The following is a 122,617-nucleotide window of genomic DNA, read 5'->3' as shown; positions in this document are numbered from 1 at the left end:
AATGTCCACTTTATTCCATCCCTGCCAGCGGCTAATAGATGAGGTGTGATTACAAGGCTCCTCGGCCTCGCTCACTAGCATACACACACAGACACATGCAGGCTGTGATCTCACACTCCCGGCGGGTGCTGCTGGATAAAGGAGCTGTTGTAATCCCCTTGGCCGCTGCCGTGTCCCACACCCTGGGCAGATAGAGCAAAGCAGCGGGGAGAGACTGAAGCAGAAAGCCTTTACACCAAACAAGCTTTGTGGTGCGTATACGTGGAGCAAGGAACATGCAGCGATGCACATTTAAGGTCGGCCTATGTTGGTTTACAGGGGCGTTCCTCGAAACCTGATCCTTTACAACCGTCCGCAAATGAGATTATCGTTGATTGAGATGCAGTCTCTGATTTTCATCACGTTCCGTTTGCATTATTGACTACAGGCAACGTGCTGACTGGATTCCTGCAGTTTGATGTTAACTGTTTAATCTGAGAAAAGAGGGCTTTGGGTGAAGTGATGCTGGAATATTATCCTTGTGTCTTTAGTTTTGCATACAATGCTACTGAACAAACAGGCAAAAATCACATTACCACACACTAATTGCCCAACAATTGGCTGGGTATTCATAAATTCACTAGTGGTGGATTAAAGCTTAAGAAATACCTGAGCAGGGATAGTTAAGCTGGTAAAGACTTTTGTTGTGTGTAAATAGTTGGTGACGAGGAAAAGCCTGGAGGGCCGTTCAAGAAAAACCCAGTAATATATTAAAGTTAACTGCCAAAGGTTTTTGTTTTTTGACATTTAGGCGTTACTTAATTATGCATTCGTGGAAAACTTTAATCAGACTTATTGTAGGCCTACTCATTCAGTTCATTCTTTGAATTGGAAGCATATTGTTATATTGATAAAGGTATATTGTGCTGTTTTTGTGAAATGTGATGTTGTGAAGTGTCAGGTCAGATATGTTGAGCATTTTTCATTATCTCTTTCCCTCTTCACACTAAGCTGGTCATATGTTTGAAAGTCAACCTTAGCTTTGTTGTTTTTGTTGTTGTGTTATTACCTATGCAGCTGCGATACCCGGCATTAGCCATCGCCCTGTCAGAGTTAGTTTGTGAGGTGAAACCAAAATCCATTTTAATGTAGGGATCAAGTGGCCAGCTGATCCAGGGATCGTTGTCGTAGTCCTTTTGAAACCTCGAGTTCAGCACTTTGGCCAGCACCATCTTGTTTGTTTGTTTTTTAAAACCAGAAGTAACCGTATTTGCAGGAGCTGGGGGTTGGGCCTGACTGAGATCTCATCCACTGCACGTCCACCAACACCTGCAACATGTTGATTACAAAATGACCATCATGCTGTATTGAAGAAGACTTGAAACTAGCAATTTAGTTTGGAATTTTTTTACTTACGTTATAAATCAAGGGAGAAGTACAGTCATTTTCTCAAACACTTCTACAGGGACAGATTTATTTTTGCAACCCATGGAGTCGCCCCTCTAGTGGGTATTCGAGAGAATGCAGGCTTCAGGCACATCCGTATTGGCTTAATTTTCCGCACCTGGTGACTACATCCATTTGTATATACAATCTTTGGTAGGGATGGATATATCGGCCCATTTTACTAAGTATAGATTTATAATGCACTGAAGTGAAAAATACTCCCGGACAAGTGGCCCTGTTTATTCATTGTGAAATATCGCATGGCTCGAAAAAAAGACTCTAGCGTCAGACTAAATTATCAAGCATTGCAAAACATGTATTCCAGATCAGGGACAATCAACCACTACAACAGAAAGACTAACATACTACTGTGCCAGTTGTGGCTCGAATGTTTCCCATGGTACAGTGCTGTGGAGAATTAGGCTGCAGTGGGAGATACGGCTCCTGTCATCACTTGAGAGAACAAGTTGGGGAGGAGAAATTCTTCCCAGCACCACCAAGGATACAAGATGATCATTAACACACACACACACACTCACGCATGCACACACACACACACACAGCTTTTCCTCTGTGGCAGAAAGCTGCAACAGTGGAGAAAACAGCTGTTTTGACTGTAAGCATTAGTGTGTGATGTTAAGCCTGCAGAGAAAGCAGGACAACACGAAGAGCTTGTATGATGTTGTGGTTGTGAGCCTTTTCCCTTTTCTCATGCTACACAAAATGTCATGCAAGACTGGCGCTGAATAAAAAGCTCCTTGATAATCCAAGTGTTTAGGCTAAAATGTCAGAATAGGGAGCGAGGCACAGACAGATAAAATCGGTGGGAGCCACGGAGGCTGTGTGCAAACGTTGTCCTGTGTGTAAAAGAGGGAATATTTCAACTTTGTTGCCTAAGGAGGGATCCACAAATGAAAACTTACTTTTGCCACACCACTTTTGTGATCAAAGCAATATATATTTGCACGCACACACACACACACACACACACACTCACTCTCTCTCTCTCTCTCTCTCTCTCTCTCTCTCTCTCTCTCTCTCTCTCTCTCTCTCTCTCTCCATCCCTTGGGCCCTTTGGGAGTAGAGCCTTGGCAGGATCTGATGAACTGCAGCATTGTCAGGGGTGATTGCAGGTGTCCAGCTCCGTCTCCCTGAATGTTGTGACAAATCCCTCTAAAAGGTAAGCGAGGTCATAAAATCTTCTTACAAACACTTCAAAAAACTGCAACTTAAGACACACTCTGTGCACATCCAGCACGTGTGCAAGCGCAAAGACACACTAATAGTTTACTGTGTGTGTGTGTGTGTGTGTGTGTGTGTGTGTGTGTGTGTGTGTGTGTGTGTGTGTGTGTGTGTGTGTGTGTGTGTGTGTGTGTGTGTGTGTGTGTGTGTGTGTGTGTGTGTGTGTGTGTGTGTGTGTGTGTGTGTGTGTGTGTGTGTGTGTGTGTGTGTGTGTGTGTGTGTGTCGAAGCAACGCAGGTGCAGTCAGGGACACCGAGGAAGAAACAGGCCTCCTGCCCTTTGAACTTGATCTTGAAAAGAAAGCTGTCTTCCCATCCTGTCAAATAAGCTTAACTGCTATGCCCTGGAGCATAGTCAGCACACACTGGTCTGGCGATAAAACCTCGAGCCATTCATTTGTTCACTGAAAGCATTCATACAAATTTAAAACGTTTTCATTACACACTTTTCTGAAACGACTTCAGTGGCAGGTATTGTCAGCAGTGATTTATACCGTCAGTCGTTTTCCTTTTAAACTTTATTTCCGAAAAATCTGTTATATTTTAATCTTTTTTTGTCTTTGTTCCACAAAGTTACGTGACAGTCCAGGTAAAAGGTTTAACTTTATTATCGACAAGTGTGTTCCTGCGGCAGACGGCTTCAATTTACATGGTGGCGGATTTGAGGCTTGTGTGAATGTGTTGGTGTGTGTGTCTCCAGAGCTCCAGATATACAACTTTGGTTCAAGGCCTTTGTTTTTTCTGCTGTGACTCTCCGTCCTAACACCGTGGCCCTGTGAAATACTTTTCTCTCTCTTCTGCTGTTGAATGATGGGGCTTAAAAAATTTTGGAAAAAAAAACAGTGGAAAGGGAAAAGTACAGCTTTAGTTGCGGTGGTGATGATAACTGAAAGATGGATTGGCCTCACAAAACCTGCAGATACTTTGGTTACTTTCTGTCTGTTTCATGTGGCAGTGATGAGCGTCTCTTTCACTGGAGGTGTAGACCAGGAAGAAGAAGGAGGAGAGGAGGAGGAGGAGGAGGCGAGGTTGAGAGGCCGTAAGTGGGGCCTGAGTAGTTTCTTTATCAGCTCACTGATATGAGACTGCTCAATGCACTCCTTGTCTCTGCTTATCACCACTAATTAAAACATTGGGATTCCTCCGGCTGGCTCTGGAGGAGTGTGTGTCTGTGTGTCTGTGTGTGCGCATGTGTGTGTGTCTGTGTGTCTGTCTGTCTGTCTGTCTGAGCGTATGTGTGGGAGACATGAGAGCGGAGAGGAGTCAGAGGAAGGAAACGTAGCAGCTTGGAAGACTTCCTGTCCATCTAAGGAGAGAGGGCCTAAACCACCGACAGACATGCTGTTTCGACAGATGCATAGAGACGACACACTTCATGCAACCTTTTGAAACAGGTAGAATAAATTTAGTATCAGTCCTATATCTTATTGATTTTCAAAACAGTGCAAAGTATTAACCATTAACTATTTCTTACTGACCTTTATTATGAACTAAGGGGACGTGTGTTGGTACGGTGACTTTCTTTTGTCTTACTTTCCAGTCTCTTGTGAGCTTTACCTTTTGCCTCAATCTCTCTCCAAATTGACTCCAACTCTCAGCCCTGAACATCCTGTATCTGCCCCTTAATGGACACACACAACACATACTGTAAACACACACGCACACGCACACACACACACACACACACACACACACACACATGCACCATGAGGACTAGACCTGTGTTACTTCCCTCCTAACTGGGCCTGTTCTTTTTAGGTTCTGGGTGGGCTCATCCCTCTGTCCGTTCTAATCCTCGTCATGACTCCTGCTCCTGCAGACACGGACCTGGAATCACTGGGTCTCTCTGCAGGATTCGATGCTGTGACCATTGGGCCACAGTAGCTGCCGGGTGCTGTCCACTCTGCTCGGCCTAAAACTAGTGAACAGTGAACGCCAATTTCGGCTGATTAAATGGAGCCGCTCTAATCCGTCTCAAAGGTGTGATATCTAATTCCTCTTGAAACCGCGGGTGGTGGGATCGGGGAGGTGGGGCTTCTGAGTGCTGATGAGGTTGCCATGTGATGGATGTGCCGTCCCCACGGGGAGTTGAAGTCTTATAGCTTTACTGTAAATGTTTACATTCCTACATGCACTGATGCTATCTGCTAATAGTTTCTGGAACAAGCCTGAAGAGTCCCCTGGGTGGGATTATTTGCAAATGTGTGTGTTTGAGAGAGAGAGAGGAGAGAGAGGAGAGAGAGGAGAGAGAGGAGAGAGAGAGAGAGGAGAGAGAGAGAGAGAGAGAGAGAGAGGAGAGAGAGAGAGAGAGGAGAGAGGAGAGAGAGATAGAGAGAGAGAGAGAGAGAGAGAGAGAGAGAGAGAGAGAGAGAGAGAGAGAGAGAGAGAGAGAGAGAGAGAGAGAGAGAGAGAGAGAGAGAGAGAGAGAGAGAGAGAGAGAGAGAGCGCAGGTCAAAGGTGATCAGATCTGTCTTTAAACAGAGGTATTAACCATGACCTCTCTCCTTCCTGAGTCGTGCCCTGTGTCTGCTGAGTGCCAACACATTAATGGCAGCAAAGCACCCACACACACACGCCACTTCCCCTTTTCCCCAAAGAAAAACATTTAGCGGTTGTCACATTTGTTTCTTAAGGAACAATCGACGAGTGGCAGGGTCTGCCTCGTTTTGAGACGGTAAGCCTCTCCCAATCTCTCCTTACGCAGAGGTCTCGATGCCGGCAGCCAGCTAAGTGAATACGATATTGTTTAAATCAACAAGGCCCTTGAGAAAATGATTCCTGTTACAATAGGCCCATCGGAAATGCATTGTGTAATTGCTGCCCAGGAGCCCTGTGAGAATGCTCTGTCAATAGATCTGTATCTGAAAAGTGCAGCCAAGCGTGGATTACATAGGTGAGGACTGTCATTCCTGTGCTCCTCAAAGTAGACCGGCCCCACCCTCGACACATTCCTCCCAACTGAGACCAACAGAGGATACAAAAGAAAACTATCTGTTTCCACTGGCGTTAATAAGTCCCATTTAAATCTGCCATTTCGTGCTTTGTTGAGTCTTGGAGGCTGTTGATGATGATTATTCAAAGAGGCAGACAAACATGTTCTTCCGCACCGCTCTCCTTTTGTGCTCGCTTACTCTCTGTGTTATGAGCTCATTCACGGTGAGGCGCATAAATAAAGCGCAACTCAAAATGTTTACGTACTTGAGCATTACTATTAATACATACAGTAATGCTTGATGGCCCCGTCGCCTATACAGGCTGGAGCACATTCCCCGCCACATAGGCAGTTAAATAACTGTCATGGATGTAACCCCGAGAGTGATTTTGTGATAATTGAGCAATGGAAAGAGGATACAGACAATGTGTTTATGGTGCCGATATTGTTTTAATTGATAACTGGAGCAAGGCAACTGACCTAGTTCCACAGATGCTGAACTGCAAGGAACAAGACTGAGGATGGGGTCTGGGATCTCTCCCTGATCCATTCACTCGCCACGTACTTGAAGAACTGACACTGCACAGTTGAAATTGAAGTTTTGCTTTCAGACACAGACCAAGAGTCTGGTACTTCAGCTGAAGTACAACTCAGGCTGTTGGGAGTTTACTGTTGTTTTGCAAACACTTGGACATGAACCAAAGAACTGGACAAAATACAATTTTGACATGATGAAGCTAAGAGCAGGTTATTTAAATTCATTCGCTGGGGGGGCGTGAATGTCTGTTCCAGATTATATTAGTATTTAATAGCTCAACATCTCACTTGAAACTAAAAAAGGCAAACTCATGGAGGAACTAGAGAAAATAGAATGGATCACCTCAGTTATCTCCATCAAATAGTTGTTGAGATATTTCTGTCTGGACCAAAGTGATGGACTGAACAACTGACACAAGAAAGGGTCTGCTTCATTTCAACTTGGGTCTTATTTTCACAGTTTGCGGTCATAATTCCTGCCTGTATTAATAAAACTCTTGTCGCAGTTGCTTAAATCTGGGACTATGGTGAACTAAACATACTTTGAGGAAAACAACTAAATCAAATGTTTTATTCATTACAGAACCGGTCCATTGTGAACATTCTGGTTCAACTTTGACCTCACATTTCACTTACTGTACAATGTTTACATGCTTACTCTAGTGCATTGACAGCCCATCTAGTGAAGTGAGTGTGTTTTGTAACTTCTGTGATTGTGTGGCTGCTTGTGTTTCTTCCTCATTAGACTTTCCTGTCGCGGTGTTGCCGTGTTCCCAGATTTCAGCAACATGGTGAGTACAATTACATCAAAAAATTATTCAAAACATGGAGGCAAAACACACAAAAACATGACCATTTTTTTTTAATAAACCAGAATGTAGATGAAGGGCCAGTGTCATTTTCTGAAAAAAAACATTCTCCTGAACCTCCTTATGGATGAGGTCAATAGCCATCAATGTCATCTTGGGTTATGTTACAGTCTACGTTTGTTTTCAGTGTCTTTCTCTGTGCTCTGTGGAAATTTACATCAGTGTGACACCACTGACCGGTGCAGGAGAAGAAAAACTTCTTATCGAGTCACAGTGAACAACGATGACATTAGCGACCATTCACCAGCACAATGCGAAATAATCAGCGGCCATAGAAAGCGGCATACCTCTGAGCCACAGTCCCGACCTTTGTGCTGCAGAATCGTAGTCGTCTGGGGTTTTGAATAGCGAGTACACCCTGTGTGTATGAAAAATAATAGGTTACCTTAATTGTGCCCTGCTGACTTACCGTACAGACAGTTAGCCGGGAAGAGATGTGTTATTTCTTGTACCCAGAAACCTGCCGTGCACCATGCCAACCACTTAGGAGAGCTTGAAGTGGTGTTTTGATACAAGCGTCAGATTAGGTTGTGGTCGGTGCCACGGTTTGGCACAGGGCGATCGCCAAAGTAGCTTGTTGTGGGAAATGTGAAGTTCAAGTGCCACATTTCTTGGATGTCTGGGCCTCTTCAGTTTTGTTATGTTGTACTAATAGACTTGAACAGGCATACAGCACCGTGCTGGAGACAAATAGTGTCAAAGTGATATCATTTAACTTGTTGCACAAGTATACACGAGGTATTTTATTTTCTGATTCCAAACCACATACAACACTTCTCTCCTCTGTTTGTCTGTACTGCATCAGTCAGGGCACACTCCAGTTCTCTGGCAGTTAAAACCAACTGGCTGCTAAGTGCAATCAGTGGAGAACTCTTCCAAAGCACTGGAGTCACCTCGTTTAACAATTATGTTTTTATATTCCCATGAAGTGTGGCTATTACTTTGGGGGTGAGGGTGCAGTCTTTTCAGGAGGGCATGATTAATGTGTGCTGTCTTGCGCAGCCTGGCTTTATGGTGCAACATCTCCACGGTCCATTGGCCCTCTATGACTCATGCAGCACACAGGCCTATGCAGGACTCTTAACAAACACGCACAAAACACACCTTTTAAAAAAAACATTAAATATTCAAGTTCTAAATATCGTTTGGCTGAGTCTGTGAAACATTTGAGTACCTCTGTGTAATACTAAAATGAGTAAACTTCAAATCAATCTGTTGTGGACACTCACAGATGTACTCTCCAAAAGGAGAGGGAAGGTCCATAAACCTCCTGCGGAGAGTCTGATCTTGCAGGTGTTATGTTGAGTTTCATGATCCATAAGGATGTCCCATGAATAAAATGAATACCTACTAAAAATGTCGGCGCCTCGGGCATGCTTCATGCACGTCGAGAAAAGCGATGGTCTGTATAAATTCAGGATTCCTCTCCGCTCTGCCTGGTCGCTTAAAATGGACTGTCACTGGCAGTGATGGAGGAGAGGGGAGAAGCAACTTATTATACGTAGATGTGGGGTCTTGAGGCAGCCAGCAAGGAACTCTCTGAGAATTAAGAGTGACAGGATTCAGTATTTACTGATGTATTTCGTAAATTATTAATATATTGTTTCCAATGCATTGTATGTATACATTGAACTATTTAGTATAACGGAAATGAAAGCAAATCACACCTTTTGTGAAAATGCATTTAACAGTTTGATATCATTTAGATTCCCACTGAATTCCACTTTAAAAACTCGTCCCCCTTTTCTCCTCAGTTTATTTTAGGACTGTACAAAAACGACTGCGGGAGGCGAGTTCAATCTTATACTTTAGCTTTTAAAATCAAAAAGCATGTATTATGTGTCTTAATTCCACAAGGGATTGTACAAACATAATTCTGAGGTAATAAAAAGAATGTTACCCTTCCCCCTTTCTGAGCCCAACCAGGTCAGAGAGAGAGAGAGAAACGTTTGAACCAATAACAACACTCAAATCTAGCTCTTAAATGTGAGAGATTTCATCACACAGACATTTCCTTAAATGGACTACACTCTCAAAAACACTATTGTTCACAGCAAGAAAATGTGAAATCATATACAAGTTTGTTTTTTTAATGTTGTCGATTTTAAAAACAATATGGTCTCTCTTTGAATCTGTGAATTTCATGGTGAGAAATATTTTACGAACCCTGACTAGAAGACCAAGTTCTGACACTGCTTTGCCTAAAAATGGAACAAAAATGCCAACGTGATATCAACACAAACAATTCAATTGAACCATAATGAATCCAAAAAAAAGAAAAGAAGAAGAAGATGATTGGTGCTGCACCATGCACGGCCTGAGCAGGAGGCTGCCAACAGCCACACGGACAGACAGGGCACCTCGTATTGGAAGTCCCCGCAGCTTCACGGCATCCAGTTGTTCGTGTTCCAGGGCTGGCAGTAGTAGTGCAGGTAGGGGTAGTGCTGGTGGGCCCGGTACAGTGGCACAGTCATCGGGATGTGCACTCCACTGGCGTGGAGGCACTGCTTCTGGCTGTCCCTCACCAGCACCTTGACTGCCACTTTCTTAGGCGAGCCGCACGCCGCCAGCTCGGCGGCCACCTGGCGCCGCTTGGTTTTGTACCTCCGGTTCTGGAACCAGATTTTGACCTGCGTCTCGCTGAGTTTCAGAGCCGCGGCCAGGTCGGCGCGCTCGGGCCCCGAGAGGTACCGCTGCGCGTCGAAGCGGCGCTCCAGCTCGTAGACCTGTGCGTGAGAGAAGGCCGCTCTGGAGCGCTTCTTCGTGCCGGGCCTGGACTGTCGCTCGTCGGCTGAGCGGCCCACCGTCTCCCCGCCGTGGCGACATCCAACCTCTGCCGCCCCCGCCTCCCTTCTCCGTGGGTTGTCCAGGTCCATGCAGCGCGACTGCTGGTCTGCAGCAACGCCTTGAAAATATGGTAAAAAAAAAATATAAATATATATATATTGTGAACTTTTACGCATCGTCACATATATATATATATATGTATATATGTGACGGCAATATGAGGATTACATGAAAGAAATCTTATATGTTTTTACAATCAAATCCCTCAGGTTCTGCAGCACAGCCTTTTGCTTCTAGTTTTGTTTTCTACCCTGACCTTTTTCAAACACCAACAACCCAACGGTGCAAAGAAAGAAAAAGAACTCTTACATTACATCAGATAACTGACCCTCATTCTTCTCCTTCTGATCACCATTACCAATGCCCCTAAAGATTTTTGGAGTCATACTAAGATGCAAAAAAAAAAAAATGCATTTAGTCCCTGTAAAAACTGCTCTCCTGCTCAAAATGTGTCATCACATAACTTTTCTGCTGTGAATTAAAACCAGCTTTTATACATGTAATTCAATTCTGCCAAATGGAATAAAACTCCTCACCTTGTGTGAGCTCCCTCTGCTCTCCTGTGTCCTCAGATCGGAGCTCTCCAAAACACAGCCTGAGACCAGGATGAAGTCTCTCCGGCTGGACGCGGCTCTCCTCCGCGCCTTGGTGACACGGACCAGGTAATCTGGTGCCATTTTGCGCTGAACAGATGTTGCGCTTTGTGGCGCAGAAGTCCTCTGTGCTCTTGGCTCTCGGCTTTCCCCGGGAATCACGTCCGGTGAGGATGGCTTTGATGGAGAAGGGCGAAAAACTCAATGTCATGATTGTAATAAGAGCACGGATAGTCCCAGGGGCTCGCGTGCGATTTATTCGGAAGCATCAAGAGAACAGCCCCTGGAAAGCCGGCGGTCCTCACTGGTTCGATCTTTTCGCCACTTTTCTCTAATTGTTCTAATTTAATTGTGGTGAACAAAGTTCGCTCTGCTAATGAACAGCCCACATCAGGAGCTGTCAAGTCTATTACAATATTCTGAGCAGGAGCAGCTCCAGTTAACACTTGATAGGCTGTTTTCTCTCCCGCATGGTCCCTCCTTCGCACCGCCCAGCTTCATAGTGTAAGTGCTCTAACTGAGGACGACGCACTGAGAGTTTGCATAAGCTCGCTTTTTTTAACTTACTGGTAAAGTGATTTTATCAGCATACGTTGTGAACATTATGTTATTTTTTTAAACAATTAATCTATGTAGCTTCATCTGTCATAGACAGTTTGCGAATGTCGACATGAAGAGAGTTTAGCCAATATTGTTCAGTATTACCGTGAATATAAGACATGAATTAGAGACCCGGAGAAGATGCCGTTAAGTTCTCTTGCAAAATTGAACTGTTTCTAACTCTGTGTGTTTATCAGGTATTTTGTTCCAAGTAAATTGTGGTGAGAAAGTCTGATGCGTAAAAGTTCACAAACCGTGCCTAAAACGCATGGTTTTTAAATCCTTCTGCAATGTGGCAGCTATTGTGAGAGACTGTAATTTTATTTGTGTTTTCTTCTTAACTATACAACTCTCTGACAGAAAATCATCCGGATTCAAAATTTGCTTGAATCCGTTAATTGGTCCCAAATTAACATGCGATTTATGTGAGTTTTTTTTTAGAAATCTTCTATTTTATACATACGAATATGGAAGTTGTTAGCCTAACACTAAGTTTTTAACAAATGTTATTACATAAATGTCCCTGAATGACCAAGGTTAACTATGGATGGAGCATTTTATTGTGAGAAAGGACGACTTCTCAGCCATGGTGCCCATGACAGGTGCGTAGCGCCGCCGTGTGGTGCCTGGATTCCGAAGTTAAGAGGTGCGTAAAAAGAAAAAAAGGAAACTATGCATTTAACCCCCCCCCCCACCCCCACCCCCACCCACACACACACACACACAACCACCACCACACGCACACACACACCACCACCACCACACCAAATCCTCCCTCTCTCTCTCTCTCTCTCTCTCACACACACACACACACACACACACACCAGCCCGCACATTACGCAATCAGCAGCCCTCTCCCCCTGTGAGGAGACGTGATGACAGATATTGAGATCTGCCTCCTACGTGTTGTTGTTTTTTCTTCCTCTGACTAAACAGAGAAATCTCTCGTTTCGCCACAGTGTGCAACGCAGCTCCAGAGTATCAATACAAAACAATATCTGGCGCAGGAGCAAGGACGTTGATGGAGAATTACACAATGCAAACAATTAGGTTCATTTCTAAATGTTACAATTGTGACGTTGATTTTTGAATGAAACAACCGTTCCCCCACCTTCTAATTCATAGTCACATACAACATGCCTGCATTATTACCGGAGTCCAAAAATATTTCCAACCTCCCTCTCTCTCTTTTCGCCTGTACGCGCACACGTGGCCTCTGGATCATTATTCATTTGAACTCTGCACGTGCCTCCACTAAATCTGTACAGTCAGCATTTAGTGAAAATGTATTCTACGACTTTATGGGTCGTGTGAAGAAATTAATATCTCTGTTACGCAGAATAGAAAAATCATGTTTAAATGTTGGTCTTGTGATGGATCAGCTGCATGGCAAAAGTCTCTGTCAGAGGTTCTCACATCCTAAAACGCTCCATTTTCACTGAACATAACAGCATAACCTTTTATCATTTTACATTTACATTGAATTATGGTATAGTATTCATTCAGATTAACGCATTATGGCTGCACGACATTTCCAAAGCCCTTCGGTGCCATGTTGGTGGCCGGGACGTTGGAGGGTCACCATAGAGCCTCTACCCCGGCGTCTCCACGCACTTTTACCTCTCTATATTTGGGCCCTGGTACTTTATTGTGAGCTCCTCGCCTTTGGAGACTTTGTTTTGGGCGAATCCACGCCTCGCGCAGCGATGAGCCGGAGCCGAGCCGAGCGAGCTGCTATCTTTAGAAGTATACGAGATAGCGATCGCAGCGCCTGTCACAGCAGCCGTGGCCAGGCCGCGTCCTCAGGCATCGCCGTCCTGTCGCCAGCTCTATTTACACTTGTGACTCCGCAGCACTTAACGCTGACACCAGGTATGTGTCCCACCGGCAGCGCGGTAGCCAGGGGAAGTGGCCAGCGAGGCTATCGGAGGAGACAAACCCTCGGTTTACTTTGCCATTCATCTCCATTAACAGTGTCTGGCGTTTTCGACCACGTCTGTGGCGGCGGTGTTTGTTTAAGTCCATCTCACGTATTTTTTTTTAATATAATTATGATATCATTGAAGTTAGTTGTATTATGAGGTTGTCTGATTAGGTTCATATTAGTATTGTTATTATTATCATCATCGTTCAGAGTAGGACGCTGTCATATTTCATTTAAAAAGATAATATTTCAGCGTAGTGCATCAACTAATGGGACCTATTCCAGCAATATTTATCACCCAAAGCCCTGTGAGTTTATTCGCTCTGTGGGTCCCGAGGATGTTCGCTGTCTGGTTAATGTCCTCCTGTGAATCCCGACCGGACATTAGGTCGCCTCTGAATTTCTCTCTGGGTTCTGCTTCTCGTCTCAGACCAAAGTCTACTTCTATTACAAGCTTTCTCACCAGCAGAAGGGAGAGGGGAAAATAACCTCTCTTGGCTTGAGAAACGATTTGCGACGATGAGAAACTATGTAGGAATAAAACCAACTCAGCATTCATTTATTTGAGTTTTCCCTATGAAGATTGAAATGTACTATGACGTATATCCAACAAAGGCAGAGACGTCTCACTGGGCATTAAAGTGTTTACGTTTTCACAGGCCAACACACACACACACACACACACACACACACGCACACACACACAAAGCCCAGGGTCACTTGTATCATTTAATTTCATCATTATAATGATTTAAAAAAACAGCATAACATATCACACTGTCTCAAAGAAAAAAAACAAACATAATACTTTAAAAGACTGCGTGTTGTGGTCCATGTTGATTTTTTTTTTTTTTTGGGGGGGGGGGGGTTAATTGAAATGGTGAGGCCAATAATTGATTCATCATGGGCTGCAATTTGAGCATGAAACATGTGTGTTTGTATGAACGTCCAAACAAATTTCTTTTTATTTTTTGGTTGCACATTACATCCGTTTTGAACCACATTGTGCCACATTACGCACAGTCTTTGTTCATCGAATATTCAATTCTACAATCGAATATTCAATAGGATAGTTATTTTATACATATACTGTATGCTTTGTATCTCAGTTAGTCTGTACTTTCCCAAACGTGTTACAGCTTTGAGATTTGTGCTCTCCTTGCAACAGTTCACGTGCGTTCAGTCTGTTCAGCCGTGCCACTGAAGTCTCTCCCGGCTTTGATTGTGCAGAGAGAGACCGCGCTACCAGGCCCGTATGCCCTGCAGAGTTCCTTGGCAGGGTGTGACCACCGGTCCCTGGGGCGCCTGGCTTTGCGTCTGTGCACCGAGGTTTCCCAAATTCATGTTCATAAAAGCGTTAGCGGCCGTGTTGCTGGGCGGCAGGGCAGGTAAACTAGAATACGTACACGAGTAGGTGTTGGTATACACCGAGCTGTTGTAGGCTGGGTAACTGTAGCTGTAGGGGCTTGGAGCTGCGACCGTGTAGGAGGCGTTATAGTTCTGGGATCCAGCGAGACAAGGCCTCCCGTCCCGGACCAGCACCGGCACAGCCACCCTCCTGGGCGGCGGCGGGTGGTGGTGGTGGTGGTGATGGTGGTGACCCGCCATCTCCAGGGTCTTGTCCTGCCGCTGCCTCTTACATTTGTACCTCCGGTTCTGGAACCAGATCTTGACCTGGGTGGAGGTGAGCTTCAGGGAGCTCGCCAGGTGCTCCCTCTCCGGCGCGGACAGGTACCGCTGCTGCTTGAAGCGCCGCTCCAGCTCGAACACCTGCGCCTGGGAGAAGAGGACGCGGGGTTTCCTCCGGGTCCTCTGCTGCTTGGTGGCGGGCTTCTCCGACTCTGGATCCTCACACTCGCCCCGCGACACGCCGCAGCTGTCTGCGTGGGGAGGGGGAGAAAAATGAACTGTACATCAGAGCTCCAAACGACGACATGGTAATTATTCTGTGTTTTCAAATATTTATCCAACACACGATTTCCGAATTACACTGATGAACAGATTCACTTTTTTCAAAAATCTCCTTTCCCTTTAAATGTTGAGACTGAACAGTTCATCTATAATTTTACTGTAGACTTTTAATATATATTATATTCCCTATCATTTGCAGGATAATTTGAAATATATTTCCCCATGTTGTTGACCATTATTAACGCACACATATATATGTATTTCTGTAGCCTGCATCATTTATAATATATAAAGTGAACGTGTAGCCCAGTGGATTGGAATTTTTTGCAAGTATTACTAATACATTAACCTTTAACTGAAAAAGTTACTACTCTCTCTCTTAATTACTACTTCATGAAGTGTTTCATCTTCCACGTGAACTCAAACCAGTCATTAATGTTCACATTGGAAATTAATGACGACGGTAAACATATTTCATGGGGAGATTTATTTTGATATCAGGGGCGGTTAAATGCCCAAATCTATACGAAATTGTGAATCTATTATTACATTGGTCGCTGTAGCACATTCCCTTTTTTAATTTGATTATTAAAAGTAGACTGTATACATTTAATTATTATGAATGTAAACACTTAAACCAACAAGCTTAATGTGCAGCGATTATATTTCTGGCAGCTAATGAAAAGCAAAGAACAATTTGTATGGACGTCCATTCTGCGAGCTGTGGCAATTGCTTATAAAGTATTTTTGTTGGAAATTATCATTATGGACAGAAGCAATTAAATCCATGGCTAATTGGTTTTTACATTTATTTTTATTTGATATATTTCATGTGTATAACAATCAGCACTGAGAACCTGTTCCTTCTCTTTCAATTCACTTCAACAAACAGCTGTGTTGCCATTTTATACAAACAATCAACACACGGTTTTATGTCTTAATTCCCCCAATATTGTCTATTAAAATCAATTTAGTAAATGATCGGTAATTGTTTTTGCAGGATAGGTGGTTATCTCTGCTGATTTACTACTTATATTATCGTCCGTGCTATTTCTTATTTCTTTTATTTATGCAATTAGCAACAAAGACAGCAGCCTCACATCGGTTAGAACAAGCCTCTGTACTCACTGCTGTCGTGCTCCTCCTGCTCGGTCTCCAGCCTCAGGTCCGCAGAGAGGTTCTGCTGCGGCATGCCGAACATCTCGACCTGCAGACCGGACCCCACCAGCCGGTCCGGTGCCGGCATGGAGTTGAGGTACGATATCCTCTCCTCGCTCTCCGAGAGGCCGGAGCTGATGGGACTTGGACTGTCCCTGCCGGCCAACATGCAGGAGGGCGGCGAGTGGGAGCGCGGGGGTTTGTTGTGCGGCTGTGACAGCGCGCCGGAGAGACCGAAGCACGAGACGAACTGGAGCTGGTGCTGCTGAGATTGCTGCTGCAGCTCTAACTTCAGAATGTCCTTCACAGAAAAAGGCGTGGTGGAAGAAGCTGTGACCGGACTGGGAAGCATTATCACCACCGGCAGAGAGGAGACGGATAAATAGTCGGCGGGTCCAAAATTGGACCGATTCGTCTCCGGAGAGCGCGCAGAAGGAGTAAATACCCCGTGCGTAAAGCGTGAAGGATGGCCGCGCAGTGCTCGTTTATCATGCGGACCGACGAGGACTGGCTTTCCTTCAGCTGTGACATCCCTCTCTGCTCTCTCTCTTGGCTCTGCTTCTATGGCTGGAGGGCTGAGAGGGGAGAGAGAGAGAGAGAGAGAGAGATAGAGAGAGAGCGATAGAGAGAGATAGAGAGATAGAGAGAGGTCGATCCTGTTTGGTTGGCTGTATTCAGAAAGAGCAGGATCAGCCAAGACACTGTCCTCTCCCTTTCAGTTACGTCCTGAAGCGGGGGAGGGAGTCTCTCTCTCCCCCCCCCCCCCGCCCCCCCCTCTCTCTCTCTCTATGTGTGTGTGTGTGTGTGTGTGTGTGTGTGTGTGTGTGTGTGTGTGTGTGTGTGTGTGTGTGTGTGTGTGTGTGTGTGTCTACAGTATAGGCCTATAATTTATGAAATAATATTAGCGTCACCGACTCCCCTCTGGCTCTTAAAGGTAAGGAAGTTAAGCTTTTTGTTTTCCCATTCAGCAGAAAACAGCAACACAGAAGGAGCAGCACTAAAGCCGTTTACGTTTCTATAATAATAAAATAATATATATAGCCTTACAGCAAAATCAATGGTCATATATTCGTTGACCTGAACGGCGTCCATGCTCTCCTCGTCTCTGCTGAACGGTCCCAACACACCAAGGCTCTTCTTCCCATCATCGCTGCGGTGGTTTCAAGATTAGGCATATCTTCGCTTCCTGTCTCGGCAATCCACGGATAAGATAATATGCCGCGCGACTGTGGGAAATGAGATGAAATTGGCAACCATGAGGAGGCACGAGGAATATAAATTTAGCGCTTTGTCGTTTGTTTATGTGTCCCCATAATTTGAGAAAGTTTTGCAGAATTTTATTTTCCGCCCAGTTTTGGCCAGCAACACGCTTTCCCTTGACATTATAGGTCAGTATTTCCGAAGAGAGAAAAAAAAAACATCCCTGGTTAAAATGATTGGTTTGCTTGGATGGAATTATCCTCTTCATGTGAGGCATTTAATACAATTAAAGAACAGCTGGAAATCCGCAGTTTTCAATTCCATAAACGGTGACAATAATAATAATAATAATAAAGATAAAATAATAATGTAACCTGCATTGGTTTATATATATATATATACATAATATCAATCATTATTATTTCATATATCAATCATTATTATTTCATCAGAAAATGTTCTTTAAATCCAGTTTACAGATTAATTTCTGCAGGTTTCCAGTGTTCCCAATATGTCTTATTTGATAAATATTAAAGAAAAAAAACAACAACATGTCATATTTAATAAATAACAAAGGCATTATAAAGAAAGAAAATCATTATAACGTGTGAAACTTCCATTTTACCTCTGCGACACAGGGCGGGCCTGCTGAAACGGGACACCTCGGTGCTGGTCGCCTATCTGTGGCCAAGTGCAGGCGCCAGGCTCTGACGGCGCATTGCGCCTAAACCGTGTGGAAAGAAAAGGAAGAAGCCTGCACGACGATAATCTCATCCGCTCGCCATCAACATAGTGCTGTTTAGATTAGGGCAATGTACCCCCCCCGACCCCCGACCCACCACCACCACCACCACCCCCTCCTCTTTAAAACGGTCCATTTAAGTGGAGTGTGAAATGCCTGCAAGAGGAATCAGGTCTGTGGAGAAAATGGACATTTTTTTTCAACGCGAGATTCCACACAGCGCCTCCAAAAACAAAACCCACCCCAAAACAAAGAAAAATAAAAACAGGTGGATGGTTAGTTAGTTAGTTTTCTCTCTGTCGAGGGTGATGTCGAGTTAGGTGGAATTCATGCGGATGAAGTCGACGAATCTGATCAATTGTTTTTCTCAATGAATGAGTGCAACGATTCAAATCGACAACAGCACAATTAAGTGATGCAAGTGAGGAGAGGTGATGTGTTAAGGTCCAAATAGTTTCGTTTTGAAAGTTTAACTTGGTTTATAATGGGCTCTGTCTGCGTCTGAGTGAACACCCACCGCTCATACCCACGTCCGCGGTGCACAAATGGGCACGATTAGCTCTTCGACCCCAAGAACGCGCACTCGCACGCGTAAAAGCCTCGCGGGGTCCTCGACCGGCCGTCATCGGTGGTCTTCGCGTGCCACCGGCCGCCCGAAGGTGGCCCAGCAAGAGACGCGTGTTTACGGAGCGGAAGAGTCTGTTTCCTGCCTGTAACAAAACCCAGACTCCCAGCTAGTGTCAAGGAGCTGCCCGGTGCTGAACGCGGCCCTCCTCCAATACATCATCCGCGTTTCGGAATCATCGTGATAAGCATGCAGGCAGGGTGAGGTCAGGCAGGCCCGCCACTCGGGTCAGCGCGGGGAGGCTTGCTGAGCTGGAAGACACACATTCCTCTCACTTCACTTCCATGGTGCAGCTTCTTTAGAGCTGGTGACTTGCCAGGCAGCGCTGGACATGTTTCTTCTTGTTCGGCTTCCTTCTCTCTGCAGGTCTCTTGAAGCCTGTGTCTTCTCCAGCTGAGTGGCAGGTGTATAGTCATATCAGTGGCTGCAGGAGCAGGCCCGGAGAACCAGTGACTCCAGTGCATGCATGGGGTTGAATGTTCCCGTGAAGACAGCGGGTCCCTGAACACAGAGTGGAAGTTTAATGACTTGGTAATGACTGCAATTATCTTTCCCCCTTTCCCCTGTGGTCTCCTTGCCTCCTTAAAGCCGAGAGGCGACTGGTGTTTGAAGGTTTTACCGCACTGGTTAACTCTGCATCCGCGCCCATACCTCCTGCGTCTGTGGGTGCACTGTACAGGCCTTGTGTGTTTATATATATATATATATATATATATATATATATATATATATATATATATGTGTGTGTATGTGTGTTATTATGACATGACAGAGCTTTGTGAAGTAGCACTCGACATCTTTCCACAAAGCGGTTGGTTGTTTACAGGTGAGACGGCTTGGACGTGTGATGAGGAACTGAAGTATGACGCCCCGTTTGTCTCAAGCCGCTCATAGACCGATAACAATAATAGGTTGTAACATTAGGGAACAGATTAGCTCAAGTGTGCCGGCGCAATCTGTTTTCCTCGATGTGAGTCCGGGAGATTGTCTTCTAATGAGGTCGTGATAGCTTTTCCCCTGCCTCTTGCATTAAAAGTGATGCGATGTAGAAGTGATGAGGCCCTAAAGATTCGAGGACCTTCGGAACGTAGAATGAAGAGCATGGTCGCCTCATGTTGCCTCGTGAAACGCTTTCCTTTCTTCTTTTTATTTCACGGCCATCCGTTGGAAACGCAAAGGACCAAGCTGTTTGTGTGTCAGCAAGGGCTCAGTTCTTCTAGGTCCCGGAAGGGGAGTCTTATCAGTAACGCACGTGATGGTGTCAGTAGCCAGGACCCAGACTCTGCTATTGTGCCCCTGCCTGGGCCTAAGTGACGGATGACAGCGCCTTCTCACTGGAGGAAATGAGCAGGCCAGAGGCGAGCCTGGGGGCCAGATTTTTTACCAAAACCCCGTTCTCACCCACGCACGTTCGGCTCAGATTTTGAGTCAACTATTCCACGACGGTGGACCTAAAGGCGGCAGCTAACTTGCGTGTTTTCGGCGACAGCCCACCGGGGCTCCTTGTGTAGATTAGGTAAAAGATACCCACATTTTTTTTAGGTTGATTGAAAGATCGTGAAAGGGCGATGTGTTTGAAAATCAAAGCCCTGTTCTTAGTATCAAGGGTCTCACTTGGAGACCATGAGAGGAGGAAGTGAGGTCAGGCCAGTCTGGGTCTCCTGCCCTTTGGCCTCCCCTGGGTCTCATAAATTAGCCTGCTGTAATTCTCTCCCAGACGGCCTTGCCCCAGCAGGTGTGTGTTTGTATATATGAGCGCTAACAGGGGATGTAAGGGCTGCGATGTCCATGATCTACGGTGTTGGGAATGTCGTTTGGGAGGAAACACGCAACCTAAATATGCTTATCCTCTCTGCTGCCTCACAGGCCATTCAGATAACGAGTGAGCGGAGGCGGGCGCTCTCTGAATAAGGATGTGTGGGGCGTGGACATTCCCTCTCGCTGCTCGTGTGTTCTGTCCAACTCGGCCAGAGCTGGTGAAAAAATATTAAAAATATCAAAGGTTGAATCGAGTTCATCTTGCTTTCTGCGGGGACGTTCTCTCGGGGCAGTAATGACTCTCTTGGGGGAGACAATGTTGCTGTAAAGTAAAAGCATGCATGCATCCTGGCTTCAAGAGGTAAACATCCTAGAGGAAAAAATGCTACCGTCTCCGCAGCAACCGCGGTCGTATCTTTATCAATGTGACAGTTTGTTTTGGCAAAACGCTCCTCGTGACTTAAGTTCAATTTTTGTAAATAATTACTGTATAAAATACCAAGCCATGTTGTATCAGTGTCCTGCTGTTTGTTGACAGCAACAATGGGCTGTTGCTAAAGCTGCAGTTCAGATTGAATGTCACTGTAAACATGGAGACTGTCCTTCAACTGGACGACTTCGGCCCCCGAGCCCCAGCATTCGCAGGCATCCGCTCTCATATGGATATCGGGCCCACTATTCTGGAGCTGACCCTGACCTCTGACCTCTTTGTGATTGCGAGAATAACATCAGACGATCTCCCCCAGTGTGGATTAACAAAATATCACATTGTTTGAGCTCATGAAAGATGCGTTCAGGATTCTTGACACCTTCCATTTTTTTGTGTGTGGCAGTTTGCTTTATGCGGACAAAAAAAAAAAAGCAGTTAGGGTCAAAAAAAAAATCCAGACATGAGTCTTCCACTTCCTGTCTTTGTTTCTTAGAAGGCATATTAGTATAAAGCTGAGGTCTGGAGAGCTAGAGTTGGCCAAAAGACAGCATCAATCAATTAGAATAGCTCAATGTGGACCTTGTGTTCGAGGTTCCACCCAGCCGCATTGGGTAAAAGCCACGTCGGTGAGAGGACGTGACCCTCAAGCAGACCTTGGTGGATATTACCATCCTTGTCAGATATGATCAAATACATGAAAAGGACCAAAATGCATAAAGTATCAGTTTCTTAAAAGTTTGTCACAGGTGAGAAATAAAACATTTTTGTTTTAGTCTGTTTTTAATTTAAAATGCTTTGTGGCTTTGTTTTAGAACAATGTTATTTAAGTTTTTTTTTTATCATTATTATTATTGAGCAAATTGATAGGTTCATGTCTGTACAATAAGTATTAGGTTCCCTGTACAGCCTGTAGCCACTGAGCTTAGCTCAGAGACTGGAGACGGTGTGAAACAGATAGTCTGGCTCCGTGTGGAGGTAACCGGAGCCACTCGGCACCACCTCTAAAGCTCACTAATTAACACAGCAACTTGTTTTTAACACTTTGGTTTCTGTGTGGATTAAACAAATTAGCGAGCTTTAGGGTTGCTGGTGGGTGGATAGTGTTACTTTTGGACACAAAAATAACCAATCTTCCCTGGACACCGTTGCTGGCAGCTGCCGGCTGTATGGTTCCATATTTATCGTATGGATATGATAAGCGGTATCGATTGTCTCGGGACAAAGAAAACAAAGAAGCTAATTTTCACCACAATGTTGAGCTATGACATTCCAGTATCCTGGCACCTGGGGTGACATTGCCAGGATTCCTCTGAGCTCTGAGAACACCTTTAGAATGGCGTGTCGTCTAAATGTGAGTCTAAACAAATGTGTTGTTATGCTCTTCCGCTGCAGTGGAAAGTGTGTGGTTGCAACTTAAAAATTCATGTATTTGCACATCTAAAATATAAACAGCCATGGGTGTATTGCTGACAAATTTGCAAGACTAATTTAAGTAATTTCAAGACAAATTGAATTTGTACTTCATTTGAATACACTAATCCAAATAACTTTGTTCACTCGGTTGTTTGAATATTGTCTTTACTCATGCAGATAATGAGGCTTTCCCCTGAACTCTACAGACTAAAATTTAAAGAGCAAAGGTTACATGTTTGAATGCAAACGAAAATCATGTTTTAATATCAATTGGAGCACACACAGGTATGTACACACAACCAAACCTGCACAGGCGTACAAGTGTGAATACACTGGCCGGAATGTAGACAGACGCACCGAGCGCTGGTGTCTGTTATTGCATGCATGCTCCATCAGTCATTGGACTACACAGGGAGCAACAGGGAGGTCCTGTGCTAGTTGTTGCTGCTGTGTCTAGTCCCTTGTTAGAGAATTGATGACACTGTCTTTGGAAAACAAACAAGACGGGAAACTAAAAAGGTGGTCACTCACCACAACTCTCTGACCCAGAGACGCAGAGGCCATCGCAACATGTGAGCAACACTGCAACATCCCCCTTGGAATGTGCCGCAGTGTGTGTGTGTGTGTGTGTGTGTGTGTGTGTGTGTGTGTGTGTGTGTGTGTGTGTGTGTGTGTGTGTGTGTGTGTGTGTGTGTGTGTGTGTGTGTGTGTGTGTGTGTGTGTGTGTGTGTGTGTGTGTGTGTGTGTGTGTGTGTGTGTGTGTGTGTGTGTGTGTGTGTGTGTGTGTGTGTGTGTCTGCGCGCGCGCGCACATGCTCCTGTTTGTGTTTCTGTGATACCACAGCTGGAATGTGACTGTCTTGTGCCTGAATGTGTGCCTTTGTGTGTTTCAGTGTCCTGCAGCAGCAATGCTAACCATGCATGCAAAAATGAAAACACAGGTAAAAGAAACCTTGTTGGCACAACTACCCTTTTTTTTTTTCTTAACGTCATATTTGCATTGCACTGCTAGATGCCAAAATAAATGTTCCACATATCACTGTCAAGGAAATAAAGAGACGGTTCCTGTGAATGCTCTGTGAATGTTTGGCTGACTAATGCATTCATCCTGATGTGACACACTCTCCCTCTGGGCACTGTCTTGCTGGAGGCTACTCCTGTCACTCCCCGCTCTGACTCACACTTCACATCACAGTGCAGCCCGTGGCCCCCGGGGGCATCCCACTACGCACACACACACCAGACACTCCTCTGGGCCCCCAAGCCTTGTTCTGGGAGCTCAAATCCTATAATTGCAGAGCTGACAGTTATAGCTAACATACAAGAAACCCTCACCTGGTCGGAAAGAATGAAAACATCTACTGTCAGAGTGAAGCGAAGAGATGAGTAGGGGTGGCACCAGGTATGGGAAAAGTGAGTAACCTCTGGGATGAAACAGGAGGAGAAAATAGTAACTTAGTGTTCTATAATAACTGGTATCAGGATTAACTGTATCACTTTTTTTAAGTATCCTTTTTATGGGCTTACGAGGTGTAACTGATGCTTTAGTAGTGGCCGTTGATTCATGATTTGTATGTCAGACATAAGACAATATTCAATTAACAGCAGATTTATGATCTTTATGAATTTTTCACAGCCGTGAATTATTGACTATAGTGTGTTCCTGTGCAATAAATCATTAATCAACAATTTTAAGTTAAAAATACTTTTTTGGGGGGGCCATTTGGGTAAAAGGGAACAAGATACACAACACAACACTGGTGTATTATCACTTTATGACAGGATAAACTATTTCCTATTCACACACCAAGTAGACATGGAGCAATATTGGTGTTCATTTGTAAATCCAATAATTATTATGTTCTGCTGGTTTTCTACCAACTACTAACAGAAATACATCTTTAGCTACTATGTGTTAAACTGTGCTCACTGGCTAGTTGCTTTTAAACTTTGTGTGTCTGCTGTTTGGTTTTGAGCCGGTAATGTACAGTGGGTTTATCAAAACAATGACCTGAAAGACAGTAAAATTCTCCAAACAGATGAGAGGAATTGCAGAGTTTGATGAGTTGTCATTATGAGTGGCATGTTTCACCTTACTTTTCATCCCACTGTAAGTAACAAATATTAATTACTGCACATTTAACTAAATAAAATGTGACTTTCCATGGGATGTCTTAATATGACAGAAACAATTGGACCTATAACTGATCCATAAAGCACAGAAGATCCCCTCAAGACATGGTTTAAAACCCATAGAAATTTGTTGAGTGGAATAATAATTTCTCTCTGATATGGCTTCTCCACAAAAAGGTCAATAACCTAGTTACAGATTCTTTAAAATAATTTTTCTACAGCCTGTGAATATATACATTTTGTTCATTTCAACAAGCATGTGTACAGTGTCTTAGACTACCACTTTTATTTTAGAGGTGTTATGTTTTTTTAAGTAAGAATTTATTAACCAATTATAAAAACGTTAGTTAAAACTTACAAGCCCTTTATAAAATATGGTTAATTTTAAGGTGTAACACACCACCATCCCTATGTTTACACCACTACTCAACTCAACAATTGCAACAGCCTAATCCCTGACTATTTACAGCAAGTAGGAGTTTTAAGTATATAACTTCATTGTCTCATTAACCTATAATAAGTATCTTATTTTTTTAGCTAGATGCGTTGAACTAATTTTAACTCTGCTTATGCACCAATGCACATTATATAATCTGATCATATGTTTTGTGTGCAAAATCTTAATCTGCGAGTTTATTAATTGTAACTACGGCTGCCAGTTATGGTGGAGTACAAGGTACATTTTCTTCCAAAGTGTAGAAGACTCAAAGTAACTAGCAGCAGAAAGTGGAAATATCCATTGTACATACACTTCAAAAGTATTAGTAGATACCTAATGTACTGAGGACGTTATATTCAATCGCATTCCACCACTGAAAGCCAGTTGTTACCAGTTATAAGCCATATGTATAATATTCCTTATTAGAAGTCAAGACTGTTTTAACGCATCTGTGTTTTAACGCACTAACTAGGTTGAGCCATGCAACGGCCCTTCTCTACACGAAGGATAACATTCAGAGCCAGCGCTGAGGCCTCAGACGCCCTGAGCTAGGCCCCTAGTGCAGCTGAAAAAAGCTTTCCGACAAACTCATGTTCCTGGTAGATGGTAGAGCAGGTTGGAGTGGATTTCATTTATCAACCACTTCTTGCTCCCGCTGACAGCTGTGTGTGTGTATGTGTGTGTGTGGGGGGGGGGCAAAACACAGAGGAGCTGGTGGGTTTAAGATAAAGTTCAGCCAAAGTCCCCAAAAGAAAACAGATAAAGGCTCTCGCGTCTACAAAGCTTTACACACACAGTTAAATAGTGTGCAGGCCAAGCAAAGTATCTGTTCAGCTAGTGTTCAACATGAGATACATGGTTGGATGTGCAGCTTTGCCTTCTGAAACAGAGCTTCCCCCTATTTGAATATACATGGTATACAGAACCCTGCAGAAGACTCGCCAGGTCAGTGACTTGTGGGAGACCCTTGATTCAACCGTTTTGCAAGCTTGTGGCACCATCTTGTGGCGAAATCCTTTATTGCAAATAAATATCCCCCGGCCGCACCACTTTCAGTGCTTCCACATTCGTCGTGACATCTGCCAGTCATGCTTTACACGGTTGTTCATTGGTCAAACGCTCCTGGTGCGTCTGCTGTGCCGAGTGTTTTCTTGAACTTTGACCCGACGGGGAACAGTGCAGCGATTGGCTCCGCAGATGCCTCTGGATTTCTATTGGTCAATCTGCTCACGCCCACTGACATTTTTTTTCTTCTTTTCCTCTCCCTCAAATCCAACTTGAAGGTGACAGTCCTCCCTCCGTCCCGTCAGCTGCTGTCCCGGTGACCGGTCGTCGCTTGTCCGCAGCCTCCGGGAAAAGAAAGACAGACAAACAAAACGTCAGCCATGTCGGTGTTTGGCGAGGTCCCTCAAGCCGCGCCCGTGGCTGTCTTCAAGCTATCGCAGGACTTCAACAACGACCAGTGTCCCGACAAGGTGAACCTCGGAGTGGGAGGTAAGTTGGTCCCCGGCGCGACGGTCAACTCCGTCCGCCATGGTAACGGTCTCCCGGAGCAACCGGCTCCCAGTTCCCCCTGCCTCTTCATTGAGGCCACCATGCGGTGTCAGGGGTCAGGGCTCGTTGGGGTTGGGGTTCACAAATCACACGAAGTTCCATCCACAATCTTTTAAACGACTTCTGCTCGTCGTTATATGTGAAATACAATGGCAGGGGAAACACTGTTATTCAGATAGCAGGTCCTAAAACATGGCTTTTCCTCCTAGTAATAATGATATCAGTGATCATTTCATTTCACACGGTACACACAATTCCGTTGTCTGTCAACGCAGAACTGTGGTCCCATACGAATTTGGATAAAGGTTAAACATGTAGACATTTATTTTGAACAGTCTCAAAGGTCAACAACACTAATTTAAGGTCAGTCTGACGTTTTTTTGTTATGATCAATAGCGTTATTAAGGACAGTTTGTACATACATATAACACAAATACACCTACAAACAACAAAAACATAATCAATAAATAATGAACAATTCATATTCCAGGGAATCTACAAAGTCCAGCAAGGGTAATCAATAGGCAGTCCAAATTCATGTCATCAACTACAGTTAGAAGAGTTCCAATATCCGTCATGGGAGTGTTGAGTATAGCTGCACAGTCTTCATGGAGTCCCAATATTCATTGATTTCATACTCAAACATAGGAAAGAATGGTTCAGAGCCCCTGAACTTACATCTGTGGATGTGATATTTAGCAAGCAGAAATAAAAGATTTATTATAAAATATCAGTCTGACGATCTGTCAGTTCAGTATTTGGTCAAACGGCGTCACAGTATCTTGACGGGTCACAACCATTGAGTTGGAGTCACAACTCCACCTGTGACGTAGCCCACAGCTCGTCATTACGGAAACATTGTCTGTAAGATGGTTTTTGTTTGTTATGTAAGGTTTACAGGCGTACTCCATTTTATGACGGCATTATATAATATTTATCGATGTGAGATAGCCACCCTGAGAAAACTGCGAGCGATAATGAAACTGATTTTTTTTCCCGGTCGATCCACACCAACTACTGATTACCAGGAGATGTGTTGATATTGTTTGATTGTTGTGTAACAGTGCAGCACAGGGGAACTCTGCACACTGTGCTGCTCTGCTGTGGACTGATTGGATTACTGCTTTCTCATCGGTGCACGAACAAGCCACTGACAGGAGGAGTTTAAATGTGTATCGCATTGTCCCGCTTCTGCCCTAATGGAAAGCAAACGGCACCTTTTACACCTCAGTTCACCTGTTTCTGCGTAAGTCTCATTTGAAACAGTAATCCTCGCTGCTCACTCTTTGCAAAGGAACAGCTCGGCATGAACAAGGCTGCCCGAGTCCCATGATTAGTATGGTAGGGTTGAGGCCTCATAATCCCCTTCTTTCTGCAAGACGTGCAGCACTGCAGATGGTGGGGCAGCTGGGAAATGTAGGCCGCACAGTGCCTAGTGGTACATCTATTAAAAGTCGTATCTGCCTTCCTGGTAGCTTAGCTGGCAGTGTGTACCACGCGTGAAGGCCACAGTCCTGACCGCAGCAGCCTCTCCCCTGGCCTCCGCTACAATGTCTCTACATCTGACAAAAGTTGTCCCTTCCTTGATATAATTAGATCCATAGAGAATTTATCAGCAACTATTCGACCTCTTAGCCAATTTTTCAAGCATTGATCTCAACAAGTAACTACTTTATTTTTCAACTTATTTGATAATTTGGGTTATCCAAGAATTCATATGAGGCTTTACGACCTTGTGATGTGTATTTGTCACTATTCTTCATTTCATTCATTAGACCGAATTATTCATTTATTCACCTGTTGGTAGAATAACCTGTAGTTAGGGTAATAGTTAGTTGTGGCCCTTGTCCCTTTTTAGTTCCAGATTGATAATTCATTTTTTGCAGTTGAGGTAAAATAAAGTCACCGTGGATGATATTTTAGCCAGATACCCACGAGTGAGCTTGTGAAGCAATGTGATGGTCTTTGTTCTGAAGGTATAAAGGTTTTTTGTTGAATACTTTAGTCCTTATCTGGTGGTGATATGGAGTTCAGTTGGTTAAAATCTAAACAAACAGGTGAAGCCTGCTACAGTATCTATACCATAGATTTTCTTACATAAGATGCGTAAAGCCTCCTAAAATGAAAGAATGCATTGAAGAGTACTGTTACTGCACTGTGTAAAACGTACATTATATGCATCTTAATGTGCGTCCATAAGATAAGTGAGACTTCATGGTTGCTTGCATTTTCCCTTGCAGCCTACCGGACAGATGAAGGCCAACCATGGATTTTGCCGGTGGTGAAAAAAGTGGAAAAGATCATTGTGCAAGATGAAAAGCTGAACCACGAGTACCTTCCCATTCTGGGCCTACCTGAGTTCAGATCCGCAGCCTCTAAGATTGCACTGGGAGACGACAGTCCTGCCATCCAGGAGAACAGGGTTCGTCAGCTTAAAGACCGTACAATGTTTTGGTTTCCAGTCTCATTACATTCAACCTAACTGTCTGTGTGTTTCCATCCCTCCCAGGTGGGAGCTGTGCAGTGTCTGGGGGGCACGGGTGCCCTGAAGATGGGCGCTGAGTTTCTCAGGCGTTTCTACAATGGAAACAACAACACCAAAACCCCCGTCTATGTGTCGGCACCCACCTGGGGTACACCCATGCAAACACACGAACAAGCAGTGTCGTAGCACAGGAGTGAAAATGAACCTGTTTGCTAGAAAGACTTTGATCGTTGAATCAACTACAGAGTTTTATACACTCACTACAGACGTTAAATTCATTGTCTGTGTGTGTGTGTGTGTGTGTTTTATTAATAGATCTGGATTTGTTATCAGTTCTGATTTAGGAAGCATTAATAAAACAATATTCTGGCTTGTATCCAGAGGAAGAATATTGTGATCATTGTTTCAGAAAATCACAATGCTGTATTTGCCAACGCTGGCTTTGAGGACGTCCGTCCATACAAGTACTGGGACGCAGAGAAGAGGGGCCTTGATTTGGCCGGTTTCCTTGGTGACTTGGAGGTAAGAGGACTCGGGTAGTAAATCATTTTGGTCGTTAGGAGTTTACAGTACCTCTCCTTCTTGTCTGTTTTCTACAGAGTTGTCCTCAACACTCCATCTTTGTCCTGCATGCCTGTGCCCATAATCCAACTGGCACAGACCCCACACAAGAGCAATGGAAGCAGATCGCTGAAGTCATGATGGTATAATACACGTACACACACAAAAAATACAAACCAACACATTGTCACCACTAACGCAAGTGTCGGTTAAAGCAGAACATAGTTTTGCCTGCTCAATGTTCATCACAGCATGATAATAATTTGATGTTTTGTCCTTTTCTTTTGTCAGAGGAGGAAGCTGTTTGTGTTCTTTGACTCAGCTTATCAGGGTTTCGCCTCAGGCAGTCTGGAGAAGGACGCATGGGCGGTGCGCTACTTTGTCTCCATGGGCTTTGAAATGTTCTGCGCTCAGTCGTTCTCCAAGAACTTTGGCCTCTACAGTGAGTGACCCGTGGGTGCATTGGGTTGTGCATCTTCGAAAAGTTTAGTAAAGAGTGTCCTCAATCACAATGACTCTTAAAGTCTTAAAAGTGCTTTATATGGCCTCACTTTGACAGTATAATAAAGGATTTGCCCCTTAATTTTCATTCTTGTGTAGAGAAAAACAGAGAAAACCATTCTCTTTGCTTTTTGTGTGGTTGAATTTCACATAGACATAAACCTAATGATATGTTAGGCTACTTACAACAGACTCATTCACATCTACGTACTAAAGAGAGGGAATTAAGTGAAAAATAATAATTTGAATCCACATTAAAATCCACATTTCATTTTCAAATGTCGAATTACTGTAGATAATTAAAACAGCACACACCTAACATATATTCAGAGATTAAAATGTTCACATTTAGCAAGTTATAGATTGTCCAGAGAGGGAGCTGGTTTGTCCTTGTCAGCGGTTTTACACATGCTAACATCTGCAATCAATAGGAAAGTTTGCAGCAGCAAACATGACATGTAGATAAGTCAACGCTGTCACCTACAGGTAAAGTTGTAGCTACGCTGTAGTGTGTTGTGTTTGTCCCCTCAGACGAGCGTGTGGGCAACCTGACCATTGTGGCTCGTGATGTTGACAACCTGAAGCGAGTTCTGTCCCAGATGGAGAAGATTGTCAGGACCACCTGGTCCAACCCACCATCTCAGGGAGCTCGCATTGTTGCCGCCACTCTTAACTCACCGGAGCTCTTTGCAGAATGGTCCGCACAAATTATCCATGAAAAGCATGAAGTGTAGCAGTCATAAATGTAATGTGTTCTGATGTAGAGATACCATTTTCCTTTTCTTTGCCTCCAGGAAGGACAATGTGAAGACCATGGCTGACAGGGTCTTGTTGATGAGGGCTCAGCTGAAAGCTAAGCTCCAAGCCTTGGGGACACCAGGGACGTGGGACCACATCACAGAGCAGATTGGCATGTTCAGTTTCACAGGCCTCAACCGTGAGTACAAACACTATATACACACAAATACACATCTTTATAGAAAGCAGTATATTTGGCACTGCAAGTTTCTGGAGTTAACACAAAAAATGTTCAAGTCAGCTGTATCTCTTTAGGGGAAAAGGTTAGCACCTGAAATGTTGTTTCACACTCACACAGATCTATACAGCATCTTTAAAATAGCACATTAATTATCAATAAACTTATTAAATCTGTTTTTTCATGGTGTATTTCCTGCAGCCAAACAAGTGGAATATATGGTGAAGGAGAAACACATCTACTTAATGGCCAGCGGTCGCATCAACATGTGTGGTTTGACCAGCAAGAACATCAACTACGTGGCCGAGTCCATCCACGACACCGTCACCATGGTCCAGTAGACGACTACATTACCCACATTTCTCAGCACATATTCCTGCCAGGGACAGTGTTTGTATCCAGCACATTTCCTGGAGCAAACATCTTATTTGCACAGATCAGATCATTGGCCCTGTTTCCCCCCTCCTTTTCTGTGTTTGTGCTAAGATAGGCTAAACACACCCAGGACCTATTTCTCTATTTTAGATATTGATCTTCTCATTTAATAACCAGCAAGACTGTGTTTTTCAAAATATAGGAACTATTCCTTTCGGGTAATTGTATTCATAATTTGTCCCCCGGCTCGTTGTGTCTTGGTCACCCATTTGCCACCGATTCCCCCCCCACCCCACAACTTGTTGTGTTCTGTTAGTGTATGTGTCATTAGCAGGACCTTAGAGAGGAAGAGCACATCAGTGACTGTGTTACGATTACCTCAGCAGTGTCGACTCTACGGTCCTAAAATGTGTAATGTCATACTGTAATGATTCATCCATTCCAAGGGTTAATAACACATTTCCAATTTGATTTTATTTAGACCAAAATGACACGATGTATCTTAAACAAGGAAGCAATTCTGACAAATGTGTTTACCACCTCTATCATGAACAAAGTAGCGGTGCTACGCCTATTGCTGGATCAAACGTGAATTAGAGAGGAGGGATCTCAGGAAGATATTTTTAACTTGAACTATGTAATTTATTAATGATGCAGTCTTCGACTAATTACCTCACTTTGAATCAGTATTTAATGGTGTGTTTTTCCTCCAGTTTGTATTCGGTGGCACGAACTGTCCCGACAGCTGTTGCGTGACTCCTCAGTGATCTCAGTGTTTTCTGCTGCTGGTTGAATGTTGGGATGTCTCTGGTTCAGGCAGGCACCCGCCGGTGAACGCTGCATTTGCACAGTGACCGTCTGTGCTATTGTGTAAGGGCCCTAAAGGCAATTGCACAAACAGACTAATGATCAACCAGTTTGTTTTTGCACCACTGAGGCACAGTACTCAATAAAGTAGTCTCACTGTTTCGCAAATGATCCTAGGCTGAAAGTGTCCTCTTAGAAGTTAAAATGACATGATCTAACTACTCTAATAAATAACTATAAATAGTACGTTTGATTTATTCTCATCTATTTGGAAGTTTATATGGATTTAAAAGTAAGATTCGTATTTATGCAGCAGCTTTCGCAAGCCTCTGTAGAAATAATTAGTTGTGAGTGACCTGAGAGAAAAATGAATCCAGTGCACACACTCTGTAGTTTGAAATAGACAAATATAAGCAGCAGAAACAAAAAAGTAGACAAGAATAATAGTTGTCAATTTATTTTTTAATTAAAATGTCTCTTATGCTCTGTCTCTTTGTATCTTTGGGCAACTTATATAATCATCTGAATTTTACTTTACAAAATGTGACTCTGCCTGTTTATCCCAAACAAACATCATCCATCAGTCCTCACAGCTATAAATATAAATCAGTGTAAACCGACTACAGAAAAAAAAAAGTCTCGGAGAGCCTTCAGCTGTGAGAGTTTCTGATTCACACAAATCCTCTGGCTCTGAGTCAGTGGACAGATCAAAAGACGTCCGCTTGTGTGTTCTGTGTATACAGAGGGCTCATGTGAATAGCTTGGCAGTGCAGTATCCTTTGTACTTCTATGGCCTCACCAGGCAGAATGAATTACATCGCTGATTGTCCCCAAACACCACCTCTCTGAGTGTGTGTGTGTGTGTGTGTGTGTTTGAATGGAGGTGGTGGCCTGACGTCAGCGTGCGTCATATCGCTTTCCTCTTTCACGTGTGTGTCTCTCTGTCTCATGGCAAAATTTCACAATACAGATAAGCAAAGTCCGATCTGTGCTCGCAGACTCACAATTCACAAAGGATCATATTAATACTTTATTATTAAGGATCCATTGTATCAATTCATTATTGCAATATATTTAATGTCTATAAGAATGGCTTTAAAGTTTTCCTCAGTGAGCAGCGTTCATGGCCTCCTCCATGCTCCTCTGTATGTACACTTACCTTTGACCTCACTTCCCCCTAAAGCCCCCACCCCCCACCATGTGTTAATAGTAACAGTTTAAACATTATCATTTCAGAAAAAGACTTTCAATTGCACCCTTGCTATTTCTCAATTCTAGAAATTACGCCTCCCATCTTTGTGGAGTTCATTTAAGATCTACAGCAGTGAAGGATTTCCCACACTGCACCTCTGTGAGGTGAAGTTAATGCAGATGGGTATCATCCTATTCATGCATCTTCCCCTGAGCATGCATATGGAAAAAAAACAGGGATTTCTACTGGGGAAGATTCTAAGGTAAAAGCAGCTTAGACAAACATGCAAATAGCAACTACTCTTCCTCACGAATACTCATCGATTTGCACCCCAAGTCCAAGAGATCCCAAAAAAACAAAACCCCATAGCTTATTTTTAAATGCTGTACACAGTGTTAGTGTCGGAACCTGTGAGAGATGAACTGTACACGGAAACGTGGTTAATATGTTGGCTCATGGTAAGAAGACAATTCAAATTCAGTATCAGTGTAATGATGCCTTGCACGTTCTACCAAATGCAATCAAAAGAGAGGCTAATGAAACTGTGCTAACATAGAGAGGGAGGGGTCGAGTGAACACTGAAGCTACAAATGCAGAGAGAGAACGTGTGTTTTAATGGGTAGACAGAAAAACAGAATGTGTGGAGGAAACGTGCATTTAAGTTACGAAAGATCGGAGAAGATGTACCTCTAAGGTGTCCCTCTAAGGACCTCTTACGTAACTCTTTGGACTCTTAGACCTTTCAAAACTCATTATTCTCTGTTTTATTTCCACATCTCTCATCTTGTGTGTCTGTTTGATGTTTTACCTTCTGTCTGTTTCTATATTTTCTTGCTTTTGTGATTGTCTGCCCCGCCCAGGAGTGTTTCACCTGTGTCCAATTATCTCTGCCTCCCTCGGGTGTCCCGGTACCTCTCTGTCAGTCTGTCTGTTCTGTTTCCCCCCGGTGTTTCCCCCTGTGCTCCTGTTTTGTTCCTGACATTTTTCTTTTGACGCGTTGGGAGTTATTTTTGTCTGTTCCAGCCCTTGTTGTCTTCCTCGTCTCATCTGTGCGCAGACTTGTCTGCATTTAGGTCGCGAATGAGATGGAATTACAACAGTATGTGGTAGTGTGGTGATGAATTCAAGCCATTTACAGTAAATAAGATGACATATGTTGCTCTCCTCAAATTACTTTTAGTAATTCTGGCACTTTGTATAAAAAAATCTATTAAGAAATTGTATTTTTTGTCTATTTCAGGTTCTTTTTTTTAAGTTGTGCGTTCCTCTCAAAACTTGCTGAGAGGTCAGTGTACAGTTGACAACAATCAGTCTTTCAGGCTAAGAAGGATTTATGGCTTTTAAAGATTAATTGTGTTCTTTTAACCAGGCGTAAAAATTGTGCTCTTGTCGAGAGGCTGATGGCGAGTGTGTCGGGTTGTGTTGGCAGTCGGCGGCGCCCCCGTGGCAACGTGAGGACAGTTCCCTGTGCAATCAGCATTTTTCAGTATTTGGGAACTTCCCCATAATGACACATAATCAAAACTTCTGTAGTCAATGTTCAAGTAAAGCAACAAGAGCCGTCTCGTGTGTTACGTAAGGACCAGGTTGAGCTTGACATGTAGCTTAGATGAGATGATTAAATGTTAACATTACGGATTGAACAACCATGAAAAGGTTACGTGGACCCCATCAACTGCAAAAACATGTGATTAAAACCTGTGGGGATCCATACAAGTCCAGTGTAAGGCTGGATTAATCCAATACTTAGTTGTGCAGATTTGTCCAAGTAGTCGTTTGAGGGATGGGGAGTCAGGCGGCGGTGGGACAGAGCGGGCCAGTGGGGACCTGAGAATCATCGGTAGCTACAGCAGATGGGATGGGATGGCTCAGTCTCCTGAGGGACGTGCTGCAGCGTGGAGGGAGTCTATGAAGTAGAGGTTATTTAGAGAGGATACCTGGCGGATGACAGGGAGGAAGATGTGTGCTGCATCCCTCCTCCTCAGCACCGCTGTGCTAACTTGTCACTGGTGGTTTCTCTGATCCTTCCTCCAAACTCTTCTCTCCGTCCCGAGACTTTTTCCTCCTCTTGTTACCTATGGAAACAGAGGACATGCTTGAAATTCAGGTCGCAGCCTCGAGCTGTGGCTTAAGTGTGGTCTCTAAATATTTCCTAAACGGTGTGTGTGACTGCTTTTAAACTGTACCTCACATCTGCTATTAACCGAAACAAGCTCAGCTGCACTAAGCAGCACAGCTACCGCCTCAAACGAATGAACAAAAATGAATCAAGTCGTCTCGTCTCCGAGCCGACGAGGTCAGTTCTGCGAGGAAGGAGCACGGCATTATCACCTGTTGCTAGGATACACCCCGGCGCTGTTGCTGAGCCCCGACAGAAAAGTTTGGGCACATTTCTGACGGCGTGTGTGGGCGCGCCGCCGCCGTCAGTGCGGTGACACATGGCTGACTCACTCAATTTACGCAATAGCTTCTTCCCGATGTTCTCCTCGGAGCTGGACAGAGACAGAGAGCTGATGAAGGGCGAGGCGGACGGCCGAGACTCCGTGGGCACATCTGAAAGAGAGCAGGTGTCGTGAAATAACCGACAGACCTGTCGTGATGCGTGCTGTAGGTAAAGAGCCTGCAGGGATCCATGTCCTGCAGGTGACAGGTCAAAGTTATCCCTTTCACACTAAAGCTGGGCTCATGTGATTTTCTATTAATCCCTGGAGCCGCTAGTTAAGCATGTTCAGCTTCTTCTATGAGAAAACCCATTGAATTATTACATGCAAACATTCAGATAAGTGTCCACTATTGATCAGTTTGTTTTGATTGTTTGTGTTTTTTTTAAATTTTCCTGTCAGGGAGCCCGGAGCAGCACTCACCATTCTCTTCATAGCTTTCCGGCCTGTCCTCGTGGATGTAGGGAATTTCATCCATGCGGAGGAACACGGTATCATTTGGGCTCCTCTGCCCATCGGATTTACTGCCTGTGAAGAGAGAATAAGACCAATCAGCTGAAACCCAGCCGCATTAACCGCTTAGCAGCAGCTGGTGTGTAACTCTGCCTGTAGGGGGAGGTAGAGAACTTGATATTTGCCAGCCAGCAGTAAAAAGTCAATCATATCAGTGGTGACCAAAAGCACCAGGTTTGAAATTCAAATAGAGGCGAGCAACAACCCGTGAAGGGGTGCTTCATGAGAAAAGTGTAGCGTTGTGACTGAACATGAAAACCCGACACTGGACACTATGGGACTCGACGCTGTCCTCTTATAGACAATCAGCAGAACCATCTGTCCAGCGATTTTTAGAAAGAAAGAAAAATGTCACCAACTCAAATATTCACAATCTGGGCTGCGTGTTCCGCTCAGTGTGAGACAGATGGTATGTGGGAAATCCTTTAAGCCTTGAAACCAGTGGGGATTGGTTGATGGCACTTTCGCACCAGTTTTGAGTGTTACCCACTATCCGTAGGATTCATTCTTCACCGCTATTGTAAAAATACAGTGGGAGAAAAGCTGCTATTTGTCTTCTGTGGTATTTCAATTATTTTCTTATTGGACCATTTACACGTGAGCCAATCAGGCAGAATAAAACGACATCATCTTGTGTGAAGCTCGACCTCCTTTTCCTTTGTTTTCTCATATTTTATTTTAAACCTTATTTCTGTTATCAAAATGGCTGGTATGGGTGTCTTTAGGGCTTTTAGCTGAATTTGATTTTATTGAACTTGTCAGTCATAAAGAGAATCAGACAGTTAGATTAATCATGCATTAGTCCTGTCAGACAGGGTTTTTTCTGCCCTCAGCCCACAAAGCCAATTCAATCAGTGTGTTTGACCCTTCGAACGTCCTCTTTCTTCCTCTTCAAAAGAAATCCCTACCAGTCCTACGAATCATTGAAATTCATATTGAGCCTCATGGAGCTTGATTGTCATTTCAATTTCAGTGGACTTGGCGTTGCTCGTCTCCACAGACACCGGCAGAAGGTGCAAAAGCAGAGTCATCAGAGTTACATGAAACATGTCAAATTAAGCAGCGTAAGTGTTGTAGTGCTCTAAGCAAGTGTCATGCCCGAGCAAAGGGCTCATTGAGGAAATCAAGAGGTAAATAAACAGATGGAAATTCATTTTTGAAGGACAATACTAATAGAAGGTGTTCATTTTGGTGCCCTAGGACAAATTATGACTGGGTGCCCTTTCTGAGAATATTGTAATGTATAAGGTGATTTTCATTTAATTACCACTATCATACATAAGAAATTTAGATGATTTTACATATACATTTTATATATAAGGGCAGCAGAGAGGCTATGAATGTAATGTAAATGTACTGGAGACATTTTACTGATCTTGCAAGAAATCTGTCTGTCTGTCACACACATGGGCCAAAAATGTGCAGTGGACATAGTTATGACCGTGATACGTTTTTATTAAACAGCTGATCATCGCTCTGACGTTGTCAATCACGACAAAGGCGTGTTGTTCTCCGGTTCACGGTTCTATACATACAGTATGTGCATTGAGGCTGTCGCTAGGCAGTATTTTGTCAACCTTCAAGTCAGTTTTTGTCAGTAATTGACAAACCAATTACATTTTCCCCAATTTACTACAAGAAAATGGTTCAAATTGCCAGCTTCTAGTGTTTGTAGTCGCAATTTTGTTACAAAGCTTCTGTACTACTTACGAACAATACGGTTTCTCTCATTGAGCCGGGAGGTGTTGCGAAGGGCGCCGTGGGGATGGAGATGTGCAAGGCGCGCCAGCCCCAGCCGAGTGTGTGTGTTGGTGAGGGGCAGGGCAATGCTGTGTGAGCGAGCCTCTGGCGCCGGAGGCCTCCCTTTACCGTCGGGATCCAGTGGGTCTGGTGTCAGAGGGGAGCTGTCGATCCTGGTGGCCATCAGGGCGTTCTGATAATGGTTCCTGGTGATCTGCGGCGGACAAAGAAAAAAAACTATTTACTCTCAGCATTTGATCTGCGTTGTGCCTCTGCCATACCATGTGGACAGGAGACGAAACATGGACTGAGGAGGAGAGGTGAAGTGAGAGGGCACATCCATCGTTCCAGGCTAAAATATTCATGGTTCAAATGGAGCACAATTATCTCCAGTGATTAAAGGAAAGAGGGCGTTTGGAGGCGAGCGCGGGAGACAGGATGTCTGCGTTCGGTCAGAACCAGGGACTGAGTCATATCAAAGGCAAACGCTGCAGCAGAGGAAGGGTTCCCATCTAGGGAAATTTTGAAGATTAAATTGTGGGAGCCTAGAAGTGCAGCTGTTCGCTTGTGCTTTTTTGTACTTTCAATGTGCAGGAAATTATACATTTAATTGCACTGTAATTATTACAATACAATGATATTGTGTGTCTGTGTTGTGTGAGTAGACATTTATGTTTGTGACCTTGATGATCTGCAGGTCTGTGAGCTGTCGGACGGAGTAGTCGGGTAAGTAGATCCCTCCTCCTGCAGCGAGCTGACCCACGCTGCTCCCGCTCAGCAGTGAATCTGATTGGTTCAGGCCGCTGCTTCGGGAGCTATACCTGTGACCTGAAGAGAACAGAAGAAGAAAACATACTCTCAGTTGGGTCTTTCACACGTGCGTCATCAAATTGCCCTTTACTTCTATTTTTTTTTCCCCATTTTAAAGAGTTATATCTCAATAGGCAGTCCCTTTGTACTTCCTTGACTCGACGCACTGCAGCTCTCTCGCTATTTTTTTATTCTACATCCAACATCTGTCTGATTTTCCGTAATCAAGGACACAAAGATGCATTGCATTTCTAAATTCACTCCAATCCAAATTAAAATATAGACAGTATTTTTTTTATGCAAAAAATATAGCATGACCATGTAGAACCATTTACACCACTATCTACTTGTGTAACGGCTCGGCTCATCACCAACAGTTCTCCAGCACACCATCCGCTCAGCAGCAGATACCGCAGCGGTGCCTAAACTCTCGGCCACTCTGGTGACTATTCCGATCTTTCTAGTGTATTCTTTGTGTGATCTGTTACGCTCCCTGCTCACAGGACCTCCACCGCCGGCCACGGCTCACCTCTGCCTGCTCACCTGCCGTTTTACTCCTGCCACGGCACGTTCACCATGCAACCCTCCGCCTCTCCACACCTGCTCCACCTCTACTTCAGTGAGTCAATGCATCCACCATTCACTCTCATCGATGTGAAATCAAGCCGAAACAACTTGTCCCTTTTATTGAGACAAAAATGTGAACATACTTATACATACTAATACTAATGAGGTTTATCATATGAACATACTAATGATAAATCTGCACCTCACATTAACTTTAATGAGATATGATCTCATTCTGTATAGCGACATGCTTTTAAAAATATTCAAGTTTAAATGACTTTGCTTACAAAACAGTACGCCACAATAATTTGGGGTGTTAGACGTAGAAGGTCCTCTCTATTCATTTTTATTCTGCATGGTTTCGAGCTGAGCACTGCTTATTAGCTGGCAAGAGATGCTGTTCTTGTGGAGCAATGACTCACACTCAGAGATTCCTTTTCAAGCAGTAACAGAAAAAACGGGTCTTTTGAGACGTCTTACTTCTGCAGTTGCTAAGGAGTAAATTCTGTCTTCTGTAATGTCCTTTGAAGGGATTTTCAAATGTTTAATGGGGTCATCCAAATTGCTTTAAGCTCACCCTGAAGATCGCACATGAGAGGGGGGGAGAGAAAGACAGGCTCTCTGCTTGCGATGCAGTCTTTGCAGGATTTCTTCTAATCCTGTGCAGGTCATGTCCTTCCACTGGGAAATTCTCTGAAATCACTTCTTTTAATTACTTACTTCCCACGGCTGTTGCCGCTGCTGCTGCTCTTGCAGGCTGCTGCTGCACAAACAGCGGGTGAGGATTGGACTCTAAAAACACTTCCACCGCCTGCACTGCAGCAGGCTTTAATGAGTACTATTGCTGAACTCTCCCTGTCACTCTCACCGCCATGCTCATTGTGAGTCCCCTAGAATTATTGAACCATGTGGCTCCGTGTGCACACTGACTTACCAATAGGCAGCTGAGGGATGAGTGCTGGCATGCCGTAATAGGAAAATGCTCCGTTTTCAAAGCGGAGAGCGTCCTTTCCGATCTCTACCTCCACTCGCCCCTGCAACATTAACAGAGCCATTTACTGCACATGCACAGTGTCTGAGCTCTGTGCTCATGGTGTGAGCACTGAATTGACTACTCATCCAATGGAGCTTTTTCATTCGAGGAAATATGCAGCCACAACACAATAATTGACACAGCACCAAAGTAGATTCACATTAGGCGAATTAACACATTTCATCTTTCACAACCTTTCCGTCAGTTTTGGATTCACCTGCAGGACGAGGACAAAGTAGTCGACAGGTTTGCTTCTCTGGAAGAGGTAGTGTTGAGCGGCGTGTTTGTTCTTGGGGTTAAACTTGAGCTCCTGCAGAACGCTGGGGTGCTTGATGAGACGCAGCAAGATCTTCTCTGAAAGGTGACAAGGCCTGAAGGGCTCCACCTCTACAGGACAGATTCACATAGACACACAAGCGCAAACGCACACACACACACGCACACCAAAACAAGAGTCAGAGCGAGAACACAAAAGTCCCCGCCACGTGTCCATATCCTCGTTTTATCTTGTCATCCAATGTTCACGAATATTCTGCATACAATACACACACACACACACACACACATACACACACACATACACACACACTAACACACAGGCAATGCTACCTGTAGCCAGGAAGCGATGAGTTGCGAGCAACAGCTGCGGCGAGACCTTCACCTTCATCTCGTTTTCTGCCAGTTTGAAGATAGAAAAGTCCTGTAGTTTCCTCTCATGGTTGGATACTCGCCTTTTATTCCGATTGTCAGCTGTTGTGTGGTGCATGCACACAAAACACACGCAGATTGCAAGTCACATAAAGGGCCCAGTCTATACACTGCAGATATCACATATTACATATATGCTCCTGTTAATACCGTTTTCTCTTTTTTTGCTATACAACATAGCCCACATAAATACAGGATCCCTGTGCACTACAAGGAATTAGCAACTAATTAGAAGTGCCAGTGACCTTTACCTATGCTTCATGCTAACGAACAATGCAGATGAATGTCTAGACAGGATTTCTCCGAGTGAGTTTATTTACAGATGCAGGTAGCTCGAGATTATCCAGTGCTGTGCAAACAAACCTCTCATTGATAAACGGACTTATCCTCCACAGATGAGGGGAGTATTAATATGCTATATGCTGTTAAATGCATCATAGCCGCCGCAGGAACAGCTGGTGCAATAAATGCCTGAACGGCAAAGTCTGTACAGATTAGCTCCTCTGTGCCACGCACACGCACACGCACACGCACACATAATTATGCACATCCAGGCACACACAGAAACCACCCACACAAGTGCACCTATGACAGAGGCTGCTTCACACACTCTGCATGTGATAAAACTGTAGCACTATTCAAAATGTTATGTTCCCTTCTCCCGGCAGCAGGCTTTTTTTTCAGAAGCGTATAACAGTTTTTCTTTTGGCATGCAAATAGTAAAATTCAGTGTGAGGCAAGAAAGTACAGAGCAGATATGGAATGGAATGGAGGGGCTTTGGCATTTGAATTCCTCTCCGCCGAGAGTCGCTCCAGCCAATTAAAGATGAGAGGATTATGGTGATTATCTGTGAGACTGGTTTGTGGGACATTTATGCACATTATTTAATTATGCAACAGCAAGGAACAGCAGGGGTGAGATGGTGGGATCAATAGATTAATGAGACATCAGAGGAGTAGAGAGAAAGTAAATTCCTAAAGTACCTCACTGCAATTCTACTAGTCAAACCCCTAAAAATGACTGTATGAATATAAGCTATTGAATTGAATATTTTCCAGTGACGTTGTGGAGCTGAACAAACTCTGTCTGCTGCTGTGACAGACTGAGAGAAAATCTATTCAGTATGGGGGCTAGAAACAAAACAACATTGATTCGTAGCTAATGCATCAGCAGTGCTTCGTAACCGGGCATGTTGACACGTCATACGCACTGTACAGGTCTGTCTCGTCCACGATCTCAGACTTGATGATTTCTTCGATGACGTCCTCCAGGGTGACGATGCCCATCATTTCGTAGAAGGGGTCTCCCTCCCCCTCACTGTTCACCCTCTGCACCACGGCCAGGTGGGATTTGCCTGCATGTATCCGGGAAATAGACGGATGAAATCAAACGCGAGCTCGTGCTAGTAACGGCCCGTGAAGCAGGTTGAGACGCAACGTCACCGGATAAAAATAACATGAGTCAACAGCCTCCGACGGGACGTGTGCAGTCGAGGTGAAGATCAGCACTAATGTACACCAACTGGAGCTGACAAGCTATAAACACAGGACAGATCTGACTTAGGGCTTGAATATGAAATTGTCTCTATGTCGGGACTGCCCTTGCCTGTGTGCATCTGTGTGTGTGACTCAGACAAGAAGTGAGTGGACATTGGAGGATTAGTCTGGAGACACTGGAACAGTTTGGAAGTCTTGCCGTGCTTATGTAAACACTGCGATTACACAATCAGTCTGGGGGAAGCCTGCATCTGCCCGAATACACTGCCCATGCTGCTGCCAGCTCTGTAGACACACATACCGAACATGCACACAACACATACACACACACAGACACAACACAGACACACTTTACACATCCGTGAGCAGGCCCAGCGCTCCCACTCGGTCTTGCGTTTGGCTGAACACACCACGCCTGCCAGATACGCAAGGACACAACTCGCCAGCAGCGCCTCTGCCCGAGTCGATTAAGCGAATGTGACAAGGAATCAACGTCGCCACGGAATTCCAACCTCCCCGGAGAGCAGGACAAAAGGGCCTTGACCGTCGCACTTGTTGTGAACTAGTTTTTTTACATGTAGATTTCTTTTTATCTTCAATTTAAATTTAAATTCCTCATTTAAAACGAATCAACTATTGTGGATGAGTATGCATTTACTGTATACTTTTGCTTTGTCAAAATTGATTCTGTCGTCGGTTCTCCTGTGTCACTGCCTGAGTCAGCATGACGACAACGGCGGTTATCTAACCGAACTAGAACACAGATTTCAACAGTCTCCGTCCTCACTTTGAACAAAATCAGTGAGATGGGCCGATTTAGGGGGATCACTGCCAAGGGATCAAATGGATCAAATGCTTTAATCCACTGCGACAAGAAGAAAAAAACCAAAACCCCGATTGACTGACAGACACACAGACGGCCACCTCCCAACATGAAACACTGGCTGTGGGAGCGTGGCCGAGATGGAGAAGGTTTTCCTCAGCGCTCAGGTCAGCTTGTCTGAAGAGCTCAGGTGAGTCAGAGGTGGAATTTGCCCTCAGCTGCTGATGTGCCATGTGGGGCACCGCATTACATCATTCGTATGTTACATAATACTCTTCCACAAGGGCACACACACACACACACAAGCAGACGCAGACCCGCACGCACACACACAAACGCACACTCAAACATGCCCCGGGCGAATACACGGGGTCCGCCAAGGATGTTCCTATTTCAAATGTCTCCGCTCCGCCACTTTTCCCAGGCTCCTCCACTCTGTGTTTGAACCCCGTGTGTTGTTTCTAGAACAGGCATAATAATGACAATGCGTATTATGTCTGTATATTTTTGCCTGTGTTTCCTGCAAACATTGCAGCCATACAGTGCATAGAAAGAATTTCATGCATTGTTTATATCTCTGCAGCTGCTTTTGGTCTATAAAATGATAATGGCTGCCTTCTCTGATTTTGTTTTGTTTGAGCTCAAAGTTTAGATTTATCTTGTGTATTTGCTTAAAATCATGACCAGAGCTGCGTGCAATGGTAGAAAGAGACTCAAAACGTTTACTTAAAGCCTTATAGTCATATTTCCTTTACCCCTACAACTTTCATTGGCATGCGATCATTAATTAAAGAGATTGCCAGACATAATTTTGCACAGCATGATCACAGTCCTCAGCTTATGCTACTGACATTTCCATCCTTCCACCTAACACTGACCCCCCCCCCCCCCCAGTGAGACATCCCCGCCCTTCTCTCTGAGACATCCTCACAGCTTCCAGCCAGGCTTCCTGGGCAGCAGGAGTCTTTAATCCATGAGAGCGAAGTAGGGGGGGGGAAATGCAAGAGAGGAAGGGAAAAGGTTGGAGCTGAATATTTTATGGTTGCTCTGCAGGCTTGGATGGCGACGACCCACTGAGAGGAGGAATCTTCAAAGTCACTGCAGGCTGACAATTAGTGTGCACACAAACAAGCTCAAGGTGACGCCAGACCCGACCTTTCCACCTTATCAATAAATTATCATGAAACACTCAAATGGTCAGGCCTGAGGTCATGGAATCCCAAAGCTGTCACTCATAACGCTGAACAATTTGAAGACCTGCTGAGGTGTTAGCAGTCTGATTCATGATCCTGCCAAAGTCCCCACTGTGTCACCTTCCACACTCCGAATGGACGACTGCTGACTCCGACCGACTATCTATCCCGCTTCCTTTGTCAATGAAAAATAGTTAGCATCTTACTCCCCACAGCACAAACCAATGCCAATTAAATCCTTATGCAACATTTGATCCAGTATAGCCTCGCATACAGTAATGTCTTCATTTTTACCTTGTGAATGTCAGGGGAGAAGTCTGAGCTGTTTGCTTCAGAGCATCAATTCAGAATCATATAGTCGCTGTTATTGAATGGGCTCCCTGGAGAGAGGCGACACACTTTAGCTCAGTAGTGAACAGATGCCGCCACTGCATGTGTATGAGAGACAGAGTGCTGTAAATAATGAGTGAATGTGCTTATCAGATACAGATGTGTACGTCGGGGAGCGAGAAAGCAGTGATCTTCTTTGCCTGCGTGAAGGCAAACGCAAGCCGAATTGACTGTTGGAACAAGACAAGGGGAGATAAGCAGTGGTGGTGGTGGGGGCAGATTAACTTCACAGAGTTGTTGCCTTGGGAAAATTACTTTCACTACATAAACTCTTAAACTGGTTTAAGTTTAAGTGTTTAAACTTAAACTCTTAAACTCCAAAAACCCCACTTTGGTCCTTTGCAGCCTCTAACCTCTGGTTGAACCACACCCACTGTGTGACACCAGATCAGATTTCACATAAATGCTCTACTGTCAAGCCCACTGTGAGGCAACAGATGGACGACTTATGCACTGGGGTTTTTTAGTTGCACAACCACTTCAATGGAACTCCTGGGTATCAGAAGGTGTAGCCTCGAACCCGCTCCAAACCTCATTGACTCAAAGGTTAACATGCAACAACAACAACAACAACAACAACAACAAAGGACTCACCTCTCTTGAATTCCTCCAGCATCACATCCAGCTTGGTGTCGTTGAACACGCAATGCATGGGGTGCTTGTAAAACTGCGTGATCGTTTTCAGAGGAGTGCAGTCGTCGGGATCCACGAAGGCCAAGTCTTTCACGAACAGGATGTCCACGATGTTGGACCTCTCGTTCTCGTAGACCGGGATCCGGGTGAAGCCGCTCTGCATCACGTCGGACATGGTGCAGAAGTCCAGCGCGGCGTCTGACGACAGCATGTAGCAGTCGGACAGCGGGGTCAGCACGTCCTCCACGGTCTTGGTCCTCAGCTCCAGGGCCCCCTGGATGATGTTGAGCTCCTCCTTGACCAGGTCGTGGTACGGGTCCGTGACGCGCAGCATGGCCACCAACTTCTCTCGGGTGTAAAAGCTGCTGATCTCCTGGTGCAGCATGATGTCCAGAATCTTGGATACCGGGTAGGCGATGGGGAAGAAGACCAGCATCAGCAGGCGGGTCGCGCAGAGGGTCTTGGAGGCGATGGCGAGACTGTGCCTGGACGCTAGTGAGTGTGGTAAAATCTCGCCGATGAAGAATATCCCCAGAGTGCAGAAGGCAGTGGAGAGGGCGGTCATGCCTAAAATCTGGCACATCCACACCACAAAGCATGTGTTTGTCAGCACGTTGCCCAGCACCACAGTGCAAAGGATGTAGTTGCCGTGTTTACGCACTGACTCTATTTTCCGTGCGTATTTCTGCTCCTTCTCGGTGCCGCTGTTCTGCAACACCCGCAGCTCCACGGGGTCCAGAGCCAGCATGCTGATGTTCAGACCGCTGCAGAGCGCCGACAGCCCCAACAGGAGCACCGAGACACCCGCCTGGAGCCAAACATCCGCCCCCGGAGGTCTCTCTGCCACCGCCAACCAGAAGTCTTTGGTGCTGAAATGTTCCCATTTCACTCCATCGAACGCGCACATGGAGTAGTATTTGATCGCCTCGCCTCTGCGCAGGTCTTTGGCGAGCAGCTCCACCAGAACTGAGTTGTGACTCGAGGTGGATGTGAAGGAACCCAGCAGCTCAATATCAGAGCTCCGGGCATTTTCCTCTTCGCACGGGTTCCCCCCGGACCGGAGCTGCCCGTCCGGTTCCTCGCTGTCCCCACCTGGTTCCTCTATGAACGCAATCCACGGAGCTGCAGGTGCCGCGTCCGGTCTGCCGCTGATGTTCGGGCTGTTGGGACGCTCCGCAGCTGCGGATGCGGAGTAGTAAACCCTCAGCATGAAGCGCGTGCCCTCGGTCGCCCTCAGTACCCCATCCTGCACGGACAGCTCCCCGCTCTGGGTATCCTCCGGCCGGACGCCGAGCAGCGCCGCCGTCGGGGCCGGCAGGGAGGAGAGGGTGACGGTGAGGACGAGGAGGGAGAGCCGGCGCGGATGCAGGATGCAGCACAGGGCATCCGCAGCATCCGCAGCCATCATGCTGAATGAACTACTGAAGGACACGGGAGAAGTGGGTCACGTGGTTTGCGGATGGGATAGATGGAGCAGCTGGGTGGCCGTATCCATGATAGAAGTGCTGGGTATGATACGGAGAGAGAGAGAGAGAGAGAGAGAGAGAGAGAGGCACCAGAGCCGTTAAATATACATGACATCAGTGACGTAAGCCTGCCTTATTTGTTCTTTCTAAAAATAGAAAGCAGGAAATGCCCAATCATGAATTATTAATATGATTCACGCGTGACCAAACTACACTTACAAACGACAAGTATAGAAACCCCATTTGAATGTAACTTTCCACCAATATCAAACAACAAAGTAAAACAATAATGAAATTAAAACTAAATAAAAGCGAAAATACGTACAGTGAAAATCATTTACAGCCTCGCCACAATATAACGTAGTCCATATATAGATGCAGTAGCAAAGTTTTGTTTGTGAGTGATCCGTGTTAGTTTTGGAGACGAAAATAATACACATCTACTACACAAGGTGCATCACCCCGCCCTGTCTCGATGTCCCCACTAGATGGCGGCATTATCACCCGCTGCAGCCTGCTCTTAAAAAAGTATCCCGCTGGACTTCAAGACTCTAATAACACACGAGATAATGTGCGAAAGATTTATTTTTCTGTCGTAAAAAAAATACCCAGCTGTTTTTGGATCCGCGTCCCTTGACAAATAAAAAAACGATTATTCTAATCTCTAAAATATATTTCAAAAGAACTTGTTTTGATCTCGCAGCTTTGGGGCTGTCACATAAAAAAAAAAACTTTATATGCCATGAAATGTAGTGCACAAGACCGATCTATTAATAGGACCCACACAGATGATGCACAAATGTTAATCTCGCAGACGAAATGATAATGTAGTATCAAAAAGGTCAGAATAATTCACCTAATTCCATTTCGGAAAATAGGAACATTTTATTATTAGTAGTAGTAGTAGTAGCAGGATTAGTATTAGTATTATTATTGTGGTTATTATTAGTATTATCGTCATCATTATTTCCAGTTAGTCGTAGTCCTCGCACAGTTGAGCTCGAGCCTCAGGTTGTCGGTTTGTCACGAGGTGTGAAACTGAAGGCGAGTCGTGCCAAGTCTTAAACACTAACACACTAACACACCAACACCGCTCTCTGCTTCCCATCAGCCACACATCCGCAATAAAAGTTGGGATAAAAAAAAAGGAAAGAAGACACTGCACACCAACACAAACAATAGTTGCCTGGAATCACCAGTGAAATAAGAAGAATCCCTTCGTACCGCGCCACATCACATCGGGGGGACAGATGGACACCACGCAGGTGAGGATCTGATGTTTTACAATCAAAAAACTGGTTCCTTTCTCTCTTTTTTTAAATCGCAGAATATATGCTTTTAAACGGTGCCTGTCCTCGCGTTGGAACATTTCTGTCGTTACATAAACTAAGATATATTACATGTTAATTTGGCTGGTGTAATAACTGAAACACACAACTTAATAGAGAAGGTCAATGGTTATCCCCATCAAAACATTTCTGTGTGTTTAACTTAACTTGGCCTCCATAAGCCTCGTGCAGGATGTTCTGGTGGAATTTTAAAATAATTGCTGGTGTATTAAAAGCTCACCTGGTCCCACTGACACGTATTTGTGACTTGGTGGATTACAATGATAGCCTGTAATTAATTCAGTGTCCAAATCATATAATATGCCTGCGTGACTCTCATAACAAATCCGCAAAAATAAAACCCAGAATTAATTCTATAGGTTTAAATGAAAGCAACGAGCTCACGTACAGTATAGAAGCAGCCACGTAGAGTTCCCTCATTTTCTCGTGCTGGAAATCCACATTCACATCATAAACCTGGAAATGTCAGGGGGAAGAATTATGCTTGTTTGTAGAACGTATTTATTCATTCAAGACCAACCGTGTTTTCCCACCGATCATATTTCACGAGAAGATTTCCGTTCGAGCAAAGGACTATGAATTATGAATTGAAAGTTGGGGAACAACACTGCCAGAATCCACAAAGTTGAAGGTTTTAGGCTTTGGGCCTTATCTCGTATTTATCATACCTGTTTATCCCTGTTTGGAGTTCATTCGGGTCCTGCCGAGGAGCCAGGTGTGTCAAGAGAATTTGTCCAAGCAAAAATAAAAATAAAAATAACCCTTTCATTTAACGTCACGCTGGTGCAACAAACGATAAACTGTCTATATGGAATATTGTACAAGTCAAAAGCAAATGCTCACACACTAACCCGCCCTGAAGCTCACATAGGTAAACATTCCATTTCCTTCTTTAATTTCATATCATTATTGGTGTTCCGTTATAGGGTAACGTTTCTGTTTACTTTGCTTTTAGAAAAAAAATATCCAGCAAAAATCGTAACGATGACGTGCTAATGTCCCACAACGGCAGCTTAAACATTTTAGCGCTAATTCGACTCCAAGCCTTCGGATACTTAAACGCCTTATTCTACTGCAAACAAGAACTTTGGTTCATATTGAAACCACATGTTCAATGTGACGTCGAACTGAGCCAAAAAATAAAATTGGGGGGGGGGTTTCTGCTGATCTGGTGTATGGACCTCTGCTTACAACAGGATATGACATCTCGATAAAAAAAATACAAATAAAGCAAAGGTAATGCTCGCTTACATGAGTTGTTCAAGATTCTGTGCCACGTCGCTGTGTCCCAAGTGTCTCTGACTATAGTGACCCCGAGCTGCTCCACCGACCAGCCTCCCCATGTGCTGGAGGATTACAGAATGATCTTTACAGATGCTTTATTATAAAAACGCGCCCTGCTGGATTATTTTAAAGCGTTAAATGGAAAACCTCCCGTGCGTAAAACCTGTCCTGTTAAACACCTTGGAAGTGTTTGCGGTTTGACGCATTCCTGTGTTGTTGGGTTTTTGTTGTTGTTGTGGGCCGGAAAGGAAAGATTTAAACGGGGCTTTGCTCGCGATACGTTCTCTTCACGTGCACTTTTCTCATCTGTGAGACAGCGGTGACCTTAATCGACCACCTTCTCCCCGTATATATACGTCGTGCGCCCGAGGAAAAAAACTTTGGGAAAAGTGCACAGTGTTTTCGGTGTGTTTCTGAGCACGACGGTGCCCCGAGAGAACATCTGGAGAGCGACGTCATATAAAGAGTTTTTATAGGTGAGCTCCATGTGTGGGAACTTAAATCCCCAAATTGGTTTTGAGCATTTTTTGAAATAGGGCCAAATGTTGCCATCTCCAAATGCCATTGGTCTTAAGAAAATGAGAAGAAGAAGTTCCCATTGAACTGTAGCCTGGGGATTGTTGTGGGCCTATAACAACACACATTTTCTGCTGGAACACTTCACTTACAATGTGCAGTGTTCCGAAAAGTAAGTGCCACGGTGACCTTCACTCACTGATCCTAGAACGATGTGAAGCTGACTTTATGCCGTCAAAATTAAATCGGAGTGATAAATTTTAGGATTAGGTACATTGAACTTTAACTTTATCCCAGGCCTTTTTGCAATCTTTAAATGCGCCGCTAACACGCGAAGGAGTACATTCTTTTCATATGAAAGTATGTTTTAGTCTCAATTGTTTTTTTCTCTCCATCGAATGGATACCGATCTTTCCATTAATTATAGATTTCTGTCTTTTTCAAAATGAATAACTGGTGTGTCAGCCATATGGCGTTCTCGTTATTTTTTTTTGTTAAAGCCTATAAAACTTTTTATTCATCATCACAACGACCCTAATAACAAGAAGACCAAATATATGCACATTCACTTGTTGATATGTGTTTCACTTTCTTGTTGGATTCAAGTGAGCTTTTCTAAAAATCGTTTGTTTCTTTTGTTGTAATATCTCCCTTTCTCTCTCTCTCTCTCTCACACACACACACACACACACACTCACACACACACACTCACACACACACACACACACACACACACACACACACACACAGGGAGACATTTTTAGAAACATTGTGAATTGTTTAATCAGAAAAACGCTTCTATGTCTTAATTTTTTACTAGACCACACACCCTCACCTCCTAATGATTACATTGTTCGCCATATGAGCTGAGAAAACTACTTCGGGGATGTTTGCACTCATACCTCAGAGAACCTTGGAGGGGCGGTGCTGCCTCCTCTCCTCCTGCCAGCTTCTGGCTCTCACAACCGGGAAGGCTGGCTCGGGGCGTGCGCTCTTGTGAGCAGCTCCCCCCCAAAAAATACGTCGAGGGGCGGGGGGGAAGAGGGGGTGAGACAACTCGACAGCGAGACAGGAGCAGATCGATGTGACCAGGGGTAAAGAACCACAATCGAACTTTGAGGCGGCAAAGTTCCTTTAGTTGTATTTTTTTTAATTTAATTTTAAATATTAAATCTTCTTGTCACAATCAAACCTCATTACGCACAGTTGATCCTCCGGCTCTCCGGTCCGAGAAGATGCCCAAATCCCCACCGTGCGCGTTCCCGTGGTCCTCCATGTGGATGGCATCTTTGGCAACTTTGATGGTGCGGTCGGTTCTCTCTTCCTCCTCCTCCTCCTCCTCTGCATATCAGAGACCTGCGGCGGGCGGCAAGCGGCCGGGATTCATGGAGAGGACGCTGGTTCTCCTGGACGCCAACACCCGCAGTCCGATCAGAGTCCTCAACGACAACTTCCTCTCTCTACAGCTGGACCCATCGATCATCAAGGACGGTTGGCTGGACTTTTTGAGGTACCAAAGAGCGTTCCTATGTTACTGATGGCACCAAAAAAAAGCTTTTATACATTACGCACGCAGCCACGTTCTATAAATTGCCACGGAGTGAGCCTTACGTTTTGTCCCCACTCGGGGCACGCGGCGTTTCCAAAGATCCACCCTACTCTAATGATTTCTATCGAGACTGAACCAGTGCAGACCTTTCAGGTGGTTTTATTGGGTTGTATGAGAGGTCATCGGATTTGGGTTTGTCGCTGTAACTGTTCACAAAGTGCGCGCAGATCCAGTGCGAGTGGTAACACTGGACACAACTGTGGGCCCCACACCCGTTTAGTGTCTGTGTCACAAGTTATTAAATCTGGTTTTGAGGTTTCAATATTTTTTCTTAAAAACCTCAAAAATCCCTTGTGTCTAACGCCAGCCATATTGTTTCAATATATCTTTTTTAATAAAATGAATAGTGAATTATTGTCCCCCACTTTCATTCATTTTTGTGACTTTTCACTTCAGTGCATTTCTTAGAATAGTAAAACAAAAACGTTTCACTGTAGACAGTATGCAGACCATACAGCTCGCACACGTTTTGACCATATGAAACATGACATTTTGATATTCAAAACCTGGCAAAATAACCCTGCAGATTCCAAGTTTATTCTAAAGTCAACTGTAAATCACAACAGTGTCCAGAACCGATGGCTCGCAGGTGCTGGGGCGGATTGAGAACAGCGTCATGAACATTGTTTAGTTCAGCATCTAAATCACATTGAACCGTTTGTCAGATCATTGTCAGATAGGTTCTCCTGAAGATGATCTATGGAGCAAAAAATCACACCATTTTCCACAGTACATTTCATAAACCGGAAACTTGTGGACAAGAAGTGAGCATATTTCACTTTGCATGTGCCCTGTCCTTCCCCTGACAATGAAGATATCCTATCCACCAGTTATCTCTCTGACATAGCCTCCTTTACAACTTTGTTATGGGTCAGTTCAATCTTTGGATAATTAATATACAATATTATTTACATACACATGTGCCTTCGTCTGCTGATTTATGGATGATTGTGCTGAAATAACCTAAACATTAGGTGGTGCCTATACTGTCTATAGAATAATTACATGTTACTGCATGGTGCTTAAACTGACTGCTATATACACTAGTTTATAAAGAATAAAAATAGAGGTCTTAAAGTTACGTGTATTCGTTTTTCAAAATATTAGAAATTAAAATGAACTACGTATGAATTCTTTCCCCAATTTCGCCTAATAAATTGCTGATTTTTAATGTTGCAATGGTGTTTCAGTCGAAGTATAACATAGTAAAGTAGGTTTTAATATTATATTTGTTGTGTGACAATTCATTACAATACCAGTTGATAATTTAGAAAACTAAACGAATTTTCCACTGTAATAACTTAAGTGGTACAAAGGTTAAGTTAACAAAAAGAAGAAAAAAAAGGAAAAAAGTTGAGATACAAAAGAAGAAAAATCACGTACATTTCATATAAAACAGCACCTTTGTATGTTGTGATCATAATGGAAGGGGGAAAGGCAGGTAACAATGGAAGACTTGTTGGTCAGGGCTCCATGTGCAGCATCATAAAACATAAAACTGCTATGGGCTGAACTGGAAACTTCTGCATTAGTGTGCAGACGAAGTCTTCCTACAATTCCTTATTTCCGTTGTAGAAAAAAAACCCGTTGTCATTTATTTGTTGCAGGCTTCCATTTTGTCAATTTAATTGCCAACTGGAAAAACCCAGGTGTTCTAAATTATTTAATTGCAGGATTATATGTAGCACAAATAATAAAAAAAAAAAAATAGAAAACCGCACACAGAAGGCAAACAGACGTTTTTTCAGTATATATGCCATGACAGCTGAAATCAAAAGTAGACCTGGCATCAGAAGCATATTGGGAAAGGTCCTTCACTTCACCTCCGTATGAAACTATAAACTCATTCGACTTTAAAGTAGAAGCGTCGATCCTCGACGGAAACCAACATGATCCTCTGCTCCCCGAGGACCGGCCGAGTCTCTCTACCTGCTGCGGCCGCTTGCGAGCGCCGTTCTCCACCGGATGGCAGATGTTTCAGGATTAGGGCCCGTGGAGCTTTAAAGGCCACAGCGAGAGTTGCATTTTCTTTTGTGTGTGTGTGTGTCTGTGAAAAAAATAATATTAATTAAAAATGATTCGTCTTCACGATTTTGTCTCCCCATCCAAAGCTGAAATCACATGCGGCAGGTAACATTTTGATGACGCACAGTTGTGTGTGTGTGTGTGTGTGTGTGTTTTGTTTCTGTGTCTCCAGCTCCAAGCGGCTCGTGACCCTGGCGCGCGGCCTGTCTCCGGCCTTCCTGCGCTTTGGCGGAAAGCGCACCGACTTCCTGCAGTTCAACAACCAGAAGAACCTCGCGAAGTTCAGGGGCCCGGGGCCAGACTATTACCTGAAGAACTACGAGGACGGTGATTATTACGCGCGGCGTTTTCTTTTCTTTTCTTTTTTTTTACCTGCCCCAACATGCATTTTCTGACGGTCACGAATCCTTGTTTGTCCGTGACGCACCGAGCAAATTCTTAGTGCAGAGATAATCTTTCCTCTGCAGGTTACGCCGCGTACTTGTTTTACGCAGCGTCCATTTCTTTGTCAGGCACAGCAAGTTGCCAGTTTATTAGGGACACCGAGCTCAAACTAATGCTTGGATATCGACCCTGCAGTAAATCCCACTCATATGGCGATTATAATGTTTGGCTTTTGTTTTTTTAAAAAACCAACAGTTCTCTAGTGGCGCTCCTAACGTTAAGTTAACTCTCCGAAATGAGGTGGAAACAGTAAAAACCACGTCTCAGTGTAGAACATTTTAGCTGCAACCTCAAAGTCTCCAACAAAGGCCACGAGACCTAATCAGCTAAAACAGTTTCAGCCTTCATGAAGTTTGGACTCGCTGTGTTTTAGACTGCATGAGTTTAATGTAGGAGTGACACTCACCGTTTATAGGACACATGGATGTTGTTTTTCTAACATGGTGCATATTGCTTTACACCTTTTGTATTATTTTTCAACTGCATTTGCCTTAAAAAAAAATGTTATAATTACCACTCACAATTACCACTGTTTGAAAAGAAAGAAAATGTGTGCCCAAGAAAACTAAAATGTGTGTTAAAAATGACCGTATACTTTTCAACCGGTAGTCAAATTTAATACAAACGGAGCAAAATGACTTAAAATGTATTTATTTTCAAACTTGTGGTGCATATTGATTTTGGTAAAGGAAGCTATATGCTTCTGATATTGTTGAAACAAATGAAATATTAAAGTTGTTGTCCTGTCCTGCAGATATAGTGCGCAGTGACATTGCACTGGACCAACAGAAGGGCTGCAAACTGGCCAACCACCCGGACATAATGCTGGAGCTGCAGCGGGACAAGGCTGCCACCACACAGCTCGTCCTGCTCAAAGAGCAACTGTCCAACATCTACAGCAACATCACGATAACAGGTAGGAGATCACACACACACACACACACACACACACACACACACACACACACACACACACCCACACACACACACACAAAAGGGGATTTTTTTTTTTTGGACACATACTCCAGTCCAAAGAAACATATTTTCCATGTTCACCTATGGTTGGGACTTGGTGTGTCATGCACATGCGCGCACACCCACACAAGGTTCAAAGCATGCCAATGTAAACCATCAGCTTTCACAAGGACAAATGTAATTTGTAAAGGAGGAATGCGGGGATGGATAGAGGGGTGCAGCAGTGGAGGCTAGTAAACAGAGCACTGACATTTTCACTGGTAACAGTTAACTCGACCCGAGCGCAGGAGGAACTCTGCAGTCCTGCGTTTGGGTGGGCTGCATTTCTTATCTGTTTCTGTGATTGACCGGGATGGAAACGAGCGAACTGCGGGAGAAGAAAGTGGAGGAGAAATGTCTGTTGAAGTCACTACAGTTTTGGGATCGTGCACAAAAATTGGGACTTTGCATCGAGTTGCCTGAATAAGACCGTGGTTGTCAGAAATGACCAGTTAATGTTCTTTGTGGGTATTTTGTTTTACAGAGCTTGGAATTGAAAGTTAAAAAGTTAGTCGGCTGGATGAGGAAATCAAATTACAAATTAGGGCAACAGCAGTTGAACAATATACTATTGTAAGACTTCAGCACGCTGCTGCCGTCTCAGAAACTCCTTCTGTATATGGTGTCCTCGTTAGCTTCTTGAAAAGACAGCGGGTGGGCAGCGCTTTTGTTCCAAACTCCTGTGTGGAAAGTCAAAGAGCTTCTGGAAAAATAATTGTGAAACTGGCGGTTGACCACCAACCCTAACCAAAGAGAATATATGAATTTTCTTTTGCAATGTGCTACTACGGTTACTAAGTCTTTAAATGATTAAAAAGTGTGGAGATAGTTTTGTACACAACACATTGTGCTTTGAAGATTTATTGATGAACTAGATAAAACATATAATCCATGTCCCTCAAATGAACCCGGCTCACCGTGTCATTAGACCCTCGCACGAGCGGGTCTTCGGTGTGCTTTGCATGTTTTTCAGAGGTTTTCCCTTCTTTGGAACAGAGTGGCCCTCTGTGCGTTTTCATGCGAGTGATAGAGTCGGATACGAACAGCATGAATCGCTTGCGTGTATTTTTGATTGGTCTCAAGTGCAACAGTCAAAACACGGTCGTGTTGCATTTATCGAAGAAGGTAAACACACATTTTGACCTGCTTGTGTGAGGAGGTCAGGGGTCACATGGTAATGCACGCTCTCGTTCATTTTGCAGTGTTGTACGTGTGCGACTATCTGCAAAGCCAGTGTTCAAACTGGATGAGCAATATTACAGTGATAGAATCCCAGACAATATCTAGTTTGATAATCATGAAATTCTGTTGTCTTGATATATTTATCATCTCGACAGCATCATACTATTTTTTTTTTCTGAATTGGTGGTCGACCAATGTGGATTTTTTAAATAGCCGATGCTGATTTTTGTAGAGAGCAGCATGGCCGATGGGCGATGTACAATGCAGATTATATGTTTTGTTTTAAATTTTTTTGCATCTGATGACATACAAAAATAAAAAAATAGACACAAAAGTGCAGAACCTAAATGAACATTTAATTATTCACTTGAAGCTGAACGTATATGAAAACCCCAAAAATTGCATTGTCTCTAGAAAGTTTGCACACAAAAAAAAATATTTTAAAACTTTTACTGAAAGGTTCATCATCCTTGTGAGCGCACACGTCGGCCAATGCTAATTATCTCACAATCAATTGGCATATTACTAATCTGAAGAGTTGAATCTCGGTTAAAAAAAAAAGTAAACTAATAAAAACCATTGTTGTGAAAACGATCTGTCTCGCACATGTGCTGTGGTGCTAATGTCTCTCTGAAAAATGAAGACCACATTTCCCATGAACCCCACTGCTTCCTGTCACAAAGAGGATGTTGCCACTTGCCCACGCTGCTGTGCTGCAGCATGGAGGTGGGCAGAGTAACAATAAAAGTATTTATGATTTACTGATGTTAGAATATGTACCGTATATCTCATTTAAGTCTATTCTACTATTTGGGCAAAATGTAATTACTTTGGTTGGATGCCTGAGATCTCAATGTAAACATTAAAAGTCATTTCACAGGTGGGTGAATCATTTGAAAATATTGATTGATTAAAAAATATAGTGCCAGTGAATCACTGCTGAATGTTATTTTACCTGACATTACTGTACTTTTGCTGATTGATTAGGGCCCTATGGAGGAGTTTATCTTTTTTGAATGTGAACTCCGGGTGTAACGGTTCCTATTAAAGGCCAGTTTGTACCTGAATCAACGCTGTAGGTACGCCGTAGCCTGACAACAGCTGTTATTGGCCTGCTTGGTAGTATGCCTCATCATCCTTGTCTCTCAGTAGCAAGTGTGACAAGTTGCTCAACATTTATTAGCTCCAACCCCAGCACACCATTGCACGCACGCGCGCACACTGTGGCATAGAACCCCCCACCGCCACCCGGCGTTCTGGAGGTGTAACTGCAGAGCGACGCATACACACCAGTGCGCCAGTTTTTTGCTCACAACCGAGTAGATGACTTGCGCAGGCCACGGGGGAGGCCGTGTGTAAACCAGGCACAAGGGGTAGAACTGGAGTTGAGGGGGCAGAGTGGCACCGTGCTGCTTTTGAGCAGGTGCCAGAGTTGTCATCAGGCAGGTTGGCGGGGAGGGGGCGCCGAGCAGAAGGACTTTATTTACCCAGAGCGGATTTATTGTGAGGTTTTCTCCGAGAAACTCTCATTCCTCCGAGCGCAGACACAAGCTGCCGGTTTGCCCCCGGGGGGAATGTTGTTCTGAAGTCCGACGTGTAATTTCAAGAGATAGTGAAGTGTGGAGCTGCTGCTTTTCTTTTCACGGTTCAAAGAGTTGTCTGTAGTGCAATTCAACTGATGTAAAGTGTTTTAGAGGGGCAATAACTCACCAGAATAACCACTGGCACTGCTGAAAAAGTTCTCAGAGGGCAAACGTGTTCGCGTCATGGTCTCATTATCACACTCAGGCTCGTCCTGCAAACCTCCCATCTGTGGTGGGGAGGACGAACAGGGACGCAGAGGCAATAGGTATTTGTTTAAATATGGTCTGGTAACAATCAGCCAAGTGTGTGTGTGTGTGTGTGTGTGTGTGTGTGTGTGTGTGTGTGTGTGTGTGTGTGTGTGTGTGTGTGTGTGTGTGTGTGTGTGTGTGTGTGTGTGTGTGTGTGTGTGTGTGTGTGTGTGTGTGTGTGTGTGTGTGTGTGTGTGTGTGAAGGCAGGTGGTGGTTACAAGACCTATAACAGTCTTGCTCCATCCTTCTCCACTCACCACTGTCTGACCTTGGACCCACCCTTGTTAGAGCCATCAATAATGGGGCCAGTCCACACATAAACACTCACACACACACACACACACACACACACACACACACACACACACACACTGCAAAGGAATTGAGGTCATGTTCAGCATCATTTCTTGTCACTCTGCATCACCTCTTCCTCCACATCCATCAGTTCCTTCTTCTCCACAACGTAACACCTCTCCCCGATTAGCTCTTCCATGTTTACAGTTGGTTTAGCGGTGTATATTGTGACTTCATGTGAAAGTCCTACGTTTATTTGATACTTCAAGTGAATGAGGCATTAGTCTCGTGACCTCAAAGGCCTCATCAGACGTGTTTAAGGCTCAAAGAATAAACACGGCTCGATAAAGGAATTCCTACTCTGTGTTATTCTTGTTGTCTAAGGCCGGTCAGTCAATATCTAGTATCAAGGAAATCTTCCCCAAGCAGAGAAACTAGAGAAGCAAGAGTCAAACATAGGATGTTATCAGTTTTAAGGTGTGCAGCTGCTCTTGAGACTGGAAACGTCCTTTTTCTATTTCTGTTGGGAGTACGAAAGATGTATCTTTAGATTTTTCTTTGATTTCCAATAGATTCACGATTAAATCGTTTGGAGGACAATACCGTATGTTTTATGATTCTGTTTTTGTGTCACTATAAATTCGTTCATGTAAGAGGATCTATGTGGATGAGATAGAGTCCCAAGTAGGACATCTCCTCAGGAAGGAGCTGCAGTGACCTAGTTTTTTAAAAATAGGACAGGGTCTAGTTCATGGGAGAAAAACGTACATTTGTCAATTTCCGAAATGAAAATATATCAAGAAACTAAAACGCATGGATTCACGACTTCAAATTTCACAAATCTGAATGGGCCGTCCTATTCACCAAAGGAATTATGCATGAAAGATTGAAATTAAGAAGTACTTTAAATCAATGGAAACCTATCAGTTTCAGTAGACGGTCATGTAACAAAGCTAGTGGAGGCGAGCAGGGGGCTGGTTCGACATCTCTATGCATAATCTGTGAGGTCATACTTTTATTAATATAATCTTAGATTATTAGTCGGAGGAAAATCCGATTAAAGAGCATCATTTTAATGTAAGATGAGTCAATCTTTGGCTTCGTGATCAGTAATTGGTATGCGGCCTGATTTTTCACTTTCCTCTTTCGCTGATTCTTAGTCTGATCTCACGCGCGCAGGATCGAGTGACGCGACTGTTTACAATGTCTAATCAGTTGTTAGGTTTGAGTAAACATTGCTGAGAGGACATCAGACGCAAAAATCTGAGCCCCTCTCTTTGAACTGACATCGAGGTGCAGCAGTCACAGCATGGAGCCTCTCATCGAGAGCCGCAGGCCGCCACTAAAAGGAAACACGAGAAGAACCACAATATAGTAAAGACATACCGTGAAAAGTGTGAAGCAATACCCGTGCAACCTCGCCCCAAAAACATATGCCCGAGTGCATAACGAGAAAGAGCGCACACGCACTCCTGAGCAGCTGCACATGCCCGAGTTCTGATTTTCCACCAGGTTTCGCGTCTGGAGTTTAATTCAAAATGAACTCTGACCTCCCCGATGTGCACTCTGGACAGGAAGTAGAACGGCCATGTTGGACGAATCCGCAACTTACAGTGGCCGGCGAATGGGCGGGTAGCACGTCTGACCGGAGTTTGGCTCTGGTCACAGACCTAACCTTCACCTTCCCCGAACCATTGTGAAACACAGTATTTCCCTAAAAATAATCCAGACATTTTCTGAAGTTTGCAGTCCACACACACGTCTGACGAGTGCAGCTAGAGATTGTCCGAGTCAGACGTGTTCACACCAACAGGAAAATTCCCTGAGAAATCCTGAGGCGTCTGGGCAGAGACTTGCAGGAGGGAGGACATGACGAGGATTTGGCTGCGGGAAGCAGTGTTGTTGTTTACCACACACCCCTCCTCGCTCACTGTGAATGTTCCCACTGTATTCTCACATGGGCCCACTCCTTTGACATCTTCTGGAAATTTTTTCGTTAGGGGCTGGCAGGAAACCTTCTAAAATTTTAAGGAAAAACGTCCGGACTCCAGTGCATGTCTGAAAGCAGCTCGACCATATCTTAAACATGGTATTATGTATTTAACTGTCCACGATCTTTCGCTAAATTGGTAATACCTTGGTTTCCATGTGTTGATGTTTTAACGGTTGCCTTGGGACTTTTTTCCCAATGGAGGTTATTGGAATCCACGTCCCTGACAAGAAGCATTGTGAGTCACTGAACAGGACATACGGATGGTTAGCAAATCTGGAAAGACAAACATCAGGAGCAGACACAGAAAAGGAGAACTCACTAAACATGTGCGTGTCGTGAAAAATGTGTTCATCAAAACAAACTGGCACCGCTGACAATAGCCAAGTCTAGATCTAACTTTCTGCTTTTACTACTGGGAAAATGCTCCATCCCTCCTATACGACTGGTAGACGACTCCTCCCAATCTACCCTTAATGTCATGTTTAAACCTTTTTCGTAAGGAGGAAGTGGAATTGATCTTTCTCACACATGTACGCGCGCGCGCACACACACACACACACACACACACACACACACACACACACACACACACACACACACACACACACACACACACACACACACACACACACACACACACACACACACACAGCAGCTGCTTCAGTACCCGCTCCATGTCCTGCCCGCTGCTGAGGCAAATTTATGAGTTTCTCCTGCCAAGTTTCACACTGTAACACTGAAAGTGCAGCCAGTTTGCCCGACAGCAGGAATATGATCGCAACCCCCTTTAATTTGTTGATATCTATAATGATATTAGTGGATATGAAGCAGGCATTGTGGGTCTTGGAAAGAACAGAGGGGCAACAAAGAACATTAAAGCTTGTGCATATGTTTTTACATGCAAGTAATTGCTAAACGTACTGTTTGCTTTTCTTGTAATGCTTCTTTGATGCTTTTATTCAAATGCATTAAGCTCTGTAACAACATCAGCTACAACTATTGATCATGAACAGTGCCTCCAGACGTACTGTGTCTTCAGACCTGTGCAGCTGGTTCTGACCGAGAAGTTAGAAATTAGAAAAGTGAAATTACAGTAATATCCTTCTCTTACATGTAAAGAAGGAATAGTCGCATGTTAATCAATTGTAAATATTTGTTTTGAGGAGACATATTGTCATTTTAGCACTTTTTATAGCATTGCTACTTCTATATTTCATTACTAAATGAGGCAGATCAATTTTAACCGAATCAGTTTTATGTATTATTCATTCCCACCTCGATATGACCTCCATATTTTTTTTAAATGTTATATATTTGTGAAAAAAAATGACTCAATGTCAAGTTCAGCCCGATCTCGCAATGGTCAAGAATCATTCTTGACCATTGCGTGGATCTGGATCCCTTCCAAAATGTCCCTGTTACGTAATGGCAGAGACCGATCTTTGAAGAGCTTTTCTGTGGAAATGCGTCGATAACTTTTTGAGTAATCCCGCTAACAAACAAACAGACGAACCGAACCAATCACTCAACCGCCTTGGTGGAGGTAATAATTGACGAAGAGAGAGAGGGACCATGAGACGCACGATGATAGGAGGAGATGCACGTATGGTCTATATGGTTCAGATTTGAGATTGCTAATAAAAACAGCATTCCGGGAAACTGATTTAAAAACAAGTCTATGAAGGAATTTGAGAAATACATTGATAGTTAAAATGGCCTTTAATTGAGCCAGAGCTAATTATTCGATGATAACAAATATCAAGACACTGATGATGATGATGATGTCTTAGAACCAGACCAAGGCTTGCTGTAATCGCCAACAATGCTGCTTGCATGAACTAGGGACCGCAAATCGAAATCTTGGCATGTGCCGGTTGCAAAGAACACCAAAGCCCGAGTCTGGCCCTCGGAGCCAAACCTGTCTGGCAGCCACTGAACAAAAACGCTTTGGTAGGGGGAGAGAAAAAAAAAATGTGAACATTAAATCATGAAGAACTTCATCATTTGCACAGTTGAGCACATTTTCTGCCCAATGTCAGCCTAGTTATATCTCATACTGATATCTATCTCTGCAACCAAATTTTGACTGCAGTAAAATTTTAGTGACATGCCTCTGTGGTTGCCAAGCGGTTTAGTCCTGTTGGCAACCATGTGCGTCTTTTTAACATAGTTGTGTTCTGTTTTTTAAGTGCATCTCTAATAAGAAACATACTTTAAATAACTCGTATGCGATTAGTCATGTTCATGTGCACAATGTTTGGACCAATAATGAAGCCCTGCAGTGCACCATCGTAACTGCTTGAGTTTCACACATGGAGGGTTTTCACAATATGACCCGGAATGGAGCTCTGTTACATCATGGACACATGTTAAATGACATGAACTTATCTGATGTGTGTGGCTGAATTAAGCACATGCTATTTTTTTATGCTCACCTGTCAGTTCACAATTATAAACTGTGATGAAAGCTCAGCGTGACAAACTCTTGATTGCCATATTGCCTGCCTTTTTTTTTTCTTCTTCCCTTTAATGATTCCACATGGTCTGCACAGATCCAGAAATGTCTGTTTTTTTCTTGATCGAAAGAATACCTAGAGTGTTTAAATCATGGATGGACATAACATACAGTTCCATGTGTTTGCAATATGCCCCGAGAAAAGTGCCAGCAACCTGCAAACGAATGTCATTTTAATAGCCTGATGCATGGGAAATGTTTGAAAGCAGTCCTTCCTTTCCTGTGATTGTTTGGCATGACATCCAACCTCCAGATTTCTCCCTCAGAACTCTAGAAAACATACGTTTTGTGTCAAATTTCATATCATGGCACCGGGTGCTGTGCTGCTCTGAGCCCTTTTGCAGCGTTGGGATGGATCTTTTGGCGAATTGCTGATAGCGCTCGTGTGTGTGTGTGTGTGTGTGTGTGTGTGTGTGTGTGTGTGTGTGTGTGTGTGTGTGTGTGTGTGTGTGTGTGTGTGTGTGTGTGTGTGTGTGTGTGTGTGTGTGTGTGTGTGTGTGTGTGTGTGTGTGTGTGTGTGTGTGTGTGTGTCAGCTCTACATACGTCCAGGTGAAGCTGTTATCCTGAGGGGAAACATGCTTACTTCATTACCAGCGAGACACATTTTATTTCCTTAATTTGACTCAGGCTGTCATCCATTATTAAAGTGTGTGTGTGTGTGTGTGTGTGTGTGTGTGTGTGTGTGTGTGTGTGTGTGTGTGTGTGTGTGTGTGTGTGTGTGTGTGTGTGTGTGTGTGTGTGTGTGTGTGTGTGTGTGTGTGTGTGTGTGTGTGTGTGTGTGTGCTTGCGTGTGTGTGCTTGCGTGTGCTTGCGTGTGTGTGTGCTTGCGTGTGTCTGTCTGTCCATATGTGTATATATCTGTAAAGTTTGTTCGAGAAGTAGGGGCTAGCAAGCAGCCTGTGACCAATGTTTAGAGACCACTGTATGCCATAGGTTATATAATTATATATGCCATATTGTAAGTTATATAACAGACAGTTACATATAGTATTTATTTCAAACACAAAATTTATTTTCCAAGAAAAATAATGTAGATGTAGGTGTATCAGCAAAGTTGCAAAATGTATCTGAATTCAAGTTTTTCATTATCCATGTGTGTAAAAATCAGCACAATCTGTTGCCCATTTAATTTGTATCCAACATGGTAACTTAAATTTTCTATCATAGTTTGAGTTTTTAATTTTTGATAAAATGGATTGCGTCTTTCTTTCTTTTTTTTAACATTAACTCCCCTGTATGTGTGAGTTTGTCCTGCCAGCGTTGTTGAAGCAATGTGGACATTAATCTCTCATCGCCAGTGTCCCCTATATGTTATTGAAACCGTTGCTTGCAAAAGAGTTTGGCATGTTTTCCTTCTGGCCACTTGTGAATCCTCCTTAATTCTGCTCTCTTTTTTTTTTTTCCACTCGAAGCATATGGCTGGGTTGGATTGTGTTGGACCTTGTCAGAGGCCATCTATCACTCCATGGTGTCCTGCTGGGTTGGAGATACGCAGCGCAGCTCTCAGCCCTCAAAATGAGAAAACAAGAGCAAGACGGAACAAAGTGAGATGAAGAGCGAGGAAAGAGAGCGAAGGGAAAGGGGGATGGAAGGAGTGAAAAAAGGAAATGACAGCAACAGACAGATGGGGGGGAAAAAGAGTAAGTGGGAAGAAATGCTAAAATCGTTTTATCTCTGAACCAGTTACAAATTTACCTTTTAACCATCCCATCGAGCGCGGCTGGTTTAAAGATGCTCCCAGTCAGAGACCCAGCCGACACCTGTGGTATAAAACTGTGCCTTCGAGGTTGAGTGTTCAGGGCTCAGCAGCTTCACACTTGTTGGACTCCCCAACAGCCCCACAGCACAAATGAATATCGTCAGAGCTCTCTGAAGAAAGGATCTTAAATAAAAAGGGTGTTTCCAAAAACCTTTCACAAGCTATTGACTTGGAAACCTGCGTCAATTTCTTGTTACCTTTGAGACTCGCAGATGGAAAACTGAGGCCATGCGTGTTTCATATTATTTCCCTTGCATCAAAAAGTGCATACTTCTACATCTACATGACTTTACTATATAATATATCAAATAGAAAATAACCGTAGGTTGCGTTTATATCAAATTCACAATTAGATTTTGTCCGTAACACTGCAATGAATAGCTTTCACATTGTTCCATAAGAGGCAAAAAGACAGTAATTGAGAAAATGTGTCCTTCATGGCTGAAGAATTGAAAAGGAGACTGGAGCTCTACCTGCTCCAGAGGCAGCGCTGCCGGCTGTGTCTGTTCTCTGACCTTTTGACCCCCTGACCCCCATGAAACGACAACGTGGATGTGCCTCAGAGGGACATGTGAAGAAGTGGAACGTCCTCAAAGAAAAAAAGAAAAAAAGAAGAGGTTTACGTTGTTTTAGATGTTTCTTTCGTTGTCTTATTCTCTTTCTCCATTATTCTTTATTAGGTTACTCTGTAAAAGTCTGCACACACATCAGACGGAGACTGTCAATTCAATTCAGTTCAATGCAGTTTTATTTGTGATATACATTATCTCTAGGCACTTTACATAGTGAGGTCCACTCGAGACCTCATTATATTACAGAGAAACACAACACTTCCCACTATGAGCGAGCGCTTTGTGACTGTTGAGAAAAAAACACCTCCCTTTTAACGGGAAGAAATCTTGAGCAGAACCGGACTCAGTTGTGGGCGGAACATCTGCCGCGACCTGTTGGGGTGAAGGGAGAGGTGGGTTATCATCAGCCGTAACCATAGCAACCAAAACAGTGGTTCGGTACAGACACTGTCACACAAACACCCCAATAGTAAACAACCCTGGAACCCAAACAACCGAAAATCCAGGAAACAGTCTGAGTAAGAGACTGATTTCACAAATTGAAATATTTGCATTTCTGTTTGTTGTGAAAGAGGCTAATAACTCAACCTCTTTGGGTTGTAAATGGATTACTCTGTGTCCATGTGTTCACACTTGCATTATAAACAGAAGCAAGATGGGCTGTGTGCTTTTCAGTTCAGACAGTTACCTCCGCCACTGTGTTTTCACCCCTGTCCGTTCCTTCGTTCGTTCGTTTGTTGGTTAGTATGTTTGTCAGCTGGATTACACAAAAGCTCCTCATCACATTTCCACGGGAACTGGGTGGAGGGGGCCTGGGCCAAGCAACAGCCCATTCAATTTTGGCGTGGGTCCGGGCAAAGGGGCGGATCCAGTCATTTCTGGTTATCACTTTCTTTTACATTGTGTGTGTGTGTGTGTGTGTGTGTGTGTGTTTGTGCGTGCGTGCAATGTGGTGTGGATCCAAATAAAAATCTGGTTACAGCAGATATAAATGTGGTTTCATGAGGAGCCTGTTGGGCCTTGGCAGAGGCATGTGCTCTACTGAGTGCCATTCTAGTTAGTCTGTCAGCCGGAGCCCACATCTCTGTCTGAGCCCGGAAATTTGTTTGTTTGTAAATCTTTAAAAAAAAAAAAAGAAAGAAAGAAAAATGTGCTAGAAACTTGGACTTGGACACATATGGAAGCCAGCGAAGGCTCAGCTATTAGCACGGTAACCTACTTTTACTGAGACCAACAACAGATAGCGATTTGGCAACCTCTTAACATCAGTCACCTCCGAGAAGTTTACTGGCTCATTAGAAGGATAAAGGAAGCTTACTGTTAGATGTGTGACCAAATTGTTTTCGCTCTCCTTTGTCAAAGTCTCTCTTTGTTTTCTGTTTTTGTTAATTGGCTTAAGTATCCAGTAATTGGTGCCTTGGGTTTTTATTGGGGGATTTTATTGGATGCCGGCTGATGTATGGCTGCAAGATGACAGGGAATATATGTAAACTATTTTACAGCCTTTCGTCGCCTCAGCCGTGTTTTTACTGTAATATATAGTTGTTTATGCGTTGTTAAAAATTAGAAAATAAAACATTAAAGAGGAAAGAAAGACAGCAGGAAACAGGACGGACGAGGGAAAGAAAGAACTGGTGAGACCGTTGACAGGACCATGGCTGGTTGCCATCCGAAGCTGTTTGATTCTGAAGGAACTCCGGTATGCAGGACACGGCGCTATGTTATCGGAGGCATTTTATGAGTCCAAAAGTGTGTAATGAAATTTGCCTTGGTCAGAGGAGTGAAGCGCGGAAAGGAGCAGCGGAATTACATTTTCTGTGGTATTTTCCCCCAGACCCCGAGTTCCCTCAGGGAGCATACAGGACTGTTTGCAGTGGCCCAGGCAAGATGAGGCCAAGTGAAACCATTCCCTGAGGTTCTGAACCTCTGCTGTGAATGGCAGGAGCCAACACCTCTAACCAGGAGCAGATGTTTGGCTGGCGTGGCCTGGCCTGGTCCTTACCCTGGCAGAGAGGGGAAACCTGGCGTCTGCTGCAGGCAGCATGCCCCACTACTGCACTAAGAGCCTGGCTCTGCATCGCCGCGCGAATTCTCTCTTTGCTGAACTCTTCCGAATCCTGTACTGTAGGTGCAGGGAAGAGCCAATCCTGCACATTCACATCAACATTGGCACCTTAACACTTGCGCTGTTGTGTTGTTGGACAACGGATACTCTCATTTCTTCTTCTTTCCTTTTTTCTTTTTTTTTTACAGATTTACCATCATTTTCTTCTTCTTTTCCCCAAGCTCATTATGAGCCGCTGTTGTGTTGCATTCAGGCTCCGTTTTACACCTGGAGTTTCAAAATAAGATTGTTGTTTTCCAACGGGCACATAGGGCACACACGCTTGGAAAATTTGTCAGTTTCGATTTATTTTTATCAAGCAGATATTTTATTGCGTTTGACAAGCTGCACATTGGAAAATAAGAGCGAATAAAAGTATAGAACAAGTGAAATATTTGGGCCAATAGAAAAAAAATAATGCTTTTAGTTGGTGCTTTCACATTTGAATTCATTTGACAAATGACAAAACTCCTAGAGCATCACATTTTGCATTATTTGAACCATAGTTAATGTTTTGCTTCATTTGGTTTACGTGTTTTTTGTGCATATGTTACTGACTAAATTGTGCAAATCAATGAAACGAATGAACACTCAAAGTTAGTGTACTTTTTGAGGTTCCCTACAGTGGGTGTAAATGAAGTGGAATTTCTTTGGAAAACTGAAAAAAAACCCAGCTTGTGATTGATTTCAAACCGTCTGGCAAGCACTGAAGCAGAATGACATTTTCCAAACCCCAAACATCAAAAATCAAAACGAATCAAGACCAGTTAAACGAAAACAAAATAGTAAAACAAGACAAAATCTCACTGCTGTGCAGACCTCTGCCAGCACCTCTTAGTGAAACTGGAAAACGCAAACTGGAAAAAGCCCAAGTGTTGAAATGGCCTGAGGTTTAATTCATTATGCATCTTTTGGAGCTCGACAGACAGGATCAGGGAAATCCGGCAGGAGCACAAGACTGATGAGAAGACGGTTTAACACGCTGAGAGGTATTTGTTAAGGTGGATGGTTGGAAGAAGTCTAATTCCCTATCTCCATAAACATCTGGCAGGAATATCCATCAGAGTAATGGGACAAGTCCCAGCCTTGTCATAACGGGTTTCGGCCGAAACTCCAATGGGACTTAAAAGTTAAGAGTTATGGGAAGAGAGACTGTCCGACTGGCGGAGGCAGGTGCCCCCTGTAGTGTTTGTCCTATACCCACAGGGTTTTTTTTCGGTGTTTTTTCATGAGCTACATTGCTGCGGTGCCACGTCCTTATTTTACCATATACGAGAATCATGTGAACTGAACGTTCGCCATTTTAGAGTCTTGGAAATTTTGATTTGATTATCTTAAACTGAAATTAGTGCCTTTGCTGCGATAGTTCCAGCTTTCACAAGGTTCTATTAGATGTGGGACACGTGAGAAAAATGTAAATTAAAAAAAAAGTCATACATCGAGAAATGAAATCTGACTGTTTTACACGTACCGGTACATTATACTGTTTATTAATTTAAAAAAGATCCCTTGGCTTAAACGCATTGGCAAACATTTGGTCACATTTGTGGCGGTAATATCGGAATAATATTGAAACCATTCCATAGATTTATAAATGTTATTCTATCATTCATTCAATTATTATATTATATTTCATCTGGTTGATTATCATCAATTATGGAATAACAAATAGATGAAATAGTCAGTCCGGTCAACACACTACATAGTAGCATTCTGAAAAAGCTGTATTAACTTTTCCTGGCATCTGATATTAGAAATAAAACTGTCGTAATGCAAGCTGGTCACTTCGTGACTGTTTAATCTGGCTTTACTCGCTCAGCCGGGGACGGAACCTCCAGTTTGACCGAACCATAAGTGATGTGTGTGGATATAGTTTGAGAGTGGAAGATGATTGCTCTGATTATGGTGATTATTCCTCGCAGTGAAAGGGGGTCTGGGATACTGTGTGTTTGCTTTGCTGCCCTGCTCGGGACCTGGTCTTCATAACCCCCATCCATCACACGGCCTGGGATCAACGACGCCCTTCTTGAGCTGGGAATGTAGGAAATGTCTTGAATACACCCCACAGAAGTATTTTTGTTTGCCCTTGGTTTTTGGGGAAGTATATAACGAATTTCAAGGTGGTATAAGGAGCATTTTCGAAGTACTTAAACAAACAAACATTCCTCCCATGGCAGAGTGATCCGTGATCTGCAGCCTAAGCAGGTGTTTCGTGGGAAGGGCTGCAGACATTAAGTCCAAGCTCTTTGATGGTTCAGGGGCAGTGGAGCCCTGGGCTAGTCCCCCTCTCGTTTCACTCTATCTGCCCAGAGGAGACTTGTTTCTCTGCAATTACAGAGCAATCGGCGCTCAATTACAGCATCAGTAGAGGTGTGTGACTAGATGGCCAACCGGATAAGAGGTGGAAGCTTTACAATCGGACTCTTTGGTGGTAATCAGTGTTACTAATCTCTGGTAGTGAAAATGTCAGGTATGGATGGTTCTCACGCCTCTTTCCAAAACAGCCTCACCTGGAAGAAAAAACAACAACAACAACCCCCCCCCCCCCGTTATTGTCTGACACATTATTCAGATTGAATGTGTTCCGAGATACTGCACAAAACTGACACTGATCCACCTCGAACTCCGTCCCCTGGATTTAGTGGCAATATATTTCCACTTCCAGCCTTCTCCTTAAATCAGGTTTTGCCTTTAATGTCTAAATGAATGAACAAACTGTTTTATTTGCTGCAGCAGGTCTCCTTTACTGACTACTGCACGAGACCCATGCGTGAGATTTTTAATTAAACAAATATTTGTGTGCATACGCTTGTCAAAATGTCATTGTTGACGTGAAGTTGTCGTCACGCAGTAATTGGCTGTCAGCGACATGGTCAGCCACCCAGCGGTGGGTGACATAACACAACGCGTCGTGACAAGACTTCAAACGAGACCCTACGTTAGATCTGTGGCCGACACCTCCTTTTTTTCCACAAGCGTGGACACGTGTCTGGTGTTGGTCCGTGGGTTGTTGCAGTAGAAGCTACCAGACCGACATCCACTAGGGAGAATCGCTCTGCTAATGGTGTTTTGCATGCTTGATAGCTGTGAAGCCAGTGACTCGTAGCACAGTGAAAAGCAATATTATTTTCATAATTGCTTAACCTGTTGATTATTTTTTCGATTAATCGATGAGTCTTTTGGTCCATAAAATGGTGAAAAATGGCGATAGTGTTTCCCAAACCCCCAAGATGATGTTTTGTTTTGTCCACACACCAAATATATTTAGTTGAATGTCATTTGGAAGCAAAGAAACCAGAAAATATTCACATTTAAGAAGCTGAAATCAGAGAATATGGACTTTTTTTTATCGATTATCAAATAAATTGGCGATTCATTTAGTGATCGATTACTTGATTAACTGTTGCAGCAGGTAGTACAGTGTTGTTGTTGTAGTAGTAAAGTGTTGTAGTAGTACAGAGTTGTAGTAATACAGTGTTGTTGTCGTAGTACAGTGTTGTTGTTGTTGTTGTAGTAGTTCAGTGTTGTTGTAGTAGTACAGAGTTGTAGCAGTACAGAGTTGTAGTAATACAATGTTGTTGTCGTAGTACAGTGTTGTTGTTGTTGTAGTAGTTCAGTGTTGTTGTAGTAGTACAGAGATGTAGTAGTACAGTGTTGTTGTAGTAGTACAGAGTTGTAGTAGTACAGTGTTGTTGTAGTAGTAAAGTGTTGTAGTAGTACAGAGTTGTAGTAATACAATGTTGTTGTCGTAGTACAGTGTTGTTGTTGTTGTTGTAGTAGTTCAGTGTTGTTGTAGTAGTACAGTGTTGTCGTAGTACAGTGTTGTGTAGTAGTAAAGTGTTGTAGTAGTACAGAGTTGTAGTAATACAATGTTGTTGTCGTAGTACAGTGTTGTTGTTGTTGTAGTAGTTCAGTGTTGTTGTAGTAGTACAGTGTTGTCGTAGTACAGTGTTGTGTAGTACAGTGTTGTCGTATTGCAGTGTTGTCATAGTACAGTGTTGTCGTAGTACAGTTTTGTATTAGTACAGTGTTGTCGTAGTACAGTGTTGTCGTACTATGTTCAGAGTTTTCTCGCTGACAGCTGCATGCCGCGGCTGGGAGTGACACTGGTGAGAGCAGTGAGAGTGAACAAGGGCTCAGTAGACTGAGAGTAACTGCAGGGTCGTGATACTCTCGTCCTAATGAGCGAGTCATTTGATCCCGACATCCGAAATTGATTAGTGTTGCACTATAATTATTATGCTTTTATTCTAAAGCTCTCCATGATTCACATCGTGTTCGGAGCCCGACGGGATTAGTTTTACTGACATTGACCTCATTATTTGAAAATTTGGCCATGTTTGGTATCAAACACCCCACGTTGTAAAACGACATATGACAGAAAATGATGAAAAGCACAATAGGTCCCCTTTACATAGTCAGTGGTTTAGTCAGTATTCTTCAACACCGCTGCTGGAGGATTCTCTGTGCTTGGCCTGTTAGCTACAGTTACACAAGTTTGTTTACATTCTCTCTCTGCACCCCTGCCAGCTCAGCTGTCAATCTGACTGGGCAGCCCACTCAGAGGCTTGAATACTAGAGGAATTCCCCTCAATAATAAGGTATTAACAGTAACTTTAAAAATCCCTTTGACATCCTCTTGGACTGCAGCGAGGGTTCGTCTTTTGTGATTTCACTTTGACTTGAAGGGATTAAAAAGCTGTGTCCTCCTTAAAATCTCTTGAAATGGAGATGGACCTCGATTAAGATTCCAGGGTTAATAAACAGCCAATCAGATTATAAAAACGGGACGATGTGTAAACAGTTTCAGCTCGCGGTAACGGATGTTGAATTCCTCCTCCTTTGGTTGCGGTTTGGCTCTGCAGTGCAGAGAGAGGAGACGAGGAGATGCTCCTCTCCTGGGAAACAAGTTTTCCACACACCTTGAATCTCACACGCCGAACACGGTCGGGTCATTAGTATCTGAAAAAGGCGTATTTGAGGTAGTGATAGACATTGACCATTGCCAAACAGATGTGAAAACCACTCACACCCCGTACACATTTCCCTCAACAAGTGGTTTGAGTTACATGGCCCAAAGGCAATGAAAGGCAGTTGATGTTATTTTGTCCACTTCTCTGTCTTTGATTTGTGGTTTACTGCAGCCTGTTGCCTTGGCTGGAGCACACGCACACACACACACACGCACACGCGCACACGCACACGCACACGCACGAGTGTGTGATGTACTTCGAGAACAGGTTATGTTAACATACCACTCATCTTACTCATCGGCTCTGTCGACTTACTCTGCATCTATCTTACACTGGGTACACATGAAGAGGGCCACACACAAGTCTAGTCTCAGCAAATTGAAAGATAGAGGTAATATCTCTCTCTCTCTCAGTCTCTCTCTCTCTCACATGCATGCACGCACACATTGGTCCCCCTCTGCTGACAGAATTGAAAACAGGTGCCAAACACATATCTTGCATTCTTCCAAAATATAAAAGTGGTTTGACCTGAACGGTTTTGCTGGATTGGAGCCACCCTGTATGAAAGATGTGTGTGTGTGTGTGTGTGTGTGTGTGTGTGTGTGTGTGTGTGTGTGTGTGTGTGTGTGTGTGTGTGTGTGTGTGTGTGTGTGTGTGTGTGTGTGTGTGTGTGTGTGTGTGTGTGTGTGTGTGTGTGTGTGTGTGTGTGTGTGTGTGTGTGTGTGTGTGAACACGGAGGTGTTCGGTACTGTGCAGCATGCAAGCGGAGCAGCACAGACTCACACTATATTGGAACCATATTTCTCCCTCGGCTCAACCCGAACATGCAGTGTCAAGTTAACATCAGGATAAATTGCAGATACACCATGCGAACATAGCAAACTACCGCATTTAATAGCTTTCGATACAGCGGCCGTAACAGTATCCTGGTCTGGCTTTGACCGACGCGGGTGGATGATCAAACTGCACCGATAGCGGCTCTTAAACTTTTGACTATCTTTTTGGAAAAATGGAGAATTGGAAACGTCAGTCTGGAGATGACCTCGATCCAGTCACAATGTCTTACTCTGCAGCCACAGGATCTGGTTAGTGGAAGAGCTGGTCCAATGAGAAACAGCAGGCAGAGGGTCGCTGGGCGAACTACTGGAGAGATAGAAGCCATGATCGAGGAGCTGATGATAAATGCAACACACTCGGGTTTTCAGCGATATTTTAGCAGTTTACTTCCATTTTTGCTCTTTGTCTGTCAACGCGTGTGTGCACGTGGTGTGTGTTAAGTAGGAATGTTAAATTACTTTAAAGCCCGTCTGATGAAACCTTAAATACTGTCATCAGCAATTGTCCCAAGCACATTAGGAGCAATTTGATGGATGCAAAGTCTGAGAGTAGTTGTTTCCACCATGCTTTCGCTTTCCCCAGTGAGTTCACAATGCCAGTTTAGTGTGTGTGCGCGCGAGTGCGTGTGTGTGTATTTGTGTCTCTGTTTCACTGCACAGTTCAAGCTGATGTAATGTGAGTTGTTGCAGCTGACAGAGGAAATTGCAAGCATCTCTGCTCTTACATGATGGAACATGACGCAACTCCTTGCATCGCTTTATTTGCCCCAGAATCAAAGGTAGTTATAATTTTTTTTTAACTATTATCAAAAAGAAATTCAAGTTCTTTGTCCGTTATGAGATTATGCTGTCAAGACATTAGAGAATTTTTTGAAGCGGCCCCGGAAGCTTGAGCGCAACATGTGCATCTTCAGATATGGAAAAACACACTGTATCCATAAACAGGGAGAAAAAAAAGATGCTCAGAATTTATTTCTCTGAATTTCTTTCTCTGAATTTCTTTCTCCCTTGTCTGCACATGTCTCTGGAGGATTTGGTTTTGATTTGGCTTTAAAGCGAGCCATAACTCAGCTCAAGTCTCTTTGTGTGTATAAGTGTGTTCGCTTGTATGCTCCAGCCGGACTTTGATGGGACTCAACATCCAAATTGACATTTGCTGTGGCAGTAAGCTGTGTCTGGCAGCAAGTCATTATATTTCTGTATTGACTGTAACCGGAGACATGAAAACAACTTTGTTTTTTGCGCTTCCCTATTGTCTTTTCCAGAGGCGTAAATGGTCGGGAATGTGTATAGCATTTCTGAACTGAAATGTGAAAGTCCAAGAAAAGAGTAGTTGTTTTTTACAAATCATCTGTATTTGTATATGAGGGAGGGAGTGTAAGATGTTTTTTCCCTCTACTTCGCTGTAGACTGCGTTCACTTTTCCTCTCAGTACACAAAGGGGTATTGCACAAAGCAAGCTCGAATGGTTTGCCAGTTACATTTATTATTGTAACTTCCAGCCAAAACCCGAGGCCCGTTCTACGAAGCAGGGTGTCAGCGATGTAACTCCGGGTTTGGCCCTGGGTTTTCAGGCTGACGACGGTGGTTCATTTCTTACCTAAAGGTAAATCGCCAGTGGCTACACACAACCTGCTCCAAAGCGGGCCAACTTCAGTGCACCGGATCAAAACCTGTCAACAGCCCAAGATCAATGGAAAACCAGTTGTTATTTCTTCAGGATCCTGACAGGGACAGAAGAGAGCCCAATACATTGACAAATGAAACAGGGCAATTGACATTTTCATAGATCTGTCAAATCATTTAGCAGTTTTCATGTGTCCACGGTGGATAGTGTGATAGAGTTAATCACACTAAACAAATATATAATAATTATTATAGCTTCCTTTTTAATTGAACAAAGATTAACCCAGACAGACTTCCTGGCAGCATTGACGTTTTTTTATTCTCGTCTTCGGTCTCCGCAGCTCGAACCAACACATGGAGATTGTGACAATGATTGGAAATAAAAATTAAACCCTGTAAATATTTCCCATGGTTATAAATGAACATTTCAGGCAGATTGACCTCACGAACCACCTCTCTCTGCTCTGCTTTGGCAGCAAAAATAGACTGTCATTAATTCATTGAGATCTGCAAATTAGTTTGATTACCCACTCAGTAATAGACTTAATGTGATTTAGTCTTCTGCCAAACTTAAAAAAAAATCTTGAATACAATACCCTAGTATTTACATTTAATCATTTGTCTTGCCCCAATAGGTCAAATAGAAGCCATTGATAATTCACTGTATGGTCAGGTAAAATACAAAACAAAAAATATATATATAGTGAATTTAAAATTGCCTGCCTTACTTTATTGGCTACATTTTTGAAATGTGGATTGCCAGATTCGATCCCTTGTTTTGCTTCATAAAGTAGTTCCCTTTTCCCGCTTCTAATTCAATTCTAGGCATGTTTATAGCACAGTATTACTTTTGTCTGTAACAATTTTGAAATATATCATCTTCTTTTCCAACCTGATTTTCATAACTTAAACATAATCTGCTTTTCAAACGCAGGACTTCCCTGAGCTCCCTGAAGCGGGTCTGCCTTATGGCGAGTAACAACACTACATGTTTCTTTACTTAACAAGGATATATGACATAAGTGAAGGGATTCTTGCAGCTTAAACGTAAAAATCAAATCAGAAGCTGCGCAGGGAGTTGTGTAAAAGCAGAACCTGTCTTGTCTTTTGACAGTTACTCACTAATGGTGCAACATTATAGAAAAAATGTGATTTCATTTTGGAACGATTCAGCTGGATGTCTGGTTCGTGTGGGTGGTATATAAACAAGTGTACAGTGTTCATAGACGTATGTGTACCTCAGCGTTTGAGGGAATATGCAGAGCTGCAGAAATGAGGCATAGCGCTGACTGATGCTGCCGGCCTCTCTGCTTCACTGCACTGGCTTTTCTATCAGATAGACAGCTCGACAATATCCAGACCCCTGCTCTTTCCGCTACATACAAACACACAAAGGCACACCAACACACGCATACACACACACACCAACACACACACACACACACACAGACACACACACACACACACACACACACACACAGACACGCATGCATGCGTGCACGGACAGCTCTCTGAGGCTGTTGTGCTCCTTTCTGGCTGCGCTGTTTGTGAGATAAAAGGGGAAGTTTGTAGCCGAGTCTGACTTCTCAGACAGGCCTTCGTTGTTTTTTTTATGTGCAATTGAGAATTTTGAGAACCACTTTAAAGCATATTTACAACATAAGGAACAATCATTCCCCCCCCCCCCCCCCCCAAAAAAAACAACGGAAAACCAAACGGCGATGTGGACTTTAAGAGATTACATTCTGTGTCCCTGGGATGTCGGCCTTTTGTTATTGGCTTGATGCATCTAACAGAAGTAAAAAAAAAAAAAGCAGTTGTTTGATTGAGCGTCCATGTCTGTGTTTGTGAAACAGTCAATCATCTGTATCTGTTTCCATTTGGGGGGGAGCGACTGTCCAATAACAATAGGTGATGGTATTCCACACTAAAATGACCATTTTGCGCCGTATTTCATTGAATCCTAACACATCTCTCCTCCTCTGTGTTACACTGATGTGATAGTGAGCTGTAACAGCTCACACACACACACACACACACACACACACACACACACACACACACACACACACACACACACACACACACAGCCCATGAGTGCTTGTGCATGGACACACAGATTCACGGTGTCATGACTTTGGTCTACCTGAGATCACAGACTTGAAGCTTCAGGGCTTGCTAGTGTCGGTGTAGACGCTCTTTCGTGTTTGATCTGCAGATTTCCTGACACCATGAGGGTTCATCTACCCAACATCCTTTACTTTTTTTTGGGGGCGGGGGGGCATAAGATGCGCTGACAAACAACAGCTTGGCTTTGCCGGTCAGTAATGCCATACAGAGTGCTCGGCCTGGTTGCAGTTGTGCGTGTGTGCAACTGAAACCAGAAGTTGACTGGTTGTACTGTAGGATCAAGAGTGAAATTCCTCAGGAACCAAACTTCGCACATAAACACTTGGACATTAATTTGACCATACACGCTGTGAGACCCGCCAGCAGAGAAACAACGCGATGCAGCTCGCGGTGCCTGCATGGATGCCGTGTGCATGCGGAGCCGCTCGCTGTGTCTCGGCGCGAGGCTGGTCGCCTTCTGCTCAGATCTCAGGTGAGGAAAGGCCTGGAATCACTCATCCTGACAGCCACATCTGGCGCTACTTTCTCTCTCTCTCTCTCTCTCTCTCTCTCTCGTTGCCCTCAACTCTGCTCCTGCAAACAGACACCACTCTGATTTAACCACAGAGGGAAGGAGTAATGATAATAGCAGTTATGATAATAGCAGTTATGATAATGACGTTATTGGCGGTTATTAATGAGATGGAGAACAGACAGTTTACTCAGGAGAAGTACACTCCGGAAGAGTTCCTCTGCGCGATAAAACCAATTGTTGCATTTTTTTTTGCAAGTTTCCAGGATCTGTCCCGCTGTTGCTGGAAACCGAATTAATTCCAGGTGCAACAAGCAATCTTTTTGTTCTCTCTCTATTTGCTCCGTGGATTATACATATCCGCTGTGTTGTAGGCTTACAGCGAACGCTGAACAGAAACCCCCGCATTTGAGCTGAAGCGTGACTTAAAAATGATAAGCAAATGTGTTCTGACTCGGACTTAAGGCCATGCGATTTGTATCTCTCGCATGCGTCTATGAAATATTAGCTTGCGTCTTTGAACAGCCTTGACACGTATCCAGGAGATTAACCTCACATGCACCCTTGTCCCCGTGCCACAGTGGACGGAGCTATCGGTCGGCAGGCCCAGCTGATGCCACAGCTGAGGGCAATTTCGAGCAGGAACCAGACGGGCACACAGTCTTCATCTGTTTCCTGTTGTACCTAGGAAGTAAGGGTTCAGAGTTCAGGGTAACATTTACGTTAATGGAACGACTCCAAACCGATTCAATTTCAAAACAAGAGCCCGGGGTGTCCAGGAGCCGCCTGCAGTCACACATTAAAACATAAACAAACACGTTTGGCACTCCTACCACATGCCAACATCTGTGGCCGGCCCTCGTCCTTTACGGCACAGTGAGAAGAATGTGTTTTGATGGAGTCAGCTGCGCAACAGGAAGAGGAAAAAAAAGATCCCGTGCTCGCTGATTTCGAGGAGTACATCACCACAGGAATCCACGATGGGGAAAATCTGAATCTTCTCACGGAACGTCGCTCTCCCGTCACGAGTAGACAAGTACCTGTGGCGGTTCGTCCAAAACCCGGAGCGAGCAACATTTACATACCGCTGCTGAGAAACGCAATTGTCTTTCGCTGATTTAATGTCACAGTTCACCGAGGTTGAAGAATTTAGAGGAAGCCACCCTTCCTTAAGACTCACATGGGTGAGAGCTTGTTTGTCGGACAAACCCAGTGTTTTTCCGATGATTTCTTTTCATTCGCTGATCTTAAAAACTTTCTCACTCTTTCTCAGCATTCAGAACTTGCAGAGTTCCTTGTGACACAATATAGCCAATACAATATATGCTGCATGTGAACTTAATTATCAAATTGATCATGTTACAGTTGTGACTTTCTCTTAAGATACACAGATGTGGCTTTTGTACTATAATATAAAGTGGGAACAGCATTTTGACATATCTGTTGGTGAGCTGCGAATACATGTGGTTATGGTACAGAGTAGCAGATATGATCGGGAATAATAGAAGTTGGTTCCCACAGAACATGGACATTGGAATCAGCAGATCGGTGACTTCCTCCTGCTCTCCTTCATGTGCCTATATGTTCACACGACACCCAGCTGCATCGAAGAATCAAAGTTACAACTGCTTTGTGGGTTTCTCCCAGCCAGGTCTTTAGACAAACTGTACAACTTTGCCGACTGTGCTGGACTGCACCTGATCCTGGGGCTCAACGCGCTGCACAGGAACCCAGACAACTCCTGGAACACCTCTTCCACCCTGAGCCTCCTCAAGTACAGCGCTGGAAAGAAGTACAATATCTCCTGGGAGCTGGGAAACGGTCAGTGCAGCATCACTCCACACACTGCCTACTAAATAACATGATAGGCTGTAGTCTGTGGTGAGTAAATATGATATGCAGTTTTGAGGTGGCTCCACTTTACTTGATGTGATATGCCTACTTTACTACACTACAAGGTTTAACTTTCTCTGCAAGCTGACGTCATGCCGTTTTGCAGAGTAAAATTTTGCATAAATCTAATTGAGAATTTAAATCAGAAAGGCGAACGCCAGGAAACATTTGTTCAAGATCCAATATTTTTGACACAATTTGAAAGGTTCAGTCAGTGGGAATGAAGGATTCTCGAGCTGAAAGCAGAAAGACGACAACCTTACAGTACATGTTCAGTTTAAGACTAACACCCAATCAAATACCTTAAACCTAACCAACCAAAGTGAATGTCAACACAAACTAAAACTGTCTTTGACAGTTTTCTTCTAAATCTACTGAGGTGATGTCTCTGCTCCTGCAGCTGACTGGAAACATTTCAACTCAGAAACACTGAATGAATACCTGCCACTTACCATATAACACAAATACATAATTAACAGGACACATCAGGAGTCAAATTTCTTCTCCAGCAAAATTGTGTTATCACAAAACAGTCTCATATTTTATTCACGTAACATTAACTGGTTGGACAGACATTGTTGGGAGAATGGACAGTGAGTCTAGCAGACTAAGGGTTAAGGCGATGGGTTCTTTCAGGGATGAAAGGAGCTGCTAGTCCTCGTGTCATCCTAACCATCTGTGTTCCTGCGGAGCTGCAGTGCACACAGAGCCCTGTGTTTGCCCGCCGCCCATCACTTCATATTTTCTTTTCATTTCATCTGTTATAAATCCCACAATAGAAACTTTGATTTTAGCTGAAGCTTGAAAGTACCATGCGCAATCCATTGATTGGACCATGTGAACATTTTAGTGATGGCTTGAACCGTATCGAAAGTAATAATTTCAAGTAAATCGTCCAGACGTCGCAGACGCACACAGCAAATTTGGAGTTGATTGAAATGGTGATCTGCCAGTAATATTCTCGAATATTTTTTTTTCCAGGAATACAGCACAGACTCAGCTATATACACAGACAGGTTTCATTTTACAGCTCAAACACAAACCGCTACAAATACAAACACAATGGTCTTCAGTGGAGTGGTTAAACATCAGTGGGCATGCAAAGGTTAACTAATAATAATTATAATAATGATTATAATGATAACTTTATTTATATATTACAGCCCACACAGCAAATGCAACTCAAAGTGCTTAACATTGATAAAAGCTTGAAAAGAAAAAAAGAAAAAATACAAAGTTATATACATATATGCATACAGTATACGGTACTGACATACGTATACACAAATAAACGGAGAATATGTATACATACACACGTACATATTACAAAACGCACAACTCCATGTGCGACCTGAGTCCTGGTCAGTATATATACATATACATAAATATATATACATACACCCCTAAAAATACAATGGTAAGACTTTAAACAATAAAATACAAAAGCCCCTAAAATAATAACCAAGTCTGATGCCAGTAAGTTACATAACTACATAAAAGCTACGTAAACGCGAGAGATTTAGGGTTGTCAGGATTCGTTTCGAGCTATCTAGTGAATCAGATGAACTGATGTTTAGTTTTCCTCCTTTCCCTCGCTATCTCTGTGTGAATGATTCTGCAAGACCACCCTGCGTGCTCGGACCATTCCCCTGACACTGAGTCATCTGTCCGTACTTCTGCGAACTACCCAATTATCCCTTTTTCTACACTGGCTGCTGGGTAATCTCGAGGAGGGCGAGATCAGACTACTACAACAACAACAACATTCACTGCCACCTCCGCAGTGTTGCTTGTGCAAACCTTATCGCTCTGTCTCATACCACACTGACTCCTGTTCGCAGAGCCTAATGCCTACCGCAGCATGGTGGGCCGTGCGGTCAACAGCACCCAGCTGGCCCAGGACTACACCAAGCTGCGGACCCTGCTGCAGTCTGTGCGCTACTACCACCGAGCTCAGCTCTACGGGCCCAATGCAGGACGACCCCGGAAGAACGCCATCCTCCTGCTGGATGGGTGAGTCAGCAAGTGAAGCATTGACTGCGCAGGATTCCACTCCTTGTTAGGCTATCCTGCTGGGGGGGAAAAGGGGGAGGGGGGGGGGGAGATAGTGGAAAGTATGCTGCAGCAGTGGGACTTTTACCGAGGCTTTACTCTGTTTAATGCACCTACACATACACATACACACACCCGTTGTGGCAGTGTTCAGTGTTTATGGGTTTCCACTCTGCAGGTTTCAGGGGTCTCCAGCTCCAGTTAGATCATGTCAGCCTAAATAAAGTGTCATCTGACTGATAATGTGACGGCACAATGTCCCACCTGCCGGTTTTACCCAGAAGCTCCTCACGCGGAACGTTGCGTGGAGTGAGGCAGCACAGGGGGAAGAGCAAGCTGACGGGCGTGGGTCCGTGGCATCAAGTGGTGTCTGCAGAATCCTGCAGGCAGGAGGGAGAACGTGGAGGTTAGATCACAGTGGCACAAAACACAAGGACATAAGCTAAACGTTTAAGTTTAGTGGCCGTAGCTCTACACTACCGCGTAACTGGTATCATAATCTGGCGACGTGTCCCAGCGAGGTCCACGTCTTTATTACACACACACACACACACACACACACACACACATACACACACACACACACACACAAACGACAGATACACACAGAAAACACAGACACAGAGAAAGGGGTGGTCCAGAGCCGTTGAGAGAGAGAGAAGCGGCGTCTCCGTTCACTCCAATGGACCATTTTTTTTCCAGCAATGGCGGATCATGGAGCCTCTCAATAGTTCCCGGACGTGAGCAGCAGCGCATTAAAGTAGCAGCAGAATGGAGTCAATGGACCATCTGTGTTGCACTTATGAAGGGTAAGACGTTTAAACAATCAGATTGTATATTATCAGCACATCTAAATGAAATCAACATGCACTTTAAAGCATGTTCGTTGATTATAAATTTATGATTATTTACAATTTATTTATGATTTAATAAAACGTATTGACTACCTACATAGAGTAGCTACATAGACATGTCATTCAGCTTTATTGTAAATCGATAAATTTATTGACTACTAATTACCAGTAGTGTCGCTCTAACTTCCGGGAACTATCTGAAGTCTACATGAGTCACGTGATGTGCATGCATTTCGGACTTCCTAATTCAACGGCGCTGGGGTGGAGGTGCTGGGACCCCCAGCTGTTCTCTGAGATATCAGAATATCATAAATCCTGATGGGGGCAGGGGGGGTGTATATTTTCTTGGCTACATGATGGCAGTTTATAGTTATGCATCAATTTTAGCCGGGTGCTGTTCTCTTCTCTGTCTGTGTAGATAGATACAGGCAGACAAGTAACTCGTGGCATGGAGGTGCTACGGGAAACCTTTTAGTAAGTGATGAAAACTATTCAAATAGGAAATAGACGTCAACACTAGACGGGAATCTCCGGCAGCCTGTCAGCTGCTGTCAGTAAAAAAAATAGAGACAGGAAAGGCCCGGTTCTAATATTTTACCAAAGACCCTTCTTCTTCTTCCTTAAAAAACCAAACCTAAGCTACAGTATTTTCGACACAAAAAGGAATGACTTGAATAAAAACCAGGACATGAACAACCTTCACTCTTCCTCTTTTACCTGCCTGAGATGAAAGTGTCCTTCTCCCACTGGTGTTTTGAAAATAAAATGTCAAATTATGGGAAAAAAAGAAATATATATATATATATATATATATATATATATATATATATATATATATATATATGACTGTGTGCCAGACATTGATTGTAGGTAGGTAGGTACAGGCCGCTTTTGGACGTCACTGCCCCGCAAGAAATGTTTTCTCAGTTCTAGTGAGCAAAATGGATGATGCTTTCTCTCAAACATCCCTTCCCCAAAAAATTTTAGCCTTTCCGAGCTTTCCTGACTGTTAAAATGGAAAACAGACTTGCCTAAAACAGATGCATCGGTGGCCTTGGAAATCAAACAAAAGCTTTACAGACATACACAACTCTGCAGGATGCTGCGCGACCCAAATATAGCGTGACCCTATGGGGAGAAGTTCTCTTTTTCTCGTATAATTCGATTAAGTTCAATTCAATTGTTTTTGCATTGCGTCAAAATCACAACATGCGTTATCTCAGGGCACTCCGCAGGGAAAGGTCGAGACCTCACAACACCATGGAGAGAAACCCAATGGGTTCCCACAGTGATCAAATACTTGGTGACTGTGTAAAAGGAAAGCAATGTTCCTTCCCGAAGAGGACGACATGGGCTGACCCAACTTAAAATTTCATTACTTTATATTTTGCTAGCACTCATAAGCATTATGTAAACTTTTGCCGCTTAAAACCATATTATAATGTGTCAAAAAAATTTATTGAATCTATTTATAAAGTATTTTTAATTGCCATTTCTAAATTTAGAGATTAAATACCTTATTCAGATATTCAGTATGTAATACTCATCCATCCATTATCTATACTGCTTATCCTTTGAGGGTCACGGGGGGCTGGAGCCGATACCAGCTGACTCTTGTTGGGCAAGAGGTGGAGTACACCTCGGACAGGTTGACAGTTCAACACAGGGCCGAAAGAGACAAACAACCCGCCACGCTCACACTCACACCTACAGCTCTAAGTTGACCTTCACTGAATCTCTGGACTCAGTAACTCAGTAGCCGTGTTGACGGCTGAAAACAGAAACACTACTGTCTGCAGCGGAATTATCGTCATGTCCTGCCTCCTGCATGCTCTGCCCAGACGCCACAGAACGTTCAGGAAAAACGTTCCTGTTGGATCTGACCCGGACAATCTCCATATTGGTCATATGCAAATATGTAAAAAGGCAAACAACAGAAAATGTCCAGGAAAATTGGGTCTGGGATACTCTCCAGAGCTTTGGAGCCTTTCGAGTGAATCAGTGTCCAGCTTCTCTCTGCAGCCACACACAGTCTGACGGGTAGTTGGAAGACGGAGGAGAAAGAATGATTGTGTATGAATCTCCCTCCTCTTTGAGTTACTTACACCGATGAAACCATTACGAACCGAGCACCGACACTTCAAATGCACTCCTGAATAAAAGGTGTGTGTTTGTGTGCAGCAGCGCGTGTGTGTGTGTATATATGTATTTACACAGTTCAGACTGATTGATGATCCGTGGACTCGGAGGAGAGGGAGGATGTAGAAGATGAATGGTGAGAAGAAGAGGAGGAGGAGGACGGAGTGGACGAAGAGGAGAGGGGGGCGGGAGTATCCACAAGTCACGGGTGTCACATTAAACAACGGGGTGATTCTTGTGTGTTTGACACTGTTACGAGGGGGGCGGCTCTCGTGTTTGACAGCCCAACCACTCTGCTGCTCTCAGGAAATACGATGAATTAGACACTGAGCTGCTCAACCGTCCAAATATCAGAGCCGCCCAGACTAAACAAGCCCGAGCGGTGAAAGTTGTGTTTCTGTGACATGGTGTGTAGAGACGCACTTTTGAGCGTGTTTGACAAGGCTGCAAGTCCCAAGTACGGAGCGATTTAGGTCAGGTGGACCAAGAAACACACTCGAGCACGCTCAAACAAAATGCACAATCTCGGAAACGGGTAGTCGGACAACTGGAACGACTTTGCAGAGTTTGTGTTTGTGTACATGGCGAGTCCATTCCAAAGGAAACACTGTGTCCTCGAAAAACATTTGGAGTTTGTGTGCAACTCGGTGAAATCACGCTTCAGAAAACACTTAACTTAGGGCTTTAAACTGACACCCCCCCCCCCCCCCCCCCCCCCCCCCCCCACACACACACACACACACACACACACACACACACATTTTTTTTTATAGTTTTCAGTTTTTCCATATTAGCGAAATCCTTTTGTGGGAAGGAAAAAATGAAGGTGAACATTTGTTAAATTAAGAACAGATATGACTGGAAGAATACCACTTCTGAGCTTCTGCAACTGAAGAAATGAAAAAGCGACTCGCTAAAGACGCCTCTGTTTGTCTCGTCTGCAGGTTCATGAAGAACGCCGGCTCTGTTGTGGATGCAGTTACGTGGCAACAGTAGGTATTTTACCCTTTTTTTTTTCTCTATTTGGAACCTTTTAATCGACATTAGACCACTCACCTCACTAACCATAAACCTCACGGCACAGGACATGTTGGGCTTTTGCGCCATTATCTCCACACTGTGTGCACACGGTAGCCGGTAATAACCATTATTAACACTGTTACTCAAAGAGGCTGAGGCACAATGTGGAGAACTGTGTTTACCCTGCAAATGGAACAACAGGAAAAGGAGCCGGAGAGTAAAATCACTAACACCTGCCATTTGTCTATTGCGCTCACTAGAGGAATGCACGCTGGCGGATCAGCGGTTTGATCCTTTTTCCCCCGCGTTTTATCAGCTTTCTCCCGACACACACACACACACACATATGTAAAGTGAGTACAAGAAAGATATGCCCCCCACTCACTGGAAGCGCAGACAAAGCCCGTGTGGCTGAGTGAGTGGCCATGAAGGTGAAGGTCAGATCTAATTAGGAGAAATTAGATGAAACGGAAGGAGGAAGGGCCCGTCAGTAAGACTTAGGAAAACACCACCCACACTGTTAAAATCAAACCATATGCGCTGGCTCATTCCCTCTGTCAATTAGCCCATTTTACACTGGAGGTGCAGATTCCAGTCTAACCAGGCTGCGTGACAGAGAGTCTGACCTCAACCAAACAAGCCCGGCTAATAAAAGAGGAGACCACTCATTAACACGTCTACGATACAGGTTTGACTCTTCTGCAGCTGGCTCTGGGGTTTCTTTGTGTTTTTTTGTGTTTTTGAATTTAGTGTCGTCGGTTGGAAATGCAGCGCTCATTATAATTTGGAGTAGAGGATCGCATGAAGGTTGGAGAGGAGGTCTGTCTGTGGCTTGTGGTGATGAAACATGTTGGAGATACAGTATATATATATAGATATAGATATCTATATCTATATATATATATATATAGTGAAATGTGTGTATACCCCAGGCTCCACGAAACGTTAATATGTGGTTTGCATTATGTTATGACATTTTTTCCGTAACATTGCAGTTTTCAAATTTGCAGCATCTTGTCTGGATTACCGCTTATCCATTTTTTTGGATTCACCAGCAGAACATGATCCGTGTGTTTATCCATTCTCTCGTTCATTTTTCGGTACCCCTGTGTCTTCTCTGCATTTCCACCATTCCTTGCGTTTCTGCAAAGTCAATTTTTCCTTCCATTTTTATTTCCCAACATGCTTACCTGGAGGTCTGGACCTTTTTCTTTTTCTTTTCGGAACACAGATATTTCTTAAGGAAGTTAAAGGGTCGTGTCACTCAAACTACAAAAAATAACATTTATCGCTCGTGCAGACTTCTTTGTTTTGCCCAGGTTTAGAGTCACTATGTCCTAGTTTTTTTCTTCTTCTGGATCATCTCTCTTTCTTTCTGTCCTTCGATTTTCCCAACATCCGCTCAACTGATCGACTTCCAACCTTTCATATGTGTCTCTGAGGAAAACAACAGTTTTCACAGGACTGTCGTGATGTATCATGTAACCGCTGTCATGATTAAAAACAACGGCATGACTGCAAAAATGGCTGCGGCCAATCAAAGCGTGGATTCCCCCAATAAATAAGCCGCAGATACCAAACCATGCACAGGATCATCCACAGTGTGGGACTGTCGCAGTGTGTTAGACAAAGGCCCAAAGCTCAGCAAACTGCAAATGGCTCATCACAGCAGTACAACAGCAAATGCCGAGGCACTCGATGCGAACGCATCCCTCAGCGCTTTGTTTAAGACACAGCGACTCCGAGACAGCGACGCTCTGTTTACATTGTTATCCCCAGCCGAGCGTGATATGTTAGGATTATTAGGACTCAGTTATGGCAACGTCACGTTTACACAGTGCATCATCCGACGCTGCTAATCAGCCGTTGTATATTTTCTGGCATTGACATGCGTGGGTTCTGATCACAAGTGGACAGCTCCGAGAACGCGCCCAGGGACGCAGCGAGGACACTGAGATCCGAACCGCTCAGATCACATTCGGAGGTGGTCTGCGCCGCATATGGCCACATTCTTTCAGCGGCGCCAATGCGAATGTGTCCCGGGCTACGCCGAAGGAACCGCCCCCACTCTGTTCCGGCGGAGGGTATTAGCAAGTGTGATCATGTGGGTGTGAAGCAAGCAAGCAAGCAAGCAAAAAACCTCCTGCTGAAGTCAAATAACTGAGTGACCCCTGAGTCTTGCAAATGAGCATTTGTCATGAAGCAGCCGAGAGTGAATCAGAAAGCCCTGTCCTTTGTTCAGGTTTACTCTTCGCCGCCGAGCGGTCGCAATATGAGCCGGATGAGAGACGGCACATTATCCCCTCATCTTTCTCGCTCCCTGGTCAGGATGACAGTGGTACTGCATGCCACAGACTCAGAGCCTGGTGTGCTGCGTATTTATAGCCTAGGGGAGAGAGAGGGGGAAAAAGGAGAGATGCTTAAGATGTTCAGACACAGGGGGACTATAAATTTACTGATGGCATTCCCGAGGGAGGCAACATATCCTTTAGCCGCAGTGTAATGATTGATTTAATAGTGACCTGCTGGACCACATCAAGGAACACATCCTCTTCTTGCTTTGCTACTCCTCCACTCATTCCCAAATCTCAACATCGCTACGCCAGATGGCCCTTCCTTGACACTTAAGAGTGCAGTTATGCAAGTAAACTTTTATGGACGACTTTTGTGCGTTACTTAAATATTTCCATTTTACCCCACTACAGCTTAAGTTACGTGATTTTAAAAATTTTTTTTAACAGAATAGGAGCGTAAAAGATGAGAACAGGGATCCATGCAGATCATTTTGAAATAGTTCACCAGAAAAACTTCCCCCTGTTACTTACGGTGTTCGGCAAGTTGCTCAGGAAGGGTAATTAGTTACTTATTACTTATTACAAAAAGTAATTACATTATCTTACTTATTACTTGATCTTAAAAGTAATTAGTTACGTTACTCGTTATATTACTATATTACTTTTGCAGTTTCTGCCTATTCAGTCATAAGAGCAGCAAGGAGTATCTGATGGTTTTACAGAGCATAAAACGTTGCATATCACCCCAGCTGATATTGTGTCCAGCTTCTTGTTCTGTTATCTCTGCCCTGACATATTAAGCAAGGTCCTAATGTTCAGAAGTGAAACAGTGATTGTATGTCATTAGCAGAAGATTCTCCAACCCCTTATCTACGATATACCCAGATCTCTGTCATTCTCTATCATTTGTTTAGCTTTTTGGCTCGTAGCCGTAGCCGGCGTGACCTGCCTGCTTGTGCACGTCATCATATAGTAATAAGTAATGATGAGTTATTTGGATCAGTAACTGTAATATAGTTACTATTTCTTGTAAAAATTGTAATCCCTTTCATTACTAGTTACTGGGAAAAGTTATTGTATTACAGTAATATATAACTGAGTTACTGCCCAACACTGGTTACTCAGTTTGGGTTTCAATAAAGTACATCCAGCTATCCATCCATCTATCTATCTATCTATCTATCTATCTATCCATCCAATCTATCTATCTATCCATCCATCTATCATCCAATCTATCTATCTATCTATCATCCATCTATCCATCCTATCTATCTATCTATCTATCTATCCATCCATCCATCCATCTATCTATCCATTCATCTATCCATCTATCAATCTATCTATCAAATTCATGTGAAATATACCGCTCTTATTATATACTTTTGATACTCTGCTTAAATCCGTCCCTGTCTGATTTTATCACATATATTGGTGACGCATATTAAAACAAGACATTTGGTCACAGTGTTATTGTTGCTTTTTTATTGAACTCTGGTCAGTCTGACAGCTGAAGTCATGTCAGTTTTTGGAACGAACAGATTTTAGAGAGTTTAGCAATTTTTCTGAATTCGAAGCAAAGATCCCCTCAATCCTGGCCAAAACAATGAAAATGATTTCGACAACTTCATTTATTTGTATGGTTTCTGCTCTAATGCACCACCAAACCTGAGTGTTTAGTAGAGATCGTTTCTTGTTACCTGATGCTTTTGTAGACCTTTGCAAAAAAAAAAAAAAAACCTGCAGTTCTGCTGATGAAGTGCAAGAATCTCACAGATTTTTTCTTCTGTTCCCATATATGAACTGGAATGTCTTTTTCCTGGGATCGGGACTGAAGAATTATTGTGCGATCTCTGCAAAGATGACAGGGAAACCAAATAATTTGTGTAAAGCTATGACTTAATCCCTGCGTTGTTTACAGTTTGAGGCCAGGAGCCTGGGACTTCTCCAACACTGTGACTAGAATTTTGACACGGATTGCAACACTGCTTCACCCCACATGGACAACGTTCAGCTTTGTTCTCGGCAGTTCTCTTCGCACATCTGCCGTTTCCACAGACCTCTCCAAAGCAGGTTCACTCGAGGTCTGACCTGTGTTCTGAAATCATTTGGCCTTAATATATTACTCCCAATAAAGTGTAATTCTTCCTTGGCATTCCCCTCCAAGTGCTTTGTAGAACCTTTAATCAAATGTGCTGTTGACTAGCGATCTCTAACTTCATTTCCCCCAACCGTACCTTGCCTTTCAAAGTTTTCTTGGAATCTTCTCTGGTTCTGTGAAGGGAATAAAAGCAAAATTTGCGCAAAACACTTGCAGCTTGAAGCAGAGCTGGACTGAGCTGGTCTAGTATGTTATTAATAACACTCGCTGATGCTGTAGAAGATTCAGAGGAAGAGATCCACTCTGCGATGAGTCACAGATATTCTCTAATACGTCTCTAATTAACAGGTGTTGCATCTGTTTCTGTTGCTGCATCGATTATGTCATGGTTTTCGTGAAAAAATTGTACTGATGAACGCAAAGTTTCATCCTCGCGAGTGCGTCTTGTGCAACGTCTTCTGTCGCGTATGTGCAGCATCTGATTTGAAAATGTTACAGTCTGCTCCAGATCAATGGTGTTTCTCCTATACGAGCGGATCTAATCTCCTCCCCCCCCCCCCCCCCCCCCCCCCCCCCCCCCCCCCCCCCCCCCCCCAGGAGGATAATCGGGTCATTCTGCCAATGCAGAGCAAAGCCGGAGATGGTCCCACAGGGGCTGGATATTCCCACGTGGATGTCCATTCATTTTCTTAACATTTAGCATTTACACCCATGAAGTTATATCATTCAAATCTCGCTGCTTTCTGGCAAAAAAAAGAAATAGAGAAGGATAAATATGAAGAGACGCAGGTTCAAGAGATCGGTTCATTGTACAGTCAAAGAGAGAAGATTTTAAAAAGGGCATGTTTTTTTTGTCACTTCAACTTGCGCAATCTTTGGATGAGAAGATCTACAAGCACTCAGCAGGGGGGTGTTTTCCCTTTCAGAGCCTGTCAGATTTCGATTCACCTGACCGCGGAGAGCGGAACTTCGAAAGAAACAATCGGACCCCGTCATAGCAGCACCCTCAGACTCGCAGATTTCCTGCCCGCTGGTTGAGTTTTTCACTTTCTCGATTTTTTTTGGGACTCTGCCACTGTAACTGGAACCAGGGAACGTACCGTGTCTGTAGCTGTTAACAATTTCCACAGTGTTGGTTGTTCTCGGTTCTGCTGTTGCTGCAATTTCTATTTTCTTCAGCCTGATTGATTTGTTGTCGTTCACGTTGCATTAGTTCGATTTTGAAACAGCTGTGCAAATAAGAGGTAACTGTGTTTTACGGTACCTGGAACATGAACTTCAGTGGGGGGGGGGGGTTGTTCTCTCGGACTCTTGGACTGGGATCTTGCAGAGGCGTTCTGTCTGTCCGCAGGGCCGCGTTCCCCGGGATTTTGGCTTTAACTATCTATAAATCCTTCTCTCATTATTTTCGCTTAGCATTGTCTCTTACAGTCATCTGTGTCTCTTTCTTTACACAGGATCACCACGGATAAATGTCTTCATTCTTCGCCCTCAGTCAGAAATCTCAGTGCTTCCAAATCCCTCTCTTGTGCAATCCCACACATTGACACAGAATTGGGTTTTAAGTGCCCTTAAGAATAATTGAATGTGTCAGTCCCTGTTCATCGTAGTTGTTGTGGTGAAAGACAGATGACATATCATTTTATTTTTCTAATGCGCTGTAATAAAAGTCATGCATTTGTTTGCTCTCATTATAAAGGGAGTTTCCCTCACAGCCCTTTACCCTGCATTCCTCTTCACAGTTACTACATGGACGGCAGGGTGAACAAAGCGGAGGACTTCCTGAAAACTCGCCTGTTGGACACACTGACTGAGCAGATTACTAAAGTCACCAAGGTACATGCATTTCTATTACAAATAATCTTGGTTTATGTATAGTGTATGGCCCATGCCAAAACATGACTGCGCAGCCAGAGGTTGTTTTTTTTTACCAAATCACGAGAGCGTGATCATATCGGCCCTACTTTAGCTTCCCTTCTCTGGCTGCCCGTGTGTTTTTGAATTGACTTTAAAACATTGCCTCTCAAGGCCCCGCTTGGGTTTGGCACCGAGCTCCTTGGCTGAGCTTCAAAATCAGTCCTCGCCAGTCCGTAGTCCTTGAGATCTTCCGATAATGCCCTGCTTGGCTGATTCCTCGGTAGAGGAATGATGACCAGGGGGTGACAGGGCCCTTTGCTGTTAGGGGCCCAAACCTCTGGAATGGTTCTGCTTTTAAAATCATCCCTCAACATTTACTTTTACCAAATGGCTTTTTCATATTAGTGTTATTATCTGTGTCTGTTTATTTTATCCTTTTCTTTTTCCATTATACTGTTTTTAACTTCGAGTTACGTCTTTGATTTAGATTGTTTTCGTTCTTTGTCCTCCTTCGTGAAGCACTTTGTAACGGCTGCTACGTAAAACGTTACTATTGTGATTGTGTACAGAAAAACTGCATGTATTCACATCACCAAACAGTGGTAGGAAGTCCGAACTTTACCGTAGACACAAAATTAGGTCAATATCTGGTTCATATTTCAGAGACTCTACCTCAGCACTTTTCCCTGTTAAGCAATTCCTACTTCTATCAATTTAGACATTTTGACGACCTCGAGGAAGAATGTGGATTATTATTATTATTCCGTGTGCACCGTTATATTTGTGTGACTATTTGCATATGTGAAGGTTTTTTCGTTGTCAACTGTAATGACTTTTCATCAGCTTGCAGATTCACAAAAAATTCCGTCAGTATCAGAAATACTTTGTGTGACAAAAATATTATTCGTCAGCACTGTGACAGTTTACCTGGATTACAACAAAAAATGTAAGATTCTATCACAGTGGGCCCTAAATTGAATTTGAAGGAAAATAATGCATTGAAATGCAAACGGAGCTTTCACCAAGTTGAATTCAGCAGGGGTTTTGTCGATACACCTCTGTTTTGCGTCGCTCACTGCAGGTTGTGAACACACACACTCCCGGTAAGAAGGTGTGGCTCGGTGGACTGGGGCCGGCGTGGACAGGAGGCATCAATAATCTCTCAGACACGTACGCTGCCGGCTTTCTGTAAGTACCGGTATCCTGCCGCCCCGTTGTTGTCCTCCGTTATAATGAACAGATCCACCAGCGCGAGATAACTTGACAGTTATTATTCCCAAATTGGATTTGCATGCATTTCATTGGCGATGTGTAATCTAATCGAAGGCATCTACTGTTGCATTCCTAACAGTTGTTTTTTTTTCTTTCTATGGGTATATGCTCTACTGTATGTGTATTCCAGGTGGGTGAACACGCTGGGTATGGCTGCTGTGCAGGGGATAGATGTTGTGTTACGCCACTCGTTCTTCGACTACGGATACACGCACCTTGTGGACCAGCACTTTAACCCTTTACCTGTAAGTGTCTCTCTTTCACCCCGGCCTGAATGCGAATGGCCACTGGTCACGTTGTCGGGGCCTCAATTCACCCGTCGAGCGTCATAATGAGAAGGGTCCGACCCGAGCAGCCCTCTTCTGCTCTGAGCCTCTTTCTGTACCGGACCCCAGTGCCTTCGGTGGCACCTCTCGCTCTTTCCCGTGGGAGCTATTAGCTGAGATGAAAGGCGTTTAGTGGTGATGAGTGGATAGACGCGGGGGCGAAATGCCATGTAACCCTAGCCCTTTGTCAGTAGCTCAGGACAGTGCCACGGCTCCCCTCAACCCCCCATCACCACTGGGTGCTTCTGTGCGGAACAGTCGGCCGCTGAGAGATCTGTAATCTGAGATGCTGATACACAGACTTGTTCGTAGAAAACAGCCTGCAACGCTGTGTGAAATGGAACTCCCCAGTTCCGAGTTCCTCTTTTGGTCTCAATAATCCTAATAATGCTGTGACAGAATTACAACAAGCTCTGTCCAAAACACTGTATTAATCAATTGAAATACGTTTCCTTTGGTTGTACAGACATGTCGGAGGCGTATGTCTCAGGTCGTAATGTTTTTTTTATTGTCCTGGAAGCTGAACGTAAAATGTCCACAGTAATTTGCTTCTTGAAAATAAGAGCTTTTCTGCAGAAAACTGATCTCATTTTTCTGGGGAAAAATATTCATTTGAATTATGGTGTTGTGATCAAATGCCATCACGAGCCAAGTACATAAAAAACGATTTATGATTAAAAAAGGGTTTCTAATAAACTGAGGCGGAGCAGGGGTGTGAGAGGCTTACATTCAGAACATGTACGGTAAATCATTGTTCCTGTAATAAAAGAGAAATGAATAATGGAATCAAGAATGTCAGAAATAGCTGCTAGAATTAGTATTGGCCATCCCAACATACCTCTAATGTTATTGGGCTCGTGAACTAATCACTTCCACAAAATCGGACAATAATTTCTAGCTAAAACCCTCTCGGCCCTTTTCTAGTGGGCATAGTTCTTTTTCCAGCCAGTTTTTTTTTCAAACCGTACGATATGAAACAATGTAGATGACTTCATTTTTTCTTCCCTCTTCGGCTCCATTATTTTCCCGGGAATCACGGTGTCCCGCTTGGATCACAATGCTTTTAACATGGCTGGATATCTGAAGGCAGCCTACCTGCTGAGAGAATTCACTGAAGGGCATTTATGACCTGGCCCCTTCCCCCTATAGTCCGAGCCCCCAGGTTCACCAGACGACTCAACCACTTAACCTTTTTTCCACATTTAGCCCTTCTCTTTCTTGCTCCTCTGCCCCCGGTCCTCCTCCCTTTCCCCGTTTTGCTCCGTTTATCCTCCACACATGCCTCCAGAGGTTCATCTGATTCTTTCCCTGGATTCTTTGAGGGACAGAAATGGCGTGTGTGGCGGGCAAAATCATATTGCTCCGATGTGAAAGGATATCTGAGAAGATTTGCTCCTCAAATGCCGCCCCTTTAAATATTTCCGTAGCCATCACATGCTCGGATAAAAAAAACAAAAAAACAGTTCTTTTTCAGATACAAAACAGGGAGATGAGCCACTTGTATCAGATGGGTAAACATGCAGATACTTTTGTAGATATTTACTGTTTCAATTCTCGACCGATTTTTTATTATTTCATCGGAAACCCAATTAGAGAATGCCAAAGATTTTGATAGAATTAAATCAAATACACTGAAATGTTGAACTTGCCGGATTATAATATTAACAGGGTGTCTACCACGCCAGCCACACTTTTATTTGACCTATTTAGCAAAGCACTTAAAGGTTCATTTGTTATTCACCTTGTTACCGTCCTCCTTATCCCTTAAACATGTAGCTGAGGTTTGATTGGTCTCTGGTGTATGGATTAACTTTCTGCCGACCTTGACGTGTTACTGGCTTACTTGTGCTTCTTGGTGCACTGCACGTGGTATTCTGACTGGATGTAGATGTGATGGCCGCTCCTCCATCTGCAGCCTGTCTACATAGATAAGAAGAGCTGGGGGAGTCAGACATGCAATTAGGGAGGAAAACAGTCAGACAGCTGAAGACATAGAACCTCAGCTGATATTTTCCATTTAAAAAAAAAAAATCTGCATTATGTCCTGCCAATTCATCTCCTGGTCAGGGATTTGAATAATAATCAAATATGTCAATCTGTGATGGTTTCTCTCACGTGCGTTTTGTAATTTCACCCCAAAGCAAGAGTTAAGCACCTCTCCAGCCATCTTGCACAAATAAAACTTCAGACTCGTAGCTGTTCTTAGTTTCATCATACACTATGTAATGATCACAGGTCACAGTTCTGGCCATACATTCATCCATCCGTCCCTGCGCCTGTGGCCAACACTGTACAGTTCCATACTGTGCTCTGCTTCTCCGATGCCTTGGCGGCAAATTAAGTTAAAGCCTGCATGGAAAGAAAAAAAAAGACGGCCTTAAATGTTGCCATATGCAGGATTGCATGGGAACTTCCTGAGGAACACATGTTGTTCTGGGTCTCTTGGAGAGGTGTTGAGTCTGTGTAGTCTATAGAGTGAGACACAGGGTGGTGGACGTCTCAACAATGATAACAGAAGACGGCAATTCACGCTTGAGCATAATATTTTGGCAAAATGTCATATTTAAGAGCTGTCAATTCTAAACGGGTCAGCGGTTGTTATGCACAACGTGGCATGTAACACATGACAATCAGCCCGGACTAAATGTTGAGTGTCAAAGCGCTGACATGGCTGACGTTTTTGTGGAATATATGTTTCTTTTTTTCGCCCCCACCCCGCCTCAGACTGGCTGCTTTGCCGGCACATTATCAATTCTCACAGTTTGTGAAACGTAATCTGTTTGTACAATCACAAGGAAAGACCATGGCTGAATATACAATGCAATATTTCCTTTCAGTGGAACCCCGAATCCGGCGTTGTTGTAATAAAGGGTCTCTTTCAATAAAAATCACGATGCATTTAACTACAGCGGGGCTGGAAAATGTCAGACCAGGTCTTTAGACAACAACCAGGTGAATCCTGTCCTGAGAGTTACAATGATAGAATTAATATCGTGACCGCGGTGTTTCCCTTACAGGACTACTGGTTTTCTCTGGTCTTCAAGCGCCTGGTGGGTCCGAGGGTTTTGGCGGTGCGGGTGGCTGGACTGCAGCGGAAGCCGCAACCGGGACGAGTCATACGAGACAAGCTACGCATCTACGCCCACTGTACCAGCTTTGACAAGTACGTGCTCTAACGCCTTGGATCGGTTTCCAACCTGCACATTTACACGGCAAGCGTGTACATTGTCATTGTACGCCCGTGATTTTTGGAAATGTTGTTCCGTGACGTGCAGTGATACTTTGGGAATGTCCTGGAAGATTTGGATGGAAAACAGGGCGCTTTTCTACGCCCCGAGTCCCCCTTCAAACACCTGTGGCACAGTGTCTGGTTGGGAGGAACAAAATCCCCAGCTGGCCTATTCGGCTTCTCATAAATAAGCAGACCGCAGACACCCGCTCATTCCCAGCTCAGAGCCTATAAAACTTAACGGGTATCACTTATCAGGTGCGTGGGTTCAGTCTCCCTGCCGTCAAAGAGCCGCTGAAAGGTGTGCGAGGCCTTTATCCCATCTCGGATTGGCTGGAGGGGGGTATTCTTTGGGAAGGGGGAGGGACAATAAGGCGGTCTGTGCCGGGAGGAGATGAAGAGTGCCACCGTGGCCTGTTCAAGGTTATCATTTAACCCAGGCCAGTGGCTGTCAGCGCCAGGCTAGACTTACGGTCTTACCCTAGACGGGGGCTCGTTTGCAGGCGGAGCATCTTTTTAGAAAAATAGTGGAGCGCTGCGCAGATAGACGGGCTGATAAATGTGAAGGAGTTGCGTAACTGACGCGCACGGGGGGGGGGGGCTCCTCGATGACACGCGCGCTAAATATTTGAAATTGTTCTCAACGAGCGCGCCCGCTCGCCCGCCCGCCCGCCCCCGTGTGTATGGTGAATTTGCAAGTAAAGAGCCGTCGATTGACATCTGGTGCCGCTCAGCTTGACTTAATGTACCTATTAGCCCTGGACTCACACGATCAGACAGTGAAGCACTAAAGCGGCACCTCTTGAATCCAAAGCCACTTCAGTTGCCATCATTTCTGCCACTTTGTGGTTGGAGTCAAGCCACAAGCGGCTGAACCATTGTAGTCTTAGTGGTTTTACTGTGCCGCGTTAGACAGCACAGACCGTATGTATGTGCTCAGGCAGTCGGTGGTTTGAAAAGTCTTTGCAGATTAGATATTTGACTTTCACTGCCCTTTTACCCCTTTTGGTGGTTTTGAATGGCATTTCTTTTCTTTTTTCCTCTTTCGCGGAGATGCTCCAACATCAAACAACATCAACATGTTTATGTTTCCGGTTTGGATCTCTAAGAACCTCATCATTTGAAAAAGGCCTTCGAGGTCATTATCTCTCTCTCCATCTCACCATCTGATCCATCTCTCTGTGAGCCATGGTCCATGTTTCTCAGAAAGATGTAACACAGAATCAGACACACAGTGTTCCCATCAACAGTACACTTCTTCATTTCTCTTTGTAAATGTATGGAATATTATCAGTCACACTGTGTCTGAAAGAACAAAGATAAACCTCAAACCCCAAAAAGATTGTTTTACGTGTCTTCCAGTCTGTTTAGCCAGTGACCATCAAGGCTGACATGTGGTATTCACTACAGCTGTGTTGTCTTTGTACTCATATCGGAGCCCTTATTAGATTTTATTATGTTTGTCTTATCCGTCTCACTTAGTTATTTACCTTTGGCTCGTATCCCCATCAACTTGTGTCCCCAGTGCTTTGCCCTCGGGAGAGGGACTCAAACACTGTTGTCCGTGTAACTCAAGAAGCGCCGCGTTCACACCCTTCATCGCCACGGACTACACACAGAGACAAGCTTCTAATACTGGATACTGTACAAGACGAGGGGCAGATTGTTGCATCACATAGCCTTTGTAAGGATGATAAAGGCTTTGAAAATGAAATGTGGTTTATTATCGTTCATACTAAATATAGACGATAGGTTTTAGGCGGTGATATCGGACGACTTGATGGAATTCCCATCTTGAGCATGCTTTATCTTTATTATTTTGCTGCAGGCCGTTTGATCTAGATTAGATCAAGGAGTAGCGGTTTGATTATTACTATATGTAATAAAAATATCAAAGGCGTTCTTTTCTTTGTAGTCATCTTTAATTATAGAGAATTTTATTCAACATGGCGATGTAATATATAATGAATCCCCATTAACAGATGTGGAGAGGGGCCTTTTTTTTTTTTTCTTCTGTCCTGATTATCCTCCATGAAGCTAAAGGAAAATTAATGATATGTTTTCACATAATTTTCTTTCTTTCTTTTTTAACAGTCATAACTATGTGAGAGGATCCATAACAATCTACATCATCAATCTGCATCGGTCGCGAAAGAAAATCAAGTTGGCGGGAACGTTACGGAACAAAACGGTCCACCAGTACCTGCTGCAACCCCATGGCACTGACGGACTCGGAGCCAAGTGAGTAACTCTTGCTCTGTCTCACACACATGCACATGTACACACACACACACACACACACACACACACACACACACACAGTGACCCTGAATAATTGTTTTCTCTCTGGACAAGATCCATTCGAGCCGATCAGACAAGAGAAAATTCACTGGTGTTAGACGACCACAGAGTCCCCCAGACCTGTCGTAGCAGGGGTAAAATAAAAAGAGTACAATATCTACAGGACAGTATCTTAATAAAACAATTAAGATTTGAAACATCTTGATCAGCAGTAGGAGAGAATGAGAATTTAAAAAACGTTAACATCCGTCTTCAGCTATTTCCTTTTTGTAACCATTTAACACTGGCACTTCAGATTGCAGCAATTAATTAATGTAAAGGCAACAGTGGCTGTAATAATCACACCAAGTGGTTCTGTGAATACACGCAAACCAATATACACTTACCTGCAGTAGCTTCTTGTCTTTATCTAGATTGTAAACTAAAATAAAGAATAATACAACATACAATAATACAACAAATACAAGTTGTACATCCTTTTTTCCCCCTTTGTTAGAACTATTAAGGCTAGCTATAAATTCACATTGTCGCAATATATTGCACTACTTTATTGACACTTGCCGATTGACGATTTAGGTATAAAAGTCTAATTCTGTGGGAAACGCTGTGCGTGCGTGCGTGCGTGCGTGCGTGCGTGCGTGCGTGTGTGTGTGTGTACCTACGAACGGCCCGAATGGTGGCTCAGACGTGATCCTCCTATTATAACAGCATAATGACGGAGGATGTTTTAGGTATTAGAAAAGGAATACAAGGCAATTAATAGGAGAGTCAGTTAACGACGGGCCTTTTTCAGGCCTTCAGTGCTTCCTGTTACCACACACAGCGCATGGGACACATTTATGAAAAACGTAGCAATACCAGATGTCTATAAATTTGTCTGACTGGTACAGCTTTTTTTTAAAATTTTTATCACCGGCCAAGTATTCAGGTCTGTGCACGTTGACAGAAAGCCTTCGGTAATGCACTTTGATTCATAGCTCAAGCACAGTTTTATTTGGGTTGTTTTATTGAATTTGAGGCTCATGTAGAAATATCCAGTCTGCTGGCCTCAATGCCTGTATTATAGAAAACTTTATAACATAACAACATAATAAAAAAAGGTAACTAATTACAGCAGCACTATAAGGTTCAAAAGCTGCGTAATATAGGTGAAACTAAAGCACAAAATACTGTACGTGGAGCTGATTTATCATGTTACCTATTGCCTTTCCTAATTACTGATGGTCAATATACCCTAAACAATATCTCGTATCCATAAACATAAACAATTGATTTTTAAAATGAAAAAATTATATGTAAGTCAGAAAAGTTTCATAGTATATTGCTGCAGGATAAAAAAATTAAATATTAATTACAATCCAATCTTTTTGGTGCAATCATCCTTATATTTAGCAAAGAACCGTTTGTATAAGTGAACACACTGCACAGTAACTTACAACAACGGTGATGTGTTGTAGCTACTCTGCAATATCGTTTTAATTCTTTTGTGAAAGTACAATAATTCGTAAATATGAATGAAACTGTGTCAGGAATTAAAAAGAATAGACGACCTGAGACATCTGACCCTGTTCCCTCTGCAAGAAAGAAAGTAGAGAAAGAATTATTCATTGAATAATAATAATAATAATTCCTTTTTCAGTCACACCTTAATGAACATCTACTTTATGTTGCGATCATCCCTCCCTCCCCACAGCGAAAATAAAAATAAAAGCATGTTTTAACTGTTTGCAATAACTCAACTTACTTTACTTTGACCATGTGAATCTGTAGTTCAATATACAGTATTATAACAAGTTCTCAGGTCGAGGAACATGACAAATTAAATTGTATAAAAAATATAATGTCAAACTATTTGTCTTTGGAAAGCTTGTTTCAAGTGTTGTTATTAGCAATAGTTCAGTGGCTCTGTTCCTGAGAAGAAAATGCTGTGACCCAAATGTTGTGTCCACTCATGAGTTCAGGTTGCACTGCCGAGCACTTGGGACACTGCAGCTTTGTAACAGCAGCACCCCCCAGTGTACAACTGACAGAATCATGAACGTTAACGATCCAGATTGTCCGTCTCTTGCAGAGAAGGAGATGAGATGAGTCTCACCGACGGCCTCATCTTTCTTTCACGCACTTCTTGTCACTGTGTCGGACTGAGCTGACGCGCTCCCGTGTTTCCTGTCCTCTCCTTGTCTGCAGGCACGTCCAGCTGAACGGGGAGAGGCTGCTCTTGTCGGACAATGAGACATTCCCGGAGTTGAAGCCCAAGACACTGAGGGCGGGACGGACCATAGCCATGCCTCCCCTGAGCATAGGCTTTTACGTGATCAAGAACATTAATGCGTACGCCTGTCGGAGATAACACAGACCCTTCACCAAGTAGGCGCGATGCTGAGGAACCACCCGCCCTCTGCCGGCTTGAATTACAGCTTTATAAACTGGTGTGGCTCTTCTTCTTTTTTCTTTTTTTTCATTGTCCAGGAAAACAGAGGGAGATCAGAACTAGGAACAAGGATTTTATAGAGTTTTGCTCAAGGACACTTCAGTAGAGTGGACACATGGCTTGAATACAGTCCTCAGGTTTGACAACAGTCTTTTATTTCAGTGGTTATATTTCTACACAAATAAACCACCAGCACTTCCCATGTTCTCCTCTCCGGTCCCGCATAGAAAGACTTGCCCACGACGACACACACAACGGGCTGCACTGAACCCTTTTCAGCTCTTTTCACCTGTGTATGTAAAGACAGTGGTTCGTTGTGCCTTTGTATGATGTTTGTGTTTTGGAGTTACAGAGAGGCAATATCAAAAGGTCCACACAGTCTTTGACTTGATTTACCTCTATTTTCTGTCTGATTGTCAAAGACAGCATTTGTTTTCTCTGTCTACCAAGAAATTTTCCTAACATTTCATTGACAGACAGAAAAGTACGAGAGGAAACTCTGAACAGGCAGCGTTTCAGAGGCATACAAACGTCACATTTAGTTTAACTTGATGCTTTCCACAATGAGAAAATGCAGAGGTGTGTGTGTGAGGTCAAATCCTGGACTAACCAAGTGGTGTGTGTGTGTGTGTGTGTGTGTGTGTGTGTGTGTGTGTGTGTGTGTGTGTGTGTGTGTGTGTGTGTGTGTGTGTGTGTGTGTGTGTGTGTGTGTGTGTGTGTGTGTGTGTGTGTGTGTGTGTGTGTGTGTGTGTGTGTGTGTGTGTTTGTTTTATACTGATAAAGCTACTGATGTGTCTGTCGAGTCTGAAAGTGTGTGTTTCTTCCCCTGCCATGTCAGAGTGGCTTAACGGGAAGTTCTGTTTCTTTCAAGGCTGTTTTTTGTATGTTTTGTGTGTCGTTGCCTTTTTTTGCTGCAGGTTTCAATTTCCAACCAGAGTAACAGCCAGCATGTGTCGCTGCTGCTGTTTTGCTGAAGGACAATGTGAACCCATCCAAGACATCTATCTGTCCCCACGCAGCCTGCACTCACACAAAATCCAGATTATGCTTTAGATTCAAATTCTAAATTGTAAAAAAATCAAAACAACAACAGTTTTTCAGGTGTATTTGAACCCATCTCACTTTCTCTTTAGTGTGATCTCACAATTCATAATTCTCTTATGCTGCTAGTTATTTTGTTTTTTAAATTTACATTATATATTTTACATACATGTGTACAGATTTACTGGTCATATATTATTAGATAATGTATTGTACATAAAAAAGAATAATGAAAATAAGGGATTGATATGTTTACTTATATACAGTATACACTTAATTTATGATTCAATACTTTGTCTTTATATTTCTTTGATAAAGGACGCTTAATGCCCGAACTCTAAAGCAAAATCCAATTTTTTAAAAAACATATTCATGAAATAACAGGTTGACCAAGTGACTGTGTTTGTATGCAAATGTCATAGGCACAGACATTTTTCTTTTTTTGCAAGAAAAAGGAGAAGTCAAAGTTTCACATCTGCATTTATCTGCATTTTATTTCCTAAAATTTTGACAACTTGTTTTTTCTCCTAACTAAAAACCACAGAGTGAGTAAAACCACTGCTTGGAGAGATTTGGTCATGTTGCTTAATAACATGTGTTCCAGACTGACACGAATAAGGACAATGATAACATGGATGTATGCAGGACAAGGTTCAGTGCCTGGACATGTTCAATATAAAATAATATTTGTCCTCTGAATGTTTTATAGTTAATGTAGAGATGTTTATATTTCTGTTGGAGAACATTGTTTTAATATGTCAAGTGTGCCGATATATTATTTTGTTTAAGAAAAAAGTTTAAATTGATAATAAACTACTACAAATACCAGAGAAGTTGTATATTCCCCAGTAACTATATTCAACTCTGCCTGTTAGCTCACTATGCTGCATGCATGAGAAGATTTGGAAGGACGTTCTTACTTGTGTGGGAACAGTTAAGGCCCAATCCTGTGAATTCAAATTGAGTAATGCAACCAGATTCCGGAGCAGCTCTCTGGGCAAAGACAGGGATCTGCAGAAGAGCAAAAGAAACCAAGAGATGTAAAAGATTAGATCGAAAAGCAGAAATGCCCTCGAACTGAAAGAACCCAAGAACATAAAACTGTCCCGTTCCAGCAACATTACTTAACTAAGGTTGTGGAGTATTCGAGTCAGCATTGTTGGAGCACTCACTCTTTTTTACAGGCACATACACAAACTGTGGAAGATTCTTTGTAGTGGGAAGAGAGCTGTCTTGTCACTGCATGAGGGAGCTGCTGATGGGAAACATGAAGCCAGGAATGGACTGAACCTCCAGACCTCAGCTTTGGCCCAGAGAGACTAAACCTGGGCCAGATCTGGCTCTGTCTGCTGATGCTTCTGCTCGGATGGGATCACGTAGGGGAGATGAAGGACTATTCGGATCTGGTGTGCCCTGATAGTGATAAAACGCTTGCCGTCCCGAGACCCCCTCGCTTCCTCCCAGACGGGCGAGCTGTGCCAAAACCTGCACTGCACAGATTTCTATAGCATGCAACACAGCAGGCTCGGACTGCATTTGAAGTCTCGTGACTGTGAGTCATTAACACACTGGCCGCCCTTCAAGAAACTGTGATCCAAAGCATGTACCTTTAATTATATTCTTTGTTTTAAGTTCCGTTCATGGAACTTTTTACGTCAGTAACAGAAAAGTCTGGTCTCGTTTCACATGTGGTTCGTTTTTAAGCGGTCCAATGTCGTCGACATGTAAGAATCAAACCAGGCTCATTAACACCTGGCCCTGCTGAATCGGTGGTCTTGTAAAGGAGAGAAATATTATTCACCATGAAGGCTGTCCACACTGTATATAAGCACGTTTAGATGAATATGCAGGCAAGCTTTATTTGTAAAAGGGCATGGAAACCCACAGAAGGATAAGTGTCTTGAGTCGGCGCTGCACATTGTCAAGAAAGGTGAGTTTAACATGCTCTTAGATCAACTAACGTTTGATACAGATGACACAAAATGCGCTCCTGTTTGCGACTTTCTAAAAATCAAAAGTTTTGTTCCCTAAGTGAATTGAGTGCGTCTGGCCTGCGAGTGACACTCACTGACCAAAGTGATGTGGAGCAGAGAGAGAGGCATTAGTGAGCTTCCTGACTGTCGGACATGGACCTTATCAACTCCATCCATGGAAAAAAGGTTGGGATCATGTAAACCTGGTTCATATAATCCTGAACCTTGTGCTTAACAACTGCTGTGCGTCACTTCCTCTGACCAAAAGAAACCCACATAGTCTTGTGGATTGGGGGGGGGGGGACGCAGGCGACATGTCTGGCCACTCCTGCGTGACAGTGCCTCCTTAGCGGCGGTAACCGTTACCCCGGCCTGCCCAACACTGTTTACGCTCCGTGATTCGTTTTGAGACATGCAAGGTCCCCCTTGCCATTTTGAGCAAAACACTGAGGAGTCCGCGATGTTTACTCTGTGTGTATACAGGAGTCAGCTTAAATAAGGCTTCCACGAGCACTGGATCCCCCCGAAAAACTGATGGACTTGATTAGACTTTGGCCCACGACGTGGAACTCAATTTTTTTGGACCACTTTGACCCGAGAAAAGGTTAATAGGACATAAATATTTATGTTTCTACGGGGTTCTTTACTCCAAGCATACAATGTGCGCTGACTATGATGATACAACACAGATATGTTGTAGCCATCAAAAGGTTCTCTGAGGAAAAAGCCTGACAGTGCTTGTGCTTATTTGCGTAAAATGAACTGTGTCTCCTGCGAGGTGTTGAAACGTCTCCAGCATAGGAACAAATAAAGGAGGCAAGGTTAACGAGAATTTCTTTTTTTAATCTCGTATGGTTTGATTGATTTCATTTTTACATGGCGTCAACTGTATGTGTTTTGGTCACGCAGAACTTTCAACGTTCATGTATAATATATAAACCGTTCATCTTTCTGTGAAATGTTTACACCCATAGAAGGGTTATTACATTTGAATTGGCTATATTTAATTAGAGCTGCAACAGCTGATCGATTAGTAATCGATCAGCTTACTTTGCTCCTCTGTGACAGTCACCTGAACATCGTCCGTGTCATCTTGAGGCTTTAGGAAACACGACCGACATTTTTCGCCATTTTCTGACATTTTATGGACCAAACAAACTAATCGACTAATGCAGAAAATAATCGACGGACTAATCGATTATGGAAATAATCGATTAGTCGCAGCCTCTGCAGGTGTTTTAACTCGATGCTGGCCATGTCTTCAGCATCGACACAAAATGTAATTCAATCTAAATTCATAACTTTAAAATCAATTCTAATAATTGAATTTGCAGCAATCTAAAGACAAAGCACAAACACCTCGTCTAATCTCGGTCTCGGCCGCGCAGCTGCATTCCACACATACCAAGGCGGGGAGCCCCCCCAGCCCCCCCAGCCCCTGGCAGCCCCCCCAGCCCCTGGCAGCCCCTCCAGCCCCCCCAGCCCCTGGCAGCCCCTCGTCATGTGGCCCGCTTCTGGCACCGGCACCGGCGGCAGCACATGACTTCTGCTCCCGCCCCGCCGGTCACAGGGCTCCTGCGGGGCCGAGGGCCCGAGGGGCGAGCCACCTCTCCCCTCCCTCCCTCCCTCCCTCCCTTTACGCACGGCCTGGGCGCAGAGGTCCCGCGCCGCTGTCACATGACCCGGGTCGGTGTTTGTGCGGAAGGGAAGCACATGACGCGGCGGCAGCAGCAGCAGCAGAGATGGAAGAACTTCCTCGATCTGCGACAGAAGTGTGAATGAGCGGAGAGAGACGGAGAGAGACGGAGAGAGAGACGGAGAGAGAGACGGAGCTTCTGATGGACGCGCGCGCCGGGCCGAGGTGCCCCGGTCCCCCGCGGAGTGAGTTGTCGTTGCGCCGGCCGCGTTGTTTGTGTCTTTGGCGCTGTTGTACGTGGAACAGGTTCAGTGAGGGGGGGGGGGGTTGTGGAAGTGAAACGGGGCGTGGGGCAAAACACGGGACGGACCGGATCAGCTTCAGATGATTGAAGATGACATCCACATTACAAACAGCAGATCTCAGAGGATCAGTCAAGAGATTGTGACTACGGCAGAATCTGTGCATCTCTGTGATGGCTGAGAGTACAAAAGAATTCAGATTTCCATTCACTCATGGTCCCTTGTTTATCTTTGCAAATGCGGTGTAAAAGTGAAAGTTCAACGTTATACCTTGTCCTGAAATCTAAAGGCTCTATTCTAACATGTGAAGACTCAAAGACTAACTAAATTATTGTGGATTCAGTTTAAGGAGCACTGACCCAATTTATCAACACATGAAGGCTGATCTCCCCTCCACCTTCAGCAGTGACCAGTATCAACCAATCACTGCTCCTATAAATCTTTCATATATATATATATATATATATATATATATATATATATATATATATATATATATATCATCTGCTGACACTACAGAGGACTCGCAGAGACATTCTCGCCTCTGACCTTACTTGCATTTTTATCGGCGCTCTCACCAGAGGGGTGACGTTGACAGAATATCACCCGTTAGAGACAGTTTGTCTTGGGTCGAAAGGTCGCGGAGTGTGGGAAAGAAGTTTCTCCAGCCTGTATGTGAAAACTTGTATCCCAGTGATTCAGTGACAGCGAGCTTGTGGCTGAATTTCAATGTTGGCATATACCTACTTTATTCCAAGAAAAATAAAGTTGTGTGGTCATGTCAATGAAAGCGTTTGTGTCTGGCCGCGAAATAGACTGAAAATCCGACTGGGGTTTATCACTTCAATGATTGTGTATGGACGATTGGTTTCAGAATCATCTCGTTCAATTTGTGTTGACTGTGCCTTCCGGAGCCGTGTCGCACGATTTCAAATTAAAAAACCTTACGCCATGACAACATTCTCATTTTAACATTGTCAAAAATGGAATACAGATATGCTTTCATAATAGCAAATGTTCTTGTCACATTTATGGCTGACAGTAAAATGATATTGCTTGAGTTTTGAAATAGTAATAAGTGCTATTTCAACATGAAAGCGCTACTCCCATTCCTTTCTGCCCTCGTGGTCAGGATGGTAACACCCTCTTCTTTTTGGACGTGCCCCAGCTGTGGATAGCAACATGTCAGAACTCTATACTTCACAAAATTCATCCACACACTCGGCTATGCCTTTATTTCTCAATACCTTTGTGCTTTCCCTTTCTAGCATAATGCATGTGGAGTTGATGGAGTAAATAGGAAACCCCAGTAAAGCAGGACGGGAGTGCATCTGCGGTCCAGATGAAGTGCCTGCTGATAGCCAGTGAAAGCGCCGAGGTCCTCTTCTACTGGACTGACCCGGAATTTCAGCAGAACATCCAGCAGCAGTATGGCTCGTCTCAAGAGGAGGGCCAGGGGGTGAGGAGGAGGAAAATCATGCGAAGCAGATACTCTTGCGTATATGCTTCTTTTTTTTTAAACCGGATTCTCATGGCTGTTGAAATCACCTTTCTTTCCTTTCTTTGTTTTTGTTTTTCAGCTTCCGGCCTTCGAGGACAGCATCAGCACTCTGTTTGCTCCCATCATCATCTCCTGCAGCACCATGGTGGACAGGCTCGGAGACAGCTACACCTCCTTCACCACGGAAAACAACCACATCTACGTCCTGCACCAGGTAGCAGCTGCCTTCCAAAATAAAAGCTGTCCTTGAAAGGGAATATTTTAGAGTCCTGTGCGCCAGACTCAGCTAAAATGGAATCATTGATGGAGTAGATGCTGATTCAGGAAGACGGAAACCGTGGATGTCTTTAGTAGAAGTATTAATTATAAGAGCTCAATATTGAGGAGACTTCTGGTTCACTACACAGATCAACAGGTTCACAGTGTTCGGCGTCCTAAGATAGTCGGCCCATCCCCGGTCTCTGTAGTGCATTTAGTTTAGAGTAATGTCGTCATCTCCCTGCGACTATGACACCTCGAGTGAGACTTCAACTGCTCAATGCTTGTTTTAGTGCCATAGATGAGATGACCTCGCTTGGTGCCTGAGAATACTCGTCTTAACACTTTCTCAGGGAGGATAGACGAAAATCCCTCAACAGTCCTCACCCCCTGCACAAATCCCCAGATTAGCTCTCCTCATAATGGAAAAGACTATTTTCCTGACTAGTATCCATTTAGAAATAAAAAAGAATCTGATCTTTTCTGACCTCGTTTTAAAAATGCCACAATGTTTTGAGCAGATCCCTTCGTTTATCAAATGTCTCCTTGCCAACAGTGATAGCACTGTGAGGTAAATGCAGGCCCGCTCTTACAGTGGAGCGTCGTGTTTGTCATGTGAGTCTTGTTTGGGAATCAAACCAGGCTTTGTCAGCCCGCTGCGGCGCCTGATGCAGTGATCAAGTGCCAACACTTCAACTCAGAATCAAATATTTATTCCTCAGAGGACGCAAAGAGCGAGATGGAGTTTAACACAACCAGCCGCGTTTCATTTTAATCACATACTTTGGGAAGTACAAGCTAATCGGGTCGTTTTTGTGTCCTTTTTTCAGTTCGACGAGTGTCTCTACATCGCCGTGAACGGAGACGGCGAGGAGGGAGAGGATGCTCTGAGGAGGAAGATCTATGTGATGAAGAAAATGATCGAGGTCCGGTTCGGGATGGTCACCCTCAGCAGTAACCTCCTCAGGAGAGAGTGAGACATTTCCTGTGTTTCCCTCTCGGCTCTGTGCAGTTTTAGCGCAGCGTGTGGTTTGATAACTGTGGTTTTCTGTCACCAGACTGCGGCCTCAGGACACGGAGCAGAGGGCGCGGCTGTGGAAGCATCTGCAGGGCCTGCTGGAGACCTACAGCCACCTCCGAGAGAACGACCAGAGCTTCTTGGTGGAGGTGCACCGCACGGCTCCTTTATACAGCAGACTTTGAACCTTAGAACTCGACACTTTCCCCCTTGTTTCTTTTTGTTGTTGTATAATCGCTTTAGATTCTACAAAGGTTTTCACTTCCGGGGTTTAGGGCGACAATACCAAAAGACACAAATCTACAGTGGAGATTTGAGATAATATCTTAATCCCCACAGGGTTTCCTTGTGCAATAAGCCAGAGATCTTACAGAGCTGTCGCTGTTATGCTAGTGTGAAAAATAGACTGATATTACGTGTTGTGCTTACGTGTACGCGCGCATTATGTGGTTAACCTGACTGGAGGTAATTTGCATATATATGTAATTATTATTATTTTAATTATTAGTGTCCTTCTTTTCTTGTTCAGCAACATGTCTTTTGTCTTTGTTTCACTTTGTAATTGCTTCTGCTGCCGCCTATTCTCCTCGGGGTTTGTTACTGAAACCCTGATGACTATCACATAAAGGATAAAAATCATTAACCACTAGGTGGCAGAAACAGCCAGAAGCTAAGGTTGTCTTAACAGTTTACATTAATAATGTGTTTATGTTATCTTGTCTGCTCCCTGGACCATTTTTTATATTTATTTTTATCTTTTACAAAATATGCATGTTTAACTACTGTATGTATGTGAAATGTCTATCATTCAATCTTTTATCTTGTGTGCTCACATAGGATTGACAATGTAATAATTCAATCCATGTCTGTACACTGTGAACCACTTCCAGTTTGACACTTGGTCAAAGAAAGAGAAAAAAGCTCAGATTTTTTTAGAAGTAGATTATACAAGTGTAATCAGAAAACCCAACATTATCCCTATAACAAGATTCATTTAGGTTGCATTCGCCTGTGAGGTTATAATTCCGAATTAGTGTCATGTCTTACTATAGATTAATGAATCATATGGCTGAATAGAAGTCTTTCTGTGCCAGATATCATTTAGTTCTCATTGGAAACACTAATCACTAATACTAACACTGATCTAAGGGGTAAAGCAGTTGAAAGGCTGTCGTGTACATATTTATGGGTAAATGCTTAACCCAGGATTGAAACCCTGGTTGAAAATCGTCATCATCACCCATGCCCTTGTGTTGTCTCCTCCCTCTCTCAGGCAGTGGAGAGGCTGATCCACCCCACGCTGTGTGAGCAGTGCATTGAGTTCCTGGAGCGGCGTTTAGTTCAGCAGCTCAACAGCAGCGCCGAGAGGGCCGGAGAGGAGGTGCTGCACGCCTTCATCCTGGTTCACACCAAACTGCTGGCCTTCTACTCCAGGTGTGTACAGATGTTCCAACAAGCCTTTCACATGTTTTCCAAGATGTGCACGGCTTCTAATCTGATTCATACAATTGAAGACTATCATCTCTTTGCCCGTCCGCTCATTCTAGCCGCAATGCAAGCTCGCTGGCCACCTCCGACCTCCTGGCCCTCATCATCATGGCACAGAATATGTATCCTAGCAACGTAGACCAGGATGACCCGGGTCCTGAGGTAGGCAAATTTCAAAAGCCGCGCACGCGGCACCACCACAAAATGTTTGTGTCTGATTGTTAATTGTCTGCTCTGTACCTGTGGTGTGATTGCCCGTGAAGGATGTCGAGAGTACTTCTGGCTCCGGCCCTGAAAGTTTTTACACCCCAGAGCCGTCGCCTACAGACAGAGACTCGAGCAGTTCAGGTGGGTTGTGTAGAAGAGTCTTATGTATTTATATTAATCAGTTATTTACTGTATTTCTCTACCTTCTTATTAAAAATACAGTATGTAGAGAAAGTCGTTATTTTCCCAGGGGGAGTTTTTCTCTTCACAGCCATTACATACTCCACACAGCAACATACTGATATACATTTTTAAAAAAAAGAAATGGGCCATACACATGTGGCCATATCTATGCATAAACATTAATACTCCTGTCTCCATCCCTGCCCATACTTATGTTCATGTAACATGTAGAGAGTGAGAGTTTATTCTTACAGTATGTTGTGTATTTTTTTGTGTCACCAGACAACCTAGAGAGAGTAAGCTCTCCTATGTTTGAGTTTATGGACCCGGACGTCCAGGTGAGAGTATATTTCCGTCTCAATCCCTCATAGTTAATCCTGACATCTGATATTCTGTGAATAAAATGAATGGATCGTTTGGTTGGAATGAAACCTCACAGTTGGATATAATCATAACGTCTTCAGATGGCAGAGGACAGCTTGCAGGCACTGGAAGTTCCTCCCCCGGATCCTTCAACCCCTCGCAGAGTCTTCTTAGAGATCTCAGGCAAAGATGGGCTGTATCCCATGATGCCTCACTCCTTGTACTGTCTGCCACTGTGGCCGGGGATCACACTAGTGCTGCTCACTAAGGTTTGTGGATGCCAACACATTTGTGTATGTACATTTGCTTATATGTACACACAATTATCTCTCTCAGTCTTAACATGTGTTTTTGTGGCCAGTTACCTTGTTGAACAACTTGGGCATCTGTATTTATCTATTGTCAGATTCCCACCAGTGCAGTAGCCCTGTCGGTGTACAAGTTTTTGGAGGCGTTCGCCAAGCTGGAGAAGTGTTTGAATGGAGGCCAGGAAGGTTCTGCTGCCGCTCGAGGCCAGCTGGCCATACACGACATCCGCAGCAAGCTGGATAAATTCATTAAAGCCCTGGGGCCCAGTGAGTTACAGGTACGTGTTTTTACAATTGACTGTTTTTTAAATGTAGCAACACATGCTCACCTTTGACTTACAACACCCTGAAATAATTTGTGGACTTCCCATGTAAAACACAACAATAATATTCTTTATAATATTCGATTGAAGCGTTCTATTTTATTTTTTAATTACAGCCTGTAATAAAACCAAACTGTTAAAACCAAACATTATTACGGCATCACTCACAACCATGACAGCAAATTCAGTGCCTATGTGTGTTGAGAAAAAAATACACCTAAAGTTCTAGTTGTTCTTATTTTCCTTGGAACATGTAGTATACCGTCTTAAACACGTTATACTACATTATAATAAAATCATATTTCGTTTGAAGTATGTGTTCATTGCTAACACCATTTTGATTCCAGAGAAGCAGCTAATAGTAAAGTGAACTGAAATGGTCAGTTCCCTGTGTATTATAGAAATATTCTGTATGTGATTATTCACAGTAAAATATTTTTAGTTTTTGGACCTGGAACACAAAATAACCATTTGCTCCTTTATTATCTACCCAGTCTGCACAGTTACTAAATGTGTGGACCGAGTTCAAGAATCAAGCGTTTGCCAGAGGAGGAACTGGGTTCAACAAAGAGTAAGTCTGCCACTGCCCCCTGCTGGCCAAAAGGCATCACAGCAAAACTGCTGGATGATCCTTTTAAATTCTTTACGATCATGTTTGTATTTTTATTTTTATAGTCTTATCCCGTGGTGCAAGAACATGAAGACCCAGCTGTGTGGCATATACCGCCAGTGTTTTCTCATTGACTCTGGACCAGGTGACTTTCCTCAGCGTCTCTCCCCGAGGCTGCAGGAGCGAGCCCAGACCATGGCGCAGTATGTATCAGTCTGATGGAGTTTTGTGTTTTGTTGCACTTTATTTGCTCTTAACTTATTTGTTGGAATTTTCAATCTTAATCAGTTGCGGATTTTTACAAGCGTTTTGCACACACATACTGCAAAACAGTCCACAATTGCATCCTACATTGTTCATGTCTGTGTCGTCTGTCTCTCCTTGTCTTCGTCTTTGACACTGACTCTTTGTCACTCTCTCCGTCTCCTCCAGAGAGAAACTGATGGACTGGAAGGATTTCCTGTTGGTGAAGAGCAAGAGGAATATCACCATGGTGTCATATCCTGTTAGCAAAAAAATCTCTATTCTAATCTATATTCTCTCTGTGATGCCACGAGTTGTCTGATCTCTGAGATCTGTTTTTGACAAAACTAAATTTGTAATAGTTCTTGAAGTGCATGCCAAGTATACAGGGCTTAACAGTATACACCTGTAAAACTATTTTAGATATAGCACACTGTTATCATGAGTGTATTGACCTTGACCCAGTCAACTGCACTTACCTGGAGGATTTCCCAGGCCTCATCCATTTTATCTGCGTGGACCGATCCACTGGCCAAATGATTGCACCGTCCCTCAGTACCACAGAGCGCACCACGTCTGAGCTGGGGAAGGGACCGGTGGCCCAGTTCATCAAAAACAAGGTCGGGCATACTTGAAGTGCATATCTCAAAAACTAATTATTGAGCATTAAATTGCTGATTGACAGATAAAGAGCACGCCAGAAACAGTGAACGGCCAAGCTGCCTGTCTCTAGCTTCATACTTAGCATTCAGATAATTACTTTTCCTGGAAAGTGCTCACTACATGAATAGTTTTGTTCCTCTTTGGCTTAAATGTAATTTCTCTTGACAAACCTTTCCTGAAGGTGTGGAGCCTGGTCAGCACAACGCGGAATTTCCTTCGGAAAGGTTACTCCACTGTCACATTGCGTGATGGAGACTTCTACTTCTGCTACTTCCTCTGGTTTGAAAATGAAATGGTAAATTATTACCATGTCATGTTATAGTATCCAGTAATAAATAAGATGTATTTAATGGAACACTGCAAAAAACAACAACAACAACAAAGCATTATATAATGTGAGTATCTGATCACACAGGGCTACAAGTTAGAGGCAGGGGACATACCCCTCCTACCTGACGACTCTGCCCCGATTGGGATGCTGGCCTGGGACTACTACAGGTAAACAACTGCAATGTGGCAGAAATAAATGTGAATAATCCAAACGACAGTGCCGCTGACTATTGGAAGTGATGTGACAGCAGGAAGCTGCTGCGGTACTACAGTAAGAATCACCAGGGCGAGGTGGTGAGGTGCTACGAGCTGCTGACCGTTCACCTGGGGGTCATCCCCACCGAGATCATCCTCCAGCACTGCAGACAGCTGGCAAGCAAACTGTGGGAGCCTTCACGCAATCCACTGCTGTAGACACGCCCACACACTTGGACCGAGTCACTGTACCTAAGGGTTACTAAGCACACTATATGTCACGGTATGGTGACCTAAAATTATTTATTCAAAGTACTCGTGTATCAGCAAACACAGTTGTGCACTATTTTGTATCTGGTATGAAAGTATGTTGACAGTATCACACCTTCATTTTTGTAGATTGACCTGTTTTCCGTTTTAATTCTGTAGACGTGTCACTTCACTATTAACAAAATTTGCAGCTGATCACTTTTTATATATTCTTTATTATTAGTGTCATAACCTGTAAGAATGAGACATGTAATAGTACAAATGTATATGTATAATACAGATTAATACAAGTCTTTTTTTAACCTATAAACATGAGTAGTTTCTTATTCACTTTCTTATTGAGTCATTGTAAACAGATTTTAAATACCACTGTTTGGAACACAGACCATTGTATATATTACACAACATGCAGCCATTTTCTGAGCATGTTCCTGTGTGAGGTGACAAATGATTCACCCATATGACAATTGCTATACTTGTAACAGAGTTGTATACTGAGGCCCTTCTCCACAGTCACCCGCTCGTCAGGCTTCCCTGGAGCCAGTGCTTTAAAGGTCAGTCCAAGCCTTGTAGGATTCTTCCGGCGGCGCCTGGTCATGGAAGATGCTATACGGGCTCACAGTGAGAGGGAGGAGTGCATGTGGAGTTCACTGGATGTTCAGTGTCTGTGCTGCTGACGCCCAGAGCCCCTGTGAGGTCGGTCACAGCTCCTGCAGCCACCAGGTCGCCCAAGAAGAGTTTCTCGGCACTGACGTCATGCACCACCTGGAGGGTGATATTAAAATTAGCGATAAATGACTCATTGGGAGTCCAAGCATGCAAAGACGAAAATTGTGTGCCACTGTTTAGTAACGGATCTCAACACACTTGAGCCTTCATCGCGTCCATGCGTATGGCCTCGTAGTAGTGAAGCCTGGCCCCTGGGTGCTGCATATCATACCCAAATCCTGCCAGGCTCACGTGGTCACACAGCTGCAAGGCCATCACCACCGCGCTGGCACCGAGTGTTGGCACCATCTAGTTGAGAAGGGAAAAACACTCTATGATATCAAGACGCATAAACACCAACTTTTAAGGAATATGTTGTTGTTGAAACATCCAGAGCAGCACCCTGTTCAAGGGCAGTGGGTGATAGAATGACAGTTAGCCTCTTGAACCTGAACTCCCTTAGTTCCAAAGCTTATTGCAAAGTCAACACATGTCTCAGCCAAGGATATCCATGTATTACTCAGGAGGCCCACTGTTCTATCATCCCTTTTGAAGTTTGAGCAGAAGGTGAGTGGGTATTGCCGTAAGGGAATTATGCATGGGTTATGTTCGAAACTCACGTTTCCCTGTTTCCGAGCATATCTCTGTAAGACTTGTCCTGTCTTGTGAATAATCTCTGGATGGAGGATCCTGAAGTTCTCTGGTCTCAGGGGAATATCATCTACCACCTCCCTCCAGAACCACATTTTGGACCAGAAGCTCTATTTAAAAAAAAAAAGAGTTATATGTTATATATAAAGATATATAAGAAACACAACATGTGGGATGTGTAAGTGTGACGATGTGCCACTCGCAGCTTATGTAATACACCATTTCTATGTGCAATGGCTCGCGTGATGCGGGCTCACCAGAGGCTGTTTGGTGATGACAGAAGTGAGCCAGTCCAGGTCCAGGCTTTTAAAAACCACCAGAGCAACAATGGTGGTCTTTTTGTACTCTTTTGCTAAGTGAGGTGCTCCCTCTGGGTAAATCAGGCGGATGGTGGTGCGGGAGCCAGCATCTCTCTCAAAGCCAGGCACTGGAGCATTGTTCAACCTGGTCACAGAGACGAAAATGTGTACCTATAAAAGTGATTGTGTTTTGATTATGCTGTTTAATTTTTAAATTCCTTCCAGCTGTACTTCAAACTTGTATCTGTCTGACACTGGCACACACACCTGATAATGATGTCATACTGATCTATATGAGATCCAAGATGGCTCCCGTGAAGAACCCCTCCATTGCCCACCACCATGCATCGCCTGCAGCTGCCTTCTCTCCCCAGTGATGGAGGAAGGCTGTGCTCAGGCAGAGAGGCGAGAGCCAGGGCCAGATGCTCTTCACTGCCCTGGAGCCCCAGAGGAGGGGACAGCTCCCAGGGCACAGGCCTGTCCTGCTGCACAAACACAGGGATGTCCACGAGGCCCGCAGAGAAGGACAGAGACGTGAGGTGGTTCAGACACCAGCCAGGCCGACAGGGTCCTGACAGCAGCGTGGCTGATCGATTTAATAAGACCTGAAGGGAGGGGAAAACATAGAGATGAGTTTGGTGATAGTGAAGATATGATTCAACGTGACTGCTGAGACATCCCCGCACCAGATCTTTGGGGTGGTGGAAGTCATTGCCGAGTGTTGCCACCTGATCCAAGGGGAAATATACGGGTATCAGGATGGCTGAGTAGCATCCAATCAGCAGCACCAGACTGAGGGCAAGATTGTTCCTCCTGTACAGCAGAGAAATAACAGAAGCAGTAAATAACAAGTCAGCAAAAATAATTAGGTACAGTTCCCGCAGAGATGTACCTGCCAAGGAAAAATTCCCCGGAGCCAGGCTTTGGGACCAGCGGCTGCCTGTGACAGTCAGGTGTTGGTATCGGAGCCTCAGGCGGCGGTGGGGAGTCATGATGTGGGTCTTCTACGCTCAAGTGATTCAGTGTCACCATTGTGCCTGTACCACCAGAAACAAACACCTCATTGAACTCACAGCAGTACTTTCTTGATCTACATGATTTTACAACAAATTAACCAATATTGCTTTTCTCTACAGTACATGCAAACAATTTCAATATCATAAAACGTATTTACAGAGCTGAGTTACAATGCCATGTTATCCATTCCACTACCGAATGTCAACACACACCGTCTTCACGATTGGTTTCTATGCACTCAATCTTGGGGAGGAACATCATTTGGAGCAATAAAACAATATAACTTACAGTCGGCCTGGCAGAGATGCCAGCTGATAGTCGGCCGTCTGTTCGCCTGTGCTCCATGGCTGATGTGAGAGAGCACCGAGAGGCACGTCCTGCACAGCTAAAATGGCTGCTGCAGCTTCCTACCCCGCTGAACTTTGCCACTTCCCTTTAATAGCACTGGTTAACCATTAACACATCACTCAGTCAGCTCTGTGGCAGGAATGCCTGTAGATAAGTGTGTGTGTGTGTGTGTGTGTGTGTGTGTGTGTGTGTGTGTGTGTGTGTGTGTGTGTGTGTGTGTGTGTGAGTGTGTGTGTGTGTGTGTGTGTGTGTGCGTGAGTGTGTGTGTGTGCGTGTGTGTGTGTGTGAGTGTGTGTGTGTGTGCCCAACTGTCCAAATAAAAGAAAAATCTACATTAAAGGAAAGGGGAAGTGTCCTTAAAAGACAAGCGGTGTGAGAGAAACAGGATAAAGCAACACTAGATGACACCGTAAAATGTTGGATGCACTCAAAAGGAGCTTTTGTTATACATATAAAGTAGTTTGTATGTCTACTGTATGTGTGCATGTATAGTTTGATGGAAATTATTTTGTTTAATGGAAAACCGGCGTAAGCCGAGACCCGACAGTGTTTGATTTTGTTTTGGTGAGATATCAAGCTGATATTCACGAGGTATCCCTAGACAGCGATGAAACCCCTATAAATAACATAATCCCACAAAATGGTGTGTTGATGAGGGTTATATTCCTGAAAAGGAGAAGCACACGCTTTTGCAGCGACAAGAGTGAATATAATAGTGTGGGACAAAAGTTTCCTCAGCTCATGACCTGGATAACATGCCTGAAGGATTGGAGGTACTTGTACATGAATGTGCGTGCGTGCGTGCATGCGTGAGTCTGTGTGTGTGTGTGTGTGTGTGTGTGTGTGTGTGTGTGTGTGTGTGTGTGTGTGCACGTGTGCGTGCACATGTGTGTGTCTGTGTGTGTGTGTGTGTGTGTGTGTGCATAACAGAAGGGAAAAGAGGGAGGGAGTGGAGCTGGCAAGTACTCACAAATACAATACATGCTTACACACACCAAAGTGAACACACACCTGTTTGTTGGGGTAACACATTGTCCCACCATGAACCCTGCATTCCAGCCAGGGAGCCACTGGGCTCGCAGCACCAAAGTTACAGGCAGTCTGCCGAGTTTTCTGCTGCTATTCTTTTACCGCCCCCAGAACATTAGTTAATATTAGAAATATTTTAGCTGTTCGAATTTGCCTGTTTTTTGTTTTCTTTGTACGCAAACAGAAATGGAGGGCATTGTGCAGTAGGCAGCCAGTGTGATGGACCGTGAAACAGAGGTAGAAAACAAAGCTCAGGTAGGTGAGAGATATACTTGAGACATTTGTGATGGTTTTCTATTTATGTCACAGTATCTTCATTTCCATATGGCTTCTATAGTGGCAATCACTTGAGGATTTTTTTTTTTTCTGCGCAGTAGATTGAATATTACTTACAGTAATGTTACTGTTACAACCTCAGATGTGATTTATATGAGGGCATGTGAATTAACTGGTGTTTTTTTCCCAGAAAACGTGTCAACGTTGAGGTTGATGCCAATTCATTAGAAGAAAAATATTCTTTTTTAATCATTTTCTTATCATTCAGTGTTCTTTGAATGAAAGCATTTCTGTAAGGGATAAAGGGAAACCCATAAAAAAGGATAAATAACAATTTTATTTCACTTTCAAATAAAGAAAGTGAACAAGAACGCAAGGCACATACACACAAAGTCATGTTCTGTTGAAGATAGGCAGTTTGTTTGACACATTTGGGCAAACATAGCTTGCACTGTATGCTATGAATTTATTTTGACATTAACACACATCATTCCTGACTCTTAACAGCACTGGGCCTACTCGCCACCTCCGCTTTACAGGCCAGTTGTCCCTCTCTCATCGGCTTCTTTTTTTTTCACGTTATTATTGTTTCTATCATTTCAAGGCAGAGGAGAGAGTGAGGAAGATTTCATTGGACCTAGACTGTGAAATTTTGGACCTGGGCGGAGGTGAAAATATCACAGAGCTGTGCAAAAGGAAAAACACGATCAAGAAAACATCTTCACCCAGGTTGTCAGCGGAAATCCCTGTGGTGAGCTTCAGTTTTCAGAAACCTTAATTTCCTTATGTGCACTAAGAGATATAAAATTGGATCCTTCTCTCCCCTGTGCCTCTTCTCTCTCCCTCTCTCTCTCTCACTCTCTCTGCGTGTGTTTTTTGTGAATGTGTGCGTGTGCGTGCGTGTGTGCATTGACAGATAGGGCATGTGCATGCTACAGATTTCATGAATGCAGCCACTCAAGGCAAACTGAACGTGATAAACAAGTATCTGGCAGATGGTGGGGATCCCAATGTCCACGATGAGGTATGAATTAAGCACAGATCAATGTGAAACATAACACAAGAAATAATATCTACTATAATATATCTACATTATTTCAGTTGAAGAGGACAGCACTGCATCGTGCCGCTCTGGAAGGACAAACCACAGTTGTCCAAAGTCTTTTGGAAAACGGAGCCGATATCAACTTTAAAGATCAAGTAAGACGCGCGGGCACATCGCTTGTTTGTTGCAGAGATGAAGCTTAGAAGACTTCTGGTTGCCTGAGGTCAGCACAACTAATAGAATGGGGCGCTCCTGCTGTATTTCAGCTGGGCTCTGGGGCCATCCACTGGGCCTGCAGAGGGGGAGACCTGGGAGTTGTCCAAGTCCTCAAGAGCCACGGGGCTGACCTGAACGTCCGAGATAAGGTGAACGCGACAAATGTTGGTGTGTCCGTGAACATACTGTTATACTGATATACATTTGGGGAGTTGTTTGTTATGGATGTGGATTTGCATACAAATAACAGTCACAGTGTGCATGTCATTGTCCACACTGCAGCTGTACAGCACTCCTCTGCATGTGGCCACAAGAACAGGCCACGCCGCCATTGTGGAGTACCTGCTCTCCTGCGGCGTCAAAATGAACTCCAGGGACAGGGTATATAGGAGGCAGCTCAACTGTGTTTCATTTCATTTTTTATTTTTGCATCATCTCCATAATATAATTCTGTCATTAATCCATTTGTTTCCCTTATCTCAGGAAGGGGACACAGCCCTGCACGATGCTGTGCGTCTCAACAGATACAAGATAGTGAAACTGCTCATATTTGCAGGAGCCGACACACAAATTAAAAATCATGTGAGTGTATCTCCCTGTACTCTAGTTTAGCTTAATGTTGATTTTTTATTATTTTTATGTATATGCTTCTTACTCTTTCACCCCAGTGGTTACCTTTTTCCTCAAGAATTACATCTTTACTTTAAATATTATGTGACTGCCAGCAGCCACTGTAGGTTAGCTTAGCATAAAGCATGGGAATGGGAAGGGCTTGAGCTCAGTAATTAACATGTAAAATCCAAAGCCAAAAAAAAAAAAGGACAATTCACTGTTTGCCATAAGGATACGTGCCAGACTATTTTTGGCAGCACAGTCTCTGCTAGTTGGTAGCAACTGGTCCCCGCCAAGAATCAGTCCAGCATGAAAAATAACATTAAAAATGGAAACATGCTCCTTTTACACACTACACATACATACAATACATTCAGACATGCAATATGTATGTGTGTATTATACCCCACGCGGACAAACTGGCAGTATAACTCTGTTACAGGAGGGAGTGACAGCAGTGCAGCAGGTACAACAATGGCAGTTTGACATCATGGAGACCCTTCAGGGGCTGGAGACACCGGTGCCCCCTGAAACACCTCAAGAAAGGAGTGAATAACACATCATAAAAGATCTACTCAAGTAGTATATTCTTTATAATGTCACCTATCTGTCCCAAGTTCAAAATATATTCTGTGACTCCACTGTAGTTCTGTGTATGTTGTATTTAAGGACATGCATTAACTTATGGGCATGTCGCCATGTGGTGCCTCTCCAGGGAACGAGTGTTGACCTCTGAGATTAGTCTGAACTCTAACATTAGAATATATCAGCCTGGATGTGACGGATTCGAAATGATCTGCTTTTGCTAAGCTTTGGCTTTGGTATTCACTTCTAAAGAGCTTAGGAGTGCTCTCCTTTTTCGTATCTGATTCATGATGCCTTTGGAAGGGTTGAATATTATTAACAGATGTTTATCCAAGAAAAGTTGAATCGAGGGCCATCCGTCCAGTTGGTGGCGAAGATAAGCTAGGAATTATCAGAACCCTGCAACAGCGAGCTGATAATGTTGCCCAGGCACAAGTCAGGAGCACAAACTGGAAAATTTGGAAAAATAAAAAAGGTAAAGAAAGGTGGTAGGTAAAAGAAGAAAAAAGCACAACACAATGTCATCCCATATGTGTTTGAGTATCTGAGAAACTCAGGAGGATCGTCAACAAACATTGCATCCCCGTGTTGCTCAAACCCAGCAACAGGCCGCACGCCGGGAAAAGCAATGTAGTGTGTGCAGTCCAGTGCAGTGAGGAATGCACAGACCTACAACCTTTTTTTTTTTTTTTTAAATGCATGGCTCAACACACGGGTACCAATTCCTCAGGTCAAGACTCAGGTCAATCAGATTACCTAAACCTGAAGGACAAGGGACACATCTTCAATGACAAAATTGCACACATTTTAGATGAGGATGGCAGTTTGATAGAAGGGAGAAGGAGGCCATTATAAGCCATCTCAACAGCAGAGGAGGTCTGTGACACCACTACCATACCACCCACGCACCCACCTACAATGCTATCCTCTCATCTCTTCCCATGAGATCTAACAACCATCGACACGTGGCCTCATGTGACTCCAAAAATGGAGTTTCTGGAGCAACAGCCAGGAGCACTAATGAACCAAGTGACATCGATGAGCTCCACAATGACCCCACAGTGGTTTAAACCTCCTCGGTCCCAGTTGAGGAGGCTTCTTGGGTGAGAGGGGAAATGTCTTCAAGTACAGCCAGGTCCCGTTGCCCTCATCTCAACTTTTCTTGAGGAACCACAACCCTGGAGGGCTGGGAATCTTCACAGTATTTAATCAGTGGCGTTGAACAGAAGAACAAGAGGTACCTCGTTTTATCGCTGCGACAGACCGAGGCCAGAGCTCACAGTGGGACTGCGTTTGCGACGTCAGCTGTCAGTAGCGGACATGACTGGTATATGCCCTCTGCTTAAGTCAGGGATTTAAGGGGGGGCTCAGTGGACATATTTTCCTTCTATCATCAGTGGCTCAACTGTTCCTGCGGTACAGTAGGTTTGTCGTTCACACTGGGGAAACGAACCTCCTGCTTAAAATGTGGTTGTTAATGTACAGTTGATTTTTTTTCATCAAATATTGTGGTGCAACGGCATTTTTCACAGCGTGAATGTG

At 43.8% G+C, this 122,617-nt stretch overlaps 8 protein-coding genes and 2 long non-coding RNA genes across 17 annotated transcripts; 4 read left to right on the top strand and 6 right to left on the bottom strand.

Annotated features, from left to right (window-relative positions):
* Positions 1-6,980: 6,980 nt before the first annotated feature.
* Positions 6,981-11,646, bottom strand: nkx3.3 (NK3 homeobox 3). Its single transcript, XM_035606651.2, has 2 exons — positions 10,388-11,646; positions 6,981-9,909 (listed from the first exon to the last, which is right to left on the bottom strand). The coding sequence occupies exons 1-2, from the start codon at positions 10,653-10,655 to the stop codon at positions 9,389-9,391; spliced, it is 789 nt and encodes a 262-aa protein (XP_035462544.1). The 5' UTR covers positions 10,656-11,646; the 3' UTR covers positions 6,981-9,388.
* Positions 11,647-13,500: 1,854 nt separating this feature from the next.
* nkx2.3 (NK2 homeobox 3) lies at positions 13,501-18,074 on the bottom strand. Of its 2 annotated transcripts, XM_035606650.2 has the most exons (4): positions 17,863-18,074; positions 17,085-17,263; positions 16,008-16,612; positions 13,501-14,848 (listed from the first exon to the last, which is right to left on the bottom strand). In XM_035606650.2, exons 3-4 carry the CDS (start codon positions 16,387-16,389, stop codon positions 14,211-14,213), a joined length of 1,020 nt encoding a protein of 339 aa, XP_035462543.1. In that variant the 5' UTR covers positions 16,390-16,612; positions 17,085-17,263; positions 17,863-18,074; the 3' UTR covers positions 13,501-14,210. The 2 variants fall into 2 exon arrangements, with proteins under 2 accessions (XP_035462543.1, XP_047191213.1); XM_047335257.1 differs by lacking the exons at positions 17,085-17,263; positions 17,863-18,074 and having other exon boundaries at positions 16,008-16,709.
* Positions 18,075-26,029: 7,955 nt separating this feature from the next.
* got1 (glutamic-oxaloacetic transaminase 1, soluble) lies at positions 26,030-32,281 on the top strand. Its single transcript, XM_035606544.2, has 9 exons — positions 26,030-26,270; positions 28,571-28,752; positions 28,840-28,963; positions 29,225-29,337; positions 29,415-29,519; positions 29,668-29,818; positions 30,409-30,574; positions 30,672-30,814; positions 31,055-32,281. The coding sequence occupies exons 1-9, from the start codon at positions 26,162-26,164 to the stop codon at positions 31,192-31,194; spliced, it is 1,233 nt and encodes a 410-aa protein (XP_035462437.2). The 5' UTR covers positions 26,030-26,161; the 3' UTR covers positions 31,195-32,281.
* A 195-nt stretch (positions 32,282-32,476) lies between these two features.
* LOC118284007 (metal transporter CNNM1) lies at positions 32,477-47,128 on the bottom strand. Of its 2 annotated transcripts, XM_035606543.2 has the most exons (10): positions 45,537-47,128; positions 42,251-42,394; positions 40,941-41,081; positions 40,549-40,718; positions 40,233-40,332; positions 38,604-38,749; positions 37,892-38,135; positions 36,092-36,196; positions 35,679-35,780; positions 32,477-35,302 (listed from the first exon to the last, which is right to left on the bottom strand). In XM_035606543.2, exons 1-10 carry the CDS (start codon positions 46,981-46,983, stop codon positions 35,223-35,225), a joined length of 2,679 nt encoding a protein of 892 aa, XP_035462436.2. In that variant the 5' UTR covers positions 46,984-47,128; the 3' UTR covers positions 32,477-35,222. The 2 variants fall into 2 exon arrangements, with proteins under 2 accessions (XP_035462436.2, XP_035462435.2); XM_035606542.2 differs by having other exon boundaries at positions 32,477-35,780.
* A 4,073-nt stretch (positions 47,129-51,201) lies between these two features.
* Positions 51,202-103,248, top strand: hpse2 (heparanase 2). 2 transcript variants are annotated; one of them, XM_035606336.2, is made up of 13 exons: positions 51,202-51,284; positions 51,397-51,700; positions 53,997-54,151; positions 55,023-55,184; positions 79,259-79,432; positions 81,346-81,517; positions 85,494-85,541; positions 91,704-91,797; positions 92,900-93,006; positions 93,221-93,335; positions 96,434-96,579; positions 98,740-98,886; positions 101,134-103,248. In XM_035606336.2, exons 2-13 carry the CDS (start codon positions 51,426-51,428, stop codon positions 101,294-101,296), a joined length of 1,758 nt encoding a protein of 585 aa, XP_035462229.1. In that variant the 5' UTR covers positions 51,202-51,284; positions 51,397-51,425; the 3' UTR covers positions 101,297-103,248. The 2 variants fall into 2 exon arrangements, with proteins under 2 accessions (XP_035462229.1, XP_035462228.1); XM_035606335.2 differs by having other exon boundaries at positions 51,268-51,700.
* On the bottom strand, positions 94,553-98,402 carry LOC124850750. 4 transcript variants are annotated; one of them, XR_007031580.1, is made up of 4 exons: positions 98,136-98,402; positions 95,572-95,765; positions 95,158-95,354; positions 94,553-94,853 (listed from the first exon to the last, which is right to left on the bottom strand). It is a non-coding gene; the product is annotated as an uncharacterized LOC124850750 (long non-coding RNA). The 4 variants fall into 4 exon arrangements; XR_007031582.1 differs by having other exon boundaries at positions 95,260-95,354; XR_007031579.1 differs by having other exon boundaries at positions 95,158-95,336.
* On the bottom strand, positions 101,535-106,173 carry LOC118283904. Its single transcript, XR_004784719.1, has 3 exons — positions 106,036-106,173; positions 103,339-103,429; positions 101,535-101,666 (listed from the first exon to the last, which is right to left on the bottom strand). It is a non-coding gene; the product is annotated as an uncharacterized LOC118283904 (long non-coding RNA).
* Positions 106,116-114,599, top strand: hps1 (HPS1 biogenesis of lysosomal organelles complex 3 subunit 1). 2 transcript variants are annotated; one of them, XM_035606334.2, is made up of 18 exons: positions 106,116-106,272; positions 107,598-107,788; positions 107,910-108,044; positions 108,919-109,061; positions 109,147-109,255; positions 110,380-110,540; positions 110,654-110,756; positions 110,858-110,942; positions 111,267-111,322; positions 111,449-111,616; positions 111,754-111,933; positions 112,473-112,549; positions 112,654-112,791; positions 113,021-113,086; positions 113,307-113,451; positions 113,676-113,789; positions 113,910-113,992; positions 114,076-114,599. In XM_035606334.2, exons 2-18 carry the CDS (start codon positions 107,672-107,674, stop codon positions 114,236-114,238), a joined length of 2,043 nt encoding a protein of 680 aa, XP_035462227.1. In that variant the 5' UTR covers positions 106,116-106,272; positions 107,598-107,671; the 3' UTR covers positions 114,239-114,599. The 2 variants fall into 2 exon arrangements, with proteins under 2 accessions (XP_035462227.1, XP_035462226.1); XM_035606333.2 differs by having other exon boundaries at positions 114,073-114,599.
* st3gal7 (ST3 beta-galactoside alpha-2,3-sialyltransferase 7) lies at positions 114,485-117,469 on the bottom strand. The gene is made up of 8 exons (XM_035606338.2): positions 117,253-117,469; positions 116,840-116,984; positions 116,634-116,760; positions 116,215-116,552; positions 115,906-116,092; positions 115,618-115,758; positions 115,157-115,306; positions 114,485-115,054 (listed from the first exon to the last, which is right to left on the bottom strand). Exons 2-8 carry the CDS (start codon positions 116,977-116,979, stop codon positions 114,896-114,898), a joined length of 1,242 nt encoding a protein of 413 aa, XP_035462231.1. The 5' UTR covers positions 116,980-116,984; positions 117,253-117,469; the 3' UTR covers positions 114,485-114,895.
* An 892-nt stretch (positions 117,470-118,361) lies between these two features.
* ankrd2 (ankyrin repeat domain 2 (stretch responsive muscle)) lies at positions 118,362-121,136 on the top strand. The gene is made up of 8 exons (XM_035605178.2): positions 118,362-118,596; positions 119,222-119,368; positions 119,534-119,641; positions 119,719-119,817; positions 119,929-120,027; positions 120,161-120,259; positions 120,362-120,460; positions 120,933-121,136. Exons 1-8 carry the CDS (start codon positions 118,561-118,563, stop codon positions 121,044-121,046), a joined length of 801 nt encoding a protein of 266 aa, XP_035461071.2. The 5' UTR covers positions 118,362-118,560; the 3' UTR covers positions 121,047-121,136.
* Positions 121,137-122,617: the final 1,481 nt, after the last annotated feature.

This window comes from Scophthalmus maximus, chromosome 10 (genome assembly GCF_022379125.1).
Source record: "Scophthalmus maximus strain ysfricsl-2021 chromosome 10, ASM2237912v1, whole genome shotgun sequence".
Lineage (NCBI taxonomy): Eukaryota > Metazoa > Chordata > Actinopteri > Pleuronectiformes > Scophthalmidae > Scophthalmus > Scophthalmus maximus.
The sequence above is the reverse complement of the archived record's forward strand: the minus strand, read 5'-3'. Positions and strand labels throughout refer to the sequence as shown.

Excerpts from the sequence above, each read along its gene's own strand:
- nkx3.3 (XM_035606651.2), bottom strand. The coding sequence starts at position 10,655 with ATGACATTGAGTTTTTCGCCCTTCTCCATCAAAGCCATCCTCACCGGA. Across the intron at positions 9,910-10,387 it reads GCAGAGGGAGCTCACACAAG|GCGTTGCTGCAGACCAGCAG; the intron begins GTGAGGAGTTTT and ends CATATTTTCAAG.
- nkx2.3 (XM_035606650.2), bottom strand. The coding sequence starts at position 16,389 with ATGCTTCCCAGTCCGGTCACAGCTTCTTCCACCACGCCTTTTTCTGTG. Across the intron at positions 14,849-16,007 it reads GCAGGAGGAGCACGACAGCA|ACAGCTGCGGCGTGTCGCGG; the intron begins GTGAGTACAGAG and ends CTCCCCACGCAG.
- got1 (XM_035606544.2), top strand. The coding sequence starts at position 26,162 with ATGTCGGTGTTTGGCGAGGTCCCTCAAGCCGCGCCCGTGGCTGTCTTC. Across the intron at positions 26,271-28,570 it reads GGTGAACCTCGGAGTGGGAG|CCTACCGGACAGATGAAGGC; the intron begins GTAAGTTGGTCC and ends TTTCCCTTGCAG. Across the intron at positions 28,753-28,839 it reads CTGCCATCCAGGAGAACAGG|GTGGGAGCTGTGCAGTGTCT; the intron begins GTTCGTCAGCTT and ends CATCCCTCCCAG.
- LOC118284007 (XM_035606542.2), bottom strand. The coding sequence starts at position 46,983 with ATGATGGCTGCGGATGCTGCGGATGCCCTGTGCTGCATCCTGCATCCG. Across the intron at positions 40,719-40,940 it reads TCATCGCTTCCTGGCTACAG|AGGTGGAGCCCTTCAGGCCT; the intron begins GTAGCATTGCCT and ends TCTGTCCTGTAG. Across the intron at positions 35,781-36,091 it reads GGAAAGCTATGAAGAGAATG|ATGTGCCCACGGAGTCTCGG; the intron begins GTGAGTGCTGCT and ends GCTCTCTTTCAG.
- hpse2 (XM_035606336.2), top strand. The coding sequence starts at position 51,426 with ATGCCCAAATCCCCACCGTGCGCGTTCCCGTGGTCCTCCATGTGGATG. Across the intron at positions 81,518-85,493 it reads GCCATCCTCCTGCTGGATGG|GTTCATGAAGAACGCCGGCT; the intron begins GTGAGTCAGCAA and ends TCTCGTCTGCAG. Across the intron at positions 91,798-92,899 it reads AGATTACTAAAGTCACCAAG|GTTGTGAACACACACACTCC; the intron begins GTACATGCATTT and ends CGCTCACTGCAG.
- hps1 (XM_035606333.2), top strand. The coding sequence starts at position 107,672 with ATGAAGTGCCTGCTGATAGCCAGTGAAAGCGCCGAGGTCCTCTTCTAC. Across the intron at positions 107,789-107,909 it reads CTCAAGAGGAGGGCCAGGGG|CTTCCGGCCTTCGAGGACAG; the intron begins GTGAGGAGGAGG and ends TTTGTTTTTCAG. Across the intron at positions 111,617-111,753 it reads CACTAGTGCTGCTCACTAAG|ATTCCCACCAGTGCAGTAGC; the intron begins GTTTGTGGATGC and ends ATCTATTGTCAG.
- st3gal7 (XM_035606338.2), bottom strand. The coding sequence starts at position 116,979 with ATGGTGACACTGAATCACTTGAGCGTAGAAGACCCACATCATGACTCC. Across the intron at positions 116,761-116,839 it reads GGGGAATTTTTCCTTGGCAG|GAGGAACAATCTTGCCCTCA; the intron begins GTACATCTCTGC and ends TCTGCTGTACAG. Across the intron at positions 115,307-115,617 it reads ATGCTCGGAAACAGGGAAAC|ATGGTGCCAACACTCGGTGC; the intron begins GTGAGTTTCGAA and ends CTTCTCAACTAG.
- ankrd2 (XM_035605178.2), top strand. The coding sequence starts at position 118,561 with ATGGACCGTGAAACAGAGGTAGAAAACAAAGCTCAG. Across the intron at positions 118,597-119,221 it reads AGGTAGAAAACAAAGCTCAG|GCAGAGGAGAGAGTGAGGAA; the intron begins GTAGGTGAGAGA and ends TATCATTTCAAG. Across the intron at positions 120,461-120,932 it reads ACACACAAATTAAAAATCAT|GAGGGAGTGACAGCAGTGCA; the intron begins GTGAGTGTATCT and ends ACTCTGTTACAG.